The following is a 144,179-nucleotide window of genomic DNA, read 5'->3' on the forward strand; positions in this document are numbered from 1 at the left end:
CACACACACACATACATATACACACATCTCTTTTTGTTAGTTTCATATATATATATATATATATATATATATATATATATATATATATATATATACATATATATATATATATATATATATATATATGTGAAATCAACAAAAAGAGAGATTATATTTCAATGAAATTACGATAGACAAAATGAGTAATTACAATAACAACACAGACTAACAAGTCGTGAAGTTGTTGCAGTAGCCAAGCTGGAAGAAGTCAATGGTTCAGTCAGGTAAAATACATTAATATATAAATTGACAGAAATTATACAATGGCAATTTGTAATATGACAATTCAGAATTCTCAGACGTCTTGACTCCTCCAGCCTGGTGTTCAGTATTTTGATTGGAAATCAGGGGATTCCAAATTTAATAAAATGGTTATTTTACACTTTAAAAATATGGGTGGTCCTGCGGCGGCCGGTTTGGGTGGGGTGGCCGGGGGATGGCCTCGCCGCGCTCTCCGGGGGTGGGGGGTGGGCTCGTGGGGGCCCGGTTGCCGGTGGGGCGGGGGCGGTCTTCCCGTCCGGTTGCGGGGAGTCTCTGGGTCCCTCGGGCGGGGCGTCTCGCCTTTCTGCCCGTGTGGGGTGTGGTCTCTCGCTGGCTTGGGGTCTGGCTGTCCCCTGCTTTTCTCGTGCCCTGTCCTCTGCCGGGTGCGTCTGTCTGCGGCCTGCTGCTAGCCCTTGTGGGCGGTACGGTGGGTCGGGCTCTGGGGTTCCTGTCGCTGGCCGGCTTGGCTGCGTGGGGGCGGTGGTCCCTGGTTCCCTGGGCACCACGCCTCCTGTTTGTGGGTTGGGCTCTCGGGGGTGATGGGGCCGTGCTCTGGCTCCCACGCACTCTGGGAGTCGAATGTATTGTACATGCAAATTCACATATGCTCACATACGTACATAGGTACCTACGCTCCCACATACATACACAAATACAGTACATATTTACCTACCTAATGTTCGTACATCCACACGCACATTCAATATACAAACATACACATACACATACTGTACATATACATTCATTGTACAAACACATATACACATTCTGTACATATACAAGTACATATGCATACTTACACTCATGCACATAATCACGTTTCATCAAACATATATTAACGTTGTTGCCCTAGGGTAAACTGGGTGTAACACATGGCACACTGACAAAGCTTAACCTATTGTGACTATAACAATCTACAAGGTTAATGTAGGTTGCTTCTCTTTCTCCCCCTCCATTTTTCTGCATTCTTTCGTATCTCAAGTTATCATTACGTATATGTATTGTTGCATTTAAACAACTGTATTGTTGATAATAAAGGTAAATTATTGGTATTGTTCATTATCAATAGCGCTATTTCTATTGGTATTTGTATTGATCCATTTGTAGTGTAATAATGCTCATTGTCATTTCTGTATTATTTTTTATTTTTCGCTAACTGCTTATTTGCTATTACTTTTACCATCATATTTGTACATGTCATATTTGCTGATGTTGCTCTATTGTTGTTGTTGTTGTTGTTTGCTGTTGTTGTTTTTGTCTCTCTGTCTAATCCCCCTCTTGTCCCCACAATTTCCCCCTCTGTCTTCTTTTTTTTTTCTCTTTCTATCCCCTCCTGCTCCGGCCCGGCTGCACTAAATGATAATATAAATACATTTAATAAAGTCAAATACAAATAAGGCAACAAGAGAAGTATCCTACACTTCTCTTTTGTAAAGTAAATCTGAACAGCCGACATGGGCATCTACATCAACTATATGATTTGCCTGAGAAGCTGGACAGGACATTAAAAAAAAAAAAAAAAAAAAAAAAAATAAAAAAAATATTGGGTTTTAATAATTGTTTTATTACAAAACATGCATCAAATTAAACTCAAGTCTAATTAAAAAAAAATATAACAAATGTATATAGATAAAGTGTGACTGCATTTTGTAAAGGGAAGTGGGCGGGGGGGGGGGTCTTCAAATAGAATTACTGCTAAGGGCCTCAAATTGGTATAAGCCTATTGTAGTATCTCCAATAGTCACCTCCAAAATGTTGAAGTAGTCAATCTTAAAGGTGTTGAACGTCAGAGGTTTGACGATAATAATAATAATGGAGTTTATCTATTACTGCAGTTCACTTCTAACAAGACTTTGTGCACTGCCCGGTATTAAACTGCTTGACTCTGCAAAGCTTTGCGACTTTCTACAGATGCAAAGTGAGATTCAGATGCGGGACACCTCAGAAAGTTATTTTTATGCCTTGTTTTTGAAGTATGTGAGTAAATATTAGGTCCTGTTGTGATGCAGCCTGAAGAATAAGCCTTCATTATGGTCTGTGCCATCCCTGACCTCTAACTATGGTCCATGGATGAGTTCTTTCCTGGAACCATGAAACTGTTGCTCCTAAAAGGTCAGCTAGGATTTGTTTTTCAAGGTTTTCTTCTCTTTTTTCCCTCTCTCACCGTCACTAATGTGTCTCCTCATTCAGCAGGCTGTGTCCTCTTGTGACCTCATCCAGGGAGGTAGCCTCCAGTCCCGTGGGCTCCATACATCTTCACAAACACTCTTTGGAGGTGACTTTATCTCCTTGCAGTGTATTCTATGAGTAAAAATATGATACATATAATCATTTAATTTATAAAATATTCCTAACACAGATTAGGCAATTTTACTTGTTCATTGTTTAACATCTTATTTGGGTTTGGCAGTACTTTTGTTAGGAGGAATGGTAGTTTTTGTTCCATTGGAAAACAAACAGAAGGCTACTTTACAGCCACGTCATTATGCACTATTAGCTGCAGGCCTGACATGAGTGACCTGTGGATTTGCTACTCTTTGGCTCCCTCTAGAGGATTGGAATTACATTGCTTTGTTGTACTAATTTAAAAACAAAATTGACTTCAGTTGGTTCTCTTTTAAATTAAACACATAATGGAAATTAGGGCTGCAATGATTAGTAACATAACCCACTTTGATTTTTTAAATTAGATTAGAATAGATAATTTTTTATATTTATCTTTATTTTATTATTTTGTATATATATATATGAAAGACATTCAATATAATAATTGTTGTTTATTTCTGGGGAAAAAAGGGCAATGTCAAAGGACCAGATATTGTCTAATTTTGTGAAATCATTGTGTGTGTGTATATATATATATATATATATATATGTATATATATATATATATATATATATATATATATATGATTTTGTGAGAAGAAATATAATAATAAATCACAATAATATATATATGTAAATGTCATTTATTTCTGGGAAAAAAGGGCAATGTCAAAGGACCAGATATTATCTAATTTTGTGAAATCATTGCTATAAAGTATATACATATAAATAACATACATATATATATATATATATATATATATATATATATATATATATATATATATATATATATATATATAGGGGGTGATCGAGGGTGATGGGTCAAATGCAGAGAATAATTTCGCCACACCTAGTGTGTGTGTGACAATCATGGGTACTTTAACTTTAAATGATTCTAATGTTTCTAATTGCATTCCACTCAATTAATTGAGAAATTATATTTTAATTAAATAAGACAAATATACATTACACCGTTCTCTTTGAAAATTTGGCATATGCGCTTCTTGGTATTCTCGCTGCTCCTTGGCGAGGCGCGACACACTGTCATTCCGTCATCACGGTAAATACCAAGGTTCAGGTTGAGGCTAGCGAGCTGGACCTTGGTATTTACCGTGATGACGGACTGGCAGTGTGTCGCGCCTCGCCAAGGAGCAGCGAGAATACCAAGAAGCGCATATGCCAAATTTTCAAAGAGAACGGCCTACGGATCACGATTGAAGCCAACAAGCAAACCGGCAACCTCCTCGACGTCACTTTCAACCTGAGAAATAACAGCTACCAACCATTCACGAAATCCAACACAACACTCCAATACGTGCACCATGACAGCAACCACCCACCCACCACCACGAAAAGAATACCTACCGGAATTAATAAAAGGCTATCGATGCTGTCATCTAGCAAAGCTGAATTTGACCAAGCAACCCCCCCGTACCAAAAAGCCCTTGATGAAAGCGGATACAATTTCACCCTCACCTATGAACCCACGCCAGGAAACCAACCGAAAAAGAACAGAAAACGAAACAACATCATCTGGTACAACCCCCCATACAGCAAAAACGTCTCAACTAACATTGGCCACAAATTCCTCACTCTGATTGACAAACACTTTCCCAAAGGCAACAGCCTAAGAAAAGTATTCAACAAGAACAACATTAAATTGAGCTACAGCTGTATGAACAATATACGACAAATTATCTCAAACCACAACAAAACAATTGCAAATGAGCCGTCGGCCCCCAGACAGAGCGACCCCAAAACCAACAAAGGCTGCAACTGCCGCAAGAAACCTGATTGCCCTCTCAACGGGGGGTGCTTACAAACATCAGTTGTCTACCAATCTAAGGTAACACGCAAGGACATTAACACATCCGACACATATGTAGGATTAACCGAGGGAGAGTTTAAAACCAGATGGAACAATCACAAGGCTTCTTTCAGGAACCAAAACCTGCGGAATACCACAGAACTCAGCAAACACATTTGGGACCTCAAAGACAATAATGTTGAATATTCAATAACATGGCAAATTCTTGCATCCAGCACACCTTACAATAGTGGTAATAAAAGATGCAACCTATGCTTGAAAGAGAAACTGTTTATCATATACCGTCCAGACCTGTCATCCCTCAACAAGCGCAGCGAAATTGTATCAGCATGCCGCCACAGACGGAAACACCTCCTAGGTAACACATGAGCCAATCACCACGCCCCTACACCAGCCTGTACCCACCCACTCTGTGCCCTATATAAACCATGGTATGTGAATGCTCCCATTAAAATCTCCTGATGATTGAGGGAACCCCCTCATGAAACAGGCCTGTAGAGATGAAGTAGTCTTGTGATTTTTTTCCCCCACACATACATATATATATTGTATGTATATATATTTATATAATGTGTGTATATATATGTATATGTATGTGTGTGTGTATATATATATATAGATATTTATATATACATACATACATGTGTATATATATATACATGTGTATATATGTATATATATATGTGTATATATTTGCGTGTATATATATATATATACACACACACAAATATACAGCTTGGCCCCCGGTCAAATTGTTTTAACCCAATGCGGCCACTGAGTCAAGAAGTTTGGGGACCCCTTGACTAGTCCATAAAAATATCGTTAGTTGCAGCCCCATGGAACAGGGGTTAGTACATGTGCCTCACAATACGAAGGTCCTGGGTTCAATCCCCGGCTCTGGGTCTTTCTTTGTAGAGTTTGCATGTTCTCCCCGTGACTGCTTGGGTTCCCTCCCACCTCCAAAGACATGCACCTGGGGATAGGTTGATTGGCAACACTAAATTGGCCCTAGTGTGTGAATGTGAGTGTGGATGTTGTCTATCTGTGATGAGGTGGCGACTTGCCCAGGGTGTAGAATGCAGCTGGGATAGGCTCCAGCACCGCAGGGACATGTGGGAGAAAATGGATGGATGGATAGTTCAGCCCTAATGGAAATAAATCAAATATATTTTTTAAATAAACCAGACAATCTTTACTCATCCATGCATAAAGGAATATAATAAGGAAAAAAAGACAAGTCGCAGCCAAATCAGCGTCTTTATTTTACAAACGCATTTTTCTCTTAACATTTTTTTTTTCCTTTAATAAAAAAGCAATTTACAAGCTTAAGAACCAAAATGAAGCTGCACATAATGATTATGAGTAAAATATATCATTTGAATAAATATACCTTTATTTCATGCTATAAAATAAAACTCATAAATGGCAAATCGACACAGCTGGAGCTAGCTTCATTTACTTCATAGTTGTACAAAACAGTAGAGTTCTGAGGTTCACAGTTGGGTTGTGAGGTTGTGTGGAGAGTGGACAAAAGAGGAGTTGGGGTTAGGGGGGGTTGGGGGGGGGCACATGTGATGTCATGATTCAGGTTTTTCTGGATATTCACTCGGACCTTCAGTTCTGGGGAACTTAATGCACTCCAGTCCTTGAGGCAGAATGTATGAAAACCACTGACTTGAGGACTTGTCCCCCCCCACCACCTGAAGAGAAGTGCACGATTGTGGACATAGGATGTATGTCCAATGAGACATTTTTTTTAAACACTATACACCCTGAGTTCTAAGGTTTTTTGCTTTATCCCCAAAAACATGCAAGTCAGAGACATGATAGTGCGTTTACTCCGACTCAACTCCACTAGAGGTCATCCGAACCTGAACATGACAACACATCACCCGCTCTCAGAATCTGGCTTTTACGGCCCAAAAAAAAAAATCCCTTTCGTTGTTTTCGACACAGCTGGAGGTGCAACTCCGTACTCACTGCGGAGTAGATTACTACCACATTTTTCTCATATAGTGTTATTTTTTTTTTCATAATAGAAAGCAAACTTGTCTAAAAGTCTTCAGCAAATACAAAATTTCCAACCGTCCTGTTATGGAAGTAGAATTGTCTCACATCAACTTATATATATCAATATGATATTAATACATATGCATATATTAATAAATATACAAATAAATAATTTGTATGAATAAATGTGTATTTGTAAATATATTTGAGATTTGAAAATATATACAAATAAAATGTATAAATATAAAAATGTGACATACAAATAAATCAAGAATTTGTATAAATAAACGTGTATTTGTAAATATATTTTTGAGATTTGAATATAAATATGCTTGATTTTGTATTTGCATATGTGGATCGCTTTTTTGCTTGTGTGTCGATGAGACATTCCTCCCACAAACAAATGTGACGTACACACTCCCCTGAACCACCAGCAGAGGGCACTGCAGCCAGAGCGGTCTGGGGCACAGAGCATTATATGCAAAATGCTCGGAGTTCTCTGCACAAAAACAATCCACGTCTTTACAGAGAACACAGAACGGGCCTGAGCTAGCTAATGTTAGCGTTGTATTAGCTAATGCTAATTTATCCAGTTAATCTGAAAGACCGTGCTCACTGCTTATCTTATTGTATCAATGCCTTTTAATGACCTTGCTCCGATGACACTCAGCATCAAAGGTTGGAATTGGGGGTTAAATCACCAAAGCTTATTCCCGGGTGTGGCCCCTGCTGCTGCTCACTGCTCCCCTCACCTCCCAAGGGGTGATCAAGGGTGATGGGTCAAATGCAGAGAATAATTTCGCCACACCTAGTGTGTGTGACAATCATGGGTACTTTAACTTTAATGTAGATACTGATCTCCTATCAGTGCAATGTGTGGCTCTGGCTGCAGTGCCCTCTGCTGGTTGTTCAGGGGAGTGTGTAGGTCACATTTATTTGTGCATCTGGTTTGTGGTATAAATGTCTCATCGACAAGAGCAAAAAACCGATCCACATACGCAAATTCAATACAAATACAAATACAAAATCAAGCATATTTATATTCAAATCTCAAAAATATATTTACAAATACATGTTTATTTATACAAATTCTTGATTTATTTGTGACATTTTTATATTTATACGTTTTATTTGTATATATTTTCAAATTTGAAAAATATATTTACAAATACGCATGTATTTATACAAATTATTTATTTATTAATATATGCACATGTATTAATATCATATTGATATATATATATAAGTTGATGTGAGACAATTCTACTTCCATACCCTGTTCCTGTTTGAATTTAACAGCTTGTTTCAATATTCATGATGATCCCAATACACCACTTTATAAAAATTTATTGCTTTCTTTTATTATTTATACACAGTGGACAGAAACTTAAAAAAAAATAAAAAATAAAATATGGAAGACTTCATGTTTTTTTTTTTCCTAAGCTTGTATCAGTGTTCGTAAACTACCTGAAAGTGAGTTTAACACGTATAGAGGATGAGCTGCAATTTCAAAAAGTAGTCTTGACAGCTTTTCCCCTGTAAACACTTCCTTTTGATTACGCGTGGCCCATATTGCATCTCCTGCATGGAACTTAAAGTATTTCGGGTTAGGAGAGGTCAACTAGAGTGAGTGTCAAGGTCAGTTGGTTCGGTGTGTGTATACTATGACTTAAGTAAATATAGCTACATGAAAAGCAATTGAAAAAAAAAAAACACCCCCTCCATTTACCTACACATGTACTTATTTGATAAGAAAACAAAACCTTACAAGTCCAAAAAAAAAAAAAAAAGCACCTTTTAATTGGAAAAACCCCCCCTGCTTAAGCGACAAATACCTAAAGAGACTTTTGTTATATAACTCTTAAGTGCACAATCAATGAAAAACAACTCTAAAGAACCCCCCAACTTATGCAATTTAATATAATTCCGTGGTTGCGCAACGTGCAATTTGAGTACTGTATATGAGGGTATTTTTAATTTTGTTTGACTAAATGGAAGTAGATATCATGCATCTCCTTTCTTTGTCTAGTCCAAGACCGAAAAACTACGGCACATTGACGGGATTGTCCTCACCGGATGAAGCCGAGGAATAAACATAGTCTCTGAGTAGAGGGCCATAGCCTCGATTGATTGTAATCACTTGCTACCTTTAATTGTCTGTCCCGTGGTAATAAAATCATATAAAAAGGTAAACAAACAAACCTTTCTTTTGAAAAAAGTACAAAATGGATGACGTATTGGTGTTACTTTACAATAATATTGATGTGGCTGTATTTATTATAATCTCTGAACTGAGGCACGTCCTTCCAAGTACCCAACTTTGCAATTTAAAGCTTGCGGCAAGGCACTCGGTTTAAACGCCACCATTTTTGTTTAAAATTACTATTGCACATCATTTATACTATCAGCTATTTTATGGCTTAACAATTATAATTTAGTCTTCACAAAATCGATCGGATTTGACACAAATGATTGTTTTAAGCTGGGGCGGGTACATTCCTTGCACATGGCAATGAACTTAGCCTATGTTTGTTTAAGTGAACAACCAATTTGTCTTAGGCATTCAATTATGAAATACAGACAAAATGCGATGCTAATCTTTGGCGTGAACTTATGGCACAAAAGTACCTTTCATTTGCAAATCTGGGCAAAACACACCTGGAATCATCATTGGCAGAATCAAATTAGTCCACCAACCAGCCCATCACATCAGCAGCTGACACAAATGAACTAAACTTGGTTGACATTCATTTAAAGAGCACGGATGAGACTGAAAGACTGGTTACTAAGCAAAAGGGAGAAAGGATTCTTGCAAATTCCTTTGATAATTGATCAGCTTTCTCAATTGGCAATAAGTTACGATTGTACATTAAGAGGAACATTAGCGCTTCCTTCTAGATATAACTTGGCAAAACACCATATTGCCATATAGCGACATTGCACCATAAGAAAGGCATTCAATCAGTTGGATGGAAAAGAACATCAATGTTGATAAATTAAAAAAACAAAACAAAAAAAACACCCAGCTGAGCTTCGACTTTTCAAATCGTTATAAAAAATGTAATCCGGCTTTATAAGTGCCTATTTATTCATTAAAAATGAGTGATGAAATCACAATAAAAAAACAAGTCTCTTTGTACTAGCTACTTCCCAATACCCATGGTTCAAGATTATAGATAAAACACAACCAAGTTACACGCATGATTTGTAGCCAAAATACATTTTGTTGTTGCAGTAACTGTGGTGAGGCAAGTAATCCGACACCGCGTCGTCAGTCTTAGCAGACTCGTTTGCTCAATCCCACCCGCTAAATTTGCAAAGTGCGTCAATACTTTGGATCCTCTGCTTTCACTACCTTTAACAATATGTATTGCTCTAACCACGCGGCCAGTCAAACGCCAAGTGGTATTGACTACTGCAAACAACCTTGGTCAATCAAGACATTTACATTTATATTTGATGCAGAGAACAAAGATGGCAGGTTGGACAGCATGACAGAAGAAAAACAATAGCAATTGTCCTTTGAAAATAACGGAAGAAATACCATGTCAAAATGGCTGAGATTCCTTTGTTGCTTTTTGCATATTATTGACATTAGTACATGGATATATACTTGAAGTGAACAAACCAGAGTTATTTGACTGCATTGCTTTGAATAATGAGTTATAGCCAATCTTACCCAACTCAGGTCAAAACAAGTTCTGGTGTAATTCTGGCATCCAATCACGAGATCGTTTTCACAGTTAACAGTATCTAAAACCGTGATTTAGCGTCACCTGTATTAGTGATGAGGTAAAATCCTGTGTTTTGCTGGAAAAAACACTTAAGACAGCAGACAGATATCTTTTACTACAAACGGCCATCCCGTCCACATAGCACCTTCTAATCATCATTTTCCCAAGTCTTATCCGTACAATCAACAAGGAATATTTCCTCTACGTGTCAAGGCTTTGTGTTGAGAAAATATTCTTTACATTGTTTGGCAAAAAAAGATACTGTACATACAAGCTAGAATGGATTTCAAACAGTGAACTTGTCTGTGCTCGGTAGGATCTTGGCTATGAGGTAGAACCCAGTAAGTTCCATTAATGTGAGAATACTGTATGTGATAGGAGTTGTGTGTATGAGGTATTGAACGGATGTGTCACACAAAGCTTTGCAAAGAAGAAAAAAAAAAAGAAGAAAGATCATTCCTAGTGAGTGAGTGACCTCCTGTGGCCGTATGTGCAAAAACAGGTCAGGTAAAAAGGTGATATGACAAGCATCTTACCAGAGCTTTCACATTTTCAATTATTGCAACATGCCTATATAACTTTGTAAATATGTTTTTAAAAACATGGAAAGATATAAAGAGAAATCTTCTCAGGGGGTCTTGATTATTGGGACCGCCGCAAAAATAGTAAGATGTAGCTCCCGAAGTAAATCCCTTTGCTTGAAAGAATCTAATTCTACAAAGCCTTCTCGCTGCATTTCACACCTAGCTTTCACAAAATGAGCAGAACCCCTTTAATGCAAGACAAGTCAATAGTAGAGGGACCTGATTTAAAAAAAAAAAAAACATTGATTTGAAATAGACTATTCTTAAAGCTTCTTTAACCTGAAGCAGGACCTAATAATCACATCTGGATGCTTGAGCTTCTTCCGGACTGCATTTGGAGCTTTCCTCCATATCGTTGGCTGGCGCCTCTTCTGCATATTGTGCCTCATAGGCTATCTCCTCAGCGGTATCCTCTTGGTCTTTCTGACCTGAGCTCCCCTCCGTCCTATTTGGAGAGTCCGTATGGTTGTTGCCCTCGGTTGCTCCCATGTGCTTCTTCCTCAGGTGCTGGTTAAGGGTACCCTGAAATGGGAAGCATTTTCCACAGATCTGACAGTGGAAGGGCTTGTTGTCCGTGTGGCCACGGATGTGGTACTCCAGTTGGTCTTTCCTTGTGTACTTCTTGCCACAGAATTTACATACAAATGGGGTGATTCCCATGTGCAGGCGCATGTGACGGTCGAGGCTCCCTTTCTGATTGAAGGTCTTACCACAATAGACACAAATGAGTCTTTCGTTGTATGGGTACCACTGGCTCCTCAGACTACGCTCTCGCACGTCGTTCTCCAGTATAGTGGGTCCCACAGGAGATTCTGTGTCATCTGAACCTGGTTTGATGTGACTCAGTACCGCCGCTGGGATGGCCAGAGGACGCTTGGCTCTGGCTCTACCGCCCCTGAACCCACTGAGGATGGAACGGGATGGACTGGAGTTGCTGAGGTTGACGAAGACTGGGGAGGACAGCCCTGAGTAGGAGTAGGCAGCAGACTGGATAACTGGACCATAAGAACCTACACTAACAGCCAAAACTTGCTCTCCATCTACCAGCTCTGTGTGGTAACCATCATCACCAGCTGAGGAACTATCAGAATAGGTAGGCCTCTCGGTTTTCTCTACTTTCACATGCACATCGGTTACTTGCCCATCTTTTCCAATGAGTTCAACTTGCTCCATTTCTCCTTCCATGGGCGTATCATGCTCTGACACACTGTCCGTGCTGCCCCGATCCGACTGTCCTTCTTCTTGCTGCTGTCGCCCACGGCCCAGGCGGGCTTCGTGACTCTGACGGGAGTAGTAAGGGGGGGAGATCTGGGTTGGGTTGACAAAGAGATTGCTGTCATTGACCCCGTTGCGACTGGTCTGCGAGTCATCCTTCTCTGGGCTGCAGGCATTAATTGGGATGCTGATTTTGGAGTGGATGCTCTCCAGGATCTTGGTGCACTTGTCAATAATAACCTGCATTTGCAGAAAGCTAGCAGCGGTGAGGAAACTGATGATGTCCTTCAGCTGTAGGGACATGTGGCCTGTGTAGCAGAACGCAAGAAGCTGCTCAAACACCTCAGGGCTTTTGATGACTGAGATCGAGAGGCCACTCATGGTGCTGAGAGCCGAGTGGTCACGAAAATAGGGTGAGCTAGCTGCCAGCACAGCCTTGTGGGCGCGAAATGGCTGACCCTGAATGTGAACAATGATGTCACATAACTTGCCCTGCAGTCGTAACTCATTGAGTTGAGTCAAAACAGTGTTGCTGAACTCCGGCACATCGAACTCGATGTAGCTGCCGTCGTCCATTTCTTGGATGTGTTTCTCCAGTTTGTCAACCACCTGTGGAGAAAAAACAGACACAATCACAAAAAGATATCAAATACAGTAGACGTGCAAGTGAGCATTTCAAATAACTCCATAAGTGTGCTTTTTGGAGGGGTTTTCATTTTGGAATGTTGCCATAATAAAATGATACTGACCATAAAATTGCATATGAATGTCTGTTTGACACCATTGCCAGTGTACCCCGCCAAACAGAAACACAATATTGGACCCAGAAATAATGTAAAAAAAATAACTGTTTTAAGCAGGCGGAAATGTCCATAATGACAGCGAATCACGGTCGACCTTTTCCCACTTCACGGCCAGAGGCTGCGAAAGTAAACAGAATGATTTGAGGTTGACGCTATTGTTGAGAAAAAGCTAATTCAACCTAGGTTGCGTAACAATGCTTTGGGTGGGAAAAGTAACGTGGTGTAGGCCTGGGCAGATAACACATTTTGCTGAACGATATATTGACCGAGAAACTATTGCTGATAAATAATAATATCTGTCTGTGTCCGTCTCTTTCAACGCAACACTGTGGAATTTATATCGATCACTTTGTGCAAAGACAGCACCGCCTTTATGTTCAATGTAAATACTGTATCTTAGTTGTTTGGACAGCAATGTGTTTATACAAGTTTAGATTGGGTTATGACCAGGCCCTAACCAGGATTTGACAAATAGAGGTCAAAATTCTGCAACTTCTGCCTTCACCCTGTTGTCTTTCTATTCCTCCATTCACGATGTGTCCCGTCTCTCCACATTCTATTGCTCTGTCTCCTTCTGCCAATTGTATTACAAGAGCATGAATGAAATCCAACTCCTTCATATTAACAGACACATTTAAATAAGAATGAAAGAATGTAATCAATACAAGCAGTACAAGAGTAAAAGTTAAATGTAGGTTGTACAATGCTATTACTATTATTAAACTTTGGTATGTTGTTAAATGTAGGATACATAAATTTCATTATGCTTCCGCCCGAGTGCAGCCTGTATAGGCTCCAGCAGCCCCCGCGACCCCGAAAGGGACAATCGGTAGATAATGGATGGATAGATGGATGGGGTAATTTTTTTTAAAGCAGATCATCTCAGCAGATAACAGTTTTGTTTCTTTAACATAATCAGTGTGTATATATGGTAATACAGTTCACCTGACTGACATGGCAAGTGACACCCAGGGCTGAACTGGGACAAAAATAAGGCCCTGGACTTTTTGGTCCAGACCCTCCCACTACGCACAGAGATATTGTGCCAAACCCCTTAATACAATCCTAAACAATATCCCTTAACATTCTGAAGCTTTGAACAAACTAATGATAACCACAAAGTGGGTTGCTTACTTGTGCTTAAAAAGATAGTGGAGTAATTTAAGACTTACAAACGCATTACAACACGCGTGTAAATCTGCAATGTGGCGTTACTTGAAGAAAGTATAAAATAGGGCTTAAAATGTTTGCGGTTTATTTCATTTAAAGTTTAGTATGTGACCATTTTGAACCGTTTATGAATGTTTTATTCCCACCCACACCATGCTAGAAGAAAGCAGACCTGTTTCAGAGTTTTCATCAACATTTACTATTTTATCCTCCTTTATCCCATCTCCTAATGTGCTGTCATAGAGCAATGAAGAAATCAGCTGCGGCTGTGAGGAATACGATAAAGTAGCTGCTGTCAAACATTTCCATTTTTCTGCTCTTAGCAGTATCACTAAAGCTTTTCTTCTATCTCTTCATTTTCCTGTACCCATACTCTTTTTGTTTTTCCATTGTTTCTTTCTGCCCCACGCTCATGTCTTGAACTGATTATCATTAAGATGATTGGATGAGGAAGGGCTATAACATGCATGGGTGAGACCTCGGGGCCTCTGTAGCCTCAAATTGGGCCATTTTGCCAAATAGCCTTGACAGACAAGACACGGACTGAGTCAATCTATTGCCACCTTTCTGTCTCTGTTGTGTGTCGGGAGAAGGAGTTGCAGTGGGTTGCAAACGTCCAAAGATAAAATATGCAAAAGTGTAAACATGCATACGTATAGCAATTCTCGACGCTGAAAAAGATACCGACTTCATCTTCATTTATCGTTCAGTTAATTGATTAATCAAATATTGGCCCAGGTCTAATGTAGAAGAAATTAAGCCAACGTACGGCATTGAAAGGTACTGATTGGCTTCTGGCGATCAGACTTTTTCACAGAAAAAATAATCTGTAGCCGGTCGACTGGAGTACCCTCAGTTGCAACATTTTCTTTGTTTGCAGCCATTCAGGTACGTACAATACCTCAGTGTATATATGTAATCTGTGATGTTGAAGTACACAAATCACTCGAGCCCTAAACAAGTAATCAGTTATCAGTATTAGTCTTGAGAAGCAGGAAGTAATCAGTAATGGTATAGGCTTGAAAAATATATATATTGTGCATCCCTAGCACAAAGGGAGCAAAGTGTTCAAAATCTTTCTAATAAAAAACCCAAAAAGAACTGGACTATGAAATGTTTTTGTTCATATTGAAGACTACAGTATATGTTTACCTTCTTTTAAAAATGTTTAATAATTTGTTCCTTTGGTATACTTATTACAAACTGTCAGTGTGTGCTATGAAAAACAACTTATACATAGAGTACATCAAGTTAGGGATGTAACAATGTGAACATTTCATATCACGGTTAACATGATCAAAATTATCATTGTTATTATTATTGTGGTGTTAGCTGTGTTTAAAAAGTACTTAAACACACACTGAAAGCGTTTGACCAAATTGTTTTGTTTTTTAGATAACTAGAATAGACACAGTTAGAAAACCCACTATTTTGCACATTTTGTGTTACTTATGCTTCTCTTGCAGTCAATCCATTTTTGCTCAAGTGATTAACCGTCCAAAAGAAGTGGGAAGAAGCACAGCTTGTCCGGTTCCACCTCTGTGCCAATAAACATTCAAAAGAGAGAAGGAAAGAACCAACTGAACCTCACATAAGCAAGCACTTGGTGACTTGGCAATGGAGGCAAGGAAAAACTCCCCTATGGGAATAATCCTTGGACAGAACCTAGGCTCTGTAGGGTTGGCTGGCTGTCTCAACCAGTAGGGTAAAGAAAGAAAGACAGAGTAGAGGGACAGAGCAGATGAAGAAAGTGCCTGATATTACAAAGAGATACTTATGTGACACGGGTAGAAGCGAATAGGCTCTGCTTTATCCTAATCTTTTGAACTACGGTATTTTTTTTATTTTTATCTCTCTAACAGTTTTGTATACTTTGTGAGCACCATCTGCTTGTACGGTTTCTTCAACTGGCAGATATTACTACAATGTTCAAGTTCTTTACTCATTTTTAATCTTAGTATTTTATCTGTTTTAATAGCTAAGCTTTTATTCCTTGTATTTTAGCACTTTAAGATTTACTTAAATGAAAAGTGAGTAAAAAACACAATGTATCATTATTTTTTTATTATATAAATAGTATAAAAAAGATAACTAGGTCATGAATAATATAGAACTGACCAAGCAACAATGTTACCATGTTTTTCGGAGTATAAGTCGCACCTGCCGAAAATGCACAATAAAGAAGAAAAAAAAACATATAAGTCGCACTGGAGTATAAGTCGCATTTTTGGGGGAAATTTATTTGATAAAACCCAACACCAAGAATAGACATTTGAAAGGCAATTTAAAATAAATAAAGAATAGTGAACAACAGGCTGAATAAGTGTACGTTATATGAGGCATAAATAACCAACTGAGAACGTGCCTGGTATGTTAACGTAACATATTATGGTAAGAGTCATTCAAATAACTATAACATATAGAACATGCTATACGTTTACCAAACAATCTGTCACTCCATCCATCCATTTTCTACCGCTTATTCCCTTCGGGGTCGCGGGGGGCGCTGGAGCCTATCCCAGCTACAATCGGGCGGAAGGCGGTGTACACCCTGGACAAGTCGCCACCTCATCGCAGGGCCAACACAGATAGACAGAGTGAATGAGCTAAATAATATTATTTGATATTTTACGGTAATGTGTTAATAATTTCACACATAAGTCGCTCCCGAGTATAAGTCGCACCCCCGGCCAAAGTATGAAAAAAACTGCGACTTATAGTTAGAAAAATACGGTAATTAAGCCAGGTAAGAAAAACAATGCAGTAAACTTTAGAGACATGCACAATTGCACATATACTAAGGTCAGGCTATCTTGCGGTCCATGTGGGAAAATAAACCTATTTTGAGTTTTGCATAAGTCATACTCTGCCCTTGGATATACATCTGAGGAAAACCCACTATAAAAAAGGTGGCCCACAAACCAAAATGCAGTTTGCCACTGGAATGTTTGCCAAAGACACGATTTATATTTCTACCTACTGTGTTCACAAGCTTAACAAGCAAACTCAGAAGATAAACCTCTGGCAATGAATTGGATTGTCTTTATTGTCATTGTACCAGTACAACGAAATTTGCAGTACACACCCATAAAGTGCAGAAATAATTTAACATTAAAAGCATAAAAAAAGAATAGGCTGGATCTTTAAAAGGCACATTTAACAGGATAAGCATAAACACACGCACGCACGCACACACACAGTAGCAGCTTAAGGAGACAAAACAAAAAACAGTAGATTGCAGAGACCCTGAGGGAAGATAGGCACATATTGCAGACATTGAACATAAGAGGCAGAAACAGTAAATTGCAACACATTTGGTGATTATGAGGAAAAGGGTGGTGTTGAGTACATGTACTTTGCATATCATTACTATAACACAGATGGAGATGTGTAGGAAAAGGCATTTGCGGTGTTAAGCGTTGTTATAGCTTTTGGATAGAAACTGTTTTAAATCTATTAGTCCGAGCATTTGGAAACCTGAAACGTCTGCCTGATGGCAATTATTCAAAGTGTTGGTGACCTGGGTGGAACGGATCCCTTAGAATGTTTTTAGCCCTTCTAAGACAGCGAGAGCTGTACAATTCTTCCAGGGTGGGGAGTGGGCCACCAATGATTTTTTTGGGCACACACACATGCAGTACATCAGGATGCTTTCTATGGAGCAACGATAGAATGACACCAAAAGTTTCTGAGTCAGATTGTTATTCCTACGAACTCTCAGAAAGTACAGTCTCTGCTTTGCATTCTTGATGGTGGTCGTGGTTTTAATGTTCCAAGTTAAGTCCTCTTGTATGTGAACGCCGAAAAAACGGAAATCTGTTACCCTCTCCGCCTGTTTCTCCCCGATGAATAGGGGCTGAGTGTCTGTTTAGGCTTTCCGCCTGAAGTCTATGATCAGCTGCTTGGTCTTGGAGGTGTTCAGTACAAGGTTATTGTCTGAAAACCACACTGACAGCTGCTCCACCTCATCCCGGTAAGCCGACTCATCTCTCCCAGAGATGAGCCCCACAACTGTGGTATCATAACCAAACTTGATGAACTATAATACAAGATAGTGGTCATAGATCAGTGTACCAACATTGCAAACGTTAAAGGTTAACATTCCAAAAAATGCCTAGCCTGCTTGTGGTCAGTAATGCACCAAATATTTCAAGTTTTTATATAATACTCGACCAATACTCGAGCATCACACAGTCTTTTGAAATAGTTTTTGAATACACCTACACACAATCACATAATAAACCAAGAATAATGCATACATTGCATACAAATTGCAACTAAATGTACTTGAAAACCCTTAAAATGCAACAAATCGAAAAAAACAAACAAAACAACATTGACATTCCAAGCACAACATTGACAATTGATTGAACTACCGTATTTTCCGCACCATAAGCCGCCCTGGGTTATAAGCCGCGCCTTCAATGAACGGCATATTTCAAAACTTTGTCCACCTATAAGCCGCCCCGTGTTATAAGCCGCATCTAACTGCGCTAAAGGGAATGTCAAAAAAACAGTCAGATAGGTCAGTCAAACTTTAATAATATATTAAAAACCAGCGTGATGTGGGCGCGCATGGAGTCGTATATCAACATGGACGGAGCTGCGTGAAAAAAGCCACCCGGCCTCTTCGCGTAAACTTCCCTTAACCACTCGCTCATCTTTTCTTCATCCATCCATCCCTTCGAGTTAGCTTTTATGATGACGCCGGCTGGAAAGGTCTCTTTTGGCAAGGTCTTCCTTTTGAATATCACCATGGGTGGAAGTTTCTGGCCATTAGCATGGCAAGCTAGAACCACAGTGAAGGACGACTTCTCATTCCCTGTGGTGCGAATATTCACCGTACGTGCTCCCGTTGTATCCACAGTGCGGTTCACAGGAATATCAAAAGTCAGTGGAACCTCGTCCATGTTGATAATGTTCTCTGGCCGGATCTTTTTTTCAGCTATCTTGTTTTTACAATATGCACGAAAAGTAGCCAGCTTTTCTTGAAAGTCTTTAGGCAGTTGCTGTGAAATAGTAGTCCGTGTGCGGATGGAGAGATTGCGTCTTTTCATGAACCGGAAACCTGTCGCTTAGTAGGAGCCATTTTGTGGTCTTTACAGATGTAAACACACAAAGGAAATGAAACGTAATATCCGCGCGCTTCTTCTTCTTCTACGGGGGCGGGTGGTTGCTTACAGTAGAAGAAGAAGTGCTTCCTCTTCTATGGGGGCGGGTGCTTACCTTGGCGGTTGCTTGGCGTAGAAGAAGAAGCGCTTCCTCTTCTACGGGGAAAAAAGATGGCGGCTGTTTACCGTAGTTGCGAGACCTAAACTTTATGAAAATGAATCTTAATATTAATCCATATATAAAGCGCACCGGGTTATAAGCCGCACTATCAGCTTTTGAGTAAATTTGTGGTTTTTAGGTGCGGCTAATAGTGCGGAAAATACGGTAATGTATTTATTACTTGTATCTTGTCTTTGCTATTATTTATTGATAAGTACCAAGACTCCTGTGGAGTAAAACAGATGGTAACAGAACATTGACAAAGTAAGTTGAAAGTACAGTATATGCTACATATTTGGCAGAGAATGAAGAAAGTCTGGTTCCTCTGGCAAGTTGCACAAGGCTCTGGACCAAATGCAGCACATATACAGTATGTCCTTAATTTGACTTCTTGCATCAAGAGCCAGAAGAAGCATTTTCATTACTGATATCTATGTTTGTTGAATCATTTCAGCAATTTAGAAGTACATTTGCAAATAACATCACTATACCAATATAGTGTTGCCTAGTTTTGGCCAAACTACTTACTATCCCAAACACTTGGGTTATTGAGAAGATGCCAATGTACATACTGTGCTAAAGCAGGTCACTGAAGCCACATCAATGATAGAAAGTACTTCTCTGTAATGCACATGTGTAAAGCAAATTCATAATGCAACATCAAGTACAGTGAATATCGAAGCTCTTCCTCAATCTCTCCCACAGCTGCAAACTCTTTCCTGTCCCTATCTGGCAATCCAGCTGGATGTTCGTGTGCATTTAGTCGCAGTCAGGGCCTTTTGGAGAGTAAACACTTGGTCCAGTTGCCAAGGTTTGCCAAGACACCCGTCTACGTTCTCATTGAGGCACCAAATGGGGATAAGACGGTGCAAAAGGGCGATAATTACCCTCTCACATACATGTATGTAGCCTTCTTATTTCTTAGTACATGTCCATGTACTTCAACCTCAGCCATGGTTACTTATAGAATGCAAAAGGGTTGGTACTGAAGCCATGTTACAAGGGCAGCCAAAAAAGTTATGCTCAGTGGTCAAAATATATGGGATAAGTCAAGTTCATATGCTCCCAAAATATGTGGTTCAGTTACCTGAATGGTAATAAATTTAATTGACAAAGCAGCTTTATCTAACAGTTTTCGAAAACCAATTAGTTTTCCTCAATATTGCAATTTTATATAAAATACATTTTTATAGTTCTTCTTCTAAGCAAACACAAAGTAATACATCAATCTGTATGATAATAAAACAACTATCAGTGTTATTAATCATAAATGTAAAAAATAAATAAGAAAAATTAATACAATTATAAACTTACTAAATACCTTGACTTTCAGTCTTGTCCACATCCACCACAACTTCAACAAATGTGGCACGAACATAAGTTTAGACGTCAGTAATAAATCACACATTAGAAACATTTTAAAACACGTTACAAAGGCTCCTGATGTGAATGCTGACAAATGCAGTGACACATTGCATCATTTACGCTTGGATTATTTTCTCAAAACTATGATTAATCTACTTTCTAATTTACTGGTTATGTTCTGCTGTAACGCAGATCCATCTACACTTCTGTGCAGCCTTATTCCAAAGTGAAATCATTTCATTTGTGTCCTTACAATTCTAGAGACAACCCCATAATGACAAAATGAAACATTTTTATTTTTTGTAAATGTATAAAAATAAAAAATAAAAATCACACGTACGTAAGTATTCACAGCCTTTGCTCAATACTTTGTTGATGCACCTTTGGCAGAAATTACAGCCTCATGTCTTTTTGAATACGATGCCACAAGCATAGCGCACCTATCTTTGGGAAGTTTTTCCCATTCCTTTTTTGCAGTACCTCTCAAACTCCATCAGGTTGGAAGAGATGCGTTGGTTTTCATCCTGGATGTCTCTGTCAATCGCTGCATTTATATTTTCCTCTATCCTGACTAGTGTCCAGTTTTCGCCGCTGAAAAGCATCCCCACAGCATGATGCTGCCACCACCATGTTTCACTGTAGGGATGGTATTGGCCTGGTGATGAGCGGTACCTGGTTTTCTCCAAAAATTACCCTTGGCATTCACGCCAAATAGTTTGATCTTAGTCTAATCAGACCAGTCTTTCAGGCGCATTTTGGCAAAATGTCTTCCGTCTGGCCACTACACCATACAGGTCTGATTGGTGAATTGCTGAAGAGATGGTTACCCTTTTGGAAGGTTCCCCTGCCTACACAGAGGAATGCTGTAGCTCTGACAGAGTGAACATTGGGTTCTTGGTTAGCTCTCTGACTACATGAAGATGAATGCAACAACGTGCAGAGACTAGGGATGTCCCGATTCGATATTTGGATCGGATCGGCTGCCGATATTTGCGTATCGGCAAGGCATGGAAAAATGCCGATCCAGATCCAGTTTAAAAAAAAAACTCCGGTCCGTGTTTTCCAACGCACCGATTTAAATAATACATTCCACTTTTCTGCTGCTCCCTAATTTCCGTTCCGCATTTTCCAGCACACCTTCAACACATCCACAGGTCTGTGAATTCTCACGTAGTTGCTTTTAGCTGCTGGCATTACACGACAGGCTCTTCACACTCTTTCCTGTGTCTCCCTCTCACAGACAGCAAGCGCACCTTCTTAACACGTCATACGTCACATACGTATACGTCCTCCCCGAGCAGAGAGGTAGCAGCATGGCTAACGTTAGCTGTGATGCTATCGCAGCCGTGTGACCAACGCTCCCTCTAAGGTGCGCGCCTGTGCAATTGCGCACTGTTTAAGCGTCCTTTGCGCATAGCAATTATATGCCACGCACAAAATCTAATAAAAAAATAAGCGCATAACAATTTTTGACACACGGACACGACAGAGAAAACAGTTTTCGTCATCATTGTTCAAATATTGCAACATCTGTCGAGACGCTTATCTCCATTCGGTGCCACACATCCACACCATCAAAATGCCGAAGCAAACATTTCCACATCAACACCGTATGAAAAAAATAGTGATTTTTTTTAGTTGTGATTTCCTTCTCTGCATGAAAGTTTAAAAGTAGCATATATTAATGCAGTATGAAGAAGAATGTTTTAATGTAGACATGCAAGCCTTGAAAGAAAATTTTGAAAATCAAGACTACATTTCCTGCAAATGGGTGCATTTCTACCCTATATTTTAACTTTAGATTTATTCTCATATCAAACTCTTTTGACTGTCTTTTTGACACTTACATCCGGCGCCCCCCTTCACACCCTGGATTATAAATAATGTAAATAATTCAATGTGATTATCTTGTGTGATGACTGTTATGATAGTATATATCTGATAGTATATATCTGTATCATGAATCAATTTAAGTGAACCCCGACTTAAACAAGTTGAAAAACTTATTCGGGTGTTACCATTTAGTGGTCAATTGTACGGAATATGTACTTCACTGTGCAACCTACTAATAAAAGTCTCAATCAATCAATCAAAACACATAGAATCATCATACTGCTGTGATTATATGCATCAAGTGTTCATTCAAGGCTGAGGCAAAATATCGAGATATATATTGTGTATCGCAATATGGCCTTAAAATATCGCAATATTAAAAAAAGGCCATATCGCCAAGCCCTAGTTCAATGATGCCATTTCTGTTTGTCATGTATAATTTTGTCTATTTTGTGTTTATCCTTGAATAAACAGGTCAGTTTCTTGTTACCAACCATTGTGTATTATTCAAACTCCCCTAATTCAGCTGGCTAGTTGTTATCAAGAGTACTAAAACCCTTTTCAACATGATTCTGACAACTAAGTAGGCTAAATAACTTTAAACTTTAATACATGCTCGGATAGGTCAGTATCGGTATCGGATCGGAAATGCAAAAACAATATCGGTATCGGATCGGAAGTGCAAAAACCTGGATCGGGACATCCCTAGCAGAGACATCCTGGATAAAAACAAAAACAATGCTTCCCATCCAACTTGATGGCGCTTGAGAAGTGCTGCAAATAAGAATGGGCGAAACTGCTTAAAGATAAGTGTGCCAAGCTTGTGGAATCGTATTTAAAAAAACTTGAGGCTGTAATTACTGCCAAAGTTGCATCAACAAAGAATTGAGCAAAGGCTGTGAATACTTATGTACATGTGATTTTTTTTATTCTTTAATAAATTTGCACAGTTTTAAAAAAACAAAACAACTTTTCACTTTGTCATTATAGGGCGTTGTGTGTAAAATTTTGAGGAAATTTTTTTTTTTTTTTTTTCCGTTTTGGAATAAGGCTGTAGCATAACAAAATGTGGAAAAAGTGAAACGCTGTGAATACTTTCTAAATGCACTGTAGATTTGTGACAAAATTGCTCAGCCCTACTTTCTGGTGTATTTTTGTACAAGATAGAAATTCCAGTTGTGAAGTAAACGTTATGCACTGAGGTAAATCTGCCATGACTGCACAAACAGGTTCCTGTCTTGGCGTGGTATGATTGAAGGCTAAAGCGCTCTAAAGCAATCAAATGGGTGTGTTTTGGAACTATCAAAAGACACAAAGATTTTACCGCTAACGCTTATAGACAGTCTCCTCTGGCTGAAAACACTACAGGCTGTAACTGATACTGTACTGATACACAGATAAATGTCAAGTGTTTACAGAGAACCTATTTTTTTAATTGCTTGGAAGGAGTATATGTTTCTCAGGGCCAGATTGTTTTCAATTTTATGTTTAGCAGGACTAATGAGTAGACAGTACTGAGAAATTAAATAATTGGATCGAAAAAGATTGCAAGTAAATAATACGAGGTTGAAATAAGGTAGACTGACTTTGTCCACGGTGGACCAAGCATTGTTTGCAATGGACGTTTCTTTGTTGACTTTCTCGATTAAGAAGTGCAATAAATTAAGCAGCAAAACACAATGTGTCTTGGCGGTTGGCAATTAAAGGGGAACATTATCACAATTTCAGAATGGTTAAAACCATTAAAAATCAGTTCCCAGTGGCTTATTATATTTTTCGAAGTTTTTTTCAAAATTTTACCCATCACGCAATATCCCTAAAAAAAGCTTCAAAGTGCCTGATTTTAACCATCGTTATAAACACCCGTCCATTTTTCTGTGACGTCACATAGTGAAGCCAACACAAACAAACATGGCGGAAAGAACAGCAAGCTATAGCGACATTAGCTCGGATTCAGACTCGGATTTCAGCGGCTTAAGCGATTGAACAGACTACAAATGTATTGAAACGGATGGTTGTAGTGTGGAGGCAGGTAGCGAAAACGAAATTGAAGAAGAAACTGAAGGTATTGAGCCATATCGGTTTGAACCGTATGCAAGCGAAAACGACACGACAGCCAGCGACACGGTAGAAAGCGGAGACGAATTCGGCGATCGCCTTCTAACCAACGATTGGTATGTGTTTGTTTGGCATTAAAGGAAACTAACAACTATGAACTAGGTTTACAGCATATGAAATACATTTGGCAACAACATGCACTTTGAGAGTGCAGACAGCCCAATTTTCATCAATTAATATATTCTGTAGACATACCCTCATGTCAGCAGGCCAGGGAAGCTAGGGTCGATATTCTTCTCTTGATCATCTTCGGGACGGTGTGAGCCAAGACATCCAGGGGGGTTTAGCTCGCTCGTCTGCGGGAACAAACTGCCGCCATTGCTTGCCGTGCTACCGAGGTCCTTTGTCCCTGAATTGCTCACACAATCCGGCAGATTCAATGGGGGTCTGGCGGCAGATTTCTTTGACTTTATCGTTGGAAATGCATCTGCTTTGAGTGTCGCAGGATATCCACACATTCTTGCCATCTTTCGTAGCATAGCTTTCGTCGGTAAAGTGTGCGGAACAAACGTCCAATTTCTTGCCACTTGCGCATCTTTGGGCCACTGGTGCAACTTGAATCCGTCCCTGTTGGTGTTGTTACACCCTCCGACAACACACCGACGAGGCATGATGTCTCCAAGGTACGGAAAACAGTCAAAAAAACGGAAAATAACAGAGCTGATTTGACTCGGTGTTTGAGAAAATGGCGGATTGCTTCCCGATGTGACGTCACGCTGTGACGTCATCGATTCGAGAGCGAATATTAGAAAGGCGTTTAATTCGCCAAAATTCACCCATTTAGAGTTCGGAAATCGGTTAAAAAAAATATATGGTCTTTTTTCTGCAACATCAAGGTATATATTGACGCTTACATAGGTCTGGTGATAATGTTCCCCTTTAATACTGCAATGTCATGATAATGGTGAAGATAACCTTCAAACAAGCAGTGTTTTCACTATTCAAGATAGTTTAAGACATCCTGAACCATTGGCTGAGATGGTGCAATTAATTGTACACATTACTGCAAACAAAGTTAAAATTACACCACAAAAATTCAGCAGTTCAACATTACAGAAAACCACCCTTTCAAATGGGCCTCACTTAATTAGCAAGCATCAATGCAAGCTAATTACCTTTTCAGCAGGCTGTGATAGCTCAGTAGTTATCCCAAACAGCAGCAGATTGTAAAAAGGTTTAATGGGTATACACCTATAATTGTAAATCAAGCAATGACGTAGTTTGGTGCTTAATTAACATTCGCACGGCAGAAAACAATGTTGCAACTGGTCCAACATTTAAGACACTTTTACAAAACAACGAAATGCCTTGTCCAGCTTTACTGACATATTTGTCATGTTTAGCTACTGAAGGTAGAAATACCAGGACAGGCAGGCAGATGATTTAAAGACCCGCTGTGTGGCGGTGCCTACAGAGCAAGGCGCATGAGCATACGAGCAATAACATCTTGGAGAGGAAGAATGGTAAAAAAACGACAATTTGTGCTGCCTGTATCATGATCGATTTTAAAGTGACTCACTCGATGGACAGTTGTCCAGCTGGCCGGGGACGTTTCCTGTTGATTTTGGGTAAGCAATCCATTTATGTCGAAACAGCCTCGCTCAAAGTTCTACAAACCCCGTTTCCATATGAGTTGGGAAATTGTGTTAGATGTAAATATAAACGGAATACAATGATTTGCAAATCATTTTCAACCCATATTCAGTTGAATATGCTACAAAGACAACATATTTGATGTTCAAACTAATAAACATTTTTTTTTTGCAAATAATCATTAACTTTAGAATTTGATGCCAGCAACACGTGACAAAGAAGTTGGGAAAGGTGGCAATAAATACTGATAAAGTTGAGGAATGCTCGTCAAACACTTATTTGGAACATCCCACAGGTGTGCAGGCTAATTGGGAACAGGTGGGTGGCATGATTGGGTATAAGAACAGCTTCCCAAAAAATGCTCAGTCTTTCACAAGAAAGGATGGGACGAGGTACACCCCTTTGTCCACAACTGCGTGAGCAAATAGTCAAACAGTTTAAGAACAACTTTTCTCAAAGTGCAATTGCAAGAAATTTAGGGATTTCAACATCTACGGTCCATAATATCATCAAAAGGTTCAGAGAATCTGGAGATATCACTCCACGTAAGCGGCATGGTCGGAAACCAACATTGAATGACCGTGACCTTGGATCCCTCAGACGGCACTGTATCAAAAACCGACATCAATCTCTAAAGGATATCACCACATGGGCTCAGGAACACTTCAGAAAACCACTGTCACTAAATACAGTTTGTCGCTACATCTAAAAGTGCAAGTTAAAGCTCTACTATGCAAAGCGAAAGCCATTTATCAACAACATCCAGAAATGCCCCTGGCTTCTCTGGGCCCGAGATCATCTAAGATGGACTCGTGCAAAGTGGAAAAGTGTTCTGTGGTCTGACGAGTCCACATTTCAAATTGTTTTTGGAAATATTCGACATTGTGTCATCCGGATCAAAGGGGAAGCGAACCATCCAGACTGTTATCGACGCAAAGTTCAAAAGCCAGCATCTGTGATGGTATGGGGGTGCATTAGTGCCCAAGGCATGGGTAACTTACACATCTGTGAAGGCACCATTAATGCTGAAAGGTACATACAGGTTTTGGAACAACATATGCTGCCATCTAAGCCCCGTCTTTTTCATGGACGCCCCTGCTTATTTCAGCAAGACAATGCCAAGCCACACTCAGCACGTGTTACAACAGCGTGGCTTCGTAAAAAAAGAGTGCGGGTACTCTCCTGGCCTGCCTGCCTGCCTGTAGTCCAGACCTGTCTCCCATCGAAAATGTGTGGCGCATTATGAAGCGTAAAATACGACAGCGGAAACCCTGGACTGTTGAACGACTGAAGCGCTACATAAAACAAGAATGGGAAATTATTCCACTTTCAAAGCTTCAACAACTAGTTTCCTCAGTTCCCAATCGTTCATTGAGTGTTGTTAAAAGGAAAGGCCATGTAACACAGTGGTGAACATGCCCTTTCCCAACTACTTTGGCACATGTTGCAGCCATGAAATTCTAAGTTAATTATTATTTGCAAAAAAAAAAAAAAAGTTTATGAGTTTGAACATCAAATATCTTGTCTTTGTAGTGCATTCAATTGAATATGGGTTTGCAAATCATTATATTCCGTTTATATTTACATCTAACACAATTTCCCAACTCATATGGAAACGGGGTTTGTATATTTATAGCGTCAAAATCGCTTTCATCCCCCTCTCCCGGCTTCTGTCTGCTCCAGCGCGTCACTCTTTCCTCGCTTCTGTAGTATATTTAGCTTCAAAAGTATAAGGTGGTAAATCTTAATTTTTTTCAAAAATAGTCGTCCTCGTTGTCTGTTACCAAGTTTGCCATGATTAGAAAACACTCGAGTTTGATACCGGAAGTAGGAACACACATGTTGCCGGAAGTCAGATGTGCGCTGCTATGGAAACAGAAATCAAGCGTGCTAATATTAGCACACTAATATTAGAATGCTAACAGGTGAAAGGCACGCATACTTTTAAGATGGCGCCAAGTAATGGCATCCATGACTATTAGGTTAAAAAGTAAGACATTTGATCAAATGCTAGCATAAACTGTTAGCATGCTGACATTAGCATACTAACAGGGGAACAACTAGCTTACAACCAAAAAGGCGGCATATAATGCAATTCATGAGCTTAACATGTTGATAATTGAATTGGTTGAGAAATGTGGGAAATGTGGAACTTGGAAAAATGGGAATTTTTCCAATGGGAATTTCCTGGTACTTAGGGCATTTTTGAAGGGGATAAATAGCATGATTGTCCTGAATGCGCTGAACTGGTTGGTTTGAATCGGTGAAGAAATGTGTTGGTAGTGATCATTTATAATTGAGTAATTGTGTTACAGAATTCCAGGAATTAGAGAATTACCAAGAAAACCGGAATTTGGTTTGGACCTTGGGAAAGTGCTAGTTTGAATGTCCAGGATGCTTTGCCCAAACACTTTAAGGATAAAACAACTTAGAGTAGCAACTTGTGGATGACAGAGCAGACAGTGGACAATAAGTAAACTATTGGTGGTGTTTCTTTCCATAAATATAATTAATTATTATTAATATTAGTGATAATTAATTCCATACTTGCCAACCTTGAGACCTCCGATTTCGGGAAGTGGGGGGAGTGGGGTGGGGGTGGGCGTGGTGTATATATATATATATATATATATAATAAATACTTGAATTTCAGTGTTCATTTATTTACACATATACACACACATAACACTCATCTACTCATGGTTGAGTTAAGGGTTGAATTGTCCATCCTTGTTCTATTCTCTGTCACTATTTTTCGAATCATGCTGAACACCCTCTCTGATGATGCATTGCTGTGTGGCACGCACAAAAGTGCTTTCATCAAATGCACTAGATGGCAGTATTGTCCTGTTTAAAAGTGTCACAATATTGCTGTTTACGGCAGACGAACTGCTTTACGGTATACAAAAACGTGACTGCTGTTGTTTTGTGTTGTTGCCGCACTGGGAGGACGTTAATGAAACTGCCTAACAATAAACCCACATAAGAAACCAAGAACTCGCCCTCCATCATTCTACAGTTATAACGTGATTGGGCAGGTATGCTGTTTATATTGTGGGTTAGCGGACTCAGGTCCTCATGGACCTGAGTCCGCCTGAATTTTGGGAGAAAATTTGTCCCGGGAGGTTTTCGGGAGAGGCGCTGAATTTCGGGAGTCTCCCGGAAAATCCGGGAGGGTTGGCAAGTATGATTAATTCAAACAGTACAGTAAATTTGACAATGAGCCATATACAAGTATGCAAATGGTTCAATATGTTACCGCATATGTCAGCTGCCAAATTTGTAACCCGTTTAAAAATAATTCTGTTTTTTTATATGCCAACTGATATATTGTTATATATAACATTATCGCAGGAAGCTGCAATCTATATTGCGATATAGATTTTAGGACATATTGCCCATCCCTAATCATTGATTTACATTTTTTGTTGAAAGCATGTGCTTTTGGCATAACGGTTAAAATGAACACTTAGAAACATTGATAAAATCACAAGTTGTTTTAATGTTACTTAAAAAAAAAAAAAGCCTCAAAAAATTCTAAAGAAGCCGCCGGAAATTCTGGCCTTTTAGGATGCAGCAATCACAAACATTTTTTGTAAAATGTGTGGACTGACTGACAGAAAGAACGACAAACAAAACACCAGCAAATACATGACCTCCCTGGCAAAGGTAGCGTATTTTCTCGGACCATAGGGTGCACCGGATTATAAGGCGCACTGCCGATGAACGGGTCAAGTCAGGTCTATCTTCATACAAAAGGCGCACCGGATTACAGGACGCATTAAAGGGGTCATTATATTGTTTTCTTCTTCTAAAATTAGAACACTTCCTTGTGGTCTACATAACATGTAATGGTGGTTCTTTGTTCAAAATGTTGCATAGATTATGTTTTACAGATCATCTTCAAGCCGCTTTCTGACAGTCGCTTCAGGATGCGCCGTTTTGTGGGCGGTCTTATTTGCGTGGCTCATCTTCGGCAGCATCTTTTCTCCGTCATCTTTGTTGTAGCGGTGTAGCGTGCAAGAACGGGAGTGGAAGAAGTGTCAAAAGATGGAGCTAACTGTTTTAATGACATTCAGACTTTACTTCAATCAGTAAAGGAGCAGCCCGGAAACAACAAGGCCTTGGGTGAATTAGGTAAACTCACTACACCGGTATGTTTTAGCGCTTTCATTGCGAGTTGACTGACAGATATAAGTAAGAACTTTACACTACTTTATATTAGAAACGGCAACAGCGGAGGATGAATGTCCCATAACAAGAAGATAGCGAAAAAGAAGATGCTTATCAACTACGGTGTTGGCACAGACTACAAAGGCGGATGCGCACACATTTTCAGGACTTATGCAGATCCCAAATACAGATCAGCGGGTAACAGAAAGTAAGAAAAGTTACTTTTACATAATATTGCGATACAAAACGCCAGATAATATGTCTTACCTTATACACACCATAATAATACTTGTATGTTGAAGCACAGTACAATCCATCATGCGGTGCGGCTTCATAGCTTACCAAAGTCGTACTAAAACATTTTGATATATTTTTGAGCGTCGTGATGATCTATATTTTCAATGCAACATATAACATTTTGGTGTTGTTTACCGTATTTTTCGGACTATAAGTCGCAGTTTTGGTGCGACTTATACTCAGGAGCGACTTATGTGTGAAATTATTAACACATTACCGTAAAATATCAAATAATATTATTTAGCTCATTCACATAAGAGACTAGACGTATAAGATTTCATGGGATTTAGCGATTCGGAGTGACAGATTGTTTGGTAAACGTATAGCATGTTCTATATGTTATAGTTATTTGAATGACTCTTACCATAATATGTTACGTTAACATACCAGGCACGTTTTCAGTTGGTTATTTATGCGTCATATAACGTACACTTATTCAGCCTGTTGTTCACTATTCTTTATTTATTTATTTTAAATTGCCTTTCACATGTCTATTCTTGGTGTTGGGTTTTATCAAATAAATTTCCCCCAAAAATGCGACTTATACTCCAGTGCGACTTATATGTTTTTTTCCTTCTTTATTATGCATTTTCGGCCGGTGCGACCTATACTCCGAAGCGACTTATAGTCCGAAAAATACGCTACTTGAGTCATATTGCAGTCTACACATATCTCTTATGTGTGACTGCCATCTACTGGTCACACTTATCATTTCACGATGTATCAAATAAAATAGCTTCGAAGTCGGTAAGCACAACCAAAATTATTCCGTACATTAGGATTTTAAGTGCGCCTTATAGTCCGAAAAATACAGTAATTAATGTGTTTGTTTAGTTGGTCTGTCGCTTCCAAACAACTCACTGCACAATGAAAAAAAACCTCTCTTGCCAGTTATCCATTCTCTTTGTCTCTGTGGGTGGAGGTACGGCCTGGGCCGGAGCTGCTAGCACACATGCACACACACACACATACAGAAGTTTAGCCTTGTAACTCAAACGTAAGGTAAAGTAGTATGATCCGGATCAACCACAAAATAAATAACTAATTTCATCAAAATTTGCCAAAAACGTACTGCGTTATGTTACTAACAGACAGACAAACACCATACTATCATTATTTATGAAGCCCTTTAAAAACAACCACAGTTGAAAAACAAAGGACTGTACACCACAAACAAGATAAAATATGGAAAAGCAAAGGCAAAAGAGACTGAAAAACAGCACAGTAGACATTATGTGCAGCCCAGTAAAGGACAGAGAAATTACTAGATGACAAACAGGAACAGAACACGTGTTCTCCTCTGGCTTCTGTCTGTCCTACCTGCTCAGTGGCCTTGTGGTTAGAGTGTCTGCCCTGAGATCGGCTGTGTGTTCAAACCCCGGCTGAGTCATACCAAAGACTATAAAAATGGGACCAATTACCTCCCTGCTTGGCACTCAGCATCAAGGGTTGGAATTGGGGGTTAAATCATCACCAAAATGATTCACGGGCGCGGCCACCGCTGCTGCTCACTGATCTCCTCACCTCCCAGGGGGTGAGGGTGATGGGTTAAATCAATTTTAAAACTGCTCAAATTATGTTTAGGGCATCCCAAAACTCTCTACCATCCAATATACAAAACCTATTCCAGGATAGAGATGCTCACCATAGTTACAGTCTAAGAGGAAACAACAAATTATATTTTCCTAAATTTAGAACAACTTTAAAAATCGATGTGCATTTCAGTGCGTGGAACAACTTAGGGGACAAGTTAAAAACCTGTTCTAACATGATTCAATTTAAAAGACTGTTTAAAAAACAAGTACTGAAGAAGTACGAGGAGGAAAGAGAGTGATGCCCTCAGCACAGAGCGATGAGAGAGAGGTGTATGGTCAGAGAGTGTTTGGGCCTGTGTGTGTGTGTGTGTTTTGTCTCGTCTTGTCTTGTCTCATAGTAACAGTGATACTATTGTATTGTTAGTGTACAGGAGCTTTTATTGTTTTTGTTTGTATAGTATTGTTCTTGTATTATATTGTTTATGTTAAATGTGGAATGAGTGAGAGGGGTTGGGATATTATAAGCATCTGCTTCATCCAACCCCTTTTCAAGCCTTGCATAAATGTCCCTGCCAAAATGTAAAAAAAAATAAATAAAAGTGTGTTGTTGTACTGTGCAGGTTTGAAATAAATAATTCAATCAATCAAAAAAATACAGACGATAATCTCACCACACCTAGTGTTTGTGACAATCATTGGTAGTTTAACTTTAACGTCGGAAAAGAACACCTACTCTACCAAATGACTCACATAAATGGAAATACCCCTTACTTATAGAGCTCCAAACAAAGTTAATTGAACAAAATTACCTACATTCATACCGAATTCGTAAAGCTACAAGCTGATGCAATGTTATTGAAAAAAAAAAACCCTCGGACACTGTAACTTTTATGCAACGTTTTAGAAAAGCTGCCATGAAAGCAGGCATTTTAGGCCACAACACGAACAAAAAAAAGCATGTGCTATCCTGTAGGGATCGATACACAGCGTGAAGCAAATTAGAATTTGTCTATAATGGACTCTAAGAAAAGGCCCAGAACAAAATATGCACCTTCCTGTTGTTAAAGGAAAACTGGCTGTGATCAGAGGACACCGACCACTACTGTACATACTAAACCAAAGACCTGTTAGGTAAGGCACTTGTGTCTTCTATTTACACACCAACCGCAGCATGTCATTAAAATGCCTGAAAAGTAAGTCTGCACTCAGTGGTATTTTAACTTAGGCCTGGGCTGACAAGTTTTGCTCGACGATAAATCCCTCCATGTATTCATTTTCCACCGCTTGTCCCTCTCGGGGTGGCGGGGGTAGCTGGAGCCTAACCTACAAATTATTGCCGATAAACGATTTTACTGTCAATAGTATTTTGCGACCAAATTAACCACTGATAATAATAATAATGCAAGCATACCCTTTCAAATGCAATAAACGTGTATTTCTCGTGTATTTTAACATTGTAATTGGACTGTAAACGTTTAAATCTCCAAGTTAAATAAACAAAATAAATATCCATCCATCCATCCATCCATTTTCTACCGCTTATTCCCTTCGGGGTCGCGGGGGGCGCTGGAGCCTATCTCAGCTACAATCGGGCGAAAGGCGGGGTACACCCTGGACAAGTCGCCACCTCATCGCAGGGCCAACACAGATAGACAGACAACATTCACACTTATATAATAAAATATAATAATTATATAGTGATAAAACATGTGGGTAAAATAAAATATACTTAAATAGTCTTTGCAAAATGTTGCACTTGAATAAAAATCACAATCAAAACCGACAAAATAGGTTCGGTCTATGTTAAGGATGGGACTGAAGACCCTCAAAAATACATAACCCAAGCAATAAATAAAATGGCTAAATAAAGTATTGATAAACAACGTTGCACTTTTATTTTGAAGTAGGCCTAGGTAGGGTTGTACATTACTTAACTGACAATCAAGTTTGCACTTTTTTGTTAAAAACGGTCCCGAGTAACAAAATAAACACTACATAAGCAGATGTATTAACAGGACGTATGCAAAATAACTTTAGTCTGGCAGATTCCAAACAAGGAAGGCCATCATGGCATGACAACATGACAAATGTCTGTCAAACAGTTGCAGCTTTTTTCAAAAAGCTAGTTTAACGGCGATGTAGTGATTTCAAATAGGGCTGGGTGATATGGCCTTTTATTAATATCTCAATATTTTTAGGCCATGTCACGATACACAATATATATCTCGATAGTTTGCCTTAGCCTTGAATGAACACTTGATGCATATAATCACAGCAGTATGATGATTCTATGAGTCTACATTAAAACATTGTTGTTGATACTGCATTAATATATGCTCATTTTAAAGGCCTACTGAAATGTAATTTTCTTATTTAAACAGGGATAGCAGGTCCATTCTATGTGTCATACTTGATCATTTCGCGATATTGCCATATTTTTGCTGAAAGGATTTAGTAGAGAACATCGGCGATAAAGTTCGCAACTTTTGGTCGCTGATAAAAAAGCCTTGCCTGTACCGGAAGTAGCAGACGATATGCGCGTGACGTCACAGGTTGTGGAGCTCCTCACATCTGCACATTGTTTACAATCATGGCCACCAGCAGCGAGAACGATTCGGACCGAGAAAGCGACGATTTCCCCATTAATTTGAGCGAGGATGAAAGATTTGTGGATGAGGAAAGTGAGAGTGAAGGACTAGAGGGCAGTGGGAGCGATTCAGATAGGGAAGATGCTGTGAGAGGCGGGTGGGACCTGATATTCAGCTGGGAATGACTAAAACAGTAAATAAACACAAGACATATATATACCGTATTTTCCGCACTATAAGGCGCACCTAAAAACCACAATTTTTCTCAAAAGCTGACAGTGCGCCTAATAACCCGGTGCGCTTTATTACGATTCATTTTCATAAAGTTTCGGTCTCGCAACTTCGGTAAACAGCCGCCATCTTTTTTCCCGGTAGAACAGGAAGCGCTTCTTCTTCTACGCAAGCAACCGCCAAGGAAAGCACTCGCCCCCATAGAACAGGAAGCGCTTCACCCGCCCCCATAGAACAGGAAGCGCTTCACCCGCCCCCGGAAGAAGAAGAAAAAACGCGCGGATATCACCGTACGTTTCATTTCCTGTTTACATCTGTAAAGACCACAAAATGGCTCCTACAAAACGATCCGGTTCATAAAAAGACGCAATCTCTCCATCCGCACACGGATTACTACCGTATTTCACAGCAACTGAACCGCACTGTGGAACGGGAGCACGTACGGTGAATATTCGCTCCACAGGGAATGAGAAGTCATCCTTCACTGTGGTTCTAGCTTGCCATGCTAACTTCCACCCATCCAAAAGAGACCTTTCCAGCCGGCGTCATCATAAAAGCTAACTCGAAGGGATGGATGGATGAAGAAAAGATGAGCGAGTGGTTAAGGGAAGTTTACGCGAAAAGGCCGGGTGGCTTTTTTCACACAGCTCCGAAGGCGAACACACCTTCACTAAGACGGGCAGATAGCGCCGGTCGACATACGCCAACATCTGCCAGTGGATCGTAAATGCCTGGGCAGATAGTTTCGGTCACAACTGTGGTCCGACCTTTCCGGAAGGCAGGATTCACAGAACTGCTGCACAACAGTGACACTGACTCCGGTGACTTCGACGAGACGGAACCGGCCATTTTGGATCCCGTATTCGCCCAACTTTTCAATTCGGACACCGAAGACGAAGAATTCGAAGGATTTACGAATGAAGAATAACTTCAGAAGGTGAGCGCTATGTTTATTTTGTGTGTTGTGACATTAACGTTCGAGCAACATTATGTTGCTATTGTTCTACACCATTTTGAATTTTACTATGTTTGTGATTGCACATTTGCGTACATTTTGGGACAGAGTTGTTAGAACGCTGGTTTTCAATATATTATTAAAGTTTGACTGAACTATCTGACTGTTTTTTTGACATTCACTTTAGCGCAGCGTTTTTTTGACATTCACTTTAGCGCAGCGTAGGCGCGGCTTTTAGTCCGGGGCGGCTTATTGGTGGACAAAATTATGAAATATGTAATTCATAGAAGGTGCGGCTAATAATCCGGTGCGCCTTATAGTGCGGAAAATACGGTACTCTATTAGCCACAACACAACCAGGCTTATATTTAATATGCCACAAATTAATCCCGCATAACAAACACTTCCCCCCTCCCGTCCATATAACCCGCCAATACAACTCAAACACCTGCACAACACACTCAATCCCACAGCCCAAAGTACCGTTCACCTCCCCAAAGTTCATACAGCACATATATTTCCCCAAAGTCCCCAAAGTTACGTACGTGACATGCACATAGCGGCACGCACGTACGGGCAAGCGATCAAATGTTTGGAAGCCGCAGCTGCATGCGTACTCACGGTACCGCGTCTGCATATCCAACTCAAAGTCCTCCTGGTAAGAGTCTCTGTTGTCCCAGTTCTCCACAGGCCAATGGTAAAGCTTGACTGTCATCTTTCGGGAATGTAAACAATGAAACACCGGCTGTGTTATCCGGCACAACAGTCAGGGGGTGCATTCTACGGCGGGGGTGCGTTATCCGGCACAACACATGCCGCAATACACCGCTTCCCAACTACAGCTTTCTTCTTTGCTGTCTCCATTGTTCATTGAACAAATTGCAAAAGATTCACCAAAACAGATGTCCAGAATACTGTGGAATTTTGCGATGAAAACAGACGACTTAATAGTTGGTCACCATGCTGTCCCAAAATGTCCTCTACAATCCGTGACATCACGCGCAGGCGTCATCATACCGAGACGTTTTCAGCAGGATATTTCGCGCGGAATTTAAAATTGCACTTTAGTAAGCTAACCCGGCCGTATTGGCTTGTGTTGCAATGTTAAGATTTCATCATTGACATATAAACTATCAGACTGCGTGGTCGGTAGTAGTGAGTTTCAGTAGGCCTTTAAACTTTCATGCAGAGAGGGAAACCACAACTAAGTCAATTTACCAAAACTGCATTTATTAAACAGTTATTAAGCAGTGGCACAAACATTCATGTAACTTCAAAACAGAACGTGCAAGATTGTCAGAGACATTTTAAAACAAGCTATGAGTGCACTTTTGTGGATGTCACTAAGACTTATCAAAACAACACTAAATTAAAGTCAACTTTTCGTACAGAATGCCACTACAATAGTTTAAAACAAACAAAGTGCACTTTTGTGCATGATGTCACACAAGATATTTCAATAACTGTTAAATAAAAAATAGATGCATAATAGGAAATCAAATAGTGTATGTCCTTCGCTATGTGGTAGGTTCCTGCGGACGTTATCTCCTTCTGTTGTTGACTATTTTTTTTTCATACGGGGATGATGTGGAAATGGTTGCTTGGGCATTTTGTGTGTGTGGCACCGAACGGAGATGTTGACATGCGGAGTTTCAAGCACTCTTCATTCTCTAGCGCATGGGTGTCAAATGAGGCAATATCAAGTTAAGATTAGAGCTGGCCCGCCAGTATTATAGAGCGGCGGTGCCGCTGTAACACCGCATTCACCGCTAATACTCATACTTGCCAACCCTCCCGATTTTCCCGAAGTTCAGCGCCCCTCCCGAAAATCTCCCGGGGCAACCATTCTTCTGAATTTCTCCCGATTTCCACCCGGATGACAATATTGGGGGCATGCCTTAAAGGCACTGCCTTTAGTGTCCTCTACAACCGGTCATCACGTCCCCTTTTCCCCCATACAAACAGCGTGCCGGCCCAGTCACATAATATATGCGGCTTACACACACACATAAGTGAATGCAACGCATACTTGGTCAACAGCCATACAGGTCACACTGAGGGTGGCCGTATAAACAACTTTAACACTGTTACAAATATGCGCCACACTGTGAACCCACACCAAACAAGAATGACAAACACATTTCGGGAGAACATCCGCACCGTGACACAACATAACAAATACCCAGAACCCCTTGCAGCACTAACTCTTCCGGGATGCTACAATATACACCCCTCGCATCCCACCTCAACCCCGCCGCCCCAACCTTCTCATGCTCTCTCAAGCATGTCCCAAATTCCAAGCTGCTGTTTTGAGGCATGTTAAAAAAATAATGCACTTTGTGACTTCAATAATAAATATGGCAGTGCCATGTTGGCATTTTTTTCCATAACTTGAGTTGATTTATTTTGGAAAACCTTGTTACATTGTTTAATGCATCCAGCGGGGCATCACAACAAAATTAGGCATAATAATGTGTTAATTCCACCACTGAATATATCGGTATCGGTTGATATCGGAATCGGTAATAAAGAGTTGGACAATATCGGAATATCGGACATCGGCAAAAAAGCCATTATCGGACATCTCTAGTTAATACTAATCAATAAAAACAGATTTGTTTTAAATGTATAAATACATTCGTTGAGCCTTTTTAAAGAAAAACATATAGCAAATTATGCAAATTACTTTTGACCACGCCCCCAACGCCACAGTTATCTTGTCAATTTGTTAAGCATTTTTAACGTTTTCCTTATTTGTGTATTTTTATTTTAAGAGGTTATTGTAAAGTGTTTAAATATAATTTTGAAATACGTTTACATTTAATGTTTTTCATTGCTATTTATTTTCCTGGCTGCCTGCTTTGATAGCTGCAGGGATAATATGATATTATTAGGGCTGCAACTAACGAATAATTTGATAATCGATTAATCTGTCGATTATTACTTCGATTAATCGATTAATAACCGGATAAAAGAGACAAACTACGTTTCTATCCTTTCCAGTATTTTATTGAAAAAAACCCAGCATACTGGCACCATACTTATTTTGATTATTGTTTCTCAGCTGTTTGTACATGTTGCAGTTTATAAATAAAGGTTTATATTTTTTTTTTTAAAGAAATAAATAAATTTAAAAAAATGCCTCTGCGCATGCGCATAGCATAGATCCAACGAATCGATGACTAAATTAATCGCCAACTATTTAAAAAAATGATTTTAATCGATTAGTTGTTGCAGCCCTAGATATAATATGAGGAAGGTTACATTTAAAATAAAAATGTTTAAACGTAATATATTTTTATCCTTGTTATTTTTGATAGGTCAAACAATTTTAATAGTTATCGACAGACTGATACAAAACAGTTATATCATGATACAGTTTTTAGCCACATTGCCCAGTCCTAGATTCAATCCGATATTGATATCAGCTATCAGTCGAATATCATTCAAAGAGCATATCGGAATTTATGGGTATGGTGCATAAGTGTTGGCATTTCCTGTATGGGCGCTACTCTTCTGTTCGGCGTCGCTGCTTAATCCTTTCTCATACTACACACTAAACTGAGGTAGCAGCCTGCCTACACACATGAGGCATTCGGCGTGGAAGCAGACATTTAGTCAGACAAAAGTGCAATGCAGTCCAGACAAACGTGCTGTGCATGTCTGAAGAGGACTGTGTCAATTAAAACGCACGGGCAGGCAAAGTGCCGGAAAAAAACTAAACTTTGTTTTTTTTGGTGAACAAAATAGCAGATGACACTAAATCAATCTAGCTTCCTCAAAAGGAAGAGCATTTTGTGATGATGATATGTTTGGAAGGATGCAAATCATACATCTATTTTTCACACAACTCTGTCTCTGTTAGCTATCCAAATAAAAAGCTAACTATCTTACAGAGGAGAGTTGGAGATAGCATCCTTCGACAAGCCTCCACTTTAAATGCTACCACATAACACACATTGCCGTTAAAAGCAATGTCTTCTTTGCAAATTGAGCCAGTCTTGGACGTGTAAATGCATTTTTATCTTCCTGTTGCTCGGTGACTACCATCTTAGTCTCAATCCGGTGACCGATGACGTCCTATTATTGACAAATGAATTCCTTGGCGACAAACTTTATTAACGCTTTTTGTCGACAACATCAACAAAATTGTTGGACCCCTAATAGTTACTTTGATTTTAAACAAGTTGTACTTCTCAATGTTTCACGGAAAAAATGAGGCGCATCCTTGGGACTGGTGTAGAGTACGTTTACTACATTCTTTCAGATTTGACTGTGTCAGGGACACATAACGCATACCCAGCAACTTGACCTGACGAGTCATCGATTATCTCAACGATTGGTCGACTAGTCAGATTATGAAGCTTAAACCTACTCGGTGGCTCTAATGTGGCCATCTACTTTTAGATTCATCTTACGATATTGTAGGCATGTCCTAACTAACAAAGATTACTAATTCATTCAGAAATATGTATTTATACTAGAGCTGTCCGATATTATTGGTCTGCCAATATTATCGGCCGATAAATGCTTTAAAATGTACAAACCCGTTTCCATATGAGTTGGGAAATTGTGTTAGATGTAAATATAAACGGAATGATTTGCAAATCATTTTCAACCCATATTCAGTTGAATATGCTACAAAGACAACATATTTGATGTTCAAACTGATACATTTTTTTTTTTGTGCAAATAATCATTAACTTTAGAATTTGATGCCAGCAACACGTGACAAAGAAGTTGGGAAAGGTGGCAATAAATACTGATTAAGTTGAGGAATGCTCATCAAACACTTATTTGGAACATCCCACAGGTGTGCAGGCTAATTGGGAACAGGTGGGTGCCATGATTGGGTATAAAAAAGGCTTCCCAAAAAAATGCTCAGTCTTTCACAACATAGAATGGGGCGAGTTACACCCCTTTGTCCACAACTGCGTGAAGAAATAGTCAAACGGTTTAAGAACAACGTTTCTCAAAGTGCAATTGCAAGAAATTTAGGGATTTCAACATCTGCGGTCCATAATATCATCAAAAGGTTCAGAGAATCTGGAGAAATCACTCCACGTAAGCGGCATGGCCAGAAACCAACATTGAATGACCGTGACCTTCGATCCCTCAGGGGGTACTGCATCAAAAAAGCAACATCAATGTGTAAAGGATATCACCACATGGGCTCAGGAATACTTTAGAAAACCAGTCAGTAACTACAGTTGTTCGCTACATCTATAAGTGCAAGTTAAAACTCTACTATGGAAAGCGAAAGCCATTTATCAACAACACCCAGAAACGCCGCCGGCTTCGCTGGGCCCGAGCTCATCTAAGATGGACTGATGCAAAGTGGAAAACTGTTCTGTTGTCTGACGAAACCACATTTCCAAATTGCTTTGGAAACTGTGGACGTTGTGTCCTCCGGAACAAAGAGGAAAAGAACCATGCGGATTGTTCTAGGCGCAAAGTTCAAGAGCAAGCATCTGTGATAGAATGGGGGTGTATTAATGCCCAAGGCATGGGTAACTTACACATCTGTGAAGGCACCATTAATGCTGAAAAGGTACATATAGGTTTTGGAGCAACATATGTTGCCATCCAAGCAACGTTACCATGGACGCCCATGCTTATTTCAGCAAGACAATGCCAAGCCACGTGTTACATCAACGTGGCTTCATAGTAAAAGAGTGCGGGTACTAGACTGGGCTGCCTGTAGTCCAGACCTGTCTCCCATTGAAAATGAGTGGCACAATATGAAGCCTAAAATACCACAACCAAGCTGTACATCAAGCAAGAATTGGAAATAATTCCACCTGATAAGCTTCAAAAATTGGTCTCTTCAGTTCCCAAACGTTTACTGAGTGTTGTTAAAAGGAAAGGCCATGTAACACAGTGGTAAAAATGCCCCTTTGCCAACTTTTTTTTGCAATGTGTTGCTGCCATTAAATTCTAAGTTAATGATTATTTAAAAAAAAGAAAAAAAGAAAAAAAAAGAAGTTACTCAGTTCGAACATTAAATATCTTGTATTTGCAGTCTATTCAATTGAATATAGGTTGAAAAGGATTTGCATATCATTGTATCACGTTTTTATTTCCGAATTACACAACATGCCAACTTCACTGGTTTTAAGGTTTGTATAATTATAGTTTTAATTGAGCACAATTTTAGCTTTAGGGCGTAATCACTCTTCAATAATAGTACTGCGTACTTCAAAGCTCCTGGCATATTTGGTTAGCGTGAGTGCTCTGATATGTGCGCATTCGAGGCATGATTTGAAAGGGTGGGTCAGGATTTGCATTCACTCTCATACATGGCCACAATGAATCATAGCATCCAATTACCACGCACAGGTACAAAAACAAAACACCAAAAGTCAAAACAATCCAATCCATGACACACCCATGTTTGCATTATAAAAGACATGCTTAATGCAACTGCTGCTCTTACAAGTAATAACTGCCACTTAGTCTGGTTTATACTCTCCTGTCACGTAATTTGCTTAAGCAATGTTGTCTTGCCCCCTCCCCCTGGGTACCTTCCCGCAAGCCTTGCGTGCACCAACCTTCCAAAAATCCTAGCTTTGCGTCGGTGGCAACGGGGACCGCAGAGCTGTGATTGGTCTGCATTTGATGAGGAAGATCACCAAGCAACGGAGAGCAGACGTTGTGATGAAATGCACAAATTATTGCATGAAATAAAGCAAAGGTGATTAAACATTTGCATGAAAACTGATAGTGTAATTTATATACCGTATTTTTCGGACTATAAGTCCGTTTTTTTTCATAGTTTGGCTGGGCTCCAGTGCGACTTATATATGTTTTTTTCCTTCTTTATTATGCATTTTCGGCAGGTGCGACTTATACTCCGGTGCGACTTATACTCCGAAAAATACGGTATAGCCAACGACAGCTGCGGTTGCTCTTTCCGGAGACACTGCCCCTTAGTGTTTTGGAAGACAATTACAAGTCTAGCGCCACCCAACTATAAATCAAACAAGGTGCCGTCAGTGGGAACGCAAGCTATGTAAAGTGAGAGTATATTTCAACGACACCAAACGTCTTTTCGCGTTGTTTTGCCCATTTACTTGTCGGAATACCTCTGCAGACTTTATCTGTCCAGGTGAGATGGATGATTTATAATCTACAATAAACTTACAGGGAGCAGACAACTCAATGATGTAAAAAAAAGGACACACGGTAGTGATCACAGCGCCACTATAAATAGCTCATCTGTGTTAGCTCTTATAATAACAATATCACAAATACTTGGTTAAAGGGGAACATTATCACCAGACCTATGTAAGCGTCAATATATACCTTGATGTTGCAGAAAAAAGACCATATATTTTTTTAACCGATTTCCGAACTCTAAATGGGTGAATTTTGGCGAATTAAACGCCTTTCTAATATTCGCTCGGAGCGATGACGTCACAATGTGACGTCACAACGTGGCGTCACATCGGGAAGCAATCCGCCATTTTCTCAAACACCGAGTCAAATCAGCTCTGTTATTTTCCGTTTTTTCGACTGTTTTCCGTACCTTGGAGACATCATGCCTCGTCGGTGTGTTGTCGGAGGGTGTAACAACACCAACAGGGACGGATTCAAGTTGCACCAGTGGCCCAAAGATGCGAAAGTGGCAAGAAATTGGACGTTTGTTCCGCACACTTTACCGACGAAAGCTATGCTACGACAGAGATGGCAAGAATGTGTGGATATCCTGCGACACTCAAAGCAGATGCATTTCCAACGATAAAGTCAAAGAAATCTGCCGCCAGACCCCCATTGAATCTGCCAGTGTGTGAGCAATTCAGGGACAAAGGGCCTCGGTATCATGGCAAGCAATGGCGGCAGTTTGTTCCCGCAGACGAGCGAGCTAAACCCCCTGGATGTCTTGGCTCACACCGTCCCGAAGATGATCAAGAGAAGAATATCGACCCTAGCTACCCTGGCCTGCTGACATGAGGGTATGTCTACAGAATATATTAATTGATGAAAATTGGGCTGTCCGCACTCTCAAAGTGCATGTTGTTGCCAAATGTATTTCATATGCTGTAAAACTAGTTCATAGTTGTTAGTTTCCTTTAATGCCAAACAAACACATACCAATCGTTGGTTAGAAGGCGATCGCCGAATTCGTCCTCGCTTTCTCCCGTGTCGCTGGCTTTCGTGTCGTTTTCGTCGGTTTCGCTTGCATACGGTTCAAACCGATATGGCTCAATAGCTTCAGTTTCTTCTTCAATTTCGTTTTCGCTACCTGCCTCCACACTACAACCATCCGTTTCAATACATTCGTAATCTGTTGAATCGCTTAAGCCGCTGAAATCCGAGTCTGAATCCGAGCTAATGTCGTTATAGCTTGCTGTTCTTTCCGCCATGTTTGTTTGTGTGGGCTTCACTATGTGACGTCACAGGAAAATGGACGGGTGGTTAAAATCAGGCACTTTGAAGCTTTTTTTAGGGATATTGCATGATGGGTAAAATTTTGAAAAAAACTTCGAAAAATATAATAAGCCACTGGGAACTGATTTTTAATGTTTTTAACCATTCTGGAATTGTGATAATGTCCCCCTTTAATATTCAAGTCACAAAATGTAAATGGAGTATTGTTGGTGTTTTTTTAATGTTTATTTATTGGATTTTATGGGCGAAATAGTGGAGCTCTCTTTGGATCTGCTGTAAGTGGACTTTTACTTGTGTTTATTTAATAAACGCATTAAAATAAAACCCATCCAGCATTATGTCATGTCTTTGATTGATTGATTGATTGAAACGTTTATTAGTAGATTGCACAGTAAAGTACATATTCCGTACAATTGACCACTAAATGGTAACACCCGAATACATTTTTCAATTTATTTAAGTCGGGGTCCACTTAAATTGATTCATGATACAGATATATACTATTTTTATAATACAGTCATCACACAAGATAATCATCACAGTATATAAATTGAATTATTTACATTATTTACAATCCGGGGTGTGGGATATGGAGGGGGGAGGGGTTAAGTTTGGTTGGTATCAACACTTTAGTCATCAACAATTGCATCATCAGAGAAATTGACATTGGAACAGTGTAGGTCTGACTTGGTACATATGTACAGCAAGTATTGGACACAGAGAGAGAGATCAGAAATTTTAAGAAAAATTGACTACATTTGATTGTTTACATTTAATTATTTACATTCCGAAGAGGTATGATGAGGAAGGGAGGGTGTTAGTTTAGGGTTGAAGTTGTACTGCTGGCCCCACTATGGACTGGACTCTTACTATTATGTTGGATCCACTATGGACTGGACTCTCACAATATTATGTCAGACCCACTCGACATCCATTGCATTCGGTCTCCCCTAGAGGGGGGGGGGGGGGGGGGGGGGGGTTACCCACATATGCGGTCCTCTCCAAGGTTTCTCATAGTCATTTACATCGACGTCCCACTGGGGTGAGTTTTTCCTTGCCCTTATGTGGGCTTTGTACCGAGGATGTCGTTGTGGCTTGTGCAGCCCTTTGAGACACTTGTGATTTAGGGCTATATAAATAAACATTGATTGATTGATTGAAGTTGCCTGGAGGTGTACTTTTTGTGCGGTTTTGAAGGAGGATAGAGATGCCCTTTCTTTTACACCTGTTGGGAGTGCATTCCACATTGATGTGGCATAGAAAGAGAATGAGTTAAGACCTTTGTTAGATCGGAATCTGGGTTTAACGTGGTTAATATTGATAGTGAACGAAAAAAAAAAAAAGAAAAAAAAAGTGCAGTTCCCTTTTAAGACTGAAAATATTCCTCAAAATCAAGAAAATTCCAGTAATACAACAGTATAAAAGTGATGGGACAAGCACAAATACTCAATGTGAGTGCAGGCCAACTTGATCCTGGAGGGAGAAGGGAAATTATTTCCAAGTCCATAATGGACTTGGACATAAGACAAATGGCCTTTTGTGAGTCCTTAGTGCATTCGTGAGAAGACTGGCATAAAATAATTTGCATTGGCTACACAGTTGCATTTCTAATCAACTATGGACAAACCATCACTAATAGCTAAACATCTTTCCTAATGGATGACACCAGAAAAAAACTGGTTAGGGAGGCAGCCAGTAAGTAATAAACATGTATTTTTCTTCCAAGCATTGCTTATGTTCAACATACTGTATAAGGGCTGCACGAATGATCAACATCAATTCAAGATTGAAGTTTCAATAAATGCAAAAAACAAACAACTTGCACTTTGTAAAAGGTTTGGATTGTGACTAAGCCTAGGCCTATCAATGGTTAATAAGTCAATTAATCGAACGGTACATGAAAATGAAGTCGAAATACTTTGCTGCCATTGATAAATTGATATGTGTGTGTTTGTTTTCTTTGTCTCTCGCTTCAAACAGGGAGAAAGAAGTCCCACTCTGCATCGCTCTCTGCACCTGCATGGGTTTGTTTAAAGGGGAACATTATCACAATTTCAGAAGGGTTAAAACCATTAAAAATTATTTTATTTTTCAAAGTTTTTTTCAAAATTTTACCCATCACGCAATATCCCTAAAAAAAGCTTCAAAGTGCCTGATTTTAACCATCGTTATATACACACACCCGTCCATTTTCCTGTGACGTCACACAGTGATGCCAATACAAACAAACATGGCGGATAGAACAGCAAGGTATAGCGACATTAGCTCGGATTCAGACTCGGATTTCAGCGGCCTAAGCGATCCAACAGATTACGCATGTATTGAAACGGATGGTTGTAGTGTGGAGGCAGGTAGCGAAAACGAAATTGAAGAAGAAACTGAAGCTATTGAGCCATATCGGTTTGAACCGTATGCAAGCGAAACCGACGAAAACAACACGACAGCCAGCGACACGGGAGAAAGCGAGGACGAATTCGGCGATCGCCTTCTAACCAACGATTGGTATGTGTTTGTTTGGCATTAAAGGAAACTAACAACTATGAACTAGGTTTACAGCATATGAAATACATTTGGCAACAACATGCACTTTGAGAGTGCAGACAGCCCATTTCAGGCGCGCTAAGAACATATATTTTTCCACGATTTCAGCATTTTAAATGTGCTGTTTTTGTCCAGTAAGACACATACTGGCCTACAGTAACAGCTGAAGTGACCGATTAAAAAGATTTTAACTATTTAGGGGGTTTAGCTCGCTCGTCTGCGGGAACAAACTGCTGCCATTGCTTGCCGTGCTACAGAGGTCCTTTGTCCCTGAATAGCTCACACACTTCGGCAGATTCAATGGGGGTCTGGCGGCAGACTTCTTTGACTTTATCGTTGGAAATGCATCTGCTTTGAGTGTCGCAGGATATCCACACATTCTTGCCATCTCTGTCGTAGCATAGCTTTCGTCGGTAAAGTGTGCGGAACAAACGACTGACCATTTTGTCGGCTTTCCCCACACCCTCGTATTTTGAACAAATTTCGTCCAATTTCTTGCCACTTTCGCATCTTTGGGCCACTGGTGCAACTTGAATCAGTCCCTGTTCGTGTTGTTACACACTCCGACAACACACCGACTAGGCATGATTTCTCCAAGGTTACGGAAAACAGTCGAAAAAACGGAAAATAACAGAGCTGATTTGACTCGGTGTTTGTAATGTGTTTGAGAAAATGGCGGATTGCTTCCCGTTGTGACGTCATCGCTCCGAGAGTGAATAATAGAAAGGCGTTTAATTCGCCAAAATTCACCCATTTACAGTTCGGAAATCGGTTAAATAAATATATGGTCTTTTTTCTGCAACATCAAGGTATATATTGACGCTTACATAGGTCTAGTGATAATGTTCCCCTTTAACAGTAGAATTAACAGAATGTAGTGAGCCCTCTTTTCAGTCATTCACAAACTGTCTTGGTGGGTCGGAGAGTGGGGGCGTTGGCTTACAAGATTTAACAGACATAACAGCCCTACTCGCGAAGAGGAACAAATGTGATTACAAAGCCAAATGTCCCGTTGTTGGAATATTTCATCTTAAAATCGAACGGGCAATATGAGCCCATTAACACGGAGGAACAAGCGAGAATGCCCTGATGGCAACAAAAACAAAAGCCAACGTACGTTCTCGTTTTTCCAACTGAAAAAAAAAAAAAGTGATTTTAAAATGTTCAATATTTATTTAAGTAAAATTTTTACTGAAAAAGATGAGTCCATTTTAATTGTATTAAAACTATTTACCTTCCAATTACAATACAATAGTAAAACAATGATATCCTTTCAAATGGATATTTGCAATACTATTATACATTACAGTGCCTAAATTGGTCATAAAATAATGTCAACGATAATACTGTTTATCGGCAATAACTTTTGGGAAAATACATTTTCCAGCACAATTTGAAAAATAACCTCACTGTGTCGTTTTTATTGGTTATTTCATCAGTTTAAGAGCATGGTGGAGAAAAAAGGTCCACGTCTGTCTGCATAAAGCCAAATAAATTTGAAAGCAGATTATTGCATATTGTTTAAATGTGTGGCACCATTAAACACATTAATATTTTGATTGACAGTTTAAAAGTAACATGTCTTACTTCACTTGTTATTTTCACAGTTTTATGCATTTATATGTATGGAATTTAAAAAAAATTGCAAACCGAATCGCAATCACAAATTGAGAAAATGGATACTTGTGTTAAACAATGACAACGTGTCAAATCATAAGGTTCATGCATTTTGGAGTGAGCTTTGGATGTCTATCAGGGTTTCCCCTAGATTACCACCATATACGTGGTGGTGGGGACGTTGCTAGGGGCATGGTCAATATAACATCATAATTTTGAATTTGCAATGATCCATATATTTTCTTTAAAAAGGCTAAACCATTGTTTTATGTATATTTAAAAAAAGTAGTGCTATTAGTTATTAATACCATTAATAATATTAATATTAAAAACATTTTCTCATATCATCAGAATCACAATTACAATCAGCTTTAATACAAGTAATTTGACTTGGGAGACTGTGCTTTTTTTGTTCAATGCAGTTTCAATTGTTGCTGCTTGTTGTAAAAGGTAACACAGGCTACAATTTATTATGCCCTCACTGAATGTTACAATTTAGTTGGCCAAATATGTAAACAGTGTTGCTGCAGTCGGCCGCAATACACCGCTTCCCACCTACAGCTTTCTTCTTTGCTGTCTCCATTGTTCATTGAACAAATTGCAAAAGATTCACCAACACAGATGTCCAGAATACTGTGGATTTTTGCGATGAAAACAGACGACTTAATAGCTGGCCACCATGCTGTCCCAAAATGTCCTCTACAATCCGTAACGTCACACGCTGACGTCATCATACCGAGACGTTTTCAGCAGGATATTTCGCACAAAATTAAAAATTGCACTTTAGTAAGCGAACCCGGCCGTATTGGCATGTGTTGCAATGTTAAGATTTCATTATTGATATATAAACTATCAGACTGCGTGGTCGGTAGTAGTGGGTTTCAGTAGGCCTTTAAGAATCACATTAGATTCCTAATATAATTTAAAATAAACTGAAAAAAGCAACACAATTATGCAGGGTAAACGTTGAGCTCTAATGCCACTGGCTTAAAGAGGAACTACAATTTTTGGGGGAATTTTGCCCTTCGTTTCCAATCATTATGAGAGACAGGAAGACAAGTTTTTTTTTTTTATTATTAGTTTTTAAGTCTAACATATAATAATCGGCTCATTCTTGGTGGTTAGCAAAGCAGCTAGCGGGAGCAATACATTCTACTTCTAAATCACTGTAAAAAAACATTCAAAAACCGTCAAAAAAAAAGAAAGAAGTCTGTTCCTGTCTATTATGATTGTGAACGATAGGCAACATTTCCAAAAAAGTGCAGTTACTCTTTAATACTAACGTACAATGGACTGGCTCATAGACAAGCTAACTCAAATAAGCATGGCCGATCGCAGGCACATATACTGTATATAAACTATCCTTCACACTAACATTCATATCTATGGACAATTTGCAGTCTCCAATGAACCGAACATACATATTTTTGGAATGTGGGAGGAAACTGGAGTGTCCAGAGAAAACCCACACAACGCACGGGGACAAATACACACTCCACAGAGACGTCCAAAAGGAGGTTTGAAGACGCTTAGGCGTAAAGTAGACTTTATTGACCGTAGTAATGTCAAAAGATTTAGGGTAGTTAACACCGGATTGGACAAGAAATGCATTAATTCGCTTAAACTCCCTTTTTCTTCTTACTTTTGCTGGGTGTCAACTTTGTTTCTGTGCGCGACCAGCTGAAGCAATTTAGATGCGCTTTTTTTGTTTTTATTTTCAAAATTAAGCAATGAGGAAGGTGTTTATGATATTTGAGCTGTTTTTTTCGAACTTATTAAAGCCATGTACATCCATCCCATCCATCCATTTTCTACCGCTTATTCCCTTTTGGGGTCGCGGGGGGCGCTGGAGCCTATCTCAGCTACAATCGGGCGGAAGGCGGGGTACACCCTGGACAAGTCGCCACCTCATCGCAGGGCCATTCTTAAAATACCTGTATATCACCTAAATTTGTTTACATGTTAAAAAAAAGCTTTCATGGGAAAAAAAAAAGTGTGGTTTTGCGCCACGATCGTTTACATGTAGGGAAAACCCTGTCTATGTCTCAGGGGTTTTTTTTAGTTGTGAAGTCACAGCGAGGTGGACGTACTTATTTGGACATAAAGTTGATTTGATTTGATTTGATTTGATAAGTCAAGCTCTGAGCCAGAAGAGGACGACCAACATTTATTTTCTACGCTTTGAGCCTTGCAGCTTATAAAACTGCGGCTAATTTATAGATTGTTCTTCGCCAACAGCGATTATATTTAGTATTCAACAAATAGTTTACAACAGACACTGAAAAAGTGTGTGATTGTTTGTGCTATGGTGCCATCTTTTGGAAAAGTTTACGCACTGCAAGTGCTGCGGTGTGAACCTCGAAAGTAGAGGTGTAACGATCAATCGATACATTGATAAATAGATTTATATTCCTACATTTCAATAATCTATCTGTGCTCTGCAAGTTGGCCTTCCGTAAGATGGTATCAATCAGAGATCGTTTTAAAAGGGAATCGATCGATTTTATCGATACTGAAAAAAGGAAAACAATGAATCTAAGAACGACAGACTTAATATGACGTTAAACAATTATTAAAATACGGACGTTAAACGTAAAGTCTATTTTTACCTTCTGTGACGTCACCAAACAAAAACGACGGATATCGATGTTGGCTGAGAAAGGTCACACAAACGCAAACGTCGCAAGAATCACAAGACAATACAGTACGATTGCAAAAGTCATAAAAATACAAACAACACACAACATAATCATTTAAAGGCCTACTGAAACCCACTACTACCGACCACGCAGTCTGATAGTTTATATATCAATGATGAAATCTTAACATTGCAACACATGCCAATACAGCAATTTTAAATTTTGTGCGAAATATCCTGCTGAAAACGTCTCGGTATGAGGACGCCTGCGCGTGACGTCACGGATTGTAGAGGAAATTTTGGGACAGCATGGTGACCAGCTATTAAATCGTCTGTTTTCATCGCAAAATTCCACAGTATTCTAGACATCTGTGTTGGTGAATCTTTTGCAATTTGCTCAATGAACAATGGAGACAGCAAAGAAGAAAGCTGTAGGTGGGAAGCGGTGTATTGCGGCAGGTGTTGTGCCGGATAACGCACCCCCGCCGTAGAATGCACCCCTTGACTGTTGTGCCAGATAACACAGCCGGTGTTTCATTGTTTACATTCCCGAAAGATGACAGTCAAGCTTTACCATTGGCCTGTGGAGAACTGGGACAACAGAGACTCTTACCAGGAGGACTTTGAGTTGGATGCGCAGACGCGGTACCGTGAGTACGCATGCAGCTGCGGCTTCCAAACATTTGATCGCTTGCCCGTACGTGCGTGCCGCTATGTGCATGTCACGTACGTAACTTTGGGGAAATATATGTGCTGTATGAACTTTGGGGAGGTGAACGGTACTTTGGGCTGTGGGATTCAGTGTGTTGTGCAGGTGTTTGAGTTGTATTGGCGGGTTATATGGACGGGAGGGGGGAGGTGTTTGTTATGCGGGATTAATTTGTAGCATATTAAATATAAGCCTGGTTGTGTTGTGGCTAATAGAGTATATATATGTCTTGTGTTTATTTACTGTTTTAGTCATTCCCAGCTGAGTATCAAGTCCCACCCGCCTCTCACAGCATCTTCCTTATCTGAATCGCTCCCACTGCCCTCTAGTCCTTCACTCTCACTTTCCTCATCCACAAATCTTTCATCCTCGCTCAAATTAATGGGGAAATCGTCGCTTTCTCGGTCCGAATCGCTCTCGCTGCTGGTGGCCATAATTGTAAACAATGTGCAGATGTGAGGAGCTCCACAACCTGTGACGTCACGCTACTCGTCTGCTACCTCCGGTACAGGCAAGGCTTTTTTTATCAGCGACCAAAAGTTGCGAACTTTATTGTCGATGTTCTCTACTAAATCCTTTCAGCAAAAATATGGCAATATCGCGAAATGATCAAGTATGACACATAGAATGGACCTGCTATCCCCGTTTAAATAAGAAAATCGCATTTCAGTAGGCCTTTAGAGTAGCAACACAACTTTAGGCTACTTAAGACAAGACTGACGCACCGGGAGTGTCAGCGAGGCACATTAGGCATTAGCGCTTATGATAACAATATCACCAATATTTGGTTACTAATCACCAAATTGATTCCCGGGCGCGGCCACCGTTGCTGTTCACTGCTCCCCTCACCTCCCAGGGGGTGATCAAGGGTGATGGGTCAATTGCAGAGAATAATTACGCCACACCTAGTGTGTGTGTGACAATCCTTGGCACTTTAACTTTTTATTGTTGCCACTTTTTCAATGGTTATCGGATTGTATGGGCGGAATAGTGGAGCTTCCATTGGATTTTAATTAACGTATTATTATTTAATATTCAGAATTCACAAAAAACATTCGTCGTCATGTATTTCATAATGATTGTGAACAATAGGCAAAATTCCCCCCAAAAATGCAGTTTCCCTTTAAGAGTGTCTGTTAGTATTTGCTTACAAAAGCATTATTTTTTATTGATTCGGTTTCACAAATTCCTCATTAAATTTATCAAAATCAATATGAATTATTGAGTATGTTTAGCTGATTGAAGAGCTAGCTTCCGTAGCAGGGTCCATGACGATGACTTCTGTTTTGTTTGATCAGCCGTTTTACAGGCACTGTTTGAAAACAAATAAGGTATGTGAATAAACATTCACAAAATGTTTCTGTGTAAACAACTCATTTCACAACGTATATAGCTGTGGCTTTTATATGGAAAACTATATTTTTCACTTTTATTTTATTATTAATTTAGTGCAGGGTTCGGCAAACAAAAACGTTGAAAGAGCCATATTGGACCAAAAAGACAAAAAACAAATCTGTCTGGAGCCGCAAAAAATGAAGAGCCTTATTTAAGTCTTATAATGAAGGCAACAAATGGCGTAAGTGTCTATATTAGCTATAATAGCCTACTATCAAAATGACCTTAAAAGTCTTATATAAGTGTTTTAATGAAGACAACACATGATGTGTCTATATTACTGTAATAGCCTACTACCAACATGACTATGTGTCGCAGGCTGAAGCAAATCTTCCTTGACAGAAATGTTGAAATTCAATATTTATTCTACACATTTTTACAACATTGGAAACAATTAGTAAATCAGAGGCTACTCAGAAGGTGAGATAACTCCTGGAAATGACTGGCTTTTAATGGCCAAAAAGGTATAGATGTGTGTCCATCCATCCATTTTCTACCGCTTATTCCCCTTTGGGGTCGCTGGAGCCTATCTCAGCTACAATCGGGCGGAAGGCGGGGTACACTCTGGACAAGTCGCCACCTCATCGCAGGGCCAACACAGATAGACAGACAACATTCACACTCACATCCACACACTAGGGCCAATTTAGTGTTGCCAATCAACTTATCCCCAGGTGCATGTCTTTGGAAGTGGGAGGAAGCCGGAGTACCCGGAGGGAACCCACGCAGTCACGGGGAGGACATGCAAACTCCACACAGAAAGATCCCGAGCCCGGGATTGAACCCAAGACTACTCAGGACCTTCGTATTGTGAGGCAGATGCACTAACCCCTCTGCCACCGTGAAGCCCTAGATGTGTGTGTCTAAGTTAAAGGAAACAGCAGGCTGTCTTCTTTTAATAGATTTATTACAATCTTTGGCAAGCTAGGTAATATTTGCTGTGGTCTGGAACAACATGGCACAAACAACTATCAGAAATGCAGCCAATACTACTTACAGATAATGTGTCATGAGACATGCAAAACTAAATCATATACAAAAAGGATAAAAGTAAAGGATATTAAACGAGCTAAAATATACCTACAAACGAGGCATAATGATGCAATATGTACATACAGCTAACCTAAATAGCATGCTAGCATGGGTTACCTTGCAGTCATGCACTGATCAAATATGCCTGATTAAAACTCCAACAAGTCAATAACATCAACAAAGCGCACCTTTGTGCATTCACGCACAGTATAAAACGGTTAGTGGACAAAATGAGACAAGGAAGGAGTGGAAGATTTTACATGTAAACAAACTGTTGCATCACAGTCCACACGATGGTGAGTTCAAGAACCGCTAAAATGAGTATGACAAAATTATGTTCACCAAATACTCTCATCAGTGAAGCATACACACAAACATATTAAACAATGGGCTTTCTAACAATTGGGAGGGTTTGTGTCATGTTTGTCCTCAAACAAAAAACATACTAAAAGAAAAACATAATTTTCCCCCCATCTTTTTCCATTTTTAATCCTTTTTTAAAAATGCTCCAAGGAGCCACTAGGGCAGCACTAAAAAGCTGCATGCGGCTCGAGAGAAGCGGGCTCCTGACCCCGATTTAGTGGGTGCTGCTCATATAACAGTGCGCTATATGGTCCGAAAAATATAGCAAGTTAGATGATACATTATGTTTGCTGAGATGAACGCACGCAGCATATTACAGAACACAAATTACAACTGTGGAACTATGAGCAACCCAAAGGACGTGTGACAAATCAATTGGAGTAACAAAGAACCACAAATATACAATCAAGGTACTCCTTCCACTAACTTAAACACACACATAGAATTACAAGAACATTGATTGCACACCATACAGAATAAGAACACCACAAAATAGCATACAGAGAGTTGTATTTACCAAGAAAATAGGCCATGAAGGAGCTGTTTGGAAACAAAAGATATGTCCACAAACCAAAGGAGTGGTGAAGATAACTTGCAGAGTCAAATAGGCGTATCTAGGCAAAGAGGTGAGGCTATGTGGCAAGATTTATAAAAACTGTTTACCAGTGTAATCATGGCTCTTCCTGGAAACTCTATTGATATGAATGGACAGCGACACCAGCTGGTGTAACCATCCCATGTGGTATATTAGTAATATGATGTACAGCAGTGTTTTTCAACCACTGTGCCGCGTGAGATACAGTCTAGTGTGGCGTCTGAGATTATGTAATTTCACCTAATTGGGTTAAAAATCAGTCATTATAATCCGCAAATACTGTGCTGTTCTTAAATGTCGGTGCTGTCTAGAGTGCAGCAGAGTAACCATGTTATACTCTTCCATATCAGTAGGTGGCAGCAGGTAGCTAATTGCTTTGTAGTTGTCGGGAACATGGTTTGTTGTCGTGATCACAATATGCAGAGACAGCAGGAGGCAGCAGACAGGTAAAAAGGTATCTAATGCTTAAACCAAAAGTAAACAAAAAGGGGGATGCTACTAAGAAAAGGCATTTAAGCTTAAGGAAGGCTATGCAATCCGAAACTAGAACTGAACTGGCTGCAAAGTAAAGAAAAACAGAATGCTGGACGACAGCAAAAACTTACAGCGTGTGGAGCTGAGACGGCGTCCACAAAGTACATCCGTACATGACATGACAATCAACAATGGAATAGCAACAACTTAAAAAGTCTTGATTTCTAAAACTAAGCAGGTGGGAGGAATAGCGCTTAAAAGGAAGACATGAAACTGCTACAGGAAAAGCCACCAAAATAGGAGCGCAAGACAAGAACTAAAACACTACACACAAGAAAACACCAAAAAACTCCAATTAAGTCACAGCGTGATGTGACAGGTCATGACAGTACACTTACTCTGAGACAAGAGCTATAGTTGAGCATGGTTGGTTATGGTTTAAATTCATATACAACAATTGCAAGAACGACTTTTTACTGTCAATATCGGCTTACTGAGTTGAATTTTTTAAATGTTTTCTGCTGGTGGTGTGCCTCCGGATTTTTGCAATGAATAAAAAATGTGACTTGGCTCAAAAAAAGGTTGAAAAATACGGAGGCCCTAAAGGGACATGGAGGGGAAAAAATATTTTGCGAGATCTCGCAAAAGGTTTTTTTCCTATGTCAGTGAACCGGAAGTAAAACAAACAGCGATGGTGAACCGGAAGTGAAACAGACAAAGCGATGGAGGACCCTACCCATCATCCGTGGGAGAAGTTTATTGATTTCTATTTTAAAGCTCTAAATCGACCTCCATGGTTGCAACTGACGTATTATGGTCCCACAACAGAGCACAGATGATGGGTAGGGATCCCACATGCTCCGGCTCCTCCATCGCTGTGTCTGTTTCACTTCCGGTTTACCATTGCGGTGTCTGTTTTACTTCCAGTTCACTGACATAGGAAAAAAACCTTTTGCGAGATCTCGCAAAAAAGTTATGCGAGATCTCGCAAAAAAGTATTGCGAGATCTCGCCATACTTGCCAACCCTCCTGATTTTTTCGGGAGACTCCCGAATTTCAGTGCCCCTCCCGAAAATCTCCCGGGGCAACCATTCTCCCGAATTTCTCCCGATTTTCACCCGGACAACAATATTGAGGGCGTGCCGTGATGGCACTGCCTTTAGCGTCCTCTACAACCTGTCGTCGCGTCCGCTTTTTCTCCATACAAACAGCGTGTCAGCCCAGTCACATGTTGTATGCGGCTTCTACAGACACACGTAAGTGACTGAAAGACATACTTGATCAACAGACATACAGGTCACACTGAGAGTGGCCATATAAACAACTTTAACACTGTTACAAATATGCGCCACACTGTGAACCCACACCAAACAAGAATGACAAACACATTTCGGGAGAACATCCGCACCGTAACACAACATAAACACAACAGAACAAATACCCAGAATCCCTTACAGCCCTAACTCTTCCGGGCTACAATATACACCCCCCCCCCCCCCCCCCCCAACCACGCCTCCTCCGCCCCCCAATCTCCCGAATTCGAAGGTCTCAAGGTAAGTATGGATCTCGCAAAAAAGTATCGCTAGATCTGACAAAAAAGTATTGTGAAATCTGGCAAAAAAGTATTGAAAGATCTGGCAAAAAAGTGTTGCGAGATCTGGCAAAACATTTTTTTCCCCTCTATGTCCCTTTAGGGGCTCTGTAGAAAAACACTGATGTACAGTACTTTTATCAATTAAATTTTGGACTCTTGTCTTCCTTCTAAATTCTGAACACATAATTTTAAGGACACGCCATGCCCCATCTCAACCATGTGCAAATTGTAGTGTTAATAAAAAGGAGTGTAAATATTTGCAGAGTCAAAACTTTTAATCTTGTTTACAACATTCTATTCATAGCCAACTGTAAGAAATGGGAGTCTCCCTTCTCCACTGGTGCAGGGTAGACCATGCCAAACCCCAAACCCCACCCGTGTGATTATTATAAGTCGCCTGCACCACTGTACTAAATTAATTGACCATATCATTATGTGCATTGCTTCTCCACATCTTTTAAGCAAAATGCAAACATTTGCTAACTATACTAGCTTAGCCTGCATTTTTTGGGGGGCCAAAACGCCTGACTTTCTCACAGAGCCCGCCATGTCCCTTTAGGGGACATGGCGGGGAAAAAATGTTTTACTTTTTGCGAGATCTCACAATACTTTTTTCACTGACATAGGAAAAAAACCTTTTGCAAGATCTCGCAAAAAAATATTGCGAGATCTCGCAAAAAAGTATAGCGAGATCTCGCAAAAAAGCATAGCGAGATCTCGCAAAAAAGCATGGCGAGATCTCACAAAAAAGCATCGCGAGATCTCGCAAAAACGTATGGCTAGATCTCGCAAAAACGTATGGCGAGATCTCGCAAAAACGTATGGCGAGATCTCGCAAAAACGTATGGCGAGATCTCGTAAAAACGTATGGCGAGATCTCGTAAAAACGTATGGCGAGATCTCGTAAAAACGTATGGCGAGATCTCGTAAAAACGTATGGCGAGATCTCGCAAAAACATATGGCGAGATCTCGCAAAAACGTATGGCGAGATCTCGCAAAAACGTATGGCGAGATCTCGCAAAAACTTATTGCGAGAAAAATGTTTTACTTTTTGCGAGATCTCACAATACTTTTTTCACTGACATAGGAAAAAAACCTTTTGCAAGATCTCGCAAAAAAATATTGCGAGATCTCGCAAAAAAGTATAGCGAGATCTCGCAAAAAAGCATAGCGAGATCTCGCAAAAAAGCATGGCGAGATCTCGCAAAAAAGCATGGCGAGATCTCACAAAAAAGCATCGCGAGATCTCGCAAAAACGTATGGCTAGATCTCGCAAAAACGTATGGCGAGATCTCGCAAAAACGTATGGCGAGATCTCGCAAAAACGTATGGCGAGATCTCGCAAAAACGTATGGCGAGATCTCGCAAAAACGTATGGCGAGATCTCGTAAAAACGTATGGCGAGATCTCGTAAAAACGTATGGCGAGATCTCGCAAAAACGTATGGCGAGACCTCGCAAAAACATATGGCGAGATCTCGCAAAAACGTATGGCGAGATCTCGCAAAAACGTATGGCGAGATCTCGCAAAAACGTATGGCGAGATCTCGCAAAAACTTATTGCGAGATTTTGCAAAAACGTATCTCGAGATCTCGCAAAGCATCGCTAGATCGCGCAAAAAAGTATTGCGAGATCTCGCAAAAAAGTATCGCGAGATCTCGCAAAAAAGTATCGCGAGATCTCGCAAAAAAGTATAGCAAGATCTCGCAAAAAAGCATGGCGAGATCTCGCAAAAAAGCACGGCGAGATCTCGCAAAAACGTATGGCGAGATCTCGCAAAAACGTATGGCTAGATCTCGCAAAAACGTATGGGTAGATCTCGCAAAAACGTATGGCGAGATCTCGCAAAAACGTATGGCGAGATCTCGCAAAAAAGTATCGCCAGATCTCGCAAAAAAAGTATCGCCAGATCTCGCAAAAAAGTATCGCCAGATCTCGCAGAAAAGTATCGCCAGATCTCGCAAAAAAGTATCGCCAGATCTCGCAAAAAAGTATCGCGAGGTCTCGCCAAAACGTATGGCGAGATCTCGCAAAAAAGTATCGCGAGATCTCGCAAAAAAAGTATTCCCAGACCTCACAAAAAAGTATCGCCAGATCTCGCAAAAAAATATCGCCAGATCTCGCAAAAACATATGGCGAGATCTCGCAAAAAAGTATTGCGATATCTAGCAAAAAGTATCGCGAGATCTCGCAAAAGTACAAAAAAAATGGTTTTCCCTCCATGTCCCTTTAGGGGCTCCGTAGAAAAACACTGATGTGCAGTACTTTTATCAATTCTGTTTTGGACAAATTCTGAACACATCATTTCATGAAAATGTCATGCCCCATGTCATTGTGTGCAAATTCTAGTGTTAGTAAAAAGGAGTGTAAATGTTTGCAGAGTCAAAACTTTTAATCTCGTTTACAACATTCTATTCATAGCCAACTGTAAGAAATGGGAGTCTCCCTTCTCCACTGGTGCAGGGTACACCATGCCAAACCCCAAATCCCACCCGCGTGATTATTGTAAATCGCCTGCACCACTGTACTAAATTAATTGACCATATCATTATCTGCATTGCTTCTCTTTCTCGTCTTTTAAGCAAAACGCGAACATTTGCTAACTATACCAGCTAGCTTAGCCTGCATTTTTTTTTTTTTTAGCCAAAACGCCCGACTTTCTCACAGACCTCGCTTATATATAAAAAACTCAACGTGCACAACCTTGACATCGAGTTCTCCCCAGTCTCCACACGCTTTACCAGCTTTTCCACGTTTTAAGGAACGTCGTCGAACAAAGGCACTTGGAGTAAAAAGATCGGCTGTCATATGAAGTAGCTAGGATGCTACATGCTAACCATCCCATGTAAACCAACGCGGGTGGCTAACGCTAGCATGTGCTAGCCCGCTAGCACGGCGAGTGCCACCTATTACTGAAAGTAAGACGAACACACACCGGCGTGACCGTGCGTCCACGCCACAATAATACAAATTAAAAATTAAAAAACCCACCCGACTTACCGTGCTGCAGATTATAACACTAAACGTTGTCCATATTCCCCCTTCGCGGTTCGCTAACAGCCACGGCCAGGCCTCCCCCCCTCGCTCCAGTCCAGATGTGTCAGACAGTTGCTGCTGCAATTTTTGCATCAACAGGAAGTGTTCTTTTGGCTCTTTGCATTCATTCTATCCGTCAGTTTCGCAGCGGCGGCGGCCCCTCCCTTGCTCATGCGAGCGCAATGTATAGAGACACAATGTTCCCGAATCACACACACACACGCCGTGCAAAAGTCATACGCACCATAGCAAACGGAGGGTAGCCGGGATCCGGTAAAGTGGCCTTGCGAGTACTCATGTCTCCTCGCTTCCTAGTTCTGCACCCGTGGCGTGCAAGTCTATATATTTATATAAATATGCATGCGTGGGGTAATGCAGTCTGCTGACATTCCACAACCCCAGACTCAGCCAAGACTGTGTCACGCGTGTGCAACCTCAACACTTATTTATCGGCAACTTTTATTAACTTAACCTTATATTTATTTATTAGTCCACCTTCGGTAAACGTGCACGATAAAGCTGCAACTATGCATTACATTAAATGAATTTGCTTAGCACATTATTGTTGTATGACAACCAAAGAGTGGATTAGTATTTACATTTATTTATATAACATGTTATTTTTTTGTATGATCATTAAAATACGTACATTCACTTCTGCACATATACCACAGAGCGGCGCCAGAGACTAAACCAGTGATTGCATTACACCTAGTGTGTGTGTGTGACAATCATTGGTCTTTAACTTAACTTTAACTTTACACATACAAACTGTAGCACACAAAAAAGCACATTTAATACAAAAAACGTTATTATGGTCTTACCTTTACTTATAAATTAAGTCCATGCAACTAAAGCCCTCACTTAAACTTTCCACGTGCAAGATTGAATCTATTTAAAAAAGTGTAACCGAGGGTTTATAAATGTCGCCTATACTGTTTGAAACTACAAAATAACAAACACGGAGGCTCCAGTTTACACGAGGACCACTTTATTTACCTTCTTTCAAAAACCTCCGCAACGTGTCATCACTTCCGCTCTTAGCGCCTTCAAAATAAGAGCTCAAGGCATATTCTGTATAACAGCGCATAACAGGAACTTAACATCACAAAGAGGAAAGCCCATGAAAATAGGTTACAAAAATTATTTAATAAGAAGCCAAAAAGTGCAAAAACAATAATGTTTGTGTTGGAGGAGTTGTGAATTAGATACACCTGCAGTCTGCAGGTGTACCTAATGTTGTGGCCCTGCAGTCATTCACAACTCCTCCAACACGAACATTACTGTTTTTGCACTTTTTGGCTTCTTATTAAATAACTTTTTTAAATAGATTCAATCTTGCACGTGGAAAGTTTAAGTGTGGGCTTTAGTTGATATAACAATTCTACGGCGGGGGTGCAGGAGGCGGGATTACTGGAGCCTCAGCCAGTGCGTCTTTTGCAGCCGTTTTATGATCGCTCAGCACAAGAAATACGTTACACACATACAGTTGTTGACAAAATACACTGTACATTATATACCTCAGCTAACTAAACTATGGAAATGTATAATATAGTTCATATAGCAATACAGTCTCACTGCACAGCAGGCCAGCAGTTAGCCGAGTCCGGAATCCATGTTGAGGCACTGAGTGACGTGCCTCAACTGGCTGCTGATCACCGCACCGTCTCTTCTCAGTATTTGAACGGCAAATGTGAAAATTCAGCGATTTTGAATAAAAATAATCTAAAACTGGCGAAGTTAAATGGAAAATAACTTTATAGTATAATCACTGGATACATATAACAATTTAATATATTTTTTTTCTTTTTACATTTTTTTTCTTTCCATGATGGCAGGTGAGGCCCCGCCTCACCTGCCTCTAGTGACTGCAGGTCACTGATATATATATATATATATATATATATATATATTTTTCAAATTCAAGACAAAGCTATATGTTTTTGGTAACACTTTAGTATGGGGAACATATTCTAAGTAACAAAGACTTAATTTAGAGTTTTTTGCACACTCGGGCGGGGGTCGGCAACCCGCGGCTCTCTTTAGCGCCGCCCTAGTTGCTCTCTGGAGCTTTTAAAAAAATGTATGAAAAATGGAAAAAGATGAGGGGGAAAACATATTTTTGGTTTTAATATGGTTTCTGTAGGAGGACAGACATGACACAAACCTCCCTAATTGTTATAAAGCACACTGTTTATATTAAACATGCTTCACTGATTCAAGTATTTGGCGAGCGACATTTTGTCCTACTAATTTTGGCGGTCCTTGAACTCACTGTAGTTTGTTTACATGTATAACTTTCTCCGACTTTCTAGGACATGTTTTATGCCACTTTTCTTTCTGTCTCATTTTGTCCACCAAACTTTTAATGATGTGCGTGAATGCACAAAGGTGAGTTTTGTTGATGTTATTGACTTGTGTGGAGTGCTAATCGGGCATATTTGGTGTACTGCATGACTGCAAGCTAATCGATGCTAACATGCTATTTAGGCTAGTTATATGTACATATTGCATCATTATGCCTCATTTGTAGGTATATTTGAGGTCATTTAGTTTCCTTTAAGTCCTCTTATTTCAATTTATATCTCATGACACACTATCTGTATGTAATATGGCTTTTAATTTTTTGCGGCTCCAGACAGATTTTATTTTGTATTTTTGGTCCAATATGGCTCTTTCAACATTTTGGGTTGCTGACCCCTGCACTAGGGGAACATATTATAAGTAACAAAGACTTAATTTAAAGTTTTTTGGACACTAGGGGAACATATTCTAAGTGACAAAGACTTAATTTAAAGTTTTTTGGACACTAGAGGAACATATTCTAAGTTAGTGTTTTTCAACCTTTTTTGAGCCAAGGCACATTTTTTGTGTTGAAAAAATGCGGAGGCACACCACCAGCAGAAAACATAAAAAATTAAACTCAGTTGACAGTAAAAAGTCGTTGTCGCAATTGTTGGATGTGACTTTAAACCATAAACAACCATGCATCACTATAGCTCTTGTCTCAAAGTAGACTGCAAAAACTGAAATCTAAGTAAGATTAAATATCTCAAATAAGGGTGATATTTGCTTATTTTCTGTCTGATAAGATAATTCTTCTCACTAAACAGATTTTATGTTAGAGTGTTTTACTTGTTTTAAATGTTTTGGTCCTAAATGATCTCAGTAAGATATTACAGCTTGTTGCTGAGATTTTATGACCTATATTGAGTAAAACATGCTTGAAACTAGAATATCAACTGTTGCAAAGCTGGGTCATCAACACTCACAAGTATAAAACTACTTTTTTAAAGTAACAATTTCTTATTTCAAGCATGAAAAAAAATCATGACTTTGACACAATTGTGTCTCATAATTAAAACGGATGACAGCCAAATGGACTTTGCTGTTTTATTTTCAATGAAACAATAGAAAAGATGTACTCATATAGTAGTACAGTTGTTATTAGTGATAATATACTTATTTTAAGGTATTTTTGGGTTCATTGAGGTTAGCTAATTTTACTTGTTTCGGAAAGACTTGACAAGCCGAATTTTCTTGTTCTATTGGCAGATAATTTTGCTTAGTTCAAATAAAATACCCCTCATTTTTATTTATTTTTTCTTGTTTTTGAACACTGACTTTTTGCAGTATAGATGTACTGTCACCACCTGTCACATCACGCCCTGACTTATTTGGACCTTTTTGCTGTTTTCCTGTGTGTAGTGTTTTAGTTCTTGTCTTGCGCTCCGATTTTGGTGGCTTTTTCTCTTTTTTTGGTATTTTCCTGTAGCAGTTCAGTTTTAGTTTCGTTCTGCATAGCCTTCTCTAAGCTTCAATGCCTTTTCTTAGGGGCACTCACCTTTTGTTTATTTTTTTGTTTAAGCTTTAGACACCATCTACAAAGCAATTAGCTACCGGCTGCCACCTACTGATATGGAAGAGTATTACACGGTTACTCTCCCGAGCTCTAGACAGCACCGACACTCAACAACAACACATCATTTGCAGACTATAATTACTGGTTTGCAAAAAATACTTTTTACCCCAAATAGGTGAAATTAGATAATCTCCTACGGCACACCAGACTGTATCTCACAGCACACTAGTGTGCCGCGGCACAGTGGTTGAAAAACACTGTTCTAAGTAACAAAGACTTAATTTAGAGTTTTTTGGACATTAGGGGAACATATTCTAAGTAACAAAGACTTAATTTAGAGTTTTTTTGGACACTAGAGGAACATATTCTAAGTAACAAAGACTTAATTTAGAGTTATTTGGTTAGGGTTAGGACCAGGGTTAGAGGGTTAGGGTTATAATAAGGCCATGCCGAATAAGGCATTAATAAGTACTTAATAATGACTAGTTAAGAGCCAATATGTTACTAATTTGCATGTTAATAAGCAACTAATTAATGGTGAATATGTTCCCCATACTAAAGTGTTACCATGTTTTTTTACAGGTGCACAAAATGAACCGTGCATGAACACCACCTTGTTCAAAGAACAAAACCAACACAGTGCATAAACTCACAACAAATTACACACCTGCAAATGAGTCTGACTTCTGCTGTTGCCGTATCCGTAATACGGGGATAGGGAGAAATTTTTATTTACACGATGAGTCGGGTGTGTTTTGACCTCCGCCGAACCCCTGAGGCCGACTCACCGAACCCCTAGGGTTCGATCGAACCCAGGTTAAGAACCACTGTTTTACTATTATCCATGTATACAACAGTCGTGGTCAAAAGTTTACATACACTTGTAAAGAATAAAAATAATTAGAGATGTCCGATAATATCGGCTGATAAATGCGTTAAAATGTAATATCGGAAATTATTGGTATCGTTTTTTTATTATCGGTATCGTTTAAAAAAATTTTTTTTTATTAAATCAACATAAAAAACACAAGATACACTTACAATTAGTGCACCAAACCAAAAAACCTTCCTCCCCCATTTACACTCATTCACACAAAAGGGTTGTTTCTTTCTGTTATTAATATTCTGGTTCCTACAATATATATCAATGCAGTCTGCAAGGGATACAGTCCGTAAGCACACATGATTGTGCGTGCTGCTGGTCCACTAATAGTACTAACCTTTAACAGTTAATTTGACTAATTTTCATTAATTACTAGTTTTAATGTAACTGTTTTTATATTGTTTTACTTTATTTTTTATTCAAGAAAATGTTTTGAATTTATTTATTTTATTTTATTTTATTTGTATTTTTTAAAAGTACCTTATCTTCACCATAACTGGTTGTCCAAATTAGGCATAATAATGTGTTAATTCCATGACTGTATATATTGGTTGATATCGGTATCGGTTGATATCGGTATCGGTAATTAAAGATTTGGACAATATCGGAATATCGGATACCGGCAAAAAGCCATTATCGGACATCCCTAATAATAATAATAGATTTTATTTGTAAAAATCACTTTACATTGAGTAAACAACCTCAAAGTGCTACAGTGTATTACAAAAATAAAAAGATAATGCAAAAAAAAAAAGAATAAAAATAAAAACTAGAACAGCCAAATAGCTAAAACTAAAAAGTATTTTTTGCAAACCAGTAGTTATAATCCGCAAATAATGTGCCGTTGTTGAGTGTCTGTGCTGTCTAGAGCTCGGCAGAGTAACCGTGTAATACTCTTCCATATCAGTAGGTGGCAGCAGGTAGCTAATTGCTTTGTAGATGTCGATAACGACGACAATGGTTTGTAGTGATCCCAATATGCAGACGACAGCGGGAGGCAGCGTGCAGCTAAAGCAAAAATAAAGAAAAGGCGAGTGCCGCTAAGAAAAGGCATTCAAGCTTAGGGAAGGCTATGCAAAACGAAACTAAAAACTAAACTGGCTGCAAAGTAAACAAAAACAGAATGCTGGACGACAGCAAAGACTTGCAGCGTGTGGAGCAGCAGACGGCGTCCACAAAGTACATCCGAACATGATATGACAATCAACAGTGTCCCCACAAAGAAGAATAGCGTCCGCACAACTTAAATATTCTTGATTGCTAAAAACAAAGCAGGTGCGGTGAATAGCGCTCAAAGGAAGACATGAAACTGCTACAGGAAAATACCAACAAAACAGGAAAAAGACACTAAAATAGGAGCGCAAGACAAGAACTAAAACACTACACACAGGAAAACACCAAAAAATTCAAAATAAGTCACGGCGTGATGTGACAGGTCATGACAGTACACCTACTTTGAGACAAAAGCTACAGTGATGTATGGTTGGTTATGGTTTGAATTCATATCCAACAATTGCGAGAACCACTTTTTACTGTCAATATCGGCTACTGAGTTGAATTTTTTTAGGTTTGCTGCTGGTGGTGTGCCTCCGGATTTTTTCAATAAAAAAATTGTGCCTTAACTCAGAAAAGGTTGAAAAACACTACATTATGCTACTGTATTCAAATATGTGCTCTTATGATGGTATTTGGAGAGCTAAGGGTTTTCTGTGGTTGTACTTGGTGAAATAAGTTTGAGAACCACTTCGTAACATGAAACTCAAGATATTTCATGATATCATTGAGTTGATGTTTGGCTTACACCTTATGAAAATTTCAAATTGAAAAAAAAAAAAAAATTGGGGTGGAAAAAAACAGTGAGCCAGGATCATCAAAATGTTAAGAAATAAGGGCTCAACATCCCTCACCTGTTACGTTATGAGTTTATATCACATATTAGTTTCATATTTGAAGTTGAAACGCTGATATGACTGGACTTTTGCACGATATTCAATGTGTTTGAGTTTCACCTGTGCATGAACAATATAACATATTATCAGTGACGTGCATCATGGAAAGAAAAAAAATGTAAAAAGAAAAAAAAAAAATGTAATTGTTATATGTATCCAGTGATTATACTATAAAGTTATTTTCCATTTAACTTCACCAGTTTTAGATTATTTTTATTCAAAATCGCTGAATTTTCACATTTGCCGTTCAAATACTGAGAAGAGACGGTGCTGTGATCAGCAGCCAGTTGAGGCACGTCACTCAGTTGTGCCTCAACATGGATTGCGGACTCGGCTAACTGCTGGCCTGCTGTGCAGTGAGACCGTATTGTTGTATGAATTATATTATACATTTCCATAGTTTAGTTAGCTGAGGTATATAATGTACAGTGTATTTTGTCAACAACTGTATGTGTGTAACGTATTTCTTGTGCTGAACAATCATAAAACTGCTGCGAAGACGCACTGGCTGAGGTTCGCAGTAATTCCGTCTCCTTGTGCCGGTTAATGCACCCCCGCCGTAGAACGCACCCCCCGACGGGAGTGCCCCACCAACCAAAGCCCACACCCAAACCCCCCACGTGCAAGACCGAACCCACTCAAAAAAGTCACCCAACAAGAAGCCAAAAAGTGCAAAAACAACAATGCTCGCGTTGGAGGAGCCGCGAACGACCACAGGGCCACAACATATGGTACACCTGCAGACTGCAGCACGGGTTTCATATTTCATTCATTCACAACTCCTCCAACACGAACATTATTGTTTTTGCACTTTTTGCTTCTTATTAAATAACTTTTTTAAATAGATTCAATTTTGCATGTGGAAAGTTTAAGTGTGTGCTTTAGTTATAACACTCCCGTCAGGGGGTGCATTCTACGGCGGGGGTGCATTAATCCAGCACAACCATAATAATGTTTTTTTTATTAAATGTGCTTTTTTGTGTGCTACAGTTTGTATGTGTAAAGTTAAAGTTAAGTTAAAGTACCAATGATTGTCACACACACACTAAGTGTGGTGAAATTTGTCCTCTGCATTTGACCCATCCCTTGATCACCCCCTGGGAGGTGAGGGGAGCAGTGGGCAGCAGCGGCGCTGCGCCCGGGAATAATTTTTGGTGATTTAACCCCCAATTCCAACCCTTGATGCTGAGTGCCAAGCAGGGAAGAATGCTGCTATGAGCTTTTAAACATAACCCGTTAACTGCTGCCAATCAAATGGTGAATAAGATACTCTTTAGGGTTCATATGTTTGTAAATCTGACTGTGATGAAGTCAGTGCCTCACCAGCCATCAACCTCACCGCACGTCACTGCATATTATTATATAAAGTTAAAAGTTAAAAGTTAAAGTACCAATGATTGTCACACACACACTAGGTGTGGCGAGATTATTCTCTGCATTTGACCCATCACCCTTGATCACCCCCTGGGAGGTGAGGGGAGCAGTGGGCAGCAGCGGTGGCCGCGCCCGGGAATCATTTTTGGTGATTTAACCCCCAATTCCAACCCTTGATGCTGAGTGCCAAGCAGGGAGGTAATGGGTCCCATTTTTATAGTCTTTGGTATGACTCGGCCGGGATTTGAACTCACAACCTACCGATCTCAGGGTGGACACTCTAACCACTAGGCCACTGAGTAGGTTAAATACACAACAGTATAATATAACATAGACATATTTCAAAATGTCGCTATAAAATCTACAGAAAATGTTACTTAAACAGATGATAATGTAAAATACTAACCTAAACAATGTGGAAGAGACACCATTTCAAGACGCCCCCTCAATGCGAGTCAACCAAGGAGCTTTAGTTCACTTTTATTCAATAAAATGTGAGGACTTGGTGATGATGGCAAAGAAAACAAATCATTAAAAATGTCCACCACAGTGTTAGTTTAAGACCATTTGACAACACAATTTTTGCATCAAACTCTCTGTGTTTTTACCTAAGCAATACCTCATATAATGAGTTTATGACATTTTTGTTGATGGTGTCAATATCTAACTTCCTCACTAGGTGGCGCAAATACTCCTTAAAGCAGTGTGGCTTTCTCTTCAGAGGACATAACATTGGGCCTACTCTACTGGATTTTATGGAGCATATTGTGTGGTATTTTTTGCTCACTCTTTCTAAAAAATGTTTTTCCTTTGACATAAATTAATTTAGCCAAATAATTTTTTTAATTATTTTTTTTCTTCTTCTCTATTTTACTCAAGCTGCTGTGTCTTTTCGCCCCGCACTTTGAAAACGGTGGCCTATATGTAGAAAAATCCAGTGCATGTCTGGTGGTATATTTATATTTTTATCTTCCCCTATATCAACATAATTATTGGCATAATTGTAGGACTGAAGGCGCAGTCCATGCATTGGTAGAGACCAGTTATTCATCTAAAATATGTCACTTGCAAATAGCAATTGACATGTTTAATCAACCCCTGGCAATATAAATATATATTTGTGGCTTGCAGGTTACTTAGATTTATGACAAGTCATGACAATTTGGTCCTACATGAACATTACCGACATCATATATGAGGTTCTTTTCAATACATAAACAATTGTAATCATAAAATACTGTGATTATTATCATTATATAGCCACCGTAGCGTTCCCAGCAAGAGTGGTTAAGATCATCTTTTATCAGCACATTTTATCTCATGCATATGATCATAATAACAATAACTACATTGATTTATACTGCATATGATTTCCATCCTTTCATTACACCCAAGTGTGTTTTTATTTTAATTATATTACTCCTGTAAGTGCTTTTTAAAAAAGTTTTCAAATGTAAAACAAATATTACTCTTCTGTTATAAAATTATATAAAGTCTGGTCTGTGCAGACTGTTTTAGTTTAGTTTAGTTGAGTCTTTATTTGAAGGGACAATGCACAGAAACATTAAACTCAAAGACAGATATGTTCTGTACCAGATTATAGCTAAATAGCTCATTTCCATTTTCAGTCCCTGGCTACCTAAATTAAAGAGATACAAAAATCATGCAATAAAATTCTAACAATGAAATTATACTATAGCATGTTATAAAATTAAGAAAAGTCATAAAATGCCATTTTATTGACACATACATTACAACCACACCTCATTAAAAGTGCTTTTTTACAAATAAAATCTATTATTATTATTATTTATATCATCACACTTGTGCAAAAGAGGTTTTACATCTGGGTACGCTACACTGCCCCCTGGTGGAGGCTGGTGTGTTTCTAGTAGAGATGCGCGGATAGGCAATTATTTCATCCTCAACCGCATCAGAAAGTCGTCAACCATCCGCAATCCATCCGATCTAACATTTGTTCAGAACCGCATCCGCCCGCCATCCGCCCGCACCCGCCCATTGTTATATATCTAATATAGACGATGCAAGGCATTAGTGAGGTTATAAAGCTTTTGCCTGTTAAAGAAAGGAGACTGATCCAATGCAGCACAGACATTCGCGTGCCACGCTGTCACGACCCAGACGCACACCAATGCGCAATCATATGGGAGCCGCGCTGAGCGCACCTCCAAGCGCGTCTCGCTGCCGGCGACGGCCGGGTATATGGGCCCGACGCTCCAGCGCCATCCATTTTCAGGGCTAGTTGATTCGGCAGGTGGGTTGTTAAACACTCCTTAGCGGGTTCCGACTTCCATGGCCACCGTCCTAGCTGCTGTCTATATCAACCAGGGTGAGCCCCACCCCTTTCGTGAGCGCACTGCGCGCGGAGTGACCCCTGTTACGCGCCCCCGGCAACAGGGGTGGCGGGCAGGTAAGCTGCGCGGGCGGAGCGCGCGGAGTGACCCCTGTTACGAGCCCCCGGCCACGGGGGTGGCGGGCAGGTAAGCTGCTTACCTGCTGCGCGTGACAACGGCCGCGGCGAAGGCGGAAGAGGCGGGGTGTCGGTGCGGTGGGCGCGGTGGTGACCCTGGACGTGCGTCGGGCCCTTCTCGCGGATCGCTTCAGCTACGGCTCCCGGTGGGGCCCTCTCAGGGGAAGGGGCCTCGGTCCCGGACCCCGGCGAGGCGTCCCTTCTCCGCTCCGTAAAAGTGTCCATCTCTTTTTTTTTTTTCTTTTGTTGTGGCATATGCAGCAGGTGCCTGCTCGTTTTTCGTATGTGGGTAACAACATTTAACTATGTATATATATTTCCGAATTGGTTTAACTGCCACCCGCCTGAATCTATTTAAAATCAAATTGTTTTTTATTTCAACCACCCGACCCGACCCGACCCGCGGATAAAATCTAATTTTTTTTAATTTCATCCGCCCGATCCGCGGATAATCCGCGGACTCCGCGGTTGTGCCCGCAAACCGCGCATCTCTAGTTTCTAGTTGTCACAGCAGATGTAAACTGGCCAAAGTGCTTAAGTGGCGCTGGTGCAGTGTTATTTAGGATTCAAGTGTTGATGCTAATCTTTGAATGTTAGCAAAATTGAACAATCTATATTTTTGGAGAACTAAACAGTGATGGCTGTGGTAATGCCACTATGATACAACATTTGTATTATAATCCTTAAAACAAAGTAACAGTGAAACTCATGGGAATAATCACTGAATGGAGAACTGGGGGTGGGATTAAATAAATTATCTTCTTCCCACTCCCTTTCAGGCAAAACTGGACAATCATGTATTACATACTATACATTACTTTTTGCATTATATTAATTTATATTATTATGTGTTGTCAACTTTGTACTTTTTCTTTTTTTTATGTCATTGTCTAAAATAAAAATAAATAAATAAATAAATAAATTAAAATGGTGGTGTTGTGGTTATCGGTCAAGGATTTTGAGCGATTGTTTGTGCCAAGTTTCCAATGGCCTAAGTGTCATTTTGCTTGCCTGGGACCAACATGTTATACAACAATAAAAACAAGACATAATGATTGCATTAAAATAAGTTTGAGCTGCCTCCAGTGTTAACGAATTCCTAATACATTTGAACATTTTTATGTTGTATTCAAGACTCCGACACATTTGTTTGCTATGTTTTTTTAAAGCCAAGTGTTGGGTCTAAAATGACACCCAGGTAACAATATTCACTAACATTTTGTACTGTTTCCTTATTAACAGTTATATTTGGAAAGGATGACATTTTATATTTGTTTACAAAATACATTGTTGCCGTTTTCTTAATGTTTTTGTGAGTAATATTTCTAGTGGAAAGGAATGAATGTGGACTCTGTATGAAGTTTTTTTTTTGGTAGTTGTAGTGTGAGTGAGTGGTTGGCAGCACAGGTGAATATCTGACCTAATCGAGTGCAGGTGGGTGATCATCACAAAGAAAGAAACTGCTTTGTCATCGCACATGCTTCTTTGAAACAAGTCAGTCCTCTATACTCAGCGTGGACCCCCCGCCCCCTCCTCAAGGGTATTGATGCACAGCTGAAGGTGCAGCCAAACCTTGGTGATTGGAGATTATTTTGCTGATTGGGAGGGATGATGGTGGCATTGATAAGGTCTCAAACAAATTCCCTATCAAAGGGGTTTCCTGTTGACGTTGTGATCTTCTCTCAAATGGGGCCCCAAGTGTCATTTGCTTGACCAGGAATTATTCGGCAGTGGGTTAATGGGGCTGCTTTTGGGCGGTGTGGGGATGGTTAGGAGGCTCCAGGTGGTATGGCTTGGGGCTCTGATGTTTTGCTCCTTTTTAATCCGAGATGACATTGCAATATCCCCCAACTCACAGCCCCTACACACGAGTGTATATAGGAGTAGGGATGGAAGGATTGGTTAAAGGAGTACATATCATATGTCAAACAGAGGGAATAAGGAGCTCCACTGTTTAATGCTAAGCTTAAACTACTATGACTCCTATGAATATATACATTGTCTACATAGGAGCTGATTCATGTAAGAATCTGTGCCATATTTGCTAGTTGTGAACCCGTGTGAAGTTGCATTGCAAATATTATATTGTCCTGGTTTGTGCCAGAAAAAATGTGTTCGTGCTGTTGAGGTTTTTAAGTAATTCTTAAAGACTTGTTATGACTAGTGATGTTATCCATCGCCCCTTAATCCACCTTGTCCAAATCTCTCCAAACTTGTCCCAGATGTTTGTGCTGTCAACCCCTCACCCCCCAAAAAAACAACACAATTTGAACTATTATGGTTTTAATGTGAATAATGTTTTTATTGTGTGAATGCTCCAAAGCATTCACATGTATGGTTTTCTACAGCAAAATTCATCTATTTATTCAACTTCTTCAATTTCTTCTTCTCCAGATTTTGGCGCGCTCTACCTTCCACATTTTTCACCTGAGTCAAACCGTTCCAACTTCAAAACTGTTCAGCCTATTTGGGAATCGCGGGCTTTCCCTTCACAAATTCCACAAAAATTCCCAGATTTCCCAGAATTCTAGGTTTTTCCCATTCAAAATGAATGGGACATATTTAAAACTTCCACCATTTCCACATTTTTCAACCGATTAAAACCATTCTACCTTCAACATATCCCACTCATCCTGGACATTCAAATTATTACTTTTCCATGTTCAAAAAAATTCCAGGAATTCACAGAATTCCCGTTTTTTCAAACCCTTTTTTGACCCTTTTTTCTGACGACTACTCCTTCCACAGTTTTCAACCCACCTCAACCGTTCCACCGTCCAAACATCCCTCTTAATCAGGACAAAAAACAAAGTTGTTTTTTTGAACTAGAAACATTTCCGGTTTTCCCCAAATTCCAGCAATTCCTTAATACCATTTCTCAATTAAAAATGTTACTACTTCAACATTTCTCGACCGATTTGAAAAAGTCCAACACCAACCATTTTCAAGTTTTTTACCATTTTCAAAAAAAATTCCCGCTTCTCCTGAAATTCCCAGATGTTTTGGAAATTCCCATTGAAATCAATGGGACATTCTTCAAAGTTTCACAACTCCCACATTTTTCATCTGATTCAAACGGTTCCAAATTCAAAATATTCAGCATGTTTGGGAAATGTGTGCTCTATTTCAACAATTATAAAAAAAATCCAGGATTTCAGTTCAACATCTTTCAGGAATTGCCTCATCTAGTTATTATTATTATTCACTTCCATAGTGATGTACGAATCGATATTGACAAATCAATACCTCCAATAATAGATATCTTTGCTCGAAAATAAATTCTTAAATCAAAATATCGGTACTTTGATACATCAGTCATTTTTTTTATCAAATTAACTGTAATGGATTCATTTTACGATTTTCTTTCCGTACATTTAAAACACTTCCTTTTAGTCTACATAACATGTAATGGTGGTGCTTAGGTCTAACATTTGAATAGATGTTGTTTTCAGACCATCTTCAAGCCGCTTTCTGACTGTCTCTTCAGGATGTAACGTTTTATTAGCGACCCTATTTACGCGCCTAAGCCGTCCTCCTAGCCTTCTTCGACTGCAGACAGACATAAGTTAGAACTATATACTACTTTGTATTAAAAATGGCAACAACATGCTATTTTTTTAGCATGCATATGCATGCACGAGCCAGTCTGCTCCACAACAAGGGGATAAAAAAACAAAAAACAATTACTGACCGTAACTTTGGACTACAACTAAAAAATGTCGGACTCGCGCAAAGCTCTTCAGGTAGACATCTACCTAATAAGGCGATATCTGCTGACGTAAATAAGGCAAAAATAACTTGTCTCAAATTCCAAACGGCTTGTTTGGAGCAAGTTTGAAAGAAGGCAAGATTGTTTTATAAATATCTCCGCCATGTCTCTGTGTTATGATTCACTTACATGTACTTATTCAAGTACACAAAAACAGGTAATAGACGATGGTTTTGCATAAAAGGAACCCTTTGTATTAGAAAACAAAACAAAACTTAATTTTCTGTCTTTTTTCACTTCTAAACCTGATAACGCTCATATTGGACACTTAACACGTGTATTGGTTTATCTCAGGCAACTTTTTTTTTTTTTTTTTTTTTTTTTACTAGGTTCCTATAGCAAAGATGACTCAAGTAACATGACTAAAACTAACAGGAGTGAGTTTAACATAAAATAAGCAAATATATAGTATATATTGTAGTGTGCAAGGTAGTTTGAGTTAAACATTTAAATTATGTTTTTTAATACGCAGTTTGATAAATGTGAAGGACACTTTGCTTAATAATTGTTAACACTTATTTTGATTGGGCTATTGTACATTTTATTTCATTGGGACTGATTCTGTGAAATGACACGCAAGTATGCTACTCCATCTGTTTATTTTGATGGAATTCCACTAAAATATGTTTTGAGAAATCTTTAAATTTGTGCCCGATTGATAAGTAAACGGTCAAATGTTAAAATGCAGTTCTGTGTTTTCTAAAATTGAATAAGCGTTGCTATTTTATAAAAAGTAACATGAATAAAACATCTTCAAGTATTTGTGCCAGGAGTCCTTTGGCTATCTTGGCCGTCAGTGCTGGGGAGAACAATGAGCTCCCAGTGCTCCTGGCCAGAAATAGTCCATAGCTCACTGATGGAGAACATATTTCCCAATAGCAGGTGTCTGAGCCCGTCGGTGCCTGATCCTCACCGTGACTGTAAATGAAAGAGCCGCCTCGTCCAGGTGCAAGAGCACCTCCTTGGCCCTCTCAGGTTACCCCCTTGCTGGAATAACATTGGATATCCATACATATAACACGATTAATGCACAGTCATTTATATTACATTGTATCTTTTTTAATCTTCTGATGAAGTTGAACTACACACTACCATAGCATAAATTGCACAAGCTACAATATTCAATATAATAAAGCTGATTGAAAGGTTTAGATTTGTTATTTTACTGATTTGTTTTGATGTGAAACTGTATTATACTGAATATTTCATAATACTGTGTATTATTAATCCTGCGGGGACATTTGACTTGAATTATTTTCAAAGTCAAAGAGGACATAAAAGTCCCTAATTTTTTTAAGGGCATAGAAACCTTTTGGATGTGGTTATATATATATATATATATATATTTAAATGTCAGTCTTAAGCAAGAATATCAACATGTCATGTTTTTTTATTTATTTAATTTGACCCTTTTAATGGTCTTTTGATCAGATAATGTCACAAATATAAATTATTAAAATAACTACTGTTATGCAAATGTATCAAATTGAAAAAAAAAATTGATCAAGAGTCTTCAAAGTGTTAAATAAATAAATAATGTCATCTGACATCACATGGACCAGGGGTCGGCAACCCGCGGCTCTAGAGCCGCATTTAGCGCCGCCCTAGTGGCTCTCTGGAGCTTTTTAAAAAATGTATGAAAAATGGAAAAAGATGAGGGGAAAAAAAATCTATTTTTTGTTTTAATATGGTTTCTGTAGGAGGACAAACATGACACAAGCCTCCCTAATTGTTACAAAGCACACTGTTTATATTAAACATGCTTCACTGATTCGAGTATTTGGCGAGCGCCGTTTTGTCCTACTAATTTTGGCGGTCCTTGAACTCACCTTAGTTTGTTTACATGTATAACTTTCTCCGACTTTCTAGGACGTGTTTTATGCCACTTCTTTTTCTGTCTCATTTTGTCCACCAAACTTTCCACAGAGGTGAGTTTTGTTGATGTTATTGACTTGTGTGGAGTGCTAATCAGACATATTTGGTCACTGCATGACTGCAAGCTAATCGATGCTAACATGCTATTTAGGCTAGCTATATGTACATATTGCATCATTATGCCTCATGTGTAGGTATATTTGAGGTCATTTAGTTTCCTTTAAGTCCTCTTAATTCAATTTATATCTCATGACACACTATCTGTTTGTAATATGGCTTTTAATTTTTTGCGGCTCCAGACAGATTTGTTTTTGTATTTTTGGTCCAATATAGCTCTTTCAACATTTTGGGTTGCCGACCCCTGACATGGACGAATATAAGACCTTCTGGAAGAAAATTCTGTGGTCAGATGAAACAAAAATTAAGCTGTTTGGCCACAATACCCAGCAATATGTTTGGAGGAGAAAAGGTGAGGCCTTTAATTTCATACACACCAACGCTACCGTCAAGCATAGTGGTGGTAGTATTATGCTCTGGGACTGTTTTGCTGCCAATGGAACTGGTGCTTTACAGAGAGTAAATGGGACAATGAAAAAGGAGGATTACCTCCAAATTCTTCAGGACAACATAAAATCTTCAGCCCGGAGGTTGGGTTTTGGGCGCAGTTGGGTGTTCCAACAGGACAATGACCCCAAACACACGTCAAAAGTGGTAAATGAATGGCTAAATCAGGCTAGAATGAAGGTTTTAGAATGACCTTCCCAAAGTCCTGACTTAAAATGTGTGGACAATGCTGAAGAAACAAGTCCATGTCAGAAAACCAACAAATTTAGCTGAGCTGCACCAATTTTGTCAAGAGAAGTGGTCAAAAATTCAACCAGAAGCTTGTGGATGGCTACCAAAAGCGCTTTATTGCAGTGAAACTTGCTAAGGGACATGTAACCAAATATTAACATTTCTGTATGTATACTTTTGACCCAGCAGATTTGGTCACATTTTCAGTAGACCCATAATAAATTCATAAAAGAACCAAACTTTATGAATGTTTTTCGTGACCAACAAGTATGTGCTCCAATCACTCTATCACAAAAAAATAAAAGTTGTAGAAATTATTGCAAACTCAAGACAGTCATGACATTAGGCCAAAATGCAGCAAAAATGTATTCAAAGGACAAAAAAACGTCAGCATTTGTCCCCAGAGGGTTAACTCAGACAAATTCCAACTGCCTTAGTAAACAATAAAAAAATATTAGGGCTTTCAAGTTAAAGAGTTAAGTCATGTAATCAATCACAAAAAATTTATAAACACAGATTAATCACGCAATTTATTTTTGCTGTACATGCTCCTTTTTCTTAACCATGGATGGTTACCTGAAAGGCAGCATGAGTTGTTATGTGGTCAGTGATCAGGTCAATGCATCCATCAGGGCAAAGATGAGTGAGAAAGCTGTGGTGTGCTCACTGATAAATTTCACTTAAATACACTCTGACTAGACAAGGGGTGTCAAACGTACGGCCTGAGGGCCGGATCAGGCCCGTGTCCGCCCTGGGATCGGTAGGTTGTGAGTTCAAACCCCGACCGAGTCATACCAAAGACTATAAAATTGGGATCCATTACCTCTCTGCTTGGCACTCAGCATCAAGGGTTGGAATTGGGGGTTAAATCACTAAAAATGATTCCCGGGCATGGCCACCGCTGCTGCTCACTGCTCCCCTCACCTCCCAGGGGGTGAACAAGGGGATGGGTCAAATACAGAGGACAAATTTCACCACACCGAGTGTGTGTGTGTGACAATCATTGGTACTTTAACTTTAACTTTATCCGGCCCGCGGGATGAGTTTGCTGAGTATAAAAATTAACCAGAATTTTTTGAATGAAAGAAACTGCTGTTCTAAATGTGTCCACTGGATGTCGCAATAGCAATTATTTGTATATTTCTAGATGATGCTACATATGTACAAAAAAATAAACCACATGATGTTAGTGCACCAGTCGAGGAAAATGATCAAACTACATAAATAACATCTTGTAATTTGATTTTGATATTATTTTTTTTATCTTGATAGATTGAAAATTAACACCAATGAGTTGACTGATGAACAGTATTACATAATTTATTCAGAAAGTAAAATGACAACAAATAACGATAGAATACTATTAACCACATCATGTAAGTGTAAAAAAACCTCAACAACTACGTTCCCTCTAAGGTGCGCGCCTGTGCAATTGCGCACTGCTCAAGCGTCCTCTGCGCACGGAAATCTATGCCACGCACAAAATCAGATAAAAAAATAAGCGCATAACAATTTTCGGCACACGGACACGACAGAGAAAACAGTTTTCGTCATCATTGTTCAAATATTGTAACGTCTGTCGAGGCGCTTTGAGGACATGAATTCCACCCATCACTTTACTGAGCAAAACTCTTTATTGTCAGCCATAAACACATCACCAAAACATTAGTAAAACAAATGATATCTAGCAAAAGTGGTCATTTTCTGCAGTACAAACCAGACCAAAAGCAACTTTGTTATATCAACAGCAGCCGCTCGCTCTTTCTCACTTGCGCCAACACATGCAAATATGGCACTTAGCCAGTGATGCGTTTACAGCCACACAAAAAGTCGGACAACTCCAACACCACACATAAAATGTAATTCCAGGTCGTTACTGTCATGTCTGTGTGATCATGTTTTTGTTTTGGTCATGTTCGGTTTTGTTTTTGGACTTTTTGTGCACTTTTGTTTTGTCACCATTGCAACCATTAGTTTTCACCTGTCACGTCACGCACCTGTTTCACGTTTTGAGTCACGCACCTGTTTTCGTTAATCATGTCTGTAGTATTTAAGTTCATTGTTTTCAGTTTGTCTTTCTGGTGACATCCCACAATTATGCTCTGCACATTTCTGACACTTGATTTCATGTTCATCGTTCATGCTGCTCCTTTTAGTCCATGCCAAGTAAGTTTTGTTTATTAATGCTATGTCTTTTGGTTTCATAATTTGTTCTCCGCCACTGTGCGCACTTTTCGTTTGTATTAAATAAATCATGTATTTACATTCCCGTCTCGCCCGAGCCAACTTTCCGTTGCATTCCGGAAAAGCAAACACCCAGGACCAAGTCATGACAGTTACACTATGATTTACCAATCAAATGTGTGCTTATTCTAGTGTCATTTATTAGGAATCTTAATTTATAAACATTAATCATGAAATGCTGTTAGTATATTAAATAAATACTAATAAAAATATATTTTTTACAAACAGGAAGTAGCAGAAATGTACACATGATCCCCTGCTTACATCTCATTGTGCAACATGTGAATGTTTTAATGAGAACTAAATGCAATGTCTGAAAGGGGTACAAATTATTTCCAAAGCAGGACCTCCACCCAGACAAACAATACAAGTACACAGTTCATGACAAACAATATTTGTTGTTATTGTCATTGTAAGTGGGCCTAAACGCTTATATTAGAAAATAACTTCATGGAAATGACTGCTGTCATTTGATTATAATAATAAGAGAATGTTGTCTGTCTATCTGTGTTGGACCTGCGATGAGGTGGGGACTTTTACCAGTCCGGCCCACTTGGGAGTCGATTTTTCTCCATGTGGCCCCCTAAAATGAGTTTGACACCCCTGGACTAGACTTTAGATAAATCCAGGTTTCAAATCCAAGTAAATACCAAGTTTTTCCTATAGCAAAGATGACTCAAGTAACATGACTAAAAGTAACAGGAGTGAGTTTAACATAGAATAAGCAAATACATACTATATATTGTAGTGTGCAAGGTAAATTGAATTAAACTATTAAATTATGTTTATTAAATATGCAGTTAGATAATTGTGAAGGACACTTTGCTTAATAATTGTTAACACCTATTTTGATTGGGTTATTATACATTTTATTTAATTTATTTATGTGCTTGTTCTATTTTTAAACAAAGAAAACAATCTGAAGTTGTCTTTACTTTTAAGTTATCGTGCCGTGATTTTACCAGTAGTAGATTTTTCTCCATGTGGCCCCCGATCTAAAATGAGTTTGACACCCCTGGACTAGACTTTAGATAAATCCAGGTTTCAAATCCAAGTAAATACCAAGTTTTTCCCATAGCAAAGATGACTCAAGTAACATGACTAAAAGTAACCGGAGTGAGTTTAACATAGAATAAACAACTACATCCTATATATCGTAGTGTGCAGGGTAATTTGAATTAAACATTTAAATTATGTTTATTAAATATGCAGTTAGATAAATGTGAAGGGCACTTTGCTTAATAATTGTTAACACCTATTTTGATTGGGCTATTATACATGTTATTTCATTTATTTATGTGCTTGTTCTATTGTTAACCTCTAAAGGCCTTAGTAGCCACATGCGTGGACGGCACCTTTTAGCTTTTATTTCCAAAATTGTGTACACTACTGAATTGGCGTCTTATGGCGACATATGGACACTTATACTGCTATCTGGTGGTGTCAGAAGAGTATAACATACAATGGAATTTGGGAAAAAAAGTGTAAAAATAAAAATTAGCATGTCAGTACACATGAAGTACACGTTTGTGTACTTATGGACTAAGTACATCATATAAAAAGATGATTTTTAGTTCTTTATTCTAATTAGGGTGCAATAAGCCCAAAAAGCAAAGAAAAATAAAAAAAATCATGTAAACAAACAGCTTGGGCCTTAAGAGGTTAAACAAAGAAAATAATCTGAAGTTGTCTTTATTTTTAAGTTATCGTGCCGTGATTTCACCAGTAGTACATTTTTCTCCATGTGGCCCCCGATCTAAAATTTGTTTGACACCCCTGGACTAGACTTTAGATAAATCCAGGTTTCAAATCCAAGTAAATAACAAGTTTTGAGCAAATAAATGTAGCGCATTCAAGTAACTTGTATGCAATTCTGACAAAAAATGCATGTGTCCAATGATTGAAATCTTTTTTTAGGTTAATTTAAACTAAACAACCAAGTGATTAATCATGATTAATCCAAATTCAAAAGTGTTTGATCAGATTTAAAAAATGCATACTTTGACAGCATTATGAAATTAATTTGGTTAAGTTTAGAGACTCTGCACTGCAAAAACTGAAATCTAAGTAAGATTAGATATCTCAAATAAGGGTGATATTTGCTTATTTTCTGTCTGATAAGATAATTCTTCTCACTAAGCAGATTTTATGTTAGAGTGTTTTACTTGTTTTAAGGGTTTTGGTCCTAAAGGATCTCAGTAAGATATTACAGCTTGTTGCTGAGATGTTATGACCTATATTGATAAAAACTGCTTCAAACTAGAATATCAACTGATGCAAAGCTGTGTCATTAACACTCACAAGTAGAGATGTCCGATAATATCGGCTGGACGATAAATGCGTTAAAATGTAATATCGGAAATTATCGGTATTGTTTTTTGTTATCGGTATCGTTTTGTTTTTTTGTTTTTTAAATTAAATCAACATAAAAAACACAAGCTAACCCGGCCGTATTGGCATGTGTTGCAATGTTAAGATTTCATCATTGATGTATAAACTATCAGACTGCGTGGTCGGTAGTAGTGGGTTTCAGTAGGACTTTAAGAATATTTTTCAACATATTGAGCAAAAAGGTAAAAAAATGTTTTCTACCAAGAAAAGTGCACTTGTTATTAGTGAGAAAATACTTATTTTAAGGTATTTTTGGGTTAGCTAATTTGACTTGTTTTGGAAAGTCTTGACAAGCCACATTTTCTTGTTCTATTGGCAGATAATTTTGCTTAGTTCAAATAAAATACCCTTAATTTTTGTATTTTTTTTTTTCTTGTTTCTGAACACTGACTTTTTGCAGTGTGGTATAAGATTCGATTGGGTTGTTTGAGTGCATCTAGTGTAGTGCTCCGTGAGTTTGCACCCCATAAACAAGGAAAACTATAAAGGACAATGTTAGTTTTATGTCCATGTTTTGACACAAGAATAATTAAAAACTATTAAAGAAAAGCTCAACACGATCCCATTACATACCAGACTCCAACTGTAACCCCGAGGCAGAAGAGAGTTTTAACAGTTCTGAGCGCTCGCATTATAAAGCATAATGAGCTCTCAGACGTGCGATATATTTGCAGAAGAAATCAAGCTAATTTGTTGGAAATGGTGGCCCGGGGTTGGGAGAATACGGAGTGGCTTGTAAAGATGAGTGATATCTGGCACGGCATGAAGAGAATGAGAGGTGCTTAGCTCAAATGAAAACTCTGATTAGTGGAGCAAAGATCAAAATGACAGAGCGGCGGAGGCTTCAGCAGAGCCTTTGTTATTGATAAGTCTGTCATCTCTGCTGATATTGGAGCAGTAATGGCAGCTGATGATTAGGGCACTCCTGAGCTATTAACTACATTTCTTATCCTTTTACTGGGGCCCGAGAGAGCCGCTTCGGGAGACAAAGGCTTCCATTATGAAGCCGCCGTCTTAAACGGCATCCACCCCAACTAAAAAGGCACAACTGTTACGCCTTTCAGGACGGGGCCAAAGAAAGCCGGGGGACGAGATACATGTCAGAGGTCATGGTTCCCTTCCCGCCTGTTTGAAATGAGGGAGGTTCCGAGTGAGTAAGCCGGTGAAAGAAGCCTGCGGGAAAATTACAGAAAATTGTCCTGTTTTGTCAACATTTCATCAGAAGATTTACAGAAAGCTGGCCCCCTTGGAACCCCCTTGTCTCCCGCTCGTTCACGAGCCCAAGGAGATTGAGTGGGGCCGAATTGACTGACAAACAAATCTCCTCTTTATATTTTTCTCGCTTTCTCTTTCCCTCTCCGCACGTGACATTCAATCTGATCTCCTTTTAATGATCCTACATGGCTGAAGTTACATATGCTCAACACATATTGTTGACAATATTAATCCCAGACTGACACTGAGGCCATTGAACGAAATGAACAAAAGTTCCAATTCGGTGCAAAAAAAAATATATATATTTTGAATTTACACTGCAAAAACTGAAATCTAAGTAAGATGAAATATCTCAAATAAGGGTGATATTTACTTATTTTCTGTCTGATAAGATAATTTTTCTCACTAAGCAGATGTTATGTTAGTCTTTGTCATGACTTGGTCCTGGGTGTTTGCTTTTCCGAGATGCAACGGAAAGTTGGCTCGGGCGAGATGGGAATGTAAGTACATTTTTATTTAAACGCTATAACTACAAAAAAAAAGGATCAAACAAAAGGCGCGCACAATGGCGGAGAACAAACTATGAAACCAAAAAGACTATAAAAATGGAACAAAAACTTACTTTGGCATGGGACATGAAGCAGGATCTAAGAGGATGAAAAGTGTGTAGAGCATAATTGTGGGATGTCGTCAGAACGACAAACTGAAAACAATGAACTTAAATACTATAGACATGATTACTGAAAGCAGGTGCGTGACTCAAAACGTGAAACAGGTGCGTGACGTGACAGGTGAAAACTAATGGTTGCTATGGTGACAAAACAAAAGTGCACAAAAAGTCCAAAAACAAAACCGAACATGACTAAAACAAAACCATGATCACACAGACATGACAGTGTTTTACCGTATTTTTCGGACTATAAGTCGCAGTTTTTTTTCATAGTTTGGCCGGGCTCCAGTGCGATTTATATATGTTTTTTTCCTTCTTTATTATGCATTTTTGGCAGGTGCGACTTATACTCCGGTGCGACTTATACTCCGAAAAATACGGGTACTTGTTTTAAGGGTTTTGGTCCTAAATGATCTCAGTAAGATATTACAGCTTGTTGCTGAGATTTGATGACCTATATTGAGTAAAACATGCTTGAAACTAGAATATCAACTGTTGCAAAGCTGTGTCATCAACACTCACAAGTATAAAACTACTTTTTTTTAAAGTAATCACTTCTTATTTCAAGCATGAAAAAAAAAATCATGTCTTTGAGACAATTGTGTCTCATAATTAAAGGGGAACATTATCACAATTTCAGAATTGTTAAAACCATTAAAAATCAGTTCCCAGTGGCTTATTATATTTTTCGAAGTTTTTTTCAAAATTTTACCCATCACGCAATATCCCTAAAAAAAGCATCAAAGTGCCTGATTTTAACCACCCGTCCACGTTACCACGTCACATAGTGAAGCCAACACAAACAAACATGGCGGAAAGAACAGCAAGCTATAGCGACATTAGCTCGGATTCAGACTCGGATTTCAGCGGCTTAAGCGATTCAACAGATTACGAATGTATTGAAACGGATGGTTGTAGTGTGGAGGCAGGTAGCGAAAATGAAATTGAAGAAGAAACTGAAGCTATTGAGCCATATCGGTTTGAACCGTATGCAAGCGAAACCGACGAAAACGACACGACAACCAGCGACACGGGAGAAAGCGAGGATAAATTTGGCGATCGCCTTCTAACCAACGATTGGTATGTGTTTGCTTGGCATTAAAGGAAACTAACAACTATGAACTAGGTTTACAGCATATGAAATACATTTGGCAACAACATGCACTTTGAGAGTGCAGACAGCCCAATTTTCATAAATTAATATATTCTGTAGACATACCCTCATCTGCGCTCTTTTCCTGAAAGCTGATCTGTCCAGTTTTGGAGTTGATGTCAGCAGGCCAGGGAAGCTAGGGTCGATAGGGGGTTTAGCTCGCTCGTCTGCGGGAACAAACTGCCGCCATTGCTTGCCGTGCTACCGAGGTCCTTTGTCCCTGAATTGCTCACACACTCCGGCAAATTCAATGGGGGTCTGGCGGCAGATTTCTTTGACTTTATCGTTGGAAATGCATCTGCTTTGAGTGTCGCAGGATATCCACACATTCTTGCCATTTCTGTCGTAGCATAGCTTTCGTCGGTAAAGTGTGAGGAACAAACGTCCAATTTCTTGCCACTTTCGCATCTTTTGGCCACTGGTGCAACTTGAATCTGTCCCTGTTCGTGTTGTTACACCCTCCGACAACACACCGACGAGGCATGATGTCTCCAAGGTACGGAAAACAGTCGAAAAAACGGAAAATAACAGAGCTGATTTGTGTCGGTGTTTGTAATGTGTTTGAGAAAATGGCGGATTGCTTCCCAATGTGACGACACGTTGTGACATCATCGCTCCGAGAGCGAATAATAGAAAGGCGTTTAATTCGCCAAAATTCACCCATTTAGAGTTTGGAAATCGGTTAAAACAATATATGGTCTTTTTTCTGCAACATCAAGGTATATATTGACGCTTACATAGATCTGGTGATAATGTTCCCCTTTAAAACAGATGACAGCCAAATGGACTTTGCAGTTTTATTTTCAATGACACAATAGAAAATATGTACTCATATTGTAGTACAGTTGTTATTAATGAGAATATACTTATTTTAAGGTATTTTTGGGTTCATTGAGGTTGGCTAATTTTACTTGTTTTAGAAAGTCTTGACAAGCTTAATTTTCTTGTTCTTTTGGCAGATAATTTTGCTTAGTTCAAATAAAACACCAATTTTTGTATTTTTTTTTTCTTGTTTTTGAACACTGACTTTTTGCAGTGTACTTCGCAGTGTGTTGAAAGTGAACCAAACATGCAGAAATATCGGATTTTCTGGATTAAATAAGTGCTATGGTGATTAATATTTTTTAAACTTAAGACCTATAACTATTTATTTCAATATGCATCATAACAAAAAGGGTAAGGTAACACTTTAGTATAGGGAACATATTCACCATTAATTCGTTGCTTATTAACATGCAAATTAGTTATTGGCTCTTAATTAGTCATTATTAAGTGCTTATTAAGGCCTTATTCTGCCAGGCCTTATTAGACAACCAGTAAGCCATTAACTAAGAGTCTTCCCTCAATAACCTCAGAATTATTGCTTATTAGTAGAGATGCTCGATAATATCGGACTGCCGATATTATCGGCTGATAAATGCTTTAAAATGTAACATCGGAAATGATCGGTATCGGTTTCAAAATTATCGGTATCGGTTTCAAAAAGAAAAATGTATGACTTTCTAAAACGCCGCTGTGTACACGGGCGTAGGGAGAAGTACAGAGCACCAATAAACCTTAAAGGCACTGCCTTTGCGTGCCGGCCCAGTCACATTTTATCTACGGCTTTTCACACACACAAGTGAATGCAAGGCATGCTTGGTCAACAGCCACACAGGTCACACTGAGGGTTGCCGTATAAACAACTTTAAAACTGTTACAAACATGCACCACACTGTGAACCCACACCAAACAAGAATGACAAACACATTTCGGGAGAACATCCGCACCGTAACACAACATAAACACAACAGGACAAATACCCAGAACCCCTTGCAGCACTAAGTCTTCCGGGACGCTACAATACCATCCCCCCCACTTGGTTTACATGTACAGCTTTCGCCCTCGCTACCACAGAAATAGCTGTTTAATGCCACTCCTTCTTTGTCTAATTTTGTCCACCAAACATTTTATGCTGTGCGTGAATGCACAAAGGTGAGCTTTGTTGATATTATTGATTTGCCTGGAGTGCTATTAATCCATGCTAACATGCTATTTAGGCTAGCTGTGTGTACATATTGCATCATTATGCCTTTTTTGTAGGTATATTTAATTTCCTTTACTTATATCCTCTGTGTATTTCATTTATATTTCCATGTCTCATGACACATTATCTATATGTAATATTGGCTGCATTTCTGATTGTGTGCCATGTTGTTCCAGACCACAGCAAACATTACCATGTTGTTCCAGACCGCAGCAAACGTTACCATGTTGTTCCAGACCACAGCAAACCCAGCTTGCAAAGATTGTAATAAATCCATTATTAGAAGACAGCCTGTCCGTTCGTTTAACTTGGGCACACACATCTATACCTTTGGCAGTTTTACGCCAGTAATTTCCAGGAGTTATCTAACCCTCTGAGACACTTACCTAATGTATTGCATTCATTATAAAACTTACATAAGGCTTTTAACTTTTTGCGGCGTTGGACAGATTAGTTTTTTGTATTTTTGGTCCAATATGGCTCTTTCAACATGTTGGGTTGCTGACCACTGACCTATACATTTGAACTGAAAATAAACACATAAGTTAATTGGAACTACTGTGCTCGGTTTTTGTTACAAATCAATTCCAAAAAGGTCAGACTAAAACCAAATTGTACAAAAACTAATAATTTGATTGAAGACTCTTGTTTTCAAATAAGTCAATGAGTCGAGCGGTAGAAGGGGAGGGGAGTACCACGCGGACTGCAACTTTGTTCATTGCAACAAGTAATTTCTTGAATTCAATAGTCTTTCTCAACTCCTTTCTCGAAGTGCTGGCACTCGTAATTTTCTTTGGCCTCATGGTGGCTTATTTTGCAGTTGCACTAAGATGAGGAATGAGGAATGGGTGCCTTTCACACTCAAATCGATACACACACCGTACAGTACACACACACACAAATCTTTAGTAGATTGACCCTAAAAGTCTGAGAATAATCTCTCAGATGTTCTGATCTAATAAGGTCATCTGCTGGGTCTCTGCCACACCAGAGTCCGTTTGGAGAGACTGGAGGAGATGCGGATGAAGAGACAGGGCTGCGGAGCTAGCGCTGAGCACCGGGACGAACAAGCTTCACAGTGTCTTGGCTGAATGAGCAGGTATCGGACACCTCGGTCTTCTTGGACGTATCCTCGCTCATCCATGCGGACTGGACACTGGCCGAGAGTTGGTGGGCGGCCGAGGGTGGAGTCGGCTCTCTTGGTTGCTTTGTTGGGTCTGCTTCTGTCTCTGGCCATGCTCCCCCCACCTCAGCAGACGATGGTGTGGAACACTGCAGAGGCCACCTCAGTATATGTGTGTTCGTTAATTCTTATTTTTTGTTTTACTTTTGTGGCTGTGTGTAGAAGTGGCTGACTTGCATCAGCTCTGCTCTTTTTAATGTCTTTAATGTTCTTTGTGTTCTTTTAAGTTTCCCTCTTACACACATGTTTATGTGTGGTATGGCTATGAGTTTTTTTCCCCCTTGGCCACTGTCAGTTTTTGTAAGGGGCGCCGCAAGGTCGCGATCATGTTCTGTCTCCCTGTAATGTTTGTCTGCTCTTGAATGGGATTGTGCTGAACATCTTAATTTCCCCTTGGGGATTATTAAAGTATTTCTGAGTCTGATTCTGATTTTGAAATAAAGATCTATTGGCAAGATTTCAGCAAGACAGCATTGATAACATTTTAACAAAGTGGCGCTGGAGGTGAATTGTGAATGTTTCGGGAAGAGAGAAAGAACAAAAGTAGCCCTTCCCTGGACACCTGAGGATAGAAAAGAGAAAGGGCGACACAAGAAAACCTGGTGTCTAACAGTATCAATCAATCAATCAATGTTTATTTATATAGCCCTAAATCACAAGTGTCTCAAAGGGCTGCACAAGCCACAACGATATCCTCGGTACAAAGCCCACATAAGGGCAAGGAAAAACTCACCCCAGTGGGACGTCGATGTGAATGACTATGAGAAACCTTGGAGAGGACCGCATATGTGGGTAACACCCCCTTCCCCCTCTAGGGAGACCAAATGCAATGGATGTCGAGTGGGTCTAACATAATATTGTAAGAGTACAGTCCATAGTGGATCCAGCATAACAGTAAGAGTCCAGTCCATAGTGGGGCCATCAGGAAACCATCCCGAGCGGAGACGGGTCAGCAGCGCAGAGATGTTCCCAACCGATACACAGGCGAGCGGTCCACTCCGGGTCCCGACCCCGGACAGCCAGCACCCCATCCATGGCCACCGGACCTGAGTGTCTCCCCCTCCACAAGGGATAGGGGGGAGCACAGCAGAAAAGAAAAGAAACGGCAGATCAACTGGTCTAAAAAAAGGGGGCTATTCAAAGGCTAGAGTATACAAATGAGTTTTAAGATGGGACTTAAATGTTTCTACTGAGGTAGCATCTCTAACTGTTACCGGGAGGGCATTCCAGAGTACTGGAGCCCGAATAGAAAACGCTCTATAGCCCGCCGACTTTTTTTGGGCTCTGGGAATCACTAATAAGCCGGAGTTCTTTGAACGCAGATTTCTTGCCGGGACATATGGTACAATACAATCAGCAAGATAGGATGGAGCTAGACCGTGTAGTATTTTATACGTAAGTAGTAAAACCTTAAAGTCACATCTTAAGTGCACAGGAAGCCAGTGCAGGTGAGCCAGTATAGGTATGTTTATAAGTATATAAAGGTATATACAGTATAGGCGTAATATGATCAAACTTTCTTGTTCTTGTCAAAAGTCTAGCAGCCGCATTTTGTACCAATTGTAATCTTTTAATGCTAGACATAGGGAGACCCGAAAATAATACGTTACAGTAATCGAGACGAGACGAGACGTAACGAACGCATGAATAATGATCTCAGCGTCGCTAGTGGACAAAATGGAACGGATTTTAGCGATATTACGGAGATGAAAGAAGGCCGTTTTAGTAACACTCTTAATGTGTGACTCAAACGAGAGAGTTGGGTCGAAGATAATACCCAGATTCTTTGCCGAGTCGCTTTGTGTAATTGTTTGGTTGTCAAATGTTAAGGTGGTATTATTAAATAAATGTCGGTGTTTAGCAGGACCGATAATCAGCATTTCCGTTTTCTTAGTGTTGAGTTGCAAGAAGTTAAAGGACATCCATTGTTTAATTTCATTAAGACACGCCTCCAGCTGACTACAATCCGGCGTGTTGGTCAGCTTTAGGGGCATGTAGAGTTGGGTGTCATCAGCATAACAATGAAAGCTAACACCGTATTTGCGTATGATGGTGTCCGGAAAACATCCCAGGATTGACCATGAGCATCCCAGGATTGACCATGAGCGTAGAGAACCCACTTTGTTGCCCTACTTGCCAAGAAGCAAAATGGGCAGCAAACAAGTAAGTAAGTTGTTTTGGGGCAAAGCCGTTCGGTCTTCATCTCTGTGTCTCTGACCTCAGCTCAACCTTTGGTTTTCCCCAACAAAAGCCAACAGGAATCCCAAGGCTTGTTGATTTAGCCACCAGTGGCTGCAGGCAAAGCATCTTTCATTAAGGTCCAAAACCCCAGGAATGAGATACTGGCCTCCTGATAAGATCTGGTAATGCAGTAACATGGAATTATGGATAACGAAAATTGCCATTTTGTATATAAACACCTGTGATCTCTCATGAAAGCCTCCTGTTCCTCAGGTTGGGTGAGTCCCTGGAGAGGACAGAGCCTTGGAACCCAATCCATCCTGAAGAGGGATTTTCATGCTGAAGGCCTTGCTTGATGGAGGGTGCTGCCGTGGAAGGTCAGCTCTGAGAACCGTGTGCTGAAAGAGCGGTTCATCGTCTACCCACAGGAGAAATACTCTTGTGGTCAGCAAATGCTTTTAAGGTCAATAAAAACCATTGTGAAACACTCGAGAGGCATTGTCACTGAATATGCTTGTTTTACCAGAGAGCTGCCTAGAAAGACTTTATGCGGATATTCTGCCATTACCACTTTTTGAGAGGTGTTTGTCTATAATGAGAAATGTCAGAAAGCAACAGAATTATGTGTCAGTCTGACATTTTGAAGGATTTGTACAGCCTATCACTCATACATTGAGGTCAAAGTCTGACTCATCCACAGAGACTTGAAAAATGCAGGTGTTCTGCTTGCAGCAATAGCCTAAAACTTATCCGTACACATTCTTCCTCTTGTTGTATGACACCTGGTAATAGTGTATTTTTCTTTGTAAGTATGACAGCGGCTATATCGTCTTTTTAACGTCATTAGTTTTTCTAATAATCAAACTACTTTCATGTATGTTACAACACTGTCAACGATATGTTTGATGCAGACAAGACAGCTTTAGAATCACAGCAAGTTCACTTCAGGAAGAAGTTCTTATATAGTGCAAGCGGTAGCCAACGCATGCACATAGAACCCAAAGCTGCCACAAATGATTGGAGGATGCGGGCAGAACGGTGGACACTTTATGATTTGGATAACAATGGACTGTCTGCCCTGCAGGATGAATTTGAGGACCAGTCACAAACAATTTAGAGTGAAAATCTAATTTTATTTTCATCCATCCATGCATCTATTTTCTACCGCTTAATTCCTTCGGGGTCGCGGGGGCGCTGGAGCCTATCTCAGCTACAATCGGGCGGAAGGCGGGATACACCCTGGACAAGTCGCCACCTCATCGCAGGGCCAACACAGATAGACAGACAACATTCACACTCACATTCACACACTAGGGCCAATTTAGTGTTGCCAATCAACCTATCCCCAGGTGCATGTTTTTGGAGGTGGGAGGAAGCCGGAGTACCCGGAGGGAACCCACGCAGTCACGGGGAGAACATGCAAACTCCACACAGAAAGATATCGAGCCCGGGATTGAACCCAGGACTGCTCAGGACCTTCGTATTGTGAGGCAGACGCACTAACCCCTCTGCCACATTTTTCACTCGCATACAAAACATTCTAACTTGGATTGTTTCCCTGGTTTCGAGACTCTCCCTAAGGACAGTGCGGCGAAGACACAACAAACTCCTTTCTTGTCTCTCATGGACACACACCTGTTGTTGTTGACTTTGGACTGACTGGCAAGAACACCAAGGCCACGGAACAGAGACAGGCAGCAGGCTTACACACCCACATGCGTCCACAGAAAATAGACGTCACACACACATACCCCATCCAACGCCCTTGACGTGAATCCCTTAGGGCTGATGGACAGCTGGGCAGCGCCTGAAAAGCTGCAGCCTGCCACCGTAGCCCCCACTCCCTCCCCTCAAGTCTCTAGTTGTATGTTGTAATATGTATATGTGCTTTAATATGGAGCTTTTTTTCCCCACTCCAGACTGGGCCCCCTTAGGAGCCCAGTCTAGATTGTATTTTTTACTCATCCTCCCCCGGCGTTGACCTTTTTCCCATCTTTTACGGGGCGCCTTGTGGCGACCCATCAGCGTTCTTGTTCTGTAACCCTGTACACTTTTTGTATGTCTAATCTTGAACGGGTTTGTGCTGAAAACAAAGTTCCGTTGTACTTGTGCAATGACAATAAATACCTACCTACCTACCTTCCTACACCCCCACACATGTGTGCTACTACACTACTACGGGGGGATAAGGAACATTGAATACAATTACCATCATCAACAATAAAAATCCTACAATACCCTGTTTGTGGACACGAGAGACACAGCCATTGATGCTTTATAAACTATCAAAAAAATTATAATAATTCCACAGGCGCTGCCGTCAACATTCTCCTTCTAGTCTATGAGCTAAAACAGCCAATGAACGCGCCTTCGCTGACGTCACGCTTCACTTGGTAACAGGCAACACCTTTTAAAGGCACACTCTCATGTACTCTTAATATAATAATAATAATAAAAACTAAAAATAATTGTGGGATCTTGAAAATATTTTTATTTTTATTTTTTTTGTCCTGTCCAGCTACTCAGGCACATCATATTGTTGATGTAGATGCCCATATCTGCAGTTCCAATTTTTACTTTACAAAATAGAAGTGTGGGATACTTCTCTTGTTTACCTTATTTGTATTTGACTTTATTAAATTTATTTATATTATTATTATTTAGTGCAGCCGGGCCGGAGCAGGAGGGGATAGAAAGAGAAAAAAAGGAAGACAGAGGTGGATAAGACAGAGAGACAACAACAGCAAACACAACAATAACAATAACAACAACAACAACAACAACAACAACAGAACAACATCTGCAAATACGATACGTACAAATATGATGGTAAAAGTGATAGCAAAGAAGCAGTTAGTGGAATGAATAATACAGAAATGGAGCAATACAAATACCAATCGAAATATCACTATTGATAATGAATAATAACAATAATTACCTCTATAATCAACAATGCAATTGTTCAAATATAACAATACATATAGTTAATGATAACTTGAAATCAGGCCCGGCCCTAATCAATCTGGCGCCCTAGGCAAGATTTTAGGTGGCGCCCCCCCCCCCCCCCCCCCACATCGGCAGTGAAGTGTATATACTCACAAGAACCCGAATAGCTTTGTCTTTGACCTTTTTTTTTTACTTACAACTATACCTAATATATAAAGGGGTGGAAAAGTGACTATTACCTGCAGGGAAAACAGTAGCTAACCAGAAGGCAATAATGTAAACAAAAAACACCTGCTTAAAAGATCTAATATAACTGTCCCTGAGGAATGTAAGGTGGGAGTACTGTAATTAGCTAACGTTACATTTTTATTTTCCATAACAATTTAGCCCCCTCCACAATATTAACCCGACGTTAAAACAGAACTAGCTATTTATTGATTAGCAATTGCCGAGTCATGTAACATTAGCTTAATGCTAAAAAGCCAGGTTACTATCACATTCTGTAACAGACAAATAATTTCATGTAGGCTAACGTTACCTACCTGCTACCTCTGTCTTTTCTCGTTTCTCCTCTTCTTTTCTCTTTTTTCTTCCCTGGGCACCTGACAGTTTTGGCCGTTTTGACATCTTGTGTTGATTTTTTGATGTGGTGACGTCCAAAAAGAGTCATGATACGGGAAGGGAGGGGGCGCACCATGCGGGGGGACGAGGGGGAGGGCGTAATGTTGTAACAAATAATATTTCTATTAAATAGGCTTTACTTTGCATTTTAATTAACGTGAGATTATTTTTGTATTTAGAAATAATAGTAACAACTTTTTTTTTTTTTTTTTTTCTCCAACATTTGTGGCACTGGCATGGCGCCCCCTGATGGACGGCGCCCTTAGCATTTGCCTATACGGCCTATGCCACGGGCCGGCCCTGCTTGAAATACAAAAGAAAGCAGATACATGGAGGGGAAGAAAGAGAAGTCAACTATATTAACCTTGTAGATTGTTATAGTAACACAAGGTTAAGCTTTGATATTGAAAATAATAATCCATCCATCCATTTTCTACCGTTCCGTTAGTAATTCAACTGTTTTTTTTTTTAAAGTCCTGCATGCTATGAAGAATTGTTTTGTGTTTTTGTCTCCTCTGGATTGTTTCTCCCTCACCTCTTTAAATTTTAAAGCGTTTGGCAAGCAGCCTGCAATATCTTCTCTTGAGGAAGGTAATGAAGGTCAATGGAGCTGTAAATCCCATACTGTCCGTGTCGGAATTTGACATGGACACGAGCGGTACCGTATGCATATTTGATAGTGTGTTTATGTTGGTCTTTAGTGCCAGAATACCATTGATTTTACAAGACTGCAAGCTATGTACTGCTATCAGCTGGGGATTGTTAGCTTGTGTTTACGTGCGATGCAGAATTGATCACCTGCATAACAAAACATGTTCAAAGTCTTGGCTGGGGACATGATTATTTTGTATACTGTACCCGAGCCTTGAAGGGGAACATTATCACAATTTCAGAAGGGTTAAAACCATTGAAAATCAGTTCCCAGTGGCTTATTTTATTTTTCTAAGTTTTTAAAAAATTTTTACCCATCACGCAACATCCCTAAAAAAAGCTTCAAAGTGCCTGATTTTAACCATCGTTATATACACCCGTCCATTTTCCTGTGACGTCACATAGTGATGCCGATACAAACAAACATGGTGGATAGAACAGCAAGGAATAGCGACATTAGCTTGGATTCAGACTCGTATTTCAGCGGCTTAAGCGATTCAACAGATTACGCATGTATTGAAACGAATGTTTGTAGTGTGGAGGCAGGTAGCGAAAACGAAATTGAAGAAGAAACTGAAGCTATTGAGCCATATCGGTTTGAACCGTATGCAAGCGAAACCGACGAAAACGACACGACAACCAGCGACATGGGAGAAAGCGAGGACGAATTTGGCGATCGCCTTCTAACAAACGATTGGTATGTGTTTGTTTGGCATTAAAGGAAACTAACAACTATGAACTAGGTTTACAGCATATGAAATACATTTGGCAACAACATGCACTTTGAGAGTGCAGACAGCCCAGTTTTCATCAATTAATATATTCTGTAGACATACCCTCATCCGCTCGCAGATTTCTTTGACTTTATCATTGGAAATGCATCTGCTTTGAGTGTCGCAGGGTATCCACACATTCTTGCCATCTCTGTCGTAGCATAGCTTTCGTCGGTAAAGTGTGCGGAACAAACGTCCAATTTCTTGCCACTTTCGCATCTTTGGGCCACTGGTGCAACTTGAATCCGTCCCTGTTCGTGTTGTTACACCTTCCGACAACACACCGACGAGGCATGATGTCTCCAAGGTACGGAAAACAGTCGAAAAAACGGAAAATAACAGAGCTGATTTGACTCCGAGAGCAAATAATAAAAAGGCGTTTAATTCGCCAAAATTCACCCATTTAGAGTTCGGAAATCGGTTAAAAAAATATATGGTCTTTTTTCTGCAACATCAAGGTATATATTGACGCTTACATAGGTCTGGTGATAATGTTCCCCTTTAAGTTGTGTCAATATACTGTATAACATCTTATAGCAGAGCCAACACCCAAAAGGTGCTTAATTTTGTGTCAGTAAAACATGTTAGATTTGTTTTAAAGTAAGAGCATGCTTGCATGGTTTGCAATTTTACTTTCACTTACAGTACTACGAAATGATAAATGGTTTCATGGTTTGCAAGAACGCTTACCGTATTTTTACTATAACTCGACTCGACTCGTATTTTCCTCAAAACTCGACAGTGTGCCTTATAACCCGGTGCGCCTAATGTAAGGAATTCGTTTGGTTGAGCTTACTCACCTCGAAGCTATCTTATTTGGTACATGGTGTAATGATAAGTGTGACCAGTAGATGGCAGTCAAACATAAGAGATAAGTGTAGACTTTGATTGATTGAAACTTTTATTAGTAGATTGCACAGTATAATACATATTCCGTACAATTGACCACTAAATGGTAACACCCGAATAAGTTTTTCAACTTGTTTAATCAATTCATGGTAGACAGCACTATGATTGCAATATGTCTCAAGTAAACAACACCAACATTTTAAATGTTCCATTGAAAATATAGAACATTACACACGGCGCTCAGAAATACATCAAAATGTTTTTCTACGACTTTGGTAAGCTATGAAGCCGCTCCGCTTGAAGGATTGTCAGCGCATTAAACATACGAGTATTATTATGGTGTGTGTATAAGGTAAGACATATTATCTGGCGTTTTGTTTCGCTATATTATGCAAAAGCAACTTTTCTTACCTTCTGGTACCTGCTGATCTGTATTTGGGATCTGTAGAAGTCCTAAAAAAATTGAGCGTGTCTGCGAGTCGATAAGTTTCTTCTTTTTCCTCTATCTTCTTGTTATGGGACATTCATCCTCTGCTGTTGCCATTTCTAATATAAAGTAGTGTAAATTCTTACTTATATCTGTCAGTAACTTGCCAAGAAAGCGCTAAGCCGAGTCATACCAAAGACTAATCGAATGGGAACCATTACCTCCCTGCTTGACACTCAGCATCAAAGGTTGGAATTGGGGGTGAAAACACCAAAAATTATTCCCGGGCGTGGCAACCGCTGCTGCTCACTGCTCCCCTCACCTCCCAGGGGGTGATCAAGGGTGATGAGTCAAATGCAGAGAATAATTTTGCCACACCTCGTGTGTGTGTGAAAATCATTGGTACTTTAACTTTTAACTAAAACATACCGGTATAGTGAGTCTCCATTATTCACCCAAGGAACTTTAGTTATTTGGGTTACGGTCGGACGTTTTTTCACGGGACACATTTCCTGTGTTTTCGTTGTTTCCAGATGAGGAGATGCTGCTCCGTTATTGATTTAAGTAAAGCCTAAATGTCATTAAAACAGTTAGGTCCATCTTTTGACACTTCTTCCACTCCCGTCCTTGCATGCTACACCGCTACAACAAAGATGATGGGAGAAGACTCTGCCGAAAGTGAGTCATGTAAATAAGACCGCCCACAAAACAGCGCATCCAGATGAGACTGTCAGAAAGCGGCTTGAAGATGATCTGTAAAAGATAAATTATGCAACATTTTAACCAAAGAACCACCATTACATGTTATGTAGACCACAAGGAAGTCTTTTCAATTTAGAAAAAAAAAAAAATATGACCCCTTTAATGTGCCCTATTATCCGGTGCACCTAATATAAAAAAAAAGATAGAGAATTGACCATTCATCGGCAGTGCGCCTTATAATCCGGTGCGCCCTATCATCCGGAAAATACAGTAATCAGGATTAATATACAGCTGACCTTAAATTAATATGTAATATGTGAATATGGTACGGTAAACAGCATTTTATTTAAATACTTCCTGGAAACAAGAGGTATACGAGTTCAAGACAATATTTGGGGGCATGGAGACTGACAGTAATTCAATTAGACAAGAATCCTTGCTTGTTCTTTGGGTCAGAGTTATCCATGTTAATCGGGAGTGACCGGAGTCATATAAGCCTCTGGTTTCCTGCTGGGCCTCCTCAGTCTGTGTGCACAGTTACCAGGGTTTGATTTTGAAAATGAAAAGCTGTGTCAATACAAGCTCACTGTTATGCATACACGACAATTACGAATGAAAAGCCCGAGCAGGTCCAATGATAATCATTGGTAATTACATAAAGCAAGCTAGTTAATATTTACAAAATTCTACCAGAGCATTTTATGTTACCAGTATACCTTTGATGACCTGCATTCATACAATCCCAACAGTTGCGTGTAAATAATTTTGGGTGGAGGAAAACTACAGTACAGCAGTACCTGACCTCACAAGTTTTTTGGTATATAAGCTATCTCTCCGCTTATGCTTTAGGTTGCGAGCAAAATCTATTCGGTCTGCTCTTAAAGGCCTACTGAAACCCACTACTACCGACCACGCAGTCTGATAGTTTATATATCAATGATGGAATCTTAGCATTGCAACACATGCCAATACGGCCGGGTTAGCTTACTAAAGTGCAATTTTAAATTTTGTGCAAAATATCCTGCTGAAAACGTCTCGGTATGATGGCGCCTGCGCGTGACGTCACGGATTGTAGAGGACATTTTGGGACAGCATGGTGGCCAGCTATTAAGTCGTCTGTTTTCATCGCAAAATTCCACAGTATTCTGGACATCTGTGTTGGTGAATCTTTTGCAATTTGTTCAATGAACAATGGAGACAGCAAAGAAGAAAGCTGGAGGTGGGAAGCGGTGTATTGCGGCAGGTGTTGTGCCGGAAAATGCAGCCGGTGTTTCATCGTTTACATTCCCGGAAGATGACAGTCAAGCTTTACCATTGGCCTGTGGAGAACTGGGACAACAGAGACTCTTACCAGGAGGACTTTGAGTTGGATGCGCAGACGCGGTACCGTGAGTACGCATGCAGCTGCGGCTTCCAAACATTTGATCGCTTGCCCGTACGTGCGTGCCGCTATGTGCATGTCACGTACATAACTTTGGGGACTTTGGGGAAATATATGTGCTGTATGAACTTTAGGGAGGTGAACGGTACTTTGGGCTGTGGGATTGAGTGTGTTGTGCAGGTGTTTGAGTTATATTGGCGGGTTATATGGACGGGAGGGGGGAGGTGTTTGTTATGCGGGATTAATTTGTGGCATATTAAATATAAGCCTGGTTTTGTTGTGGCTAATAGAGTATATATATGTCTTGTGTTTATTTACTATTTTAGTCATTCCCAGCTGAATATCAGGTCCCACCCGCCTCTCACAGCATCTTCCCTATCCGAATCGCTCCCACTGCCCTCTAAACCTTCACTCTCACTTTCCTCATTCACAAATCTTTCATCCTCACTCAAATTAATGGGGAAATCGTCGCTTTCTCGGTCCGAATCGCTCTCGCTGCTGGTGGCCATGATTGTAAACAATGTGCAGATGTGAGGAGCTCCACAACCTGTGACGTCACGCTACTCGTCTGCTACTTCCGGTACAGGCAAGGCTTTTTTATCAGCGACCAAAAGTTGCGAACTTTATCGTCGATATTCTCTACTAAACCCTTTCAGCAAAAATATGGCAATATCGCGAAATGATGAAGTATGACACATAGAATGGACCTGCTATCCCCGTTTAAATAAGAACATCACATTTCAGTAGGCCTTTAAAGGTATTATTTAAAAAAATACACATATGTTCATTATCAATAAGTAAATTTTTTCTCATATTTTGCATGTTAAAATGAATGGGACAAGCGGTAGCACAGATTAATTTGATTTGTGTCATGATGCGTCATGACGGTAGTTATTTTTTTCATTAGTTTCTGTATTATTTCGTGTGCAGCACTCTGACCCCTGATTTCCATAGGATGCCTCATGGCTGCAGTGTGTAGTGATTCCCAGGGCCCAAAAAAAGTCTGGGGGCTATAGAGCGTTTTCTAGCCGGGCTCCAGTACTCTGGAATGCCCTCCCGGTAACAGTTAGAGATGCTACCTCAGTAGAAGCATTTAAGTCCCATCTTAAAACTCATTTGTATACTCTAGCCTTTAAATAGACCCCCCTTTTAGACCAGTTGATCTGCCGTCTCTTTTCTGCTCTGCCCCCCTCTCCTGCGTGGAGAGGTTATTAGGTGACCACAGATGATTAGGTTGAGTTTTTTCTTGCCCTGATGTGAGGATGTCGTTGTGGCTTGTGCAGCCCTTTGATACACTTGTGATTAAGGGCTATATAAATAAACTTTGATTGATTGATTGTTTAATTGATTGATTTTTCTATTTCCGATACCACTGATTCAGTTTCTTAACGGTTCTCTTATCGATTCTTATTTGGGGGAAAAAAAGGTGGATTATATACAGTATATATCAGTGACGTGCGGTGAGGTTCATGGCTGGTGAGGCACTGACTTCATCACAGTCAGATTTACAAACATTCGAACTCTAAAGAGTATCTTATTCACCATTTGATTGGCAGCAGTTAACGGGTTATGTTTAAAAGCTCATACCAGCATTCTTCCCTGCTTGGCACTCAGCATCAAGCGTTGGAATTGGGGGTTAAATCACCAAAAATGATTCCCGGGCGCGGCGCCGCTGTTGCCCACTGCTCCCCTCACCTCCCAGGGGGTGAATAAGGGGATGGGTCAAATGCAGAGGACAAATTTCATTACACCTAGTGTGTGTGTGACAATCATTGGTACTTTAACTTAACTTTAACTTTACACATACAAACTGTAGCACACAAAAAAGCACATTTAATAAAAAAAACGTTATTATGGTCTTACCTTTACTTATAAATGAAGTCCACAACTAAAGCCCTCACTTAAACTTTCCACGTGCAAGATTGAATCTATTCAAAAAAGTGTAACCGAGGGTTTATAAATGTCGCCTATACTGTATGAAACTACAAAATAACAAACACGGAGGCTCCAGTTTACACGAGTACCACTTTATTTACCTTCTTTCAAAAACCTCCGCAACGTGACATCACTTCCGCTCTTAGCGCCTTCAAAATAAGAGCTCAAGGCATATACTGTATAACAGCGCATAACAGGAACTTAACATCACAAAGAGGAAAGCCCATGAAAATAGGTTACAAAAGTTATTTAATAAGAAGCCAAAAAGTGCAAAAACAATAATGTTCGTGTTGGAGGAGTTGTGAATTAGATACACCTGCAGTCTGCAGGTGTATCTAATGTTGTGTCCCTGCAGTCATTCACAACTCCTCCAACACCAACATTATTGTTTTTGCACTTTTTGGCTTCTTATGAAATAATTTTTTAAAATAGATTCAATCTTGCACGTGGAAAGTTTAAGTGTGGGCTTTAGTTGATATAACAATTCTACAGCGGGGGTGCAGGAGGCGAGCCTCAGCCAGTGCGTCTTTTGCAGCCGTTTTATGATCGCTCAGCACAAGAAATACTTTACACACATACAGTTGTTGACAAAATACACTGTACATTATATACCTCAGCTAACTAAACTATGGAAATGTATACTATAGTTCATATAGCAATACGGTCTCACTGCACAGCAGGCCAGCAGTTAGCCGAGTCATTGCGCAATCCATGTTGCGGCACTGAGTGACGTGCCTCAACTGGCTGCTGTTCACCGCACCGTCTCTTCTCAGTATTTGAACGGCAAATGTGAAAATTCAGCGATTTTGTTAAATGGAAAATAACTTTATAGTATAATCACTGGATACATATAACAATTTAATTTTTTTTTTTTCTTTTTACATTTTTTTTCTTTCCATGATGGCAGGTGAGGCCCCGCCTCACCTGCCTTTAGTGACTGCACATAACTGGTATATATAAAAGAAATACTTGACTTTCAGTGAATTCTAGCTATATATATATATATTTATTTCACCACAGTGAAATTGACACTGGAAAAAATGTCAATTTCACTGTGGTGACCTACCTATCTACGTTACGTGGTTAAGTTTAGATTATTGGCAAGCATTGTAGAAATATACCTTCCAGCGTCCAACTCAGCTCTGCTGGACGTTTCACAGGAAAGATGAGAGAGACTTGGATGTTGCCTTTGCAATGAACCACTACAGTCTTCATTTGATCAGCTGTGACACTGACACACCTACCAGCCGCCTCTACCTCTCATAGAACAGGTGTATGCTGCTGACTTCAAAAAGGGTGGGGAAGGACAGGCACCATAGCTGTCATCCCGACTCTCTGATGAAGTGGGGGATTAAGATGGAGGAGAAAGCATGCTGAGGACCACAGTGACGGAAGATGAAGGGCGGTGGCACAAACTCTTGTGGAATTCCCAAGCAATCATTGTCAGAAAGGGGGCGGCTTTGAGTGTTGCCAAGAGAGCTTCGAATTGTCCTCCCGAGTATTTTTTGGTGATGGGAATTTCATCACAAATCATCTGTAGCAGTGATTGATTGAGTTTGGCTGTGGAGAAAATTATATTCCTGAAAAGATTGGAAAGGTTAAATATGCTTTTAAGATGACAAAGTCCTTGAGGGAACATAATAGATTGTTCGCAAGGTCTCTCTGTTCTGAACCGTTATGAACTCAAAGTGTGTGTCAGACACCCGATGCAAAACTAGTCAATCCACTGACAACACTGATATAAATGCCAAAAATGATATATATTGCAAGGAATTTAGGGATTTCACCATCTACGGTCCGTAATATCATCAAAAGGTTCAGAGAATCTGGAGAAATCACTGCACGTAAGCGATGATATTACGCACCTTGGAACTGCATCATAAAGCAAAGACAAGATACTTAACGCTCGAACTGGAGAACTTTGTTATTTTTTGCAAATATTAGCTCATTTGGAATTTGACACCTGCAACATGTTTCAAAAAAGCTGGCACAAGTGGCAGAAAAGATTGAAAAAGTTGAGGACTACTCATCAAACACTTATTTGGAACATCCCACAGGTGGACAGGCTAATTGGGAACAGGTGGGTGCCATGATTGTGTATAAAAGCAGCTTCCATTAAAATGTTCAGTCATTCACAAACAAGGATGGGGCGAGGATCACCACTTTGTTAACAAATGCGTGAGAAAATTGTCGAACAGTTTAAGAACAACATTTCTCAACGAGCTATTGCAAGGAATTTAGGGATTACACCATCTACGGTCCGCAATATCATCAAAAGGTTCAGAGAATCTGGAGAAATCACTGAACGTAAGCGATGATATTACAGACCTTGGATCCCTCAGGCGGTACTGCATCAAAAAGCGACATCAGTGTGTAAAGGACATCACCGCATGGGCTCAGGAACCCTTCAGAAAACCACTGCCAGGAATACAGTTTGTTGCTACATCTCTAAGTCGAAGTTAAAAATCTACTGTGCAAAGCGAAAGCCATTTATCAACAACACCCAGAAACGCCGCCGGCTTCGCTGGCCCCGAGCTCATTTAAGATGGAATGATGCAAAGTGGAAAAGTGTTCTGTGGTCTGCCGAGTCCACATTTCAAATTGTTTTTTTGGAAACTGTGGACGTTGTGTCCTCCGGAACAAAGAGGAAAAGAACCATACGGATTGTTACAACAGTGTGGCTTCATAGTAAAAGAGTGCGGGTACTAGACTGGCCTGCCTGTAGTCCGGACTTGTTCCCCATTGAAAATAAAAATAAAATACCACAACATAATAGATTGCTCACAAAGTCTTTCCGTTCTGAACCGTTATGAACTCAAAGTGTGTGTCGGACACCCAATGCAAAACCAGTCAATCCATTGACAACACTGATATAAATGCCAAAAATGAGAACAACATTTCTCAACGAGCTATTGCAAGGAATTTAGGGGCCATAATATCATCAAAAGGTTCAGAGAATCTGGAGAAATCACTGCACGTAAGCAATGTTATTACAGACCCTCAATCCCTCAGGCGGTACTGCATCAAAAAGCGACGTCAGTGTGTAAAGGATATCGCCGCACGGGCTCAGGAACACTTCAGAAAACCACTGCCAGTATCTACAGTTTGTCGCTACATCTGTAAGTGCAAGTTAAAACGCTACTATGGAAAGCCACAGCCATTTATCAACAACACCCAGAAACACCAGCGGCTTCGCTGGGCCCGAGCTCATCTAAGATGGAATGATGCAAAGTGGAAAAGTGTTCTGTGGTCTGACGAGTCCACATTTCAAATTGTTTTTTGGAAACTGTGGACGTTGTGTCCTCCGGAACAGAGAGGAAAAGAACCATACGGATTGTTACAACAGTGTGGCTTCATAGTAAAAGAGTGCAGGTACTAGACTGGCCTGCCTGTAGTCCGGACTTGTTCCCCATTGAAAATGTGCGGCGCAATATGAAACCTAAAATACCACAACATAATAGATTGCTCACAAAGTCTTTCTGTTCTGAACCGTTATGAACTCAAAGTGTGTGTCAGACACCCAATGCAAAACCAGTCAATCCATTGACAACACTGATATAAATGCCAAAAATAAGAACAACATTTGTCAACGAGCTATTGCAAGGAATTTAGGGGCAGTAATATCATCAAAAGGTTCAGAGAATCTGGAGAAATCACTGCACGTAAGCAATGCTATTACAGACCCTCGATCCCTCAGGCGGTACTGCATCAAAAAGCGACATCAGTGTGTAAAGGATATCGCCGCATGGGCTCATGAACACTTCAGAAAACCACTGCCAGTAACTACAGTTTGTCGCTACATCTGTAAGTGCAAGTTAAAACTCTACTTTGGAAAGCCACAGCCATTTATCAATAACACCCAGAAACGCCGCCGGCTTCGCTGACCCCGAGCTCATTTAAAATAGAATGATGCAAAGTGGAAAAGTGTTCTGTGGTCTGCCGAGTCCACATTTCAAATTGTTTTTTTGGAAACTGTGGACGCCGAGTCCTCCGGAACAAAGAGGAAAAGAACCATTCGGATTGTTACAACAGCATGGCTTCATAGTTAAAGAATGCGGGTACTAGACTGGCCTGCCTGTAGTCCGGACTTGTCCCCCATTGAAAATGTGTGGCGCAATATGAAACCTAAAATACCACAACATAATAGATTGCTCACAAAGTCTTTCTGTTATGAACTGTTATGAACTCAAAGTGTGTGTCGGACACCCAATGCAAAACCAGTCAATCCATTGACAACACTGATATAAATGCCAAAAATGGTGTCAAGCCTCACTATATATTCCTTTGTGTGTGTGTCCCGGTGTTATAGCTGTGCAAGAATGTGCTTTTTTCAGTGTTATTTCTCCCGTGGCGTGGAACTGCGGTGGTCCTGCGGCACCAGTCCACAGACACACTGACTAGGCCGGGCCGGGCTCAGGTATCTCCACTAACCTCCTCTTTGTCCTGCTTGAAAATAGCCTCTTTTGTCTGATTTTTCTGCAGGTCATTGCGAGGAGTGCGTCTTAGTGTCCGCTTTAATTCACACTGTAACCCAATCTGCGATGCCTCCCAACGATCCACGTCGCCCGCCTGACTCGCAGTTGCTCCTTGGAGAGCTGAAGCTGCATTACCCCCTACCATAACTGCACCCATGGGACGACTTCAGAACTTTGTTGTTTAAATATTTAAATAGCCCTTTAATTGGCGACCGACAGACCTCACCCACAGCACAACTTGCATGCTGCTCTGTGAACGTATAGAACATTCTTGTGCAGATAAATTGTACACTGCATAAGGGCAACACATCAGTTTTATGCACCTCATCCAAACAAAAGCTTTATTTGTTATTATCTTGTTGAAATAGAATACATTTGCTGTCACAAACCCTTTCAATGTGTGTTTAGTTTGTTCTGTTTTGTATTAATTAAGCTACTTGTTTCTCATGGTTTATTACGATTACGGCATTGTTGTCGTGATCCCAGGATGCAGAGAAGGCAGGCAGTGTGTAAGCACTAGTGTTTTGGTACTGGTGCTGCCATTAAATTCTAAGTTAATGATTATTTGCAAAAAAAAAAAAAAGGTTTCTCAGTTCGAACATTAAATATTTTGACTGAGCATCGAGGGTTGGAATTGGGGGTTAAATCACCAAAAATTATTCCTGAGCGCGGCCACCGCTGCTGCTCACTGCTCCCCTCACCTCCCAGGGGGTGGAACAAGGGGATGGGTCAATTGCAGAGAGTAATTTCACCACACCTAGTGTGTGTGTGACTATCTGTGGTACCTTAAATTTAACTTTTTACATTATTCTGTGGATTCAGAGGTATAGGTTTCCCAAACATTTTAGTAAAATTCTGAACTTTAGAACTTAAGGGGTATTAAAAGGTATAGGGGTCGCCGTATTTGTGCACACAGTGGTAGCTCGTCTTACAATTTTAATCATTTTTAAGGCGGAGCTCGTAACCCAAAATACCTGTATCTTTTAAATTTTTGCTGCTCCAGACAGATTTTTTTTTGTATTTGTGGTCCAATATGGCTCTTTCATCATTTTGGGTTGCCGACCCCTGCCCTAAGAGACCGCTTGTGTCCTAAAAATCTTGTGAGCTGGTGCACTTGTAGGCTGAGATACCAACTGTACTTCACCTTTGCTCCATTCACCTGCAAGTGAGGCATGTCAAGATGCTGCATGGTTAAAGAGCACGATTGCTACACAGGTGTGCCTTGCACTGGTCACAAAAAACTGACTCCAACATGAAGTTCTGGCATGCGAACAGCAGGAATGTTCACCCGAGACCGTTACCCATGACCAAATTTATTTTACAACATAAACCTTCTCAGTGTTGGTTTGGTGAAACATTTAACAACAAATAGTCAGAATAGTTGTATTCAGGTCACATTAAAGCAGTGCTTCTCAAAGCTATTATGACACACCGCCCCCAGGAACAAGAACACATTTTGCCTTCCCCCCAATCTCTATAATAGTATTATTAGTCTATAAAATCCTGTATCCATATTAACGTTAAAGAAAACAAAAAATAAAGAAATATAGATAATTGTACAACAAATAACTTTACTAACATTGTTTTTAGTCTGCAACAGAAAATATTTAAAGTTCAATTTGCTGAAATAAAAAACAATATAAGATTAAAGCTGCAAGCAGCGATGGACGGGACCGACTTTGACGGCACATAAAATCCAAACCGGAGCAGTAATTAAAACTCTTCGGTCAACTTTTAATCAGAAGGGTTCAATCTCTCTCCTGGGCTAGTTTGAAGCCGACACGACAAACGCGCTCAGAGGAGATAAAGTTTGAAAAAAGCTGACCGGTTTTTACAAAGCTTTTGTTTTGAAGGGGGAATTGCAAACTTCCTGTTGATTTTTGCTGGGGGTTGTCAAAATATGAAATGTAGGTCTAAGGGAGACCTACATAGAGGTTTTTGTTTCATGTCTTTACAGGCAGTTTTGTCTGAGTTTTCTTCGTAGGAGCAGTTGTGTCTGTGTTTTCTTCCTAGGGGGCGCTAGAGCACAATTTTGAGTTTTGGGGTTGGGTTTTTTATTATATCGCAATTTTTGCCAGTCCTGATTCGTGTGTCCAGTTTGGTGAGTTTTGAAGCATTAAGGGGTCAATTTACAGCACAAAGAGGCAAAAGTGACTGATTTTCAATAAACTTTTGTTTTGAAGGGGGAATTGCCAACCTTCTGTTGATTTTTGCTGAAGGATGTTAAAGTATGAAATCTAGGTCTAAGTCAGACCTACATAGAGGTTTTTGTTTCATGTCTCTACGACATTCCTACCGGGAAGTTACAAGCAGTTTTGTCTGTGTTTTTTCCTAGGGGGCGCTAGAGCGCAATTTTGAGTTTTGGGGTTTGTTTTTTTGATTAGATCGCAATTTTTGCCAGTCCTGATGTGTGTGTCATATATGGTGAGTTTTGAAGCATGTTAAGAGGGCCAAATTACAGCTCAAAAAGGCGGCGGAATAATAATAATAATAAAACCTTACAAATACAATAGGGTCCTCTGTCCCAAAGGGACATTGTGGTCCCTAATAAACCTTTTTTGACCGACTTGAGGCCATTCAATACTGAAAAGTACCGTATTTTTCGGACTATAAGTCGCAGTTTTTTTCATAGTTTGGCCGGGGGTGCGACTTATACTCAGGAGCGACTTATGTGTGAAATTATTAACACATTACCGTAAAATATCAAATAATATTATTTAGCTCATTCACGTAAGGGACTAGACGTATAAGATTTCATGGGATTTAGCGATTAGGAGTGACAGATTGTTTGGTAAACGTATAGCATGTGCTATATGTTATAGTTATTTGAATGACTCTTACCATAATATGTTACGTTAACATACCAGGCACGTTCTCAGTTGGTTATTTATGCCTCATATAACGTACACTTATTCAGCCTGTTGTTCACTATTCTTTATTTATTTTAAATTGCCTTTCAAATGTCTATTCTTGGTGTTGGGTTTTTATCAAATACATTTCCCCAAAAAATACGACTTATATATGTTTTTTTCCTTCTTTATTATACATTTTCGGCCGGTGCGACTTATACTCTGGAGCAACTTATACTCCGAAAAATGCGGTGCATTCTTTCTTCTTGGGATTTTTGCTTCAATACACAAACTGTTCTGTCTACGGACAAGTTTGTCAATGGATGTTCCACTGTAAGACCAGCTTTAAGTGCTGATAAATATAGATTTCACCAGATAAATAATCAGATTAGAGAGGATTTAGACTTTGCAGTGTATTAAGACAATGTGAAGTCTTTTCAGTTTCTAGAAAAATAGGAGCTAAAAACAAAACAGCTGAGTTGTGTTGATTATAGTCATATTTGCTAGTGTTATGTTTTACTTTAAACAAAGCCAATGTTTCTATTTACTGTAGCGAGGTTCTGAAACAGTCATGGACACTTTATACATAAGCGATGCATTATCATTGTAGTTTTTTTAAAAACTGGACAGATCATATTTGTTTAAAAAAACAAACTAAATAAATAAACGGATGTTTAAAATTTCCAACACCAAAGCCATGTTTTGGGAATTGGCAAGTTAATATGAATATTATAATACATTTTAAATTGAGATAAAATGAAGGGAATTCATGTGAAATGTCAACAATCAAGGTATTTTTTCCCCCTCTGAGCTTAACCGGAGTTCCCATCTGTGGACATATAACCCGGGGCTCTTTGGGCCTGTCCCCTATTGAGGAGGAGAAGCAGCAACAGGAAAAAAGAGAGAGGAAGACCACGTTAAAACAGTAAACATTATAACTTGATATCAACACTAAGCTGGAGTCTGCTGTGCGTCTCCTCTCTTTGCTTTTCGTCTCCTGGGATGGTGGAATCCGGAAGAACGTCCTCAAACTGTCTCAGGGCCTAAAAATAAATCATTTGTACAGTAGAAGGGAATTTAAAAATGTCATCTGCAACAATAAATCGAAATAGTAGATGGGGCATTAACTTTTTACTGTATCTGTTGAACACGTGAAACATGGAAAGTGATTTTGGAGTATAAATATAGATAAATATACAACTTTATCCAGCATAACAGTCAGTTATCCTGCTTGAAATTTTAGATACATTTGGGCATCACAAAAAAACCTCTAAAACAGAACAAAACTGTTTAGTTTTGCTGAGAATGCCATCTTTTATCCACAAATTACAATTTTGAAATGGTTTGTCATTTATCCAATTGCAGTCTTTAGTCTAAAATGTATTTTATTTATTCTTATTATTTTATTTTAGTTCAACAAAGTTTTTTTTTAAAGAAGAAATGTTCATATCTTCAATAAAAAAATAAAAAATAAACATACTGTATGTGGCATATATATATATATACACACACACATACATATATATATATATATATATATATATATATATATATATATATATATATATATATATATATATATATATATATATATACAGTATAGGCCAAAGGTTTGGACACAATATAAAACATGTTTTCAGTTATTTCACCTTTTTTTGTTAAGTACATAACTCCCCATGTGTTCAGTCATAGTTTTGATAACTTCAGTGACAATCTACAATGTAAATAGTCATGAAAGTAAAGAAAACACATTGAATGAGAAGGTGTGTCCAAAATTTTGGCCTGTACTGTATATATATATATATATATATATATATATATATATATATATATATATATATATATATATATATATAACTTGAGAATTACCAAGGGTTGAAAGAGCAGCTGGAACAGATGTGGAAGGTCAAGGCTAGCTTGGTCCCCGTGGTAGTGGGGGCCCTCGGAGCAATAGCCCCCAAACTGGGAGAGTGGCTCCAACAGATCCGAGGAACAACATCTGAAGCCTCAGTCCAGAAGAACGCAGTCCTAGGAACAGCCAATATACTGCGCAGAACCCTCAAACTCCCAGGCCTCTGGTAGAGGACCCGAGCTTGAGGATGACACAGATTACCACCCCACGGGGTTGAGAAGGTTTATATATATGTATATATATATATATGTCAAATTTAATAAATTAACTCATGTGATTAATCCCAATTGCTTGTTGCATTAACCATGAACACGTACAGTAGATTTAGTTTGCCCATAATAGCTCTTTTACCTTAACGGCAATAATGTCAGTGATCAATTAGATGAATTACATTTACATGATTTATCATGGTGATAATAGCTGCGGCTTTTGTACGATTTGTTCTTTTTCAGACCTTTTCAGAACAAAACACAAGGTATCACATGTACTGTTTAGACACTGATTGTGTTGTTTGCTGCCGAGGAATATGCGATACAAATCCTTGGGTCCTGATCGCAAATGCAAGTCTTATCAGTAAGTAGTTTGAATGTACAGTAAACCCTAGCAAATGTTTCCCTCCATCCGACGAAGTTGGTGTTTTATGGAATGGGTGGAAGTTAGGGCTCGTCTCGGCCCAGTTCACCTTCTCAGCTCACATTCTCCGAGTGAACCCGTGTCCCGGGGGCCAGTTGGGCAGCAACGTCTCATGTCTCAAGTCCTCACAGTTCACTGGGCCCTTTAAAGTGAGCACGCCGACCATAGGGCCCTCTGGAGTACAAAAACTACAAAGTTCCTATGTGAGACACACACTTGCATGGACGCACGGGCACCAACTGTTAACAGCCCATTTATCTTCGGTACAATAGAATGACAATGGCGAGGACAAAGATATTATCCGCATCGGTTGTTTGAAGCACGGGGCTCTAATTTTGCCTGCAATAGTTCTATTGGGCTCTAATGTTCATCTCATTTTCATAGTCACTTTTTCCCCGGAAAAGTGATCCTCAGATGCTTATGGGAGGGAAATGTCAGAGAGCAGATCAGTTTTCAGACAAGGCACACTCCGGTGAACATACGCGCTAAGATCAAAGTAGCCTCTTTGCCTACCGCAGTGCATCCCCAACAGATCTGACAAAGTGTCCCCATTGTGTGACCCTGACCCATTACTGATAATGGATCGCCTCCAGAAGCGACCCTTCCCCAGCAGTGTCTGAACCAGTGCTGTACGGAGGAGAGTGCAGTGGCGCGTTGATTACGGATAGATTTGAACCGCTAGGGTCACAATTTCTGCTATCTGGGAGTCAATACTAGTTTTCGATGTTTTGGTACTTTAGTATGTGTTAATAGATGTTAATTGTTTAAAAACAATAAATATGTTTTAAATGTAACATTTAAAAATGAGCTGATTATTATAACTGTGCTGTCTAGTTGTGATATCTTGTTTTCTTATTACATTTTTGAGTCTCATTTGCAAGTATTATATTGTAGACTTGGTATGTAGTTGCATTTCCAAGACATTAGATGGCAGTAGTGTATAGACAATGGCAGGGGTATTCAATTACATTTCCAGAAAGCTAAAGAACAAAGGCCGGACTTCTCCCTTTGTGGACTCTAGTGTTTTTTAAGAATCTGCTGCAAAAATGTGAAACGCTCACCAGTTTTTTGAACTGAACTCGCAGGCCACCAGTTGAATAGCCCGAATGATGAAAAGTAGAGGACCGAAAATGGAACTTTGAGGGACACTACTAGTATAGCTTAAAGGCCTACTGAAATGACATTTTTTTTATTTAAACGGGGATAGCAGATCCATTCTATGTGTCATACTTGATCATTTCGCGATATTGCCATATTTTTGCTGAAAGGATTTAGTATAGAACAGGGGTCGGCAACCTTTACCAGTCAAAGAGCCATTTTGACCAGTTTCACAAATTATAGATAACAATGGGAGCCGCAAATTTTTTTTGAAATTTTAAATGAATTAACACTGCATACAAAGTTTATTCTTTGCTTTGTGCTATGTATAAACCAGGGATCTCAGATATGCTGCCCACACCTTTATTTGGACCTTGGCAGCTGGTGCGGCACGCGGGTTTAAGTGGATGGCGCTTGTCAGCCTCATGCGTGTCAAATGGTACATAATATAGCACCTACCACAACCAGCGTGCCTGATCAGCCACACGTTGTATGAGGCTTCCGCTTCCACTTGCTCACGTAGGTGACAGCAAGGCATACTTGATCAACAACCACACAGTTTACACTGACGGTGGCGGTATAAAAAAAACTTTAACACTCTTACTAATAATGCGCCACACTGTGAACCCACACCAAACAAGAATGACAAACACATTTTGGGAGAACATCTGCACCGTAGCACAACATAAACACAACAGGACAAATACCCAGAATCCCATGCAGCCCTAACTTTTCCGGGATGCATTATACACCCCCGCTACCAAACCCCGCCCACCTCAACCGACGCACAGAGAGGGGGGGGGGGGGGGGGGGGGGGGGGGGTGTTGATGTGTGAGGGAGCAGGGTTAGGGTGGGGGCGGGGTTTGGTGGTAGCAGGGGTGTATAATGTAGCCCGGAAGAGTCAGGGCTGCATGGGATTCTGGGTGTTTGTTCTGTTGTGTTTATGTTGTGTTAAGGTGCAGATGTTCTCCCGAAATGTGTTTGTCATTCTTGTTTGGTTTTGGTTCAAAGTGTGGCGCATTATTAGTAAGAGTGTTAAAGTTGTTTTATATGACCACCGTCAGTGTAACCTGTGTGCTTGTTGACCAAGTATGCGTTGCTGTCACGTACGTTTTAAAGCAGAAGATGTATATTGTACAAGTGTTGGGCTGACACGCTGTTAATACAGGTCGTAGAGGGCGCCAAATGTTGTACCATCATGGCACGCCCTTATTATAAGCTGTATGGGTGAAAATCGGTGAATATTAATCCCGGGAGTTTTCTGCGAGAGGCACTGAAATCCGGAAGTCTCACGGGAAAATTGGGGAGTTCAGCAAGTAAGCTGCTGAGCCGCATCAGAGTGATCAAAGAGCCGCATGCGGCTCCGGAGCCGCGGGTTGCCGACCCCTGGTATAGAACAACGACGATAAAGTTCGCAACTTTTGGTCACTGATAAAAAAAAGCCTTACCTGTACCGGAAGTAGCGTGACGTCACAAGTTGAAAGTCTCCTCACATTTCCCCATTATTTACACCAGCAGCGAGAGCGATTCGGACCGAGAAAGTGACGATTAACCCATTAATTTGAGCCAGGATGAAAGATTCGTGGATGAGGAACGTGAGAGTGAAGGACTAGAGTGCAGTGCAGGACGTATCTTTTTTCGCTCTGACCGTAACTTAGGTTTAAGGGCTCATTGGATTCCATACTCCCTTTTTCTATAGTGGATCACGGATTTGTATTTTAAACCACCTAGGATACTATATCCTCTTGAAAATGAGAGTCGAAAACGCGAAATGGACATTAACAATTACTTTTATCTCCACGACAATACATCGGTGAAGCACTTTAGCTTCGGAGCTAACGTGATAGCATCATGCTTAACTGCAGATAGAAACAAAAGAAATAAGCCTCTGACTGGAAGGATAGACAGAAAATCAACAATACTACCAAACTCTGGACCTGTAACTACACGGTTAATGATGTACTGCCTGACAAAGCCTAGCAATGCTGTTGCTAACGACACCATTGAAGCTAACTTAGCTACGGGACTCGACAGAGCTATGATAAAAACATTAGTTCTCCACCTACGCCAGCTCTCATCTGCTCATCAACACCGGTGCTCATCTGCGTTCTAGCGATCGACAGCGCGACGAAGGACTTCACCCGATAATCGGTGCGGTGGGCGGCTAGCGTCGGATAGCGCGTCTGCTAGCCAACTCAAAGTCCTCCTGGTTGTGTTGCTGTAGCCAGACGCTAATACACCGATCCCACCTACAGGTTTGTTCTTTGCAGTCTCCATTGTTAATTGAACAAATTGCAAAAGATTCACCAACACAGATGTCCAGAATACTGTGGAATTTTGCGATGTAAACAGAGCTTTTTGTATTGGATACAATGGTGACCGAATACTTCCGTTTCAACCATCGACGTCACGCGCAAACGTCATCATACCTAGACGTTTTCAACCGGAAGTTTCCCGGGAAATTTAAAATTGCACTTTATAAGTTAACCCGGCCGTATTGGCATGTGTTGCAATGTTAAGATTTCATCATTGATATATAAACTATCAGACTGCATGGTCGGTAGTAGTGGGTTTCAGTAGGTCTTTAAGGTGTTAAACCAATGACTACCGTATTTTCCGGACTATAAGGCGCACTTAAAATCTTTTTTCTTCTTCTCAGAACTCGACAGTGCGTCTTATAACCCGGTGCGTCTAATGTACGGCATAATTCTGGTTTTGCTTAGCGACCTCGAAGCAATTTGATTTGGTACATGGTCTACTGATAAGTGTGACCAGTAGATGGCAGTCAAACATAAGATATACGTGTAGACTGCAATATGATGGCAATATGACTCGAGTAAACAACTCAAACATTGTATATGTTCCAATGAAAATATAGAACATTACACGCTCAAAAATGTATCAAAATGCGATCTGCATAAATCCTGAAAAATTGCGCGCGTCCGCCTTTGTAGTCCGTGGCGACACCGTAGTCAATAAGCTTCTTCTCCCACATCTCCGGTCCCCTTAAAGGTTTCTCATTGTATCCCATCGGGTTGAGTTTTTTTCTTGCCCTGATGTGGGATCTGATGTCGATGTGGCTTGTGCAGCCCTTTGAGACACTTGTGATTAAGAACTATATAAATAAACTTTGATTGCCTTTGATTGATTGATGGTGTCATGGAGAGCCAAGTTTTTTCAGATGTGGTACTTTGGGAAAAAGTTTGATATAACCACTGGTCTAGGCCATTGACACCTTTGCACAAGGGATCAGGTCTTGACACGGCTTAACCGTGCATTCAATTCGTGTCACTTTGGGTAGGGTTCATGGTGCGTTTATACGCACCATGAACCAGGCCTTTCTTCAGACCACAACGGTGTAGACTCGCGGAAGACCATACACAATCGCAAAAAGCCGCTGCCTGACCAGGGCTCAGAAAATCTGTAGACACTCCTCCCACCCCCACCAAGGACTGTTTTCACTGCTGGACTCTAGAAAGAGGTTCCGCAGAATCCGTAGCAAAACCTCCAGGTTCTGTAACAGCTTCTTCCCTCAGGCCATAAGACTCTTGAACGCATCTTAATAATCCCCTCAATCCCCCCCCCAAAACGGATTAACTCGCTGGAATATAAAGACAATATTACATACATCCATAAACGTGGATGCATATGCAAAAGTGCAAAATATTTATCTGTACAGTAATCTATTTATTTAAATCTGCACTTTATTGCTCTTTTATCCTGCACTACAACGAGCTAATGCAACGAAATTTCATTCTTATCTGTACTGTAAAGTTCAAATTCGAATGACACCCTAAGATTTTTTGTTAAAATAAAACCAATAATGCCATTTTTTTGTGGTCCCCTTTATTTAGAAAAGTATTGAAAAGTATCAAAAATAATTTTAGTATATTGGTAACGTTACAACACTAGTCTACATAAACACGCACACAAACACACGCCGTGTGCTCTCCCACTCTGCCACGTATATATCACTTCAGGCATGTTCTCAGCCCCTCCCGCCTCATAATTACTTTAGTGATCAAGGTTAGAGCGGCGGTAAAGCGCTCTAACCTTTTAACCTTTCGCGAACTCTCCCATTAGTGCACCTTGGAAGCTGATTCTAGGTGTCAAACGGCGTCGCCGGGGACAACGAGCCCCCTTGAGTTAACCGTGGCATGAAAACGACGAAACCAAGAGACGGGTCTGAGCGGCGGCGGCGGCGGAGGCCTCGGTGGGACTCAGACTCTGCGGCAGAGACAGCGAGAGCACGAGGGGGTCAAAAATGCGCTCCCTCGCAGACCCCCGCCCGGGCTTACAGAAACACGACAGACTCCCACAACGCACCGTGCCTTTCCGCCGGCCCCCAGGGCTCCTCCAGACAGCTCAGGAATTCCGGACAGGGATCCGACTGGGTCTACAGCTGGGAGGAGAATTTCCACCGTCCTCCGTTTCGCCCTCTTATTGTCTGGGGGTTGCCATCGTCTGGCTTCCCAGCTCACTGTTTTGATATTGTTTTTGCTCAAGGGCAAGGGTCGCGTGGGTTGCGACATCTGAGTTTGACGGGAAATGAATTGCAAACAGAGCTCATAATGGAGGTGAGAGTCGAAACTCGCATGCACAAATATTAGGTATAAATATTACTTTTGTTATGAGCAAAATTGCTAATCATATTGCTTTTCCCCCCACAGTCATCAGCAATAATCATTAGATTGAATTAGTACCTGATTAGTTTTCTGGCTGTAAAATGTTACCGAGCAACACCGCCAAACATCTGAGCATTATCTGATGTTGCTGTATCGAGCGTGGGCCCTCAGTGGAGGCATTGGCCTGCTAAATGGTCGGTCCAGGGGACTTTTACCCGAGTGCAGTACTAGAACATATTTCCAGAGGGCACTATTGAACAGAGAGAGAAACACTGGGTGCCTTGTGGACTAACACTTGTTTATACTCACTGAAGGTAAATATTCAATAATAAACCACTTCTTTGACTGGTTATTTTACAACTACTTGGTTCATGCATTAAAATGAATGCAACACAATTTTTTAATCAAAAGAGCAAATGGTTAAATATGAATAGGACCTACTTTTGGGAATTATAGTATCACAGGAAGGGCATTTTACTTTGGGGCCTTACAGAATAAATGCACTGATTTATTTGTGGAATGCCCACTTTTTGTATAATTGATCCGGGTTGAAAATTGCATCATAAACAAACAAAAAGACACCACACAGAAAGTAAGTAGTTATTACACATAGAGATGTCGATAAATGCATTAAAATGTAATATCAGAAATTATCGGTATCGTTTTTTTTATTATCGGTATCGTTTTTTATTATTTTTTATTATTATTAAATCAACATAAAAAACACAAGATACACTTACAATTAGTGCACCAACCCAAAAAACCTTCCTCCCCCATTTACACTCATTCACACAAAAGGGTTGTTTCTTTCTGTTATTAATATTCTGGTTCCTACATTATATATCAATATATATCAATACAGTCTGCAAGGGATACAGTCCGTAAGCACACATGATTGTGCGTGCTGCTGGTCCGCTAATAGTACTAACCTTTAACAGTTAATTTTACTCATTTTCATTAATTACTAGTTTCAATGTAACTGTTTTTATATTGTTTTACTTTATTTTTTATTCAAGAAAATATTTTTAATTAATTTATCTTATTCTATTTATTATTATTTTTTTTTAAAGTACCTTATCTTCACCATACCTGGTTGTCCAAATTAGGCATAATAATGTGTTAATTCCACCACTGTATATATCGGTTGATATCGGTATCGGTAATTAAAGAGTTGGACAATATCGGAATATCGGATATCGGCAGAAAGCCATTATCGGACATCCCTAATTACACATGCAAACATTGTCATTGTAGTATTCATGTGTATCGCCAGGGACAAAAAAAAGTTAAGCGTATTCAAATGTTGTAATTTCTAATTCCAAACAGTATTGTACAACATTTCATTGTGAAAACAGAGCAAATCCCTGGCTAATAATTGCATTACTTTCTCAGGAACATTTACAAGAATTTACTGTGAAATATATTTGGAGCAATTTACTGTAACTGCAGAGTTGTGATGTTATAGTTCAGGGGTCCTCAAACTTTTTTGACTCGGGGCCGCATTGCGTTAAAACAATTTGGCCGAGGGCCGGGCTGTGTGTATACATATATATATATATATATATATATAGAGTCAAGGTTTCTGTGGTTTATCCGTTATACAGTGCTCAATACCAGGGTAGAGCGGAATATACGTTAGGTCAGGAAAAACATAGAGGCTATATCATCCCTACAGGCCTATTTTGCTGGCTTCCCTGCTTGTCAGGGGATTTTATAAAAACCTAGGAAACAGGCCTGTAGGGATGATATGGCCTCTGTGTTTTTTCCTAACCTAACGTGTGTATACATATATATATATATATATATATATATATATATATATATATATATATATATATATATATATATATATATATATATATATATATATATATATTAGGGATGTCCGATAATGGCTTTTTTTGCCGATATCCGATACTCCGATATTGTCCAACTCTTAATTACCGATACCGATATCAACCGATACCGATATATACAGTCGTGGAATTAACACAATATTATGCCTAATTTGGACAACTAGGTATGGTGAAGATAAGGTCCTTTTTTTCAAAATTAATAATATAGAAAAAGATAAATACATTAAAAACATTTTCTTGAATAAAAAAGAAAGTAAACCAATATAAAAACAGTTACATAGAAACTAGTAATTAATGAAAATTAGTGGACCAGCAGCACGCACAATCATGTGTGCTTACGGACTGTATCCCTTGCAGACTGTATTGATCTATATTGATATATAATGCAGGAACCAGAATATTAATAACAGAAAGAAACAACCCTTTTGTGTGAATGAGTGTGAATGAGTGTAAATGGGGGAGGAAGGTTTTTTGGTTTGGTGCACTAATTGTAAGTGTATCTTGTGTTTTTTATGTTGATTTAATAAAAAAAAAACAAAAAAAAACAAAACAAAAAAAAACAAAAACGATACCGATAATAAAAAACCGATACCGATAATTTACTATATTATATTTTTAAAGCATTTATCGGACATCTCTAATATATATATATATGTATATACATAATTGACTGAAAGAGCGTGCACGAGCACAATGATGTCACGTTATCGATGGGAAAATACATTTTTAGACAGTTTGATTTGCCAGAGCGGCGAGGAGACACAGAGAGTAACAAGAGGTGGAAAATGGATTAGAAAAGACATATTTTTAAAAATAATAATTAAAAGAAATATATATAAATATATATATATATTTATTTATTTATTTTTAAATCTTGGGAATTCCCACGGGCCGGATTTTGGACGCTGGCGGGCCGCATCCGGCCTGTGGGCCATAGTTTGCGGACCCTTGTTATAGTTCATAACAATAAAATTACAACCATATATATGCTGGAACTTAACAAATGCATTATTACGATAGGGCTGTCAAATGATTACATTTTTCAAAATCAGATTAACCACATTTCGGAATTTGGATTAATCATGATTAATCACTCGCTTACATAATTAAAACCTGATTAAGAAAAGACCCCAATATTTGTCTACAAATACAATTGTATTGTCAGAATGTCATCCAGGAACGTTTTTAAACGTCTTACTTAAATGCATGTCATTTTTATCTGCACACAACATAGGAACCGTTTTATCTAAAGTTCTTATTGGCTGTATTTTGGAGTAAAATTCGCCTCACTTAATTTTGTACTGGCATACTCTGTGCATTGATCGGATCACTGACCATATAGCGGTTAATGTAAAAGAGCCTGTACCTTCAAAATAAACTACAAGATTAATGCAATACTGTATAATCACATGAGTTAACTTGTTCGTTTTGACAGCCCCAATTGTTATAGTTAATTACTTGCTCGATTGAACAGCAACTGACAGCACTTACTGTCAGTTTGAATCTACAGTAATTTGTTGCAATATTTCAGAGGACTATTTATACCACAGGTGTCAAACTCAAGGCACGGGGGCCAAATCTGGCCGGCCACATTATTTACGTGGCCCGCGAAAGCCTGGAAATAATATGTGTTAATACAATGCTTAATCTCTTCTTACTAAATATATTTGTTCTTTCTCTTTTGACATTAAAAAATAAAGTAGTAAATATCATTATCACTTTGAATATCATTAAAACAACAAGATTTTACAGTAAAAAAAACAAACTGGTCTGTTGCTTGAATTTTACCGCTAAAACAGTGGTATTGTTTTTCCATTTATTAAATTTTTTTTATATGGTGTAAAAAAAACTGCCTTTACTGTAAAATTGTGACTGAGCTGCCAGCTTTTAATGTCAAATTTAAATATTTTTTTCGCAGCTCATGTAAAAAATATGTTGTTAATGTGTTTTATATATTTGCTATATATATATACTTGTATATTCATATACTACTCATTGTTAAAAGCGGCCCTCTGAGGGCCCTCTGTGGCCCTCAATGAAAACAAGTTTTACTGTACAATAACTTTGTTGTATTTTACGGTAAAAAAAAAAAAGTTAAATGCTGTAAAATGCATGGTAAATGTTGACAATGTGTAGCTATTATAAGTGTATCTTGTGTTTTTATGTTGATTTAATAAAAAAAAATATTTAAAAAAAACAAACAAAAAAAACGATACGGATAATAAAAAAAATGATACCGATAATTTTCGATATTACATTTTTAAAGCATTTATCGGCCGATAATATCATTGTGATTCAAAAGAGATAATGGATGCAGGGAAACATAGAAGGAACACAATTAAAAGCCAATCCTATTTTTGTATTGGTTTATCATACACTCAGCCCTTTGTGAATGAATAGTTTATGCATAGTTTCATCAATTTATACATTTGTGTATTCAATATTACTCCACAAATATCTCAAATAATGACTTAAATATATGTTTAACTGCAGTAAAATAAAATAAAGTAAATGCGTCATTGACATTGGGAAGATGTATGTATTAAATAACACCACTCAAAATGTAAAAAAGCACACAGTTGACTGGTTATTTTACACTTATCTATGTTAATACATTGTAAAATATATTTAATCGCTAGAGTAAGCGGTTGAATTTAAAAAAGCACCTACTTTTGTTGGGGCACTGCATGCAGTAAGATATGATATTACAGGAAGGACAGATTAGATAAAGCAGAGTCAACAGAGTAGGCAAACATTTAAGCATTACATAATTTTTTATTAGATTAGACTTCCATCCATCCATCCATTTTCGAACGCTTGTCGCTTCTGGAGTCAAAGTGAGGCTGGAGCCTAACATAGACATTTTTCTTTAACATAAATTAATTTCCATACAAGATAAATTATTATTTATAAATAAAATATTTTAAAGTTGAAACATAAAAAAAACTGTCAACTATCTTCTAAATAAATTTTTCAACATTACGAGAGCCCTCTAGACATGAAATGACACGCTTTTAGTCACCTTTACACTCTTTTAATCCTATATTGTAACGCTGCCTGAGGCTAAGCCAATCAGTGGCCACGATACTGAACAGCGTGATCTGATTGGCTTGGTCTCATCTTGTGGTCAATACTACTGTAGTATTGATATACTCTTTAAAAACTTAAAAAAAAATGCTTAATTTATTGCAGAAATGTACGGCTTTGTCCAATGTGCATGTCCATTTGCGGCCTGGCAGCTTGTGTTTTGTTGACCCAAAACAAAAGTAAAAATGTAGAAAAAAGTAAAAATATATAATGTAATGAGAAAAACCTGAGTTTTGATACACATTACATATAATCAAATCACCTATAACACAAAGCTGACATAATGTTTTGTCATTCAATACATATAACGACTGTTTTTAGCAGTTTTCATCAAAATGCACACTAAAAAATTATGAGTTATTTTGATAACCCAATTTATGAGTTGCTAGTGTTGGGTTATTTTGGAGTTAATTGTTATGAAGAGCAATCCATTTTTTGGGTTATAAGGGTATTATTTTAACTCGATTTCTGGGTTTTCAAAATTATTAACCATTTTTGGGTGTTTTTTCAACGAGTAACGCATTTTTGGCTAAAAGGCTTTTTTTTTTTTAATTAAAAAAGTTACTTTTTTCATGAAGGGAATTTTATTAAGGATTAATCTCATTAACATTATTTACAATCACCCAACATTGAGTTAGCACAGCTCAACTTTTGGGTTAAATAATTCAACCCAATAGTTTGGTTGGGAATAACCCAACATTAAGTTATCATAACTCAACTTTTTGGTTAAATAATTAAATGCAAAAGTTGGGTTGAATAAATTAATCCAAAATGTTGAGTTAACCCTTGTATGGTGTTCGGGTCTGTGAGACCCGTTTTCATTTTTTATTAAAAGAAAAAATGATACAATTAATTTTTCAAACTGAGACTCACTGACTTTGGCTCATTTTCTGTGAAGAACATATATCAGAATACACATTTAATGACCACACACCATACAACCCCCTACACATTTCTAGTACATATAAAATGTGGCTAATAGAAGTGTGGAAATTGATGTTCTGTGTACCACACACACACACACACACACACACACCACACACACACACACACACACACACACACACACACACACACACACACACACACACACACACACACACACACACACACACACACACACACACACACAGCAGGCCTAGACAGGAGGAGGTAAGAGTGTAGGTACACAGAACATCAGAGGGTCAAATGTGCGAGAAAATGAGAGCAGACAGTGTTGACAAACAATGTTGCAACCTTGTGTGGGAACCGCAGGTGCAGAAACACAAAAGAAGAATCCAGAAGATGAAGAAATTGTCAGATACATTTTCCATGCAACGTTCATATTGTTGTTACTCAGCCAGCGTTTGTGGGTCTGATGGACCCGTTGCATTTTGTGGCTTTTTAATGCCTCACAATCAAATAGTTTGATGTTAAAATACTGAACAGATGTTTACCTTATTCCAATAAACATCTGTTCAGTTTTAACATAAAAGTGTTTGATTGTGAGGCATTAAAAGCCACAAAATGCAACGGGTCCATCAGACCCACAAACGCTGGCTGAGTAACAACAATATGAACATTACACAAGGGTTAAGATAACCCATTTAAGGGATTTGTCCTTTTCTGAACCGTTTTCTGGGTTAAAATTGGGTTATTTTTTAACGCAACATTTTTTAGTGTGTGGCCCCTGCATGTTTTGACTTTGGTGGAAAAAGTTGGGACACCCCTGTTTTAGAAAAAAAAAAAAAAAATCTGTGATGTGGTGAAACTGCAATATTTGAAGCGCTTTGTGCCGAGGGACAACTATATACACTGCAAAAACTGAAATCTAAGTAAGATTGACTATCTCAAATAAGGGTGATATTTGCTTATTTTCTGTCTGATAAGATAATTCTTCTCACTAAGCAGATTTTATGTTAGAGTGTTTTTACTTGTTTTAAGGGTTTTGGTCCTAAATGATCTCAGTAAGATATTACAGCTTGTTGCTGAGATTTTATGACCTATATTGAGTAAAATATGCTTGAAACTAGAATATCAACTGTTGCAAAGCTGTGTCATCTTGTATTTTTTAATTTTATTTTTTTCTGTATTGTGTACCGTATTCTTCGGAGTATAAGTCGCTCCGGAGTATAAATCACACCGGTCGAAAATGCATAATAAAGAAGGAAAAAAACATATATAAGTCGCACTGGAGTATAAGTCGCATTTTTGGGGGAATTTATTTGATAAAACCCAACACCAAGAATAGACATTTGAAAGGCAATTTAAAATAAATAAAGAATAGTGAACAACAGGCTGAATAAGTGTACGTTATATGACGCATAAATAACCAACTGAGAACGTGCCTGGTATGTTAACGTAACATATTATGGTAAGAGTCATTCAAATAACTATAACATATAGAACATGCTATACGTTTACCAAACAATCTGTCACTCATAATCGCTAAATCACATGAAATCTTATACGTCTAGTCTCTTACGTGAATGAGCTAAATAATATTATTTGATATTTTACGGTAATGTGTTAATAATTTCACACATAAAACGCACCTGAGTATAAGTCGCACCCCCGGCCAAACTATGAAAAAAACTGCGATTTATAGTCCGAAAAATACGGTAGTTATAATTATATGCTTTTACTTGTAATCGTATTGAGTTTGTGGACCCCAGGAAGACTAATGGGTTGTTGTGGCAACCAGCTAATGGGGATCCTTAATGAAAATAAAAAATCAAATCAAATCAACACTCACAAGTATAAAACTACTTTTTTAAAGTAACATTTTTTACTTCAAGCATGAAAAAAAAAATCATGATGCCGAGCGCATATCATTAAGTCAAGATAATGGCACTAGCATTTACTTAATTTAAAGAATATTTTTCAACATATTGAGCAAAAAGGTCTCTTTTTTTTTCTACCAAGAAAAGTGCACTTGTTATTAGTGAGAATATACTTATTTTAAGGAATTTTTTTGGGTTCATTGAACTTAGCTAATTTTACTTATTTTGGATAGTCTTGACAAGCCGAATCTTCTTCTTCTATTGGCAGATAATTTTGCTTTGTTCAAATAAAATACCCCTCATTTTTTGTATTTTTTTTCTTGTTTTTCAACACTAACTTTTTGCAGTGTAGAACCATGCAAACTTTTGTACAACTGGTCTGTGTTGAAAATAGTACAAAAATAAAAATAAATGATACAAAATGGGAAAGACCCTACAATTAGTTAGGGCAGAGTTTACCATTGTGATCTAGAATCAGATACTGGATATTACAAAGGTTGAATACAAATCAGTGTCATGGCTTAATCGCAGATATCTGCCTGGCAACAGCCTGGTGACAAAGTGAAAGGAGTGTTCACAGCTGAGGCCATAGTGTGGCCTTCACGTAGAATTTGGGCGCCGTGATGGACGGATGAGATGGACAGATATTAGCAGCGGGAGCAGGACAGGCCTGGGATGCAGATGAGGCTTGTCAGAGTGTGGAGGAGAGACGGCATGATGAGACGGGGGTGCGGGACACAAGTCGGGGAAAGTGGTGGGAGGGGGTAGGGGGTTGATATCCAGGGAGACTGGGCGAGCAGCAGTATGCAGGTGGTGGCTGGCTGGTGCTCCTCAGCTGGGCCCGCCGCCAGCTTGGCCCCCGGGTGCCCTGCATTGAATTCAGGCCTTTGTGCCGCCCCCGGGGAGGTCAGACAAATTCAGGTCTCATCATACATCGAGATAGCAATGATGGAGGGTAATGACTCAGCTGCAATTTCAACGCTGTCTCCCCGGTTGCACAAAACAAGCTTACACAACGAAGGAATTATTAAACAAGCCCTATACTCGAAGATCAGTTTTATCTCATACACTGCAAAAAGTCAGTGTTCAAAAACAAGAACAAAAAAAAAATACAAAAATTGGTGGTATTTTACTTGAACTAAGCAAAGTTATCTGCCAATAGAACAAGAAAATTTGGCTTGTCAAGACTTTCCAAAACAAGTAAAATTAGCTAACCTCAATGGAGGCAAAAATACCTGAAAATAAGTATATTCTCACTAATAACAAGTGCACTTTTCTTGGTAGAAAAAAAAAAAAAGAGACCTTTTTGCTCAATGTGTTGAAAAATATTCTTAAATTAAGCAAATGCTAGTGCCATTATCTTGATATAATGATATGCGCTTGGCATTACATTTCTTGAAACCAGCAAACTTATACTAAAAACTGATTTATTGTTCTTAAAGGGGAACATTATCACAATTTCAGAATTGTTAAAACCATTAAAAATCAGTTCCCAGTGGCTTATTATATTCAAAGTTTTTTTCAAAATTTTACCCATCACGCAATATCCCTAAAAAAAGCTTCAAAGTGCCTGATTTTAACCACCCGTCCATTTTCTTGTGACGTCACATAGTGAAGCCAATACAAACAAACATGGCGGAAAGAACAGCAAGCTATAGCGACATTAGCTCGGATTCAGACTCGGATTTCAGCGGCTTAAGCGATTCAACAGATTACGAATGTATTGAAACGGATGGTTGTAGTGTGGAGGCAGGTAGCGAAAACGAATTTGAAGAAGAAACTGAAGCTATTGAGCCATATCGGTTTGAAGCGTATGCAAGCGAAACCGACGAAAACGACACGACAGCCAGCGACACGGGAGAAAGCGAGGACGAATTCGGCGATCGCCTTCTAACCAACGATTGGTATGTGTTTGTTTGGCATTAAAGGAAACTAACAACTATGAACTAGGTTTACAGCATATGAAATACATTTGGCAACAACATGCACTTTGAGAGTGCAGACAGCCCAATTTTCATCAATTAATATATTCTGTAGACATACCCTCATCCGCGCTCTTTTCCTGAAAGCTGATCTGTCCAGTTTTGGAGTTGATGTCAGCAGGCTAGGGAAGCTAGGGTCGATAGGGGGTTTAGTTCGCTCGTCTGTGGGAACAAACTGTCGCCATTGGTTGCCGTGCTAGCGAGGTCCTTTGTCCCTGAATTGCTCACACACTCCGGCAGATTCAATGGGGGTCTGGCGGCAGATTTCTTTGACTTTATCATTGGAAATGCATCTGCTTTGAGTGTCGCAGGATATCCACACATTCTTGCCATCTCTGTCGTAGCATAGCTTTCGTCGGTAAAGTGTGCGGAACAAACGTCCAATTTCTTGCCACTTTCGCATCTTTGGGCCACTGGTGCAACTTGAATCCGTCCCTGTTCGTGTTGTTACACCCTCCGACAACACACCGACGAGGCATGATGTCTCCAAGGTACGGAAAACAGTCGAAAAAAACGGAAAATAACAGAGCTAATTTGACTTGGTGTTTGAGAAAATGGCGGAACGCTTCCCGATGTGACGCCACGTTGTGACATCATCGCTCCGAGAGCGAATATTAGAAAGGCGTTTAAACCGCCAAAATTCACCCATTTAGTTCGGAAATTGGTTAAAAAAATATATGGTCTTTTTTCTGCAACATCAAGGTATATATTGACGCTTACATAGGTCTGGTGATAATGTTCCCCTTTAATGGAAAGGCAACCGCTTGTTACTCTCGGGGTCTCCTAGCCGCTCAGGCAAATCACATAGTCTAAAAATGCATTTTTCCATCGACAACATGACATCATCGCGCCAAGTGCGTGCTCTTTCAGTCAATTAGTGTGCATATATACAGCCCGGCCCCCCCGCCAAATTTTTTTAAATTGTAATTTTGAAGAATTTATCTGAATGTGCATGAACTATTTCTTTTCAAAATTGTTTGAAATGTCACATGTTAAATATTAACTGTCCATTTACTGTACTACTATATGAGTACATATTTTCTATTGTTGCATTGAAAATAAAACTGCTAAGTCCATTTGGCTGTCATCTGTTTTAATTATGAGACACAATTTTGTCAAAATCATGATGGTTTATTTCATGCTTGAAATAAGAAATTATTACTTTAAAAAAGGTGTTTTTATACTTGTGAGTGTTGATGACACAGCTTTGCAACAGTTGATATTCTAGTTTCAAGCATGTTTTACTCAATATAGGTCATCAAATCTCAGCAACAAGCTGTAATATCTTACTGAGATATTTTAGGACCAAAACCCTTAAAACAAGTAAAACACTCTAACATAAAATCTGCTTAGTGAGAATAATTATCTTATCAGTTCAGAAAATAAGCAAATATCACCCTTATTTGAGATATTTAATCTTACTTAAATTTCAGTTTTTGCAATGTACAATTTAGGTGCATTCTAAAGGCTTTTTATTTTTATTATTTTTATTTCACGATTAAATTAATTTGAGTATCAGTCCAGCTGGGTACTCGGTGCACCCTGAGTCACTTACAGTTAACTGTCACAGTTTTTTCCACGTTAATATTGTCTCCTGCACTGCCCATGAGGGAATTGTTGGGATGCTGTGAAAAGCTGCTCAATATGGGAAGTGCCATGAAATGACTTTGGTTAGGATTTAGTGCTGTACTAATAATATCAGGTACTTAAGATTTAGCTATAAAACAACATTAACATTTAAATGTCTCGTCCATGCATTAATCCCATGTTTAATTATTTACTTGAACATCTTTTGCATGATACACTGAAATTGTAATTTTTTAGTGCTGCAGAAAGAAAAAAAAATACACTTTTTATTCCCCATTTCCTTTGTGTAAATAAGACATAAATGATAGAACATTAAAATAAATAATGATCATAACAATACCGATAAAAAATATTATTAGCATTGGTTAGAGATGTCCGATATTATCGGCCAATAAATGCTTTAGAATGTAATATCGGAAATTATCGGAATCGGTTTCAAAAAGTAAAATTTATGACTTTTTAAAACGCCGCTGTGTACAAGGACATAGGGAGGAGTACAGAGTGCCAATAAACCTTAAAGGCACTGCCTTTGCGTGCCGGCCCAATCACATAATATCAAGTGTGGGAGGTTTTGTTTTTTTCAAAATCTTTATTTATAACATTCAACATTTACAATACAATACATACAATCAAAAAAAAATTATAATAATCAAAACAAGTACAGAAACAGTACAGAAACAGTACAAAACAGCGCCAGGGGGTTTGTAAACTCAATAAAGCAACTAAAGAAGAATACAAAATAGCAAGTATGGGAGTCGGTTCTGAAGTACGAAGTAAAGAGACGTAACTTTGTCACCTCGCCTGGTTATTGACTCCAACCCAGAATATTACACTGCCCATTCCTACGCTCCTTCAAAGGCTGTGCTACTGGCTGCAAAGAATTGCACTTTCAAATACAACAATGAGTAGAGGAGTGTTAAGTGTGTATATGTGTAAATAAATGAACACTGAAATTGAAGTATTTATTTCATTTATATGTATATATATATAATAAAATACATATATATATATATATATATATATATATATATATATATATATATATATATATATATATATATATATATATATATATATATATATAGCTAGAATTCACTGAAAGTCAAGTATTTATTGTGTATATATATATATATATATATATATATATATATATATATATATATATATATATATATATATATATATATATATATAAGAAATACTTGAATTTCAGTGAATTCTAGCTATAAATATACTCCACCCCCTTAACCTCGGACCCGCCCCCCCCGGACCCCACCCACCGAATCTCCCGAATTTGGAGGTCTCAAGGTTGGCAAGTATGACTAACTATGTGGTTTATTTTGTACATATGTAGCATCATCTACAAAGATACAAAGAATTGCTATTGCGACATCTAGTGGACACATTTAGAACAGCGGTTTCTTTCAATCAAAAATTTCCGGTTAATTTTTATACTTAGCAAACTCATCCCACGGGCCGAATAAAACCTGTTCGCGGGCCTGATCCAGCCCTCGGGCTGTACGTTTGACACCCCTGGTGTAGGTAGGCTTAAACATTATTTTATATTACAGTTCTGTTTTTATTTTTTTTATTTTTAATGGAATAAAAAAAAAAGTTAGAATTTTACAAACGTGCTTGGGGGCTCCAATACATCATCTCCACTAACTTCAACGCCAGAGTAAGTATTATTTGTGAAATTGTTAGTATTTTTCCCAGTGATTATTGTTTATTTTTCAGTAGAACCCAGGTGAGGCCTGGCTAGCACCCGACTTAGACGTAGTTGCTCAAGTGGTCAAGCTCTAATGAGAAGCAGCAGCAGTGAGGTGGGAGTGGGATTGGCTCTAGGGAAGGGTCACATAGGGTTAACTATCAAAGATGAATGCAAACTTATCCCTGTGAAAAAGAGTCAGAAGAAAACATCACCTAGCACGTGCTAAGCTCCCCAAACTGGGAATTCCTTCGCCTAATTAATCCAAGACACAAACCCACACCCAAACAAATGTTGTTAGCCTTTACTTCTGAACCAACTTATCCATGTGCTATTATTTATGATATTTTTCCCTCATTGAATTTGATTTGCTCAGTTTTGAAGCAGACGGGTCATGCACTCGCCCCGGTGTGAATGAATATTTCATGGTTTCATCAATTTGTGCATTTGTGTATTTAAACTTACACAAAAAAAATATCTCAAATATATGGTCAACCACAGAAAAATAAAATAAAGTAAATGTGTCATTGACATTGGAAAGATTCTTGTGTGTACAGTGAGTAACCCCCTTCCAAATGTACAAACCGCACACTGGTAGACAGTTAAAACCCAAAGGGAAATAAAGACAGATGTGAAATTCTAGAATTGAGCTTGTCAAAAATAGTAGCAGAAATTTTATTTTTATGATAAAAACTCACATTCAAAAGTATTTTGCATCCAAATGTGTCTAAGGATACAATCCCTAATATTCCTATAAAAACTAATGTTTATGTCTAAATCTACCAAATTTACCATGAATTGACTAACGTGGACCCTGTCTTAAACAAGTTGAAATACTTCTTCGGGTGTTACCATTTAGTGGTCAATTGTACGGAATTTGCACTTTACTGTGAATCTACTAATAAAAGTCTCAATCAATCAATCAATCAATCAATCTGCAAAATGTATCAATATAGTTGTCGGACAATTATGATTCATATACATTCCACTAGTGTTGTACCAATACCAATATTTTGGTACCACTACCAACATTATTTCGATACATTTTGGTACTTTTCGGTACTTTCCTAAATAAAGGGCACCACAACAAATTGCATTATTGGCTTTATTTTAACAAAAAATCTTAGGGTACATCAAACATATGTTTTTATTGCAAGTTTGTCCTTAAATAAAATAGTGAACATACAAGACAACTTGTCTTTTATTAGTAAGTAAGCAAACAAAGGCTCCAAATTTAGTCTTCTGACATATGCAGTAACATATTGTGTCATTTTCCATTCTATTATTTTGTCAAAATTATTAAGGACAAGTGGTAGAAAATGAATTATTAATCTACTGGTTCATTTACTGTTAATATCTGCTTACTTTCTCTTTTAACATGTTCTATGTACGCTTCTGTTCAAATGTAATAATAATTAATTTTTCTGTTGTTTTAATACTTTACAATAGTTTTGGATGATACTACAAATTTGGGTATCAAGCCGATATTCAAGTCGTTATAGGATCATACATTGGTCATATTCAAAGTCCTCATGTGTCCAGGGACATATTTTCTGAGTTTATAACCATAATATACATTTAAAAAAACCGAAAGAAGATAGAAAATATAGACGTAATCATAGTAGTATCAACTAGATACACTATTGTACTTGGTATCATTACAGTGGATGTTAGGTGTAGATCCACCAATGGCGTTTGTTTACATTTTGATGCCTGTGAGCTACGGTGTGTAGTGGAACATGTTTAGCTATTCCTCGTCCTGCAGTGATAACGATACTTGTAAGAAACTTACTTTATTTGTCGCCATGGAGGTGAGGATTAGTGATTTAGAAGTAGCTAAAACATGAATATAATGTTAATTTTTATGGTACTTTTCAGAGGCGGTACAGTACCGAATATGATTCATTAGTATCGCGGTACTATACTAATACCGGTATACCGTACAACCCTACATTCCACACACACATTTAGTTTCACATGTCTTACAAGACATCAGTGTGTGTAAACAACAATCCAACATTTTCTTTCACACACATTTTTTCAGTCAACACGACTGGAGGCCTTTTTCGAATTGTGCAATAATTAGCACCATCAGCGTTTTCTTGCAGATTTGGAATGTGAACAAACGCCACCGCCATGGTGATCCGCGAACGCTTTGAGAATCACATGCAAGACCGGCAAATTTGGGGTGTTGCTGATGAGGAGACGATACAGTTTTGCCCGCGCTGCAATCACCATCAGCTTGCATTTTCAACCTACACTGCAAAAAGTCAGTGTTCAAAAACAAGAAAAAAAAAAATACAAAAGTTAGGGGTATTTTATTTGAACTAAGCAAAATTATCTGCCAATAGAACAAGAAAATTTTGCTTGACCAGACTTTCCAAAACAAGTAAAATTAACTAACCTCAATGAACCCAAAAAATACCTTAAAATAAGTATACTCTCACTAATAACAAGTGCATTTTTCTTGTTAGAAAAAACAAATATGAGACCTTTTTTTCTCAATATGTTGAAAAATATTCTTAAATTAAGTAAATGCTAGTGCCATTATCTTGACATAATGATATGCGCTCGGCATTACATTTCTTGCAATTTTCAAAATCGATAACATGACATCATCACGTCAAGTGTGTGCTCTTTCAGTCAATTAGTGCACAAGGAATATACCTGTATATATATATATATATATATATTTACAGCTTGGCCCCCGACAAACTTTTTTTTTATTGTAATTTTGAAGAATTTTTCTGAATGTGCATGAACCATTTCTGTTCAAAATAGTTTGAAATGTCACATGTTAAATGTTTAAATATTAACTGTCAGTTTACTGTACTATGCCAACTGTACTACTTTATGAGTACGTATTTTCTATTGTTTAATTGAAAAAAAAACAGCAAAGTCCATGAGTCATGATTTTTTAATTCATGCTTGAAATAAGAAATTATTACTTTAAAAAAGTAGTTTTATACTTGTGAGTGTTGATGACACAGCTTTGCAACAGTTGATATTCTAGTTTCAAGCATGTTTTACTCAATATAGGTCATCAAATCTCAGCAACAAGCTGTAATATCTTACTCAGATCATTTAGGACCAAAACCCTTAAAACAAGTACAACACTCTAACATAAAATCTGCTTAGTGAGAAGAATTATCTTATCAGACAGAAAATAAGCAAATATCACCCTTATTTGAGATATTTAATCTTACTTAGATTTCAGTTTTTGCAGTGTAAGGCCCTTGATTCTGAATGACGAGCTCTTATCGCAGCAACACATTTGTTTCCCTCTACTTGTCCGGACAAAGTTCTTAGTGCTAATGACCTTATAGCCCACAGGTCCGTGAGCAAAGGCTGCCCTATGGAAAAAGTCACTCCTCGACTGACAATTTGTGTCCAACCAGACCAGGGGTCGGCAACCCAAAATGTTGAAAGAACCATATTGGACCAAAAATACAAAAAACAAATCTGTCTGGAGCCGCAAAAAATGTAAATACTTATAAAAGTGTTATAATGATGGCAACACATGATGTAAGTGGCTAATTAGCTATATTAGCCTACTATCAAAATGACTATGTGTCGCAGGCTGACGCAAATCTTCGTTGACAGAAATGTTGAAATGTAATACTTATTCCACACATTTTTCAACATTGGAAACATTAGTAAAACTTCTCAGAGGGTGAGATAACTCCCGGAAATGTTAGAGTGTCCGCCCTGAGATCGGTAGGTTGAGAGTTCAAACCCCGGCCGAGTCATACCAAAGACTATAAAAATGTGACCCATTACCTCCCTGCTTGGCACTCAGCATCAAGGCTTGGAATTGGGGGTTAAATCACCAAAAATGATTCCCGGGCGTGTCCACCGCTGCTGCTCACTGCTCCCCTCACCTCCCAGGGGTGATCAAGGGTGATGGGTCAAACGCAGAGAATAATTTCGCCACACCTAGTGTGTGTGTGACAATCATTGGTACTTTAACTTTTTTTTAAATTTAAATGACTGTCTTAAAATGGCCAAAGGTATAGATGTGTGTGTCCAAGTTAAAGGAAACGGGAGGCTGTCTTCTTATAATTAATTTATTACAATCTTTGCAAGCTGGCTAACGTTTGCTGTGGTCTGGAACAACATGGCACACTAACAACTATCAGAAATGCAGTCAATATTACACACAGATAATGTGTCATGAGACATGCACATATAAATTAACATAAGTAAAGGAAATTAAATGAGCTCATATATACCTACAAACGAGGCATAATGATGCAATATGTACATACAGCTAGCCTAAATAGCGTGGTAGCATCGATTAGCTTGCAGTCATGCACTGACCAAATATGCCCGATTAGCACTACGTAACAAGTCAATAATATCAACAAGGCTCACCTTTGTGCATTAACACACAGTATAAAGCGTTTGGTGGACAAAAATGAGACAAAGAAGGAGTGGCATAAAACACGTCTTTCTGTGGCAGCGTCGGAGAAAGTCATACGTGTAAACAAACTGTTGAGTCACAGTCCACACAACGGTGGGTTCAAAGGCCGCTGAAAGTAGTAGGACAAAACGACGCTCGCCAAATACTCTCATCAGTGAAGCATTAACACAAAAATATTAAAAAGTGGGATTTCTAACAATTAGGAAGGTTTGTGTCGTGTTTGTCCTCCGACAGAAACCACATTGCAACAAAAAATATACTTTTCACTAGAGATGTCCGATAATATCGGACTGCCGACACTATCGGCCGATAAATGCTTTAAAATATCAAAAACTATCGGTATGGGTTTCAAAAAGTAACATTTATGACTATTTAAAACGCCGCTGTACGGAGGGGTACACGGACATAGGGAGAAGTACAGAGCAGTTGCGTCTCCCAGTCATACTTGCCAACCCTCCCGAATTTCAGTGCCCCTCCCGACAATCTCCCGGGGCAACCATTCTCCCAAAATTTCTCCCGATTTCCACCCAGACAACAATTTTGGGGGCGTGCCTTAAAGACGCTGCATTTGCGTGCCGGCCCAACCACATAATACCTACGGCTTTGCACACACACAAGTGAATGCAAGGAATACTTGGTCAACAGCCATACAGGTCACACTGCGGGTGGCCGTATAAACAACTTTAACACTGTTACAATAAACCCACACCAAACAAGAATGACAAACACATTTCGGGAGAACATCCGCACCGTAACACAACATAAACACAATAGAACAAATACCCAGAAACCCTTGCAGCACTAACTCTTCCGGGATGCTATATTATACACCCCCCGCTACCTCCTACCCCCCCGCCCAACCCCGCCTACCTCAACCTCCTCATGCTCTCTCAGGGAGAGCATGTCCCAAATTCCAAGCTGCTGTTTTGAGGCATGTTTAAAAAAAATAATGCACTTTGTGACTTCAATAATAAATATGGCAGTGCATTTTTTTTCCATAAATTGAGTTGATTTATTTTGGAAAACCTTGTTACATTGTTTAATGCATCCAGCGGGGCATCACAACAAAAATAGGCATAATAATGTGTTAATTCCACGATTTTATATATCGGTATCGGTTGATATCGGAATAGGTAATTAAGAGTTGGACAATATTGGAATATCGGATATCGGCAAAAAAGCCATTATCGGACATTTCTACTTTTTACCCCATTTTTTTTGCCATTTCCATACATTTTTGAAAAAGCTCCATGGAGCAACCAGGGCGCCGCTCAAGAGCCGCGGGTTGCCGACCCCTGAACCAGACGATTGAACAAAAAGGGATGACACGTCAGACAGACCCTGAGAGAAGGAGGAGTGAATCCACACGGCAACAGTCAGCTTTCACTACTTGGAACACGCTTGTTTTCTGTTGTACTTGCCTTAGAGCAAACCAGGCACTTTGTTCAGACATGTGCAATGTTATTTTTCACTTTCCTTCACACTGAAGAAATACAGCAGAACACACACGATGAGGAAACATACTTGTATTGTTGTCTATGATATACAGTATATATTTCTGATCTGCTTATCTCTTCATCAGGGCAGCCCCTCCCTATACGTACGCAGATTAGGGCCCTGCAATCCTATATTTTGAGTGAATAGGCACGCGTGAAAAGTCCATTAATAAATGACAGGGCACTTCTTATGAATTGTTACCGCAAATGTATTCCTAGCCCCTTCTTGCTGCATCACTGATAAAAATACGAAATTTCCACAGAAATTCTCATTGACCCATGCGGCTTTAAAACAGTGCACTGGGTTTGAACCACGTTTGAAGATGCATCATTTGTGTTTTAATTCTGATAAATGTGTTCTTTCACACACACACACACAAAAAATTCTTACCCAGGAGTTTGGTTTAGTACAAAACATGCATTAAAATTCAATTCAAATGTGTTAGAAAAGTGTAAAAACTGTTTTATATGAATACAAAGGCCCCCAATTTAGCTGCGATCAATGGAGGAACCCATTTGGCATGAATAATAATGTAAAATGCCAATTAATAAATGACAGGGCACTTCATGTGAAATCTTACTGCAAACATATTCCTAGGCCCTTCCTGCTCCATCACTGATAATAAAAATATGATGGCAAAATTTCCACAGAAATTCTCATTGACCCATGCGGCTTTTAAACAGTTGCAGTGGGTTTGAATGCCGTTTGAAGATGCATCAGGAATATATGCAAATGTGTTTTTTAATTCTGATAAATGTGTTCTTTCACACATACAAAAAAACATTTCTTACCCAGGAGTTTGGTTTAGTACAAAACATGCATTCAAATTAAATTCAAATTTGTCAGGAAAGTGTAAAAAATATTTTACATCAATATAAAGGCCCCCAATTTAGCTGCGATCAATGGAGTACCCAATTTGCATGAATAATAATGTAAAATGCCAATTAATAAATGACAGGGCACTTCATGTGAAATCTTACTGCAAACATATTCCTAGGCCCTTCCTGCTCCATCACTGATAAAAATACAATGGCAAAATTTCCACAGAAATTCTCATTGACCCATGCGGCTTTAAAACAGTTGCAGTGGGTTTGAATGGCGTTTGAAGATGCATCAGAAATATATGCAAATGTGTGTTTTAATTCTGATAAATGTGTTCTTTCACACATACAAAAAAAACATTTCTTACCCAGGGGTTTGGTTTAGTACAAAACATGCATTAAAATTCAATTCAAATTTGTCAGAAAAGTGTAAAAAATATTTCACATTAATACAAAGGGCCCCGATTTAGCTGTGATCAATGGAGTACCCAATTTGCATGAATAATAATGTAAAATGCCAATTAATAAATGACAGGGCACTTCATGTGAAATCTTACTGCAAACATATTCCTAGGCTCTTCCTGCTCCATCACTGATAAAAATATGATGGCAAAATTTCCACAGAAATTCTCATTGACCCATGCGGCTTTAAAACAGTTGCACTGGGTTTGAATCACGTTTGAAGATGCATCAGGAATATATGCAAATGTGTGTTTTGATTCTGATAAATGTGTTCTTTCACACATACAAAAAAAACATTTCTTACCCAGGAGTTTGGTTTAGCACAAAACATGCATTCAAATTCAATTCAAATTTGTCAGAAAAGTGTAAAAAATATTTCACATCAATACAAAGGGCCCCGATTTAGCTGCGATCAATGGAGTACCCATTTTGCGTGAATAATAATGTAAAATGTCAATTAATAAATGACAGGGCGCTTCATGTGAAATCTTACTGCAAACATATTCTTAGGCTGTTCCTGCTCAATCACTGATAAAAATATGATGGCAAAATTTCCACAGAAATTCTCATTGACCCATGCGGCTTTAAAACAGTTGCAGTGGGTTTGAACCACGTTTGAAGATGCACCATTTGTGTTTTAATTCTGATAAATGTGTTCTTTCACACACACAAAACAAACATTTCTTACTCATGAGTTGGGTTTAGTACAAAACATGCATTCAAATTAAATTCAAATTTGTCAGAAAAGTGTAAAAAATATTTCACATCAATACAAAGGGCCCCGATTTAGCTGCGATCAATGGAGTACCCATTTTGCGTGAATAATAATGTAAAACGTCAATTAATAAACGACAGGGCACTTCATGTGAAATCTTACTGCAAACATATTCCTAGGCCGTTCCTGCTCCATCACTGATAAAAATATGATGGCAAAATTTCCACAGAAATTCTCATTGACCCATGCGGCTTTAAAACAGTTGCAGTGGGTTTGAATGGCGTTTGAAGATGCATCAGGAATATATGCAAATGTGTGTTTTAATTCTGATAAATGTGTTCTTTCACACATACAAAAAAACATTTCTTACCCAGGAGTTTGGTTTAGTACAAAACATGCATTCAAATTCAATTCAAATTTGTCAGAAAAGTGTAAAAAATATTTCACATTAATACAAAGGGCCCCAATTTAGCTGTGATCAATGGAGTACCCAATTTGCATGAATAATAATGTAAAATGCCAATTAATAAATGACAGGGCACTTCATGTGAAATCTTACTGCAAACATATTCCTAGGCCCTTCCTGCTCCATCACTGATAAAAATATGATGGCAAAATTTCCACATAAATTCTCATTGACCCATGCGGCTTTAAAACAGTTGCACTGGGTTTGAATCACGTTTGAAGATGCATCAGGAATATATGCAAATGTGTGTTTTAATTCTGATAAATGTGTTCTTTTGCACAAAAAAATACAAATAAATACTGAGCTATTTCTAACCCATACATTTGGTTTAGGACAAAACATGCATTAAAATTCAATTACATTTTTTTTAGAAAAGTGTAAAAAATGTTTTATAATACAAAGGGCCCCAATTTGTAAGCCTTTTCTGCTGGCCTAACATAACCAGAAATAATGATCATAATTAAAGATTTAATTTAATTTAATATTTAATTCACTTTCCCTAAATATCTAAAAGTATTCATATTCTCTTCATGTCATATTATGCTCCTTCCAGTGCTGTTGTTTTTAGCTCATTTAGTTTTCATCCAATCAGAATTCAGCTAGCTTATGTTGCTATGCCGTACGAAATCTGCCCGAGGCCTTCAGAATCAACAAACATTTGACAGACAGTTGCGATAGCCAATCAGATCACGATATGTTGTCAGTAAGGCCTTCTAGCTGGCCTAAGGCAGATGTATATTGTGAAGTTATGAGCTAGGTAACATAAGAACTACATTACCCAGCATGCCACAGTAGTGAAGCGCATGCGCAGTAGCCCCGTTTAGGTTGTTGAATGTTTTTGATGTGCACGCTGTGGAGTAAACTTTAAGAACTCAGCCACCACGCCTCGTTTGTGTCATGACTTGGTCCTGGGTGTTTGCTTTTCTGGAATGCAACGGAAAGTTGGCTCGGGCGAGACGGGAATGTAAATACATGATTTATTTAATATATCAAAATAAAGTACAAATGAAAAGCGCACACATTGGCGGAAAACAAACTATGAAACCAAAAGACTATAGCATTAATAAACAAAACTTACTTGGCATGGACTAAAAGGAGCAGCATGAACGATGGACATGAAATCAAGTGTCAGAAATGTGCCGAGCATAATTGTGGGATGTCACCAGACAGACAAACTGAAAACAATGAACTTAAATACTACAGACATGATTAACGAAAACAGGTGCGTGACTCAAAACGTGAAACAGGTGCGTGACGTGACAGGTGAAAACTAATGGGTTGCTATGGTGACAAACAAGAGTGCACAATGATTCCAAACGTGGAACAGGTGAAACTAATGGGTAATCATGGAAACAAGACAAGGGAGTGAAAAGCCAGAAACTAAAGAGTCCAATAACTAAACAAAACATGACTAAAACAAAACATGATTACACAGACATGACAGTTTGCATCTTTTATGATTAGACAAGACAACACATATATTTGCAAGGCCATTTTCAAGAAGGATATTTAAAGAGAAACTACATCTTGTGAGACGGGCTTATACGGCGTCGAATGGGTTCAACAAATTGTGAGTTGATGTATTTTATTTCTTTATTTTTTTCACGTTTAATATGTTTTTTTTTGCAATTTCAATTTCGACAGTATGTTTTAATTGCTGATGCGAGTTTATTGATTTTTAAATGCGCCAGAAAATAACCCGTTTTGTACACTGTTGATGTGGTTTAATGCCGAGTAAATGTGTTTCTGTATACCGTATTTTTCGGACGATAAGTCGCTCCGGAGTATAAGTCGCACAGGCCGAAAATGCATAATAAAGAAGGAAAAAAAACATATATAAGTGGCACAGGAGTATAAGTCGCATCTTTTGGGGACATTTATTTGATAAAACCCAACACCAAGAATAGACATTTGAAAGGCAATTTAAAATAAATAAAGAACAACAGGCTGAATAAGTGTACGTTATATGACGCATAAATAACCAACTCCTAATCGCTAAATCCCATGAAATCTTATACGTCTAGTCTCTTACGTGAATGAGCTAAATAATATTATTTGATATTTTACGGTAATGTGTTAATAATTTCACACATAAGTCGCTCCTGAGTATAAGTCGCACCCCCGGCCAAACTATGAAAAAAACTGCGACTTATAGTCCGAAAAATACGGTAGTATTTCTCCGGTAATTGGTCATGTGATGACATAAATGATGGTATTTCGAGAGGTGATCATTGAAGTCGGACATCACTGAAGGCCTAGGTGGGAAACGCAAGGCCCGCCACTCTTAATTACTAATGCTAAAATTCAAGCGCTACCAGGCATCACGTTAATCCAGTCTGATTTCTGCAACTGCCTTTTTAGTACACTAAAGATGAGTGGCACTTGTCTCCGCAGGTAGCGAATAGCAGTGGCGGAACCCTGGTGTACTTTGCATATTTATATTTTAATTGAATTGCAAGCCGCATGGTCTATTAATATTGTTCTGTCCAATTGCTCGAGTGACACAAATATGGCATGTAAACTACTCCAGTTTGTTTCTCACTCAGACTATATCCTCCTCAATTTATTTAATATATACTGTAAATATAAAGGTTTTATATATTTTAACAATAGCAAAAAAAAAATAAAATGAATTTACAGAATTTGCCTATATTTTTCAGAAAGGAACCCGATCCCTATCCTAAGAAGTCTATTTTGACCTATTCTGCAAATGTGTGTTGAAGTATGTACTGTATGTACGCCTCAGCACACCGTGAACAACACTCACTCACACTCCTCATGTCAAGCCAGTATGTGACCTGATGTGGTTCATGTTGTTTGGTTTTTTGTATTGGCTACGCACGTCTTCACTACACTGCAAAAACTGAAATCTAAGTACCGTATTTTTCGGACTATAAGTCACATTTTTTTTCATAGTTTGGCCGGGCTCCAGTGCGACTTATATATGTTTTTTTCCTTTTTTATTATGCATTTTCGGCAGGTGCGACTTATACTCCGGTGCGACTTATACTCCGAAAAATACAGTACCGTATTTTTCGGAGTAAGTCGCTCCGGAGTATAAGTCGCACCGGCCAAAAATGCCTAATAAAGAAGGAAAAAAAAACATATATAAGTCGCACTGGAGTATAAGTCGCATTTTTGGGGGAAATTTATTTGATAAAACCCAACACCAAGAATAGACATTTGAAAGGCAATTTAAAATAAATAAAGAATAGTGAACAACAGGCTGAATAAGTGTACGTTATATGAGGCATAAATAACCAACTGAGAACGTGCCTGGTATGTTAACGTAACATATTATGGTAAGAGTCATTCAAATAACTATAACATATAGAACATGCTATACAATCTGTCTCTTCTAATAGCTAAATCCCATGAAATCTTATACGTCTAGTCCAGGGGAACATTATCACCAGACCTATGTAAGCGTCAATATATACCTTGATGTTGCAGAAAAAAGACCATATATTTTTTTAACCGATTTCCGAACTCTAAATGGGTGAATTTTGGCAAATTAAACGTGACATCACATCGGGAAGCAATCCGCCATTTTTTCAAACACATTACAAACACCGAGTCAAATCAGCTCTGTTATTTTCCGTTTTTTCGACTGTTTTCCGTACCTTGGAGACATCATGCCTCGTCGGTGTGTTGTCGGAGGGTGTAACAACACGAACAGGGACGGATTCAAGTTGCACCAGTGGCCCAAAGATGCGAAAGTGGCAAGAAATTGGACGTTTGTTCCGCACACTTTACCGACGAAAGCTATGCTACGACAGAGATGGCAAGAATGTGTGGATATCCAGCGACACTCAAAGCAGATGCATTTCCAACGATAAAGTCAAAGAAATCTGCCGCCAGACCCCCATTGAATCTGCCGGAGTGTGTGAGCAATTCAGGGACAAAGGACTACGGTAGCACGGCAAGCAATGGTGGCAGTTTGTTCCCGCAGACGAGCGAGCTAAACCCCCTGGATGTCTTGGCTCACACCGTCCCGAAGATGATCAAGAGAAGAATATCAACCCTAGCTTCCCTGGCCTGCTGACATGAGGGTATGTCTACAGAATATATTAATTGATGAAAATTGGGCTGTCTGCACTCTCAAAGTGCATGTTGTTGCCAAATGTATTTCATATGCTGTAAACCTAGTTCATAGTTGTTAGTTTCCTTTAATGCCAAACAAACACATACCAATCGTTGGTTAGAAGGTGATCGCCGAATTCGTCCTCGCTTTCTCCCGTGTCGCTGGCTGTCGTGTCGTTTTCGTCGGTTTCGCTTGCATACGGTTCAAACTGATATGGCTCAATAGCTTCAGTTTCTTCTTCAATTTCGTTTTCGCTACCTGCCTCCACACTACAACCATCTGTTTCAATACATGCGTAATCTGTTGAATCGCTTAAGCCGCTGAAATCCGAGTCTGAATCCGAGCTAATGTCGCTATAGCTTGCTGTTCTTTCGCCATGTTTGTTTGTATTGGCATCACTATGTGACGTCACAGGAAAATGGACGGGTGTATATAACGATGGTTAAAATCAGGCACTTTGAAGCTTTTTTTAGGGATATTGCGTGATGGGTAAAATTTTGAAAAAAACTTTGAAAAATAAAATAAGCCACTGGGAACTGATTTTTAATGGTTTTAACCCTTCTGAAATTGTGATAATGTTCCCCTTTAACCTTGTTGGAGGTACCGAACCCCACCAGTTTCATATGCGCATTCACCGAACCCTTCTTAAGTGAAAAATAAAATGATGTTTCTTTTTTCAAATTCAAGACAAAGTTATATGTTTTTGGTAACACTTTAGTATGGGGAACATATTCTAAGTAACAAAGACTTAATTTTGATTTTTTTTTGGACACTAGGGGAACATATTCTAAGTAACAAAGACTTAATTTAGAGTTATTTGGTTAGGGTTAGGGTTAGAGGGTTAGGGTTATAATAAGGCCATGCCGAATAAGGCATTAATAAGTACTTAATAATGACTAGTTAAAAGCCAATATGTTTCTAATTTGCATGTTAATAAGCAACTAATTAATGGTGAATATGTTCCCCATACTAAAGTGTTACCATGTTTTTCTACTGGTGCATAAAATGAACCGTGCATGAACATCACCTTGTTCAAAGAAGAAAACCAACACAGTGCATAAACTCACAACAAATTACACACCTGCAAATCAGTCTGACTTCTGCTGTTGTCATATCCGTAATACGCCGATAGGGAGAAGTTTTTTTTTATACGATGAGTCGGGGTTTTTTTTTACCTCTGCCGAACCCCTGAGGCCGACTCACCGAACCCCTAGGGATAGATCGAACCCAGGTTAAGAACCACTGGTCTAGTCTCTTACATGAATGAGCTAAATAATATTATTTGATTTTTTACGGTAATATGTTAATAATTTCACACATAAGTCGCTCCTGAGTATAAGTCGCACCCCCGGACTTATAGTCCGAAAAATACTGTAAGATTAAATATCTCAAATAAGGGTGATATTTGCTTATTTTCTGTCTGATAAGATAATTCTTCTCACTAAACAGATTTCATGTTAGAGTGTTTTACTTGTTTTAAGGGTTTTGGTCCTAAATGATCTCAGTAAGATATTACAGCTTGTTGCTGAGATTTTATGACCTACCGTATTTTTCGGAGTATAAGTCGCACCTGCCGAAAATGCATGATAAAGAAGGAAAAAAAGGTAAACTATGAAAAAAACTGCGACTTATAGTCCGAAAAATACGGTATATTGAGTAAAACATGCTTGAAACTAGAATATCAACTGTTGCAAAGCTGTGTCATCAACACTCACAAGTATAAAACTACTTTTTTAAAGTAATGATTTTTTACTTCAAGCATGAAAAGAGAAATCATGATGCCGAGCGCATATCATTATGTCAAGATAATGGCACTAGCATTTACTTGATTTAAGAATATTTTTCAACATATTGAGCAAAAAGGTCTCTTTTTTTCTACCAAGAAAAGTGCACTTGTTATTAGTGAGAATATACTTATTTTAAGGTACTTTTGGGTTCATTGAAGTGAGCTAATTGTACTTGTTTTGGAAAATCTTGACAAGCCAAATTTTCTTGTTCTATTGGCAGATAAATTTGCTTAGTTCAAATAAAATACCCCTAATTTTTGTATTTTTTTCTTCTTGTTTTTGAACACTGACTTTTTGCAGTGTATAGCTGAGGCCGACTGATGTAGTTTTCGTCTGCATCGTCAGGAGGATCTAAAAGTTCCATGAAAAGCTGAAAAAGAAAGTCAAGAGGAGACACGCACCTTCAAAGGCCCAGCCACAGGCGATGGGTTCTGGCTAACGTTCTGCAAATGAGCAATGGGAGCTCCCTGTCAGGGCTTGCTGTCTCAACCTGTGCCTATGAATAATGTAAAAGACGATCACACCTTGGCTCAGAAACATTGATTGTTTTCTGAGAGGTATGAAAAGCAAATAAATGTTTCTATTTGCAAAGTTCTGATGAATAACATACCTTTTTTGACATTTTGGTGTATAGACTGTCATGACTGGGACTATGGCGTGGTTTGTTCTCCCGAGGTGCAAATGATT

General features: G+C 39.1%; 1 protein-coding gene across 3 annotated transcripts; it reads right to left on the reverse strand.

The window, feature by feature from the left end:
- Positions 1 to 5,699: 5,699 nt before the first annotated feature.
- Positions 5,700 to 60,733, reverse strand: zbtb34 (zinc finger and BTB domain containing 34). 3 transcript variants are annotated; one of them, XR_009817852.1, is made up of 3 exons: positions 60,282 to 60,554; positions 8,261 to 12,608; positions 5,700 to 8,229 (listed from the first exon to the last, which is right to left on the reverse strand). XR_009817852.1 is itself a non-coding variant. In XM_061986106.1 (2 exons), exons 1-2 carry the CDS (start codon positions 60,613 to 60,615, stop codon positions 11,076 to 11,078), a joined length of 1,587 nt encoding a protein of 528 aa, XP_061842090.1. In that variant the 5' UTR covers positions 60,616 to 60,733; the 3' UTR covers positions 5,700 to 11,075. The 3 variants fall into 3 exon arrangements, 2 of the variants coding, with proteins under 2 accessions (XP_061842090.1, XP_061842089.1); XM_061986106.1 differs by lacking the exon at positions 60,282 to 60,554 and adding an exon at positions 60,562 to 60,733 and having other exon boundaries at positions 5,700 to 12,608; XM_061986105.1 differs by having other exon boundaries at positions 5,700 to 12,608.
- Between the last annotated feature and the right edge of the window lie 83,446 nt (positions 60,734 to 144,179).

This window comes from Nerophis lumbriciformis, linkage group LG12 (genome assembly GCF_033978685.3).
Source record: "Nerophis lumbriciformis linkage group LG12, RoL_Nlum_v2.1, whole genome shotgun sequence".
Classification (NCBI taxonomy): domain Eukaryota; kingdom Metazoa; phylum Chordata; class Actinopteri; order Syngnathiformes; family Syngnathidae; genus Nerophis; species Nerophis lumbriciformis.

Bases quoted from the DNA above. Each gene is read 5' to 3' on its own strand.
- zbtb34 (XM_061986105.1), bottom strand. From the start codon at position 60,410: ATGCAAAAATTGCAGCAGCAACTGTCTGACACATCTGGACTGGAGCGA. The intron at 12,609-60,281 runs GTAAGTCGGGTG...TTTTCTCCACAG, and splicing joins GTGTTATAATCTGCAGCACG to GTGGTTGACAAACTGGAGAA.